General features: G+C 47.2%; 1 protein-coding gene across 1 annotated transcript; it reads right to left on the minus strand.

Moving 5' to 3' along the window:
* Positions 1-7,608: 7,608 nt before the first annotated feature.
* Positions 7,609-87,807, minus strand: MSN (moesin). Its single transcript, XM_020967208.2, has 13 exons — positions 87,622-87,807; positions 36,980-37,063; positions 23,552-23,647; positions 22,214-22,488; positions 21,934-22,017; positions 20,631-20,777; positions 19,975-20,071; positions 17,152-17,315; positions 14,451-14,581; positions 13,825-13,985; positions 12,191-12,283; positions 11,088-11,300; positions 7,609-9,637 (listed from the first exon to the last, which is right to left on the minus strand). The coding sequence occupies exons 1-13, from the start codon at positions 87,631-87,633 to the stop codon at positions 9,473-9,475; spliced, it is 1,722 nt and encodes a 573-aa protein (XP_020822867.1). The 5' UTR covers positions 87,634-87,807; the 3' UTR covers positions 7,609-9,472.
* Positions 87,808-144,179: the final 56,372 nt, after the last annotated feature.

Raw genomic sequence — 144,179 nt, forward strand, 5'->3', positions numbered from 1 at the left:
CCCACCTACTCCAATCAGGGAGAGGTAACAAAAGGGAGTCCACATCTCTCCCTCCCTCTGGGAATTTGTCCTTCCTCCCACCTCAATCACCCTAGGAGATGGCTGGTTGGCTTCCCTAAAGAAAGCTAAACTCAGTAGGGTCATTTCAACCTAAAATCATAAAATTATCAGATGTGACCTCACACCTCTGCTGGTACCATCTCTTTATTTTACAGGGGGAAACTAAACCCTAACAGGGGAAGTGCTTTGGTAGATCTTGACCCCAGTTCTCTCCTGGATGTGAGCCCTACCTCCACTGGGGTAAATTTCAACCCCTTGTAGAAAACTACCCCAGGATATCATGGTCAGCATCCATTCAGATTCCTAGCTCAGAATGAGGGTTAAGACTTTTACTGATGTGTTTCTTTTATCAGTCCAAATAGAGAACATAAATGCCAGATGCAAAAAAAAAATTAATCAAATGATATAGTAAAATAGATAAGAAAGAACCCCCAGACACACAGGGGTACATTGCCTCACTATGAGTGAGGAGGGGGCACATGTGGAATATACACAGAGGGGCACACAGGAAGGGAAAACATGTGGCCAGGGCACCTGTGTGCCTGGAGTAACTCATACCTCCACTGAGGTCCTCCTGGGATGTCATCAAGCAAGCTGATTTCTTCACCTGAAGTGGAATCATGCATCCCACCACCCTCTGAAGTCCCCATTGAGCTGCTCTCTGCTGCCATCTTCTGGACAGCTGCCATGCAGCTTCTCCCATGAAGGATTTAGCTCTGGCCCACTGTGGTCTTACCCCTGGCATCAGTTACACCCAGCCAGGTAGCTAGCAAAAGCCAGCAGAATCACACAGCCTTAGCTTTTGAACTATTTTTTCTCCTGCTGCCATCTGGAGTGCCCCCCAATTCCATTTTACTCCTATCCTATTTCTGTGACCCTTTGGGTCGTTGGGGGATTCCACTTAGCAAAACCGCAAAGGACCTGGCTAGAGTTGGGCTGAGAAGATTCCTTTCAGACCCCATATGATGCCCCTGGCTTCTATGCACATCAATGTAGGGGCAAAGCAACAAAGGGCCAGGGGGAGTTAATGAATCTGGTGGTCCTTCTTCCACCAGGAATTAACATCCCTCAGATCTCTACATGTCCACATCACGGCTATATCATCCTTCAATTCTGCCTCTTCCTGTGGCTACAAACCTTTGGCATCTGGGGACTCTAAGAAGGCAGGTGGATAGATAAAGCACTGGGCCTTGAGTCAGGAAGTGAGTTCAAACCCAGCCTCAGATGCTTCCTAGCTGTGTGACCCTGGGCAAGTCACTTCACCCCTGTCTGCCTCAGTTTCTTCAACTGTAAAATGGGAATCATAATAATGCCTCCCTCTCAGGGTTATTGTGAGGATCAAATGAGACAATATTTATAAAGTACGTACTGGTTACTGAGTACCTCTTCCCTTCTGTCTAAGGGGATGGGAAGAAGGGCAAAGAAGAAGGATACACCGGCCACCATGGGCTGCTGTACCACCAGTGAGGGGAATTCAAGGGGCCATGAGATCATGGTGGATCTGCCTGAATGAGGTGCAGGAGCCTTGGGAGACATTTTATATCATTCATAGAATCACATTAAAAGTTTGAAGGGACCAACAATCTTGTCCAACTCTCTTATTTTATTTTATTTTATTTTATTTTTTAGGCAATTGGGGTTAAGTGACTTGCCCAGGGTCACACAGCTAGTAAGTATCAAACGTCTGGTCTGAGGCCAGATTTGAACTCAGGTCCTCCTGACTCCAGAGCCAATGCTCTATCCACTGTGCCACCTAGCTGCCCCTCCCCTACATATTTTGAGGAGGGATGATAGAAAGGACTGGAAAATCCACTGTGATAAATGGGAGCCATAAAAAGATTGCCTTCCTGCACTGGTGGGATGGGGCAGAGGGTCATTGGAGAATAGAGAACACGAACTTGTACCAGACCCAGTCAGCATGGCTTTGTGAGATTTTTTTTTTCCTTTTTTGGTTTTGTGATTTTTCTCCAGATCTAATTAGTGATCCAGTGTCGTGAAAAGGAGTAAAGATGGGGGGGAATAAGCCAAGGTTGGGCCTTGGCAGAGCAAGACCAGCAGTAAGATAAGGGGGCAAGAGACTGGAAAATAGAGTCAAACTGATTCACCAAAGGGTCAAGATGGGGAAGGGAGAAGAGGGTAGGCAATGCAGGACTGATGGTGAAAAGAAGGGGGAAGCAATGACAAAGAATGGAGTTAGGAGTCGCAAGGGGGAGGGAGGGTACAATGACAACAGATTGTGGTGGATATTTCAGATGCATATTTCAGAATTCCCAAATAAGAAGTGGAGAATTTGTGGGTGATGGCTAGATCAAGGGTATGACCATCTCCGTGTGTGCAGCTGAGGTGGGGTGGAGCAAGAGGTCATGGGAAATGAGCAAGATGAGGAAGTGGGAGGTTGGGGTGCTTGAGGGGGAATCAGGAACGTTTGCTGAAGTCCCCTAGGATGAGGGCAGGAAGTGGGAAGGAAAGGCCTGGAGCCAGGCAGAGGGAGGGAAGGAGGAGGAAGGAGAGTGTCCTGAGGTCTCTAGGCAACAGCTGCCAGAATTTTCATTGGATGATAGATATGGACAGAGCGAACCTCAGAGCGGGCGAGATCACGGAGTGATGGACGTAGAGGGAGAGGCTCAAGTCGCAGAGGGGAGCAAGGAATAGTCCACCTCCCCTGCCTGGCCAGGGGAAGGAGCGAGACTGCAGCCGGTGCTGCAAAGGGAGGCCGGGGAGGAGGAAGGGGAGCCACAAGATGGAAGCAGTGGGAGGGGAAAGATTTAAGATGAAAGCAGATTTATTACCTATTGAGCAGACATCCCAAAGAGCTACTGGGGGGAGATTTGGGGAATGGATTAAAGGAGCCCTTTTCCCCATGGGAAGTCAACACTGAGGAGTTTAATGCTGAAAATATTTATAGTTCATATATTTCTATGTAATGCTGAAATATTTATATTTTGTATATTTATATTTTATATTTCTATTCAATGCTGAAAATGTATTTTATATAATTATATTTAATGCTGAAATATTTATATTTTCTATTTCTATTTAATACTGAAACATTTATATTTTATGTATTTCTATTTAATGCTGAAATATTTATATTTTCTATATTCATTTTTAATGCTGAAGATATTTATATTTCATATTTCTATTTAATGCTGAAATTGTTTATACTTAAGGCTGGTCAGGAAGGAGGTCATTAATCTCTATGTGACAAAAACCCGGAATCGGAGAGCTAGAAGTGACATCAGTGACAAACCCTATCTGCTCTTTTCAGTAGCCCCCACTCTGCTTGTATACATCTAATGAAGGGGAACTCATTATCTAGCAAAGCTACTCAGTCCATTTTTGTTACTGTTGTTTAGTTTTTCAGACATGTCTCACTCTCCATGACCCCATTTGGGGTTTTCTTGGCAGAGATACTGGAGTGGTTTGCCATTTCCTTCTCCAGCTCATTTTACAGATGGGGAAATTGAGGCAAACAGGGTTAAATGACTTGCCCAGGGTCACACAACTAATAAGTGTCTGAGGCTGGATTTGAACTCAGGAAGAGTCTTCCTAACTCCAGGCCTAGCACTCAATCCACTGCAGGACCACCTAGCTGCCCAGAGTCCATTTTCAGACAACTATGATTGTTTTTTTTCTTTACATCAAGCCTTTATCTGCCTCTCCGTACCCTGGTTCTTCTTCCTAGAGCCAAATGGGACAAGTGTAATACCTCTTCCCTGTGACAGTCCTTCAAGTATTTGAAGACTGTCATCTAAGTCCCCACCCACCCACCCAAGTCACTTCCAGTTCCTCCAACCAGCCCTTATATAGCATGAACTTCCTTCACCATCATGGTTGCCCTCATCTGGAACAAGATGTGGTTTGATTCGCATCAGTTTTTTGGGGGGAGCATCCTTGGCTTCTTTTTTTTTTTTTTGGTGAGGCAAACCAGGGTTAAGTGACTTACCCAGGGTCACACAGCTAGTAAGTTTCAAGTGTCTGAGGCTGGATTTGAACTCAGGTCTTTCTGACTCCAAGGCTGGAGCTCTATCCACCATCCTTGGCTTTTGGAGGAGTAGCAATAGCCTCTTGTTACTGAGAGGTTGCTGTGGTCTAATGGACAGAACAGTGGACTCAGAGACAGGAGCTCTGGCTTTGAGACCCCTGAGAACTCCCCCATAGTATATGCCTGAAGTCGGGCATAGCTGGGGATCAGGGCAATTGTTGAGGCATTATTTAGATGTCCTGAGCCCTGAATGAGGAATGTTAGGACCCAAAATGGATCCCACGTCATTGACAGGCACCGTTCAGATTGGAAATCCAGATGAGAGGATAATAGACTTAGAGATTTAGGGTTCTCAGAGGCCATCGCGTCCAATCCCCTCATTTTACAAAGCAGGAAACTCAGGCCCAGTGAAGGGACTTATCCAAGGTCATACAGCTAAGAAGCATCCGAGGTAGAATTTGAATCCAGGTCTCCAGGCATTTGGCTTACCCTGTTCCCAATGACTTAAATGCCCTCTGCTCTCCTTCCCCATCCTTTAAACCCTCCTGACTTCAAGATGAGTGCCATCTCCACTACATCATACTGCTGATTAAAGAGAATTGCTCCTGAGCTCACGACACAAACTCAGATGTTTTGCTTCCAGGGGCCGGAAAACACTAAGACCTGGGTGGGCCCTAGGAATCCAGCCAGCTACCTTGCTAGGGACTTTCCCTGCTGACACACTAATCTAGACCGTCCACTAGGGGGCAGAAGAGGCCCACTTTTCCAGAGCCCACCTAGGCTCGGCAGAGATGCCCGGAGATACTTGTTTAGCTGACCACTCCCCCTCCCCACCACCAAGTTCTCCATCTGGGCTTGGGGTGGTTTTGTCCATCTGCTTCTTCCCCAGACTGGGGGCACTTTGAGGGTGGGGCCAGCAGCTCTGCTTGACCCAGTCTCCTTGGAGTTTACTTGAGTCCTGGAATGTTATGGCAAGAAGGGACCTTTTGAGAGCTAGTCTGATGCCCTCACTGCACAGGAAGGAAACTGAGGCCCAGAAGACAGGATTTACTCAAGGTCACAGCTGAATGGGGCAGAGGTGGGGCTCAAGAGCAGCTCTCTTGACATCTAATCCAAGACCCTTTGCCTCTCCAGCCATTGTGCTGGAGATGATTCTGACAGGGGGTGACCAGCATCTGTCTGTGCCCAATTCCAAACCAGCACCCTTTCCACAATACCACGCTGCCTGTCACGGGTAATTGTGGCTTCTTGGTATGTTCATCTGATGGGTGCTTTGGCACCCTGAGGAAAGAGGCCAGATCAGAGCTTAGAGACTCACCTAACATGGGAGGTGGGGGCACAGGAGGGGAGTGATGGAGAAGAGGAGCCCTGGTCTGACTTCCAAGGAACACTGGTGGGGTAAAGGCAAAGAAAGACAGAATCTTTGGTAACTCATAGGCAGTAACCAGAGAGGACTGTGGGAGCTGAGAGGCTTCCCAAACCACAGGTTGTCCAGGGCACATGAAGCAAGATGGATGGGGAACAGACCCAGGGAGGGGTCTGAGCTGGTCCGGAGGAACTCTTCAGGAATGTCCAGGAAACCCCCTAGCCCTCTGCCAACCAGGTTGGTGCTAGTGAGACATCTCATGATGGACCTTCCCAAATGCGTGTGCCACTCACTCTGCTCCATACACAACCGAATGACTGTCTACTGGACAGTCTTCACTTTCCCACCTCCAGGCATTTGGCTCACCCCACTCCCGATGCCAATAATGCCCTCCTCTCTCCTTGACCATCCTTCAAAGCCCAAACGTGGATGCCATTTGCTGCTGAATGCTCTTCCCCAGTCAGGGACCTTTCCCTGGGATTTCATCTAGTTAGTTGTGAAACTACCTCAGGAGAGCTCCAACCTCTGGCAGAGGAGCAGGGGACAATGATGAGAGAATCCTCATCGTAACAGGAGCTATGCCACTAAGGTTCCCAAGGTGCCTTGCAGGTACGAACTAAGTTATTACTACTTGCACAGTCAGACCAGGTTACTGTCTTGGTTGGTTTTGCTGAACCATTTTTACGTCTTCAATTCTGGGACAGAAGGGCATGTATCCAGAAAAGACAGCGATGCAAAAACAAGTCTTTAAGATTTATAGCCAGAGGGACAGCACCTATGGCCTCTAGGCCACATATGGCCCTCGAGTGTGGCCCTCTGACTGAATCCAAACTTCATTCATTTATGAAGTTTGGATTCAGTCAAAGGGCCGCACTTGAGGACCTATGTGGCATGGAGGCCGCAGGTTCCCCACCCCGTGCTAGACTCAAATCCCACCACAGCCACAGATGGCCACGTCCCTGGGCAACTCTCTTCAACAGCTTTTAAAATTACACTGATTTTTGGGGACATCCTATATAAGTTTTAGAGAAGGGGCCAATTTGCATTGGTCAATGGAGTTTCCTTACCTGGGAGTTCCCTATACACTTAATTCAAGGACCAGGACAGGACCGGTCCTTATCTCTGTCCTATTCAATGATACCGTCCAAGCTTGGCCCTGAAGTAGAGTTGAGAAAATATAGCTTCCTCCATTCTTTGCAAAGGTGGTGGACTACTGGTGTAGAACATGGCATGATTTTTCTGAATTACTTCTCCCATCCCTTCTTTTTTCTTGTTTGTTACCAGGGATGGTTCGCTGGGTAGGGGAAGACGGAGCATAGCTGGAAATGAAGGCAATGATTTAAAGCAGCACTTTCTTGTAGCGGCAAAAAACTGGGCAATGGTTGAATAAGTTACGGCATATAAAGGTAGTGGACTCTAAGTGTACTGTAAAAAATGATGAAGATGGCTTCTGAGAAACCTAGAAAGACTTGTATGAACTGATGCAGAGGGAAGAAAGCAGAATCAAGACAACAATTAACGTGAAGGATAAAGGACTGTGAAAGACTTACCAACTCTGACCACCACAGTGGAACTAACCATAATTCCAGAGGACTCGTGAGCAAAGGAGCTACGAGCTCCCCACCTCCAGCTGGAGAGCTGATGGCCTCAAGGTGCCGAATGAAGTGGGGTTTGGGGGCATGGCGAATGGGAGAATTTGTTTTGTCTGCCCAGAAATACCTGTAACCGGTTTTGTGTTTCTTGCTTTCTCAATGGGAGAAGGGAGAGGTGAAAGGGAAAGAATTCAGAATTGGAAGTAAAATAAAACTGAATTCCAAAAGAAAATTTAAAAAGAAAGGCTGACAAAGAGAAAACATAGATGGTCATACACATTTTTTTTTTAAATCAAGTACTCTGGCACAAAATGTTCAGCATGTCCCTAACACGCCAATACTGTCCATGGGGTTTCCCTGGAAAGGGCATTGGAGTGCTTTGCCATTTCCTTCTCTAGAGGCAGAGGCTAAGTGACTTGCCCAGGGTCACATAGCTAGTGGCTGAGGCCACATTTTGTGACTCAGGTCACAAAATAACATAGGTGACATCCCAACCCCTACCTTTCGCCGCTGCCACCCCCAAGCTTTCGGGCCAGCCAGGGCCCTCCCTCCCACAGTAGGCATCGAATAAATGTTCCTTGAATAACTGAAACCAAGTCAAAGGGTGGGGGTAGTTTCAATTTTATTGGCACTGAAACTGAACATGATGTGAATTTAGAATAAAACCCTCCAGACAAATAACCAAAAAAAAAATTACACATAAGACGCACGCACAAAGTCTAGCCTTCTGCCCCAGCCTCCCATGGGGTGAATTACTGCCCCCAACTCTTGCCTTCAGGGATACAACATCAAGTTAACCGCTAGAAGCCTGGGCCAGCAAGAGGGCTGTTATATTTTACAGCAAAACATGAGACTTTGGAAGGAAGGCAGATGGCAGCTGTGGACCACCCCCCAATCCCCATCCCATTGCCCACTGGGGAAGGGAAGAGGGAGAAGGCCAGGCCTGTCAAACCCAGAGAAACCAAGACAGAAACAGAAAAAAAAAAAGCTGCAGAACAAATAATAATAATAATAAAACAATCTAGCGTGACCTAATGTGATGATGTCATCACTGATACGGAAAGCGTTTTACATTAATTTCCTGCAAAATATCTTCCTTATAATACAGTATACACTTTCAAGGTACAGGAGGGATGGGAGGCCAAAACACAGCCCTGCTTCAGGATGAGAATAAGAGGAAGGAGGGAATCCCCGTTTTACTAGATGGTGGGCAGGGGAAGGGTACATAATACAGGCATCATATGGGAGGGTCCTGGTGACCCCCAGCCAGCCTGGCAAAGATGGCTCAGCAGCATGCTGGGCGGGATGAGGAGGGGTAAGGTAGGAGGGGAGGGGCCAGGAGAGGCAGCCTCCCTCCTAGCACCACCCCCTTCCAGGGTTTGGGGGGGTAGAGGAGAGGGGCTGTCTGCAGGGAGCTCACTGGTGGCAGGCATGGTCCCATCCCTTCCACACACACCATAGAGATGTGTCTAGGGGGACTGGAGCATCTGTGGTGTGGAGTGGTAACATTCAATTAACCCCCTCTCACACACACCTTGGGCAATCTCCCCATGGAGGGAAGGAGGGACTGGTTGGTGGGAGCCCCTTGTCTGCTCAAGCCTTTAGGATATGGTGGATGCCACAAACCCAGGAGAGAGCTGGGTGGCCCCTTCCCCAGGACAGGGAGCTGTGGGCTACTCCCCTGGGCTTTCTGTTCAGCCTTGCTAGGGAAGGGGGGTGGGAGGGGCTGGCCCAGGTAGGGGAGAAGAAGGGACAGCCCCCAAGGCACAGGTGGCCATTCAGAAGGCCTCCTCAACAGCCCCCATAAGGCACCCAAACAGCTCCTATAAGGCACTGTTTTGCTTGGGGGCGTCGGGCGGCCAAGACTTAAAATGTTTTTTGGTGTCTTGCTTGGATCTTCCTTCCTCCCTCCCTCGCTCTCTTCCCCCCCCCCCCGGGGTGCTGAGTTGCTAAACCCAACTAACTGGGCCAGGGTCTGGGAAGGGAAATCAGGAATGGCCTTGATTTCTCTCCCCACCCAGGATGCTTTTCTCCTCTCCTGGTGGCCTGAAAGGTTTGGGGTACAGCAGGCTTGGGAAATGTCTCTCTCTGGTCTTTGGACTAAGTTCCTTTTCTCTTCCCCTATAATCCTCTCCTCCTGCCCTGCACTGAGCCACAGAAACTTGGAGAAGACCCACATGTGCCTAGACACCATGCCCTGTGGCTGGGGCTCTCTGGGAGGAAGGGGAAAGGGGCAAGGCCAGCAGTGAACCATAGGGGACAAGGACAGTCAGGGCCTGGCCTAAGCTGGCAGCTGAGGGCAAGGGAGAGGGAAGGAAGGGGTTCGAATTTCTCTCCCTCCCCCTCTCCTGTGGAGGGAGGAGGGTGCTCTGGGGTCCCTGGAGGGCCCGGCTGGTTGGTTCAGAAAGGGCAAAGGCAGGGGTGGGAGAGGTCAGAGATGGCTGGGAGCGGGGGACGGGGACCAGAGGATTACATGGACTCAAATTCATCAATTCGCTGCTTGGTGTTACCCTGGCGGATCTGACGCAGGGTCTTATACTTGTCACGCCCCAGACGCATGTTCTCTGCGTGAATCATGTCGTTGGCTGTCTTCTTGGTCTCATCCCGGGCATTGGCCAGCTCCGAGGTCAGGGCCTAGGTTGTGGGGGAGGGAGGGAAGGAGAGCAGAGGAGAAGTTCAAAAGGGCATTCTAAGTACACTGGCACGAGAGAGCCCCAGCCTGAGCCCTGGTAATGATGACGATGGCCACTCACATGTACACAGCATGTATTGACTGACAAAGAACTTTCCCTCATGACAATCCCTGAACAGGTGACAGCACAACTATTAACCTGTACATTTCCCAGTGAGGAAACTGAGGCTCAGAAAAGTGGTGACTTGCCTAGGTCACTCAGATAGTAAGTGTCGAAGCCGGAACTCGAATCCAGGTCACTTAAAAGATGGGGCGCTGCTGCTCACCTCCAGGAGAGGACAGAAAGAACGGCCTCAGAGCCACAGGAGGGCTTAGGATTCGACCGAACTTCCTGACAGAAGGGGAGGGGATGGAACACTTCTCTCTCCTGGTCCTCCCCACCCCTGCTACCCACTGCCATCATCTCTGTGCCTTTACCCATAGTCCACCCAGCATGCACCCTCCATTTCTGCTTTCGAGAATCGACTCTATCCTTCCTTCCCTTCTTTCCGGGCCCTATGTGGTGGTTACCCCTTCTCAGAAGCCATGATTCCCGTCCTGCCTCCAATTTCCCAGAGCCCTTCTCCCAGACATCTGTTCTGCCCCTTGGCAATGGTGCTTCCCATGTAATGTCGCACATCTAGCTAGCTGAGTTAGCACCTTCTCCCCCCAACTAGAATGGAACCTCCATGAGGGCAGGGGCCTTGACTCATCTACACTTAACCTCCTCCAACACCCAGAATGATGTTCTATAACGGCAACATTCACTAATGTTTGCTGAAAATAACCTTCCTCTTCCTTGGAACAGTTCTTAAAGTGAATGCACTCCCCCTTTCCACCCCTCAATTAGATCCTGAGCTCTGTATCTGTATGCCCAAGCACAGGGCCCTGGACGCAGCAGATACTTAAGAAATCTTTGGGTTCAAACTCTCCGAATTCCATTCAAGGAAAGGAAATAGCAACCAGGCTGCATGCAGGAGGTCACAGGACTCCTTTGACAAGGATTACAGACCTACAGTTGGAAGGGGCCTCAGAGGTCACCAATCTCACCTCCCCCATTTTACAGATGAGGAAACTTGAGGCCCAGAGTAACTTGCCCAGGGTCACATGGCTAAGAAGTGTCTTTGAGGTGGAATTTGAACCCAGATCTCTCTGCCTCCAAGCTCAGCACTCTCTCTACTATTATCACACTCATTAACAACTCAGTGACCTGAGCTCATCGCTTGCTCCTCCTGACCTCTCCCTTTGGCAACCTGCTCCCCACCTTCTTCTACCTGCAGACTCCCCCATCTTCTGCCCACATGCCTGACTCTGAGTGGGGCCCTGCACCCAGAGGGCATGCAGGTTGGCACTGTCGGGCAGGGAGGGTGAGCTCACTGAGCCCGTGGCCACCCCCCTCTCTCCCCCAGCTACCTTCAGGTGTTTCTGGACCCGCTCGTTCTTCTCGGCCTCAGTGGTCCGCTCTTCCTCACTGCGGTCCTTGGTGGAGGCTTCAGCCCGCAGCTCAGCACTAGCTTCAGCCGCGTTCTCATCCTGCTCATCGTCTTGCTCATTCTCATGGGGGGTGCTCATGGCATTCTTCAGCTCAGCCCGGGTCTTCTCCAGATCCTCCTGGACCATTTGGGCCTGTGTGGTAAGGCATGCCAATGTCAGCCAGGGAAAGGACCAGGAGGAGGAGACTGGACCTGGGATTTCAACTGCCAGGTGAATCAGTGCAAGTTGGCACCTTCTCTACCCAGAGCACTGGGATTTGCCCAGGGTCACACAACCAGTAGGTGTCATAGGCAAGATCTGAACCCAGGGCTTGCTGGCACCAAGGCAGACTCTCTATCCACTAGAGAATAGGTGTCAATTCCAGGCCAGCAAAACTCCCAAGGAAAACATCATTGGTAAATGTTTAACAAAAGAAAGCAAGATACAACATGACATAGATAATGTTCATTTGCAGTTTTCTTCTTCCTTTTTTTTTTGTGAGGCATTTGGGGTTAAGTGACTTGCCCAGGGTCACACAGCTACTAAGTGTCAAGAATCTGAGGCCAGATTTGAACTCAGGTCCTCCTGACTTCAGGGCTGGTGCTGTCTCTATTGCGCCACCCCCATTTGTAGTTTTCTAAGTTGATATGTGGCCAGCAGGGATCTGACCATGCACTAGAACCTAAAGGAAGACCACGAGGCAGAAGGCCCCAAGTGGAAATCAATTCCATTTATCTGAGACTTTAGAACTTGAGGGAGAGAGGTGCCTTGCAGTAACATTCCCCTTATAAGAAGGAGGAAGCTGACATTCAAAGACATCGCATGCCTTACTCAGGGGGCATGTGGCGAGGAAAGAGGCCAGAGCCAGGATATGTCCCCCCCATTAGAGCTGTGGAGGCTAGGGGTATTCAGCCTCAGAGGCCAAGCTCCAAAATCGAGTCCACGTCCTGACCCATTTTATGGAGATTGGGCCACCCCCCTGCCAGCCCTACCAGCTGGGGCTCCCCCACTCCCACCCCACCCAGTGGTGGTTCCCGCCTCACCTTCTGCTGCCACTCCACAGCCTCACTCTCCTTCTTCTGCCGGGCCATCTCCAACTGGCTGATGCGGGCTGTCAGCTCTGCCATCTCAGAGGCCTGCAGAGGGAGGTGGCCAGGGCCTACCATGAGCCTGACGGCTCTGGCCTTCCCACTCACTCCCAGCACAAAGATCTGGGGCTATCCCGCCCCAGCTTTCCCAGGACAGGTACTGGACTGCTGCTCCTCTTTGCCTCTCCAGAATCAATCAATTTATTAAGCACCTGCTATGCACCAGGCACTGGGTTAAACACTGGAAGGGACCCAAGGAGAATAAGGACAGCCAAGCCACTGGAAGGCCCCAAAAGCAACTGGGCTAAACTCCCAACTCAGTCTCCTCCTTGCCTTGATGTTTGTGTATAACCCATACTCTTGGGTCTGGTGCCCAAGGCCCCCCACAGTCTGTTCCCCTAGATGCCAAGTTCAGGGGGACTTCAGAGGAATCTAGTCCAAGCCCTACTGCCCTCACGAGGTCCCTCTGCCACACCATAGTCCTGCCAAGCTGACCCTCTGGTCACAGAATCTCTGAGCCACTCACTCTCACCTCCCTGTTCGAATGTGGCCCAAGAGTGGGCGGGGCTTTTTGGTGGCCACGTCACGCTGTTGACTTACTCAGCCCAAGACTTCCACACAAACTGTGGTCTAAGCTTTCAGATTTTTGCATCCTTGAGACTAGCAGAGTCTGGCATAGGCCTGGGCACTCCAGGGGCACTCCACAGAGATCTGACCTTCACTGATCACACGAAAACCTCTTCCTTCTATCCTACAGACCCTGTATGTGGAGCTGGACACTAGCTTACAGCCTAGGCCCCTCACCAAGCTTGGGCATGTTAAGTAACATGCTGAGGGTCACACAGGCCTTAAGCAGTGGAGATGAGATTTTGGCCAGATCCTCTGACTTCAAAGGCAGTGAGAGCAAGCTGCTGGGCCTCTCACCTGGGGAAGCTCACTGCTACTGTCTCACATGCCTGCTGTGCCCTGCCCTGCCCTGCCCTGCCCCCTGAGACCTCCACCTGGAGACGATGGAGTCAGGGCCCCCCTCCCCCCTTGCAGCTGTTGCTCACTGTGTCTGAGAGGTGCTGCAATCTGGCCTAGCTATGGACACCCTGCCTTACCCACAGGGACAAAGTTCTGTCCTTCACTGTGTATACCAGCCCACATGTGGGTGCACATACACGCTCACACACACATGCTCACACACACACATGCACATAATACTACTATGTGCTCACACACTCATGCACCCTCACATACATGCTCACACATACCCCCTCACATTTATACACACTCATAAACACACACTCTCACACACGTGGACATCCACTCATGCACATGCACATTCATACATATACACACACACACACACACACACACCCCTCTTCATACACATACACACGGACATCCGTAGTTATACACACACACATACATGCTCACACACATTCACATATACATACACATACACACACACTCCTACAGACATCCACATTCATACACACATAAACTCACATGCGTGCACACACTCACACATACATGCTCACACACAGATATCTATACTCACACTCATGTACACCCCCCCCAGTGAGCATGCTGGGTGACCTTACCAGCTGCTCCTGGGTCTTCTTTTGGTCCCGAGAGGCCCGGAGCAGGGCCTCTTTGGCCTCCTCAGCCTCCTGACGCTCCTTGGCCAGCTTTTCAGCCTCATCCTGGGCTCGCTTCCGCTCCTCTTCCAGCTCCAGAGCTTTCCGAGTCTGCTCTTCCAGTTCTGGATGGAAGAAGGCAGAGGATGAGGCAAAGGACATCCCTCCCCCAACCCCCCCGCCACCCTCTACACGTGGCTGCGCCCATTTCTGGAGCCCCAAACTCTCCGAGTTGGCAGGAACCCAATCATACCTGACCAAGCACGCTGATTTCCCCCAACAAGGAGGGGTCAGCCAGCCTCTTCTCAAGGGCCTCCTGCTTGAAGGCAGTGGCAGGGAGCTCACTACCTGAGGATGTAGCCCATTCTCCTCATTGGGAGTTTTCTCAGCCTTTCCACACCATCACCTACCCCCCACCCTCCTTCAAGCCCCTCCCCAGGAGGGATCCCTGAAGAGACTCAATCACAGTGGCATAATGGACAAGGGCCCCAGCTGGCTCCTCCAATGAGGCAATGAGTCCCACACCCCATAGCCTCAGGGGCTCTATCATCCCTTGGCCTTCCCCCCCCCTCCACAAGGCCATTAGATACCTAGCTGAGCTTTCTTGGTCTGTTCCTCAATCTGCCTCAGTTTCTCCATCAGCTCCTCCTTCTCCCTCTCGATCTTTTCCTTCTCCTTCTCAGCCAGCTCTCGCTTCTTCTTTTCATTCTCCAGGAGGGCCCTGGAGGGGCAGGGGGAAGGCAGGGGAACAGAATGGGAAACAGCAAGCACTTAGCAACACTTAGCTCCACTAAGAAGAAGCTGGGCCCCCAACATGGCAGGCACCACGTCCCTGGCTCCAGCCAGGAGCTCCTGGCTGGGGAGTCCTTTCAATCCAGCTCAACAAACATCTATTAAACAGTGACTGTGCTTAGCTGTGGGGAAGGCAGGGGGCAAGGGGGAAGAGCCAGAGGTCACAAGGAATATTTTCTCCCAAATAAGCATAAGGCAAGGCAGAGTGTGAGGCGGGCCAGGGCGAGTGCAGACCAAACACTTCAGGGAAATTTGAGAAAAGATTTCCCCAATTTCCAGCTGAGATCGTAGGCTCCTAGATCTAGGGTTTGTGTGTATGTATGTGAGGGGGTGTGTGCATGAGCGTGTATGTGAGGGTGTGAACGTGTAAGTGAGGGTGTAAGCGTGTGTGTGAGGGTGTGTGTGAGGGTGTGTGTGAGCTATAAGGGAGGGTGTGAGAGTGTGAGTCTGTGTGTGAGGGTGTGTATGTGCATGTGTGTGAACACATGAGTGTTATGTGCGTGTGTGAATGTGTATGTGTGTGCACCTGCATATTGATCAGAGACCAAGTAGACCTACTCCTTCATCTGACAGAAGAGTAAACAGGCCCAGGGAGGGGAAGTGACTTGTCCAACGTCTCAACAGGCATCTAGATCTAGGGCCGGAAAGAACCCCAGAGGCCAGCTAGGCTGACCTCATTTTAGAGTTCAGTAAACTGAGGCCCACATAAGTAAAATGATTTTCCCCATGGTCACAGAGGTAATAGGAGAGACAAGACTTGAAATCAGATCCTGTGATTCCAGGGAAGCCTCCCCAGACCCAAGGTTGAGCCCTGAAGAAGGGATTCTAAAAGGCAGAGATGAGGAAGGAACCCATTCCAAGCCCAGCTCTCCCTCAGCCCTCCTCCCTGCCTCCCACTCAATCTTGGAGCATAACTGAGGCATTCATCACCCCAGGCCCACTGGCGGAACGCACACAGTGGAGCAGGGTTGTTCTCCTACATCTGCAGAGGTCATGGTGTGACCTTGGGAAAGTCATTTCTCCCTAGACCTTGTTTTTGTCTTATTCAATTCAATGAAGGACCTACTACGTGTCAGTCTCAGCTGAGTGGTGGCATCGGAAGCCAGATTCTAAGGCAGGGGTGGGGAACCTTCGTCTTGAGGCTACATGTAGCCCTCTAGGTCCTCAAGTGCAGCCCTTTGACTGAATCCAAACTTCACAGAACAAATCCCTTTAATAAAAACATTTGTTCTGTAAAACCTGGACTCAGTCAAAAGGCCGAACCTGAGGACCTAAAAGGCCGCACACAGCCTTGAGACCACAGGTTCCCCAGCCCTGTCTAGGGGACCAAGAAGGGAGGGGGCTGTGGACAACGGCCCCCAGCAGCTTCTTCTAGGAGGGTGACGGCACAAAGGGATGATGGCTTGAAGAGCCCCTGATGGCAGGGTCAAGGGAAGATTTAAGGTTGGCAACACAGAAGGGGCCAGTGTGGACAAGGAGAGGCTAAAGATTAGGGGGGAAAAAATCACAAGGGATTGTGCCCACAGCAGCCACATTTACTTCCTTTCAGTTGAGGGGTGAGGGACTACAGGAGTGGAATGGTTTGATTTCACTGATCTTCTTTCAGGATGGTGGGGGCCTGGGAAATGGGCTAATGATGACTGAGGTCCTTTCCATCTCAATCTATGTTCCTAAGATAGAGTTCAAAGCCCGCCTCTGCTATTTCCTGTGTATCTGGGCTTCAAGCCAGGGAGACCTTGGCTAGTCAGCCTCTTGACAGCCTTCATTAAGCACCTACTATGTGCTAGGAACCAGGGGAAACTGCAGGCTTTCCAGAGTTCCATCTAGTGGGCAGTTATAAACACAGCTTGTAATAATAGCGCGATAACAGCAATAATAATAATGATGATGATAATGGTGATATTTCTCTAGCACTTTAAGGTCTGCAAAGCGCTTTATAATCATTATCTTATTTGATCCTCACAACAATCCTGGGAGGTAGGTACCATTATTATCCCCATTGTATAGCTGGGGAAAACTGAGGCACACAGTGCCTCATAAAGTGAGTGAAGTGACTTGAGCTTCCTGATTTCAAGCCCTCTGTGCACTACGGTGCTCCCCCCCACCCTGTGCATTCTAAACACCCCAAATTACATGTGGCTAAGTGACCACTTTCCACCCTCCAAACAGGTTCAAGTCCTTTCCGGGCCTTGCTCACAGAACTGGGATCACGCCTGTGCCACCAGTGGGCTACCTGTGTGTCCACTGACCCATCGGGAGTCTTCCCAGACCCCCTCTCTTTCCCCCAGCCATTCTTCATTCCATGGCATCTCCCTCATGAGAACATAAGGGACCGGCACCGAGTAGGTGCTTTAATCAATATTTTATGCTGCTTCTCATTTGACGAGTGACTTCCTTCCTATGGGTCCCATGTTCCTGGGCCTCCTTTCCTCACGGAAGGGCTCCTCCCACCCACGCCTTGTGCGAGGCCCCACGCCACCCCCAAAGCTTGGCACTCGCCTCTCCATCTGCTTCTGGTGTTTCTCCTCCCGGGCCTGGGCCTTCATCTGCTGCACCTCAATGGTGTCTGGTTTGCGGCGCCGCATGTACAGCTCGTGGTTCCCCATGCACAGCGCCAGGATGCGCTTGTTAATGCGGAGACGAGGGGCGTAGAAGACAAAGTCCTGGTGGTGGCGTGGGAGGGAGGAGGGAAGAAAAGGAGAATGATCTTGAGGAGGCCAAGGCCAAGAACAGACAACATAGGGGCAGCTAGGTGGTGAGGTGGATAGAGCTCCGGCCTTGTAGTCAGGAGGACCTGAGTTCAAATGCAGCCTCAGACACTTGACATTTACTAGCCGTGTGACCCTGGGGCAATCACTTAACCCTGATTACCTCTCCAAAAAGAAAAAAAAAAGACAACATGGTGTGGCAAAAGAACCCTGAATCTGGATTGTAAAGACCTAGCCTTGAGTCCAGACTCTGACATTTGTGAGTCACACTGCCCCTAGGTATGAGTCACTCAGCTTCCCTCAGGCTCAGTTTCCCTATGTGGCTTCCTTTACTATCTATGGACCTCACTGGGTTGTTGTCAGAAAAGGATCCAGTTAGGATAAGGGACTGGACCTCTGCTGTCACTGAAAACTCCATCCACCAACACAGGCGAGCACCTGCTCTGTTATCTGAAGCACCAGGAGGTTAGGTGACTCTCCCAGGGTCTTACAGCCAGTTAATTACCTGTCAGAGGCAGGACTTCCTGGCTCTGAGGCTGGCTCTCTAGCCACTATGCCCAGTTTGTGAGCCAAAGATTATAACTGCATCGTTATCTGCAAAGCAGGGGAGGGCCTTGAGTTCTTATCAGCCTTGGCATCACAGAGGCCTCTGTCTTTGAGCCCTAGCTTTTCCGAAGGCAGTTACACCAGGGTAGCCGGCATGCTACCAGCTAGGGTCTTATCATTACAGGTGACGCTCTCGAATTTGTTTGCAAGAAAATATCAATATACCTATGTTTCATTTCTTCAAAAATGGTTAATGTGGGTCACATTGGGTCAGGTGACCCAAGACGAGGAGGGATAGCTAATGAACTGGATGAAAACTCTGGATCCAAAATCTATGCTGATGAGCTCGGGAGAAGCCAAGCTAGTCCTGGGCTTGGGTTATAAAACCGATCAAGCACAGAGGAAATGTGGTTAGACAGCAGTTGGTGAGGAAGAAGATCTGGGGGTTTTAATGGGCCGCAAGCACAGTGAGTCAGCAGCATGACTTGTGAACCCCCCAGACCAAAATCATTATTATCATTTTTTTTTTACCATAGCACAGAAGTGGAAAACCAACGAACGCCTATCAGTTGAACCAAATGTGGCATTTGAATGAAATGAAAATAGAATTCCACCGTAACAAAGTGACAAATACAAAGAATTCGGATACAGACAAAGCCTAAAGGCGGCTAAGCCCAGAATGGTCACGCTGCCCATTCTTGGTCATGGAGGATGTGGGAGTGGCTGTGCTTCCCCACGTTTAACAAAGAAGTGGGGGAAGGGGGGAAGGCAGGGTGCTAGGGGAGTGTTGCATACTCTGCCCAATATGGTTAACCTATTGGTCGATGTTTCCTTTCTTTGTTCCAAGAGGATGGTTTACAGAGCTGTGGGAGATGGATTGGGAAGTGACTTATAAATGGTATAAAACCAGAAAAAGCATGAAGTAAAGCTTCAAATTGAAAAATCCATTTGAAAATCATGAAATACTGCCCGGTGGGTAAAGAGAAGGTGCCTGGCACAGCGAGAGAGAGCCCAGGCATGGAATCAGTGGGAGCTGGGGACAAGTCCCAGCTGGGATAGGCACTGCCACACGGTCCTGGGCAGCAGGCGGGATGGTGGCCCATCTGCCCTGCACATCTGCACTGGGAGAGGGAGCCGCTTATACCAATGGAGACACCTCAGGCTGGGCCAAAGAGAAAAAACTGATGTCAGGGCAGGCCCGAGCCCAAACAACAGGCCACAGTCCAGGTTCTCAGGGCCCTCTCACGGCGGGGAGGGAGGGTAAGGCCAGGCCAGATGACTCCTCAATGAGTGGGTGGCAAAGGGGATTCCTTGGCATGGGTGGGACCTGATGGCCTCTGTCCAAGTGGGCAAGTCTAAGATCCTGTCCCAGTGATGGAAGGGATCTGATCGCTCTAGGTCCCTCCCCCAGTCCCCCCATCTAGGATGGGAGACAGCACTGAAGTCTTCTGCCTGCTGGCCCTGTGGCCACACCCGTGTTCAAGGCAGGGGCTATAACAGCCAACTCCTTTCTGCCTCACTCTTTTAGATCTGGGTGGCTTGGGCCGCCCTGTGCTCACAGCTACAGATGTCCAACCTGGCAGCAAGATCGCCAGGCTTAGAATCACAGGACATAGCACAACAATGCTGTGAGGAGGAGGGATGGAACCCAGAGGGCAGCTGGCCCAATGCCTTCACATTTTACAGAGAAGGAAACTGAGGCACCTTGGGAGGGGAAGGGACTTGCCCAAAGTCCCACATGGAGCTGGAAGAGAACTCAAGTACAACCCCCCTCATTTTAAGAGGGGGAAACTGAGGTTCATAAAATCTAAGTGGCTTACCCATTGTCAAACTTGGGGCTTCTGACTCCACATCAAATATTCTTTCTACTCCATCATCTTGCCTGCCTTCCTCCCAGTCCTAGAAACTTTTTCATTTACCCTCTTTCCTGTCCCAAATTCCCTCTCTGTTCTTTACTCCCTAAAAGAACATTTTTAAAAATCCAGTCATGTCATTGGTTTTTGTCACTGCCTTGTCATCCTGGGGCCAAGCAGGCCTGGATCTGACCAGGGGGGCAAAGGTCACTTACCGGAGCTTTCTTGTCAATTGGCTTGATGACAAATTTCTTATCGTTGAAGGAAATGTTTCTGATTTCGCTCCAGGGGAAGCCAATCTTGGGAGTCAGCCTGGAGAAGGAGGCATAGAGAAGATCAGGGCCTAAAGGAGCCCCAGCACCTGCACTGCCTTAGCAAGCGCTCTCCACCCAACAGCCTCAGGAGGTGGGAACTGCAGCCGGGCAGAGGTCGGCCCGGGCTCCCATGGCTGGCAAGTGACGCCAGGGCTGAAACTCAGATCTTCTGGTCCCAACCGAGCCCAGCATGCTCTCTTCTTGGTCAGGCTGGAGCAAAATCCCCCCAAGAGTCCTTGTGTTTTGTATGGGTGGGGTGGGAAGGGCAGAGGGGAAGGAGAGAAGAGAAGAGCCCAAAAAGAGATCTACGGTCTCCACAGGGTTGTTGTGGAATAAATCTGGTCAATAACGCTTCCAGGTGACATGAGAAAGACATGAAGACAGTTATATTGTCTCCTGGCCTGGACATCAACTGGATGTTGGCCCAAGGTATACGCCCACCTAGAGGCAGGGGGATGGATGCAATGACATCCCTCCCTCAGTATTCTGGCCTAGAGGGCCCTGGTGAGCAATCAGAGTGGGCAGGAGGAATGGGGACAGGCCTGGGCCTTCCTTACCTGTCGTTCTGCTCGTAGATATTGAGTCCCAGGGCATCCACACCCAGCCACAGCTCGGAACCCTTCTTGTTCTTGATGTTGAAGTAATTCACCCCATACATCTCCAGGTCCTGAGCTATCTTCAGATATTCCAGGACAGCGTCTTCCCTGAAAGCCAAGGAAGGATGCACACACATGCTGGGACTACTGGAATCCCCTAAACACCCTTGCTTCCTCTTCTCCCTCATCCATCCTTCACACTACATGTCAGAAGGAGCCGCCACAGGGGCAGCTAGGTGGCGCAGTGAATAGAGCTCTGGCCTTGGAGTCAGGAGGACCTGAGTTCAAATCCAGCCTCAGACACTTAACACTCACGAAAGCTATGTGACCCTGGGCAAGTCACTTAACACTGATTGCCTCACCAAAAAAAAAAAAAAAGAAGAAGAAGGAGCCTCCTTCACCATAAACCTGCACTTGTCAGTGCCTGGTAGGCTCAGGGTGTCTCACAGGGCAAAAATCAAACTCTTGTCTAGCATTCAGGGCCTTCCAATACCTGGTCCCACCCTCTCCTTCTCACTCACATCACTTCCATTGCATACAATCTCTACTTCTGTCAAACCTACGTGACCTCCACTCTCTTCTAAACGCCCACTGAGCTCTACTGCCCACACTGTTCCCTACACCGGAAATGTCTTCACAGAAGCAGAAGTAGAGTAGAAAGGCACTAGGGAAGTTGAGTCCAGGCTTCCAACCCTCCCCTTTACAGAGGGGAAGACTGAGGCCCAAGGAAGCTAAGGCACTTGCCAAAGGGCATATGGGGAAGTAACAGCTGGGATTCCAGCTGGCGTCTTTCAGCTCCAGATCTCCCGCTGCTCTCTCCCTTTTCCCTCCTTACCTACTGAATGTCTAGTACCAGCCCTCAAAATCTCTCCCTGATCCTCTCTGTTGTCCAACATTCCACCCCCCCCACACACACACACCCTCCAGACTTCCTGGTGCACTTTTCCCTGAATCTCCCTGAGGGACTTAGGATCTTGCCTTATTCTGGATAGTTGCTATTATTAGACTGGAAGCTCCTCAAGGGCAGGGACTCTTCTGCCTTTTAGCTCCTGGCGCACAGTAAATGCTTAATAAATGTTTGAATGATTGAGCGATCTGCTTGTATTCTTTGCCCTTACTAGACTGTGAGCTCCCCAAAGACAGGGCCCTCTGCCAATGCCCAACCCAGGGAATTTCATGCATGGGGTGTTAAAACAAACACGACTGGGCCAAGCCACCTGGGCCAGGCATGAGGGTGGCCAGAGGGCAGGGCCGGCTGCCTTACCTCAGCATGCCTCGGTGCTCCTCATGCCACACCTGGATCCTCTCCTCCCACTGGTCTTTGTTCAGCTTGTGCTGCTCCAAGACTCTACAAAGAAAGCCAAGAGTTAAAAGGTTAAGGCCCAGCTCGAAGCATGTCTATAGCAGGGAAGGATTTCTGAAGCATTTTCCCCGCGACCATTTGGGGAGATTTGAGGTATATTTTCTCTCCATTTTACAGAGGGGAAAAGTGAAGCTTAAGCAAGTAAGAGAGGAAGAGGATCTCCTGGCCCTTCCGGTCATACCTCTGGGGCAGCAGCTTGTCCCCAGCTAAGTAGCCAGCCTTGTGCACCTCCTTGTTAAAGTCACCATACTTGGACTGGACCGCGTAGGAGGCCAGCAAGACGGCGGTCTCCGGGGGGCAGTAGATGTCATCATTGAGGATGCCCTCCTTCACTTGCAGGAAGAAGAGGCGCTGGGTGATGTCCTGAATCAGCTCCTCCGACACGTCCTCAGGGTAAAACTTAGCCCGGAATTTGAAGAGCAGGGGGCTCTCCTTCCGCACGTCCTGGGCCGTCACCTGAGATCGGGAAAACAAGCTTAGGAAAAAAGTCCCTCTCCGGAGTCACCTCTTCTGTGCCCGCTGCCTCCAGGCAGCCAGTTCTCTCAAGGATACTGAGAGAGGCTTGAGCAGATGCGTGTGAAGCGATGGGTAGCAAAGACAGAGTAACTAAGATAAGCCCCATGCACCTACATGACAGATAAGTGACAGCTGAATTCTGATCAATTACACAAGACTGCTTCTACAGAAGTCAGGGTAAAATGCACATGGCTCTTGGCATAGAGGGAGGGGACCACAGGTACAGAATGGTGCATACGCTGCCAGACACGGCTGCCTCATCAGACAATTTTGCTTAAATGCACAAGGGAGTGGATGTTGAGGAAAGAATGATGTGAAACTAAAACAAAAGGAATGAAACAAAAGAAGGTGATCAAAGGCCACACAGCCATTCCAAAAAGATGGAAAGATGGTACCAGACAGGAATGAGGCAATGCCCCCTCCTGGGGGCATGCAGTCCTGTGATCCAGACCCTTCCAATCAGAAAGTGCTTCCTGGGTCCCTTATCCACCGCACTTAAGAGCAGGCCAGGATTTTCCGGGGTCCCTTATCCATGAGGCCACCTCAGTCGAGAGCAGGCCAGGGTTCAGGGCCTGACGCCCTCTGATCGCCCTGCTCCCCAGCTCTGGAGGCGCTCTGAAGGGCTCAGCTTCAGAGGGAAGAGTCCTCATTCACTCGACCACACGCTAGGCCCAGCGGTTCTCCAAACTAGTTGGCAGTGACTGCTAGGCCCCAGCTGTGAATGTTTACCCAGGGAAAGGAGGGCTGGGCCCTTTGATGGGTACATTCAGGGCCTCCCTCTTCATGCTCAGAGGGGAATGAGAAGGCAAGAAATGTGTCTCCTGGAGCCTCTCTTCAGCCATGCCGGGAAGCCATGACAAGTACAGAACGTCCCAGCTGGGAGGGCCCACAGAACAAGGAAGGTGACAGCTGGAAGGGACCTTAGAAAGCGTCAAATCTGCAAGCTCACAATCACTCTCAGTCCCAGGGGGGACACGAATCCACCTTCAGTCCAAGCACCTACCTTTTTATTGAGTTTCAGCCATGTGGAGAAACCCTTGGTATCTTGGTACTGGAGGCCAAAGAACCAGACTTCTCTCAGGCCAATGGTCTTCACGACCTGGGGGAAGCAGGGAAATACTGTTAACCCCAGTCAAGTCTCTCGTCCCTTCTTTCTCATTCCCAGGATGGGCAATGTTGGGGGAAGGGGGGCATTAAGCCTGTTGCCCCCGGATCTTCGGGGATTCCATAGCACTGGCATTAGAAGGAGATGAGCAGTACACAGTGGAGCACTGGACTTGGACAGTCAGGAGGACCAGGTTCAAATCCCAGTTCTGCATTTATTATACTATGTGGCCTTGGGCAAGTCATGAACTCTCTGGACAAGAGTTTCCTCCGCCTTCCCTCCCTCACACAAGGCCATGCTAAGGAATGCCACAAAGGGAAAACTGGAGAAACGAAGATTCTCTGGCCTTGTGGCTGAGAGCATAGATCATAATGTATATGCTTGCAGATGGGGAAACTGAGGCCCAAGAGAGTTACAGAGCTGAAGTCCAGACCTACAGCTAGCCAGGGATGCCTCGAACGGTTCTTGCCCCATCAGCAACCAGACCATAGAAGCAGAGATCTGACCCCCTCATGAGGCCCAGGTAGGGGAAGTGACTCGCCCTTCACACACAGAAGATCCCGGATCTAGAGGTGGAAGAAACCCCACAGGCCAGCTAATTCTACCCTGTTATTTTAAAGAGGGGGAAACTGAGGCCCAGGGAAGGGAAATGACATGCTTAAGATCAGATAGTGCCAGAGGCAGGATTTGAACTCAGGTCCTGAAAGGCCATGAACAGGCCAAACAGGGCAGAGCTCTGCTGGCCAGGATCTTGGCTCTGGCCACTTATTACCTGACAACAAACAGGTTTTAACGTCCCCTGTGTAAAACGGAGATTCACTTTGCTTTTACTCACAAGGCTGCAGTGCTCCATAAATCTCTGAAAATGCTCCAGAAAGATGAGCTCATGAGGGAGCCCTCTCCCTGCACGGCTCCCTCCCCATGGCCAGCTCCCACTCTGGTCTAGTGGCTGCTCAGAGCTTGGACCTTCCCATGGGCTGGGGAGGGGGGTCAGAGCCAATGGAGCGGCCCCAGCAGGCACGGGCGGGAAAGGAGACAAACAGGCTCTGTTCTCTGGCCCTGGGCATCACCATGGTAATGGGGCCTGCTCTGGGCTACTTAGCCAGCTCTGGCTTCCCCAGTGGTGGCCCCAGGGGAGCTCATAAGCATCATAATGAAGGGACACAAGCACAAAGAATATGGGGGAGCAGGGAAGAAGGCTGCTGGGAGGATGCTAACGACCCTGGGAATCCAACAGTCTGCTCTGGCCAGAGTGGGGGTGGGGTGGCAGCTCTGGGTTTGCACTACAAGTGTGGCATGGGGCCTAGTGGAGAGGGTTCTAGCCTGGGCATTATGGGGACACTCAGTGGCTGTGTGACCCCGAGGAAGTCACTCAACCTTTCTGGGCCTCAGTTTCCTCATGTGCACTAGGAGGGGCCCTGGGAAAACCACTCAACTCCAGTCAAGGGACCCAGGTTGAAGGGTTTAACCCCCGAAACCTGAGGCCCACAAAGGTCAAATCATTTGCCACACAGATCATGAGTGGACAGAGTTGGAATTGAGGCCCACAACTTCTAGCTCCAGATCCAGTCTTCTCCCCGCTATTCCCTCTTAGTTTGGCCCTGTGCGACCCAGCAGAGCAAATCTAATCTCTTCTGTGTGCTCCCTAGAGGGGGAGGGAAGGGAAGGGGATAAGTACACATTTATGTGCCAGGCCCTCGTGCTCAGCACTTTACCAATACGATCTCCTTGGATCCTCACGACAATCTTGGGAGGTAAGTGCTATTATGGTCCCCATTTTACAGATGAGGGTAAACTGAGGCAGGCAGGGGTGAAGTGACTTGACCAGGGTCACACAGCCAGGATGTGAACTCAGGTCTTCCTGACTAGACTCTGTGCTCCGTGTACTGTGGTACCTCCTAGCTGCCTCACTCCACCTAGAGCCCCATGGGGATTATGGGTAGGCTTGCTCCTAATGGCAGTGCCACAGACTTGTCCAGTCTCCCCTCCAAACCAGGAGCTCTTAACCTTTATGGTACTTTGCCCACTCCCCCTTGGCAGGCGGTAAAGTATCTCAACCTCTTTTCAGAACCTTCTTAGAGGCATAAATGAAAATACATAGGATTGCAAAGAAAACTGACTCCATCAAATAAAGATGTAATTTTTTTTTGCATACAGGCCCTCTGAAATCTGGGGGCGTAGGAGGGCGGTCTGTGGGCCCCAGGCTGAACTTAAGTCTCTAAACCTTCTTTTTCTGCTTTAGGTCCCTGTCACCCCTTCCTCCCCCCCCCAAAAAACCCACCCCCTGGACACAGACTGCTACCAAACACCAAGGAACAGTTCAGCAAAACAAACCAATAGAATGGTAATTCCTACTCCCAGACACCTTCAGCAACAGGAAGGAGCGTCAAAGCCTTCTTTTAATCATTAGACCAGGTACAGAAGGACAAGAACCCTGGGGAGGCAGAGGGGACAAAATGGAACTAGGCCTGTCCCCCACCCTTCTTACTGACCTGGGACCCAGGAGTTGGGAGGGATGGGGTCAAACTGCAGCCTGGTCGGTCCTTCGGTCTAGAAGCCAAGAGCTTCCAGGGAATGTTTACACTGGTGACTGATCCCTGCCCCCCCCCCCCCCCCGCTGGGGACCGGAGGGGTGTGTGTGTGTGTATGCTCGTGCGCGCATATATTAAGAGAAGAGTGACCAAAAAATAAATAACTCACCCCAGCTAGTGGGAGGGGGGCCTCCCAAAAAGGAGCAGAATAAATCCAATCATTAGCCCTAATGGGTTCCCAAGGGCTTGGGAGGAAAGCTAGTGCCTGCAAACTAAGGACTAATTTTTATTGGGGGGGGGGCAGAAGAACAGAGTCCCTTGGGTGAAATCAGAGGATCTAGGATCTCAAGCTGCAAGGAATCTCTAAGGCCAGCTAGTCTGACCCTTGCATTTTACAAAGGGGGGAAACCGAGGCAGAAAAAAGTCAAAGAGCTTGCCCAAGTATAAAATCTGGACAATAGCACCTACCTCCCAGGGCTATGGTGAGGACCAAATAAGAGATCTGTCAAGCGCAGTGCCTGGCACACAGTAGGTGCTTAATAAACGCTTGTTTCCTTCCTTCCTTCCTTTCTTTCTTTCCAAAGTCACATACAGGATCCTAGCTCTTGAGCCAGAAAGTACAGAGGCCATCTAAGTGTAACCCCTGCATTTCAGAGGAGAGGGAACTAAGGCACTTGAATGGGGTGATGAGGCTCTGAACATCTCAGGATTTCAAGCCAGGCCTTGACCCCAAGGGCAGCGTCCTATTCACTCTTCCATGCTGCCTCTGGCTGGGCTGCCATGTTGGAGAAAGGCCAGGTTTCTTTGAAAGAAAGCCTAATAATAACAGGTCACACTTCCGTAGAACTTGTCAACTCATTCTGATCCTCCCAATAACCTTGCTAATATTATACACATTTTACAGGTGAAGAAACTGAGTTCATTGCTGTGCCTGGGGCCACACAGTAGTAAGTGTCCGAGGTGGCGTTTGAATTTGGGCCTTTTGGACTACTCCAATGTGCTAGTCAGTGTGCCAAGAAGGCTGTTGGGCCTCACAGGCCTGACTAAGGGCAGATGGGGCAAAGGCAGTTCAGACTGCTGGAAACCACGGCATGGGGGAGGAGGGAATTCTTTCCAGGAACTAGGCCCCAAAAGGGGCAGAAATGGAACGGCCATTGGCGCTGTGGTTTGAGGCCAGTCAGGTACTCTTGGGAATTCATCACTTAAGGAAGGACCAGGGAAAACTTGGGAGGATGAGGGGGCATTCGCTCCAGTGGGGCTTGGGGAGCCATTTCTCAGCCAAGTGTCCAGCTGCCTTGGTATTTGGGGAAAGAGAGACACATGGAGATTCCCCAGGAGAAGCAGAAGAAATAGCAGCCCTTGTCTCCATAGCTTGCCAAGTGTTTTCTTCACAAATTCTAGGCCCAGGACATGAAAAAGAAAAGATGTGGAATCTGGGCCTTAGCCACCATCCCCTCCCTTCCTCCCCCACGACCCTCAGGCTTTGGCGGAAAACAAGCTAGGGACAAATATTGCTCCAAAGAGGGAACAAGGTTAATCTCATTTTCAGCTTTCCTAGAGAGATTAGCTTCTGGGCCCTTGCTATGGCCATCTGGAAAGGGAAGCAGGGTGAAACCCAGTCCTGCTACTCACCCAAGTTATGATTCAGACAAGACTCTTCTCCTCAGTGGAGCAGAGCCAGAGCCTGACACACAGTAGGTGCTCAAGAAATGCTCACAGACTAACTGGGAGCCTGGCACACAGTAGGTGCTCAAGAAATGCTCACAGACCAACTGACCACTGAAGGGGTTGGACCAGACTAGGTTATGCCTCTGAATCCTCCAAGTTGGTTATCTCCTCCTGAAACCAGCTGATAGGTCTAGGCCAGGGGTAGGAAACCTGTGGCTTCGAGGCCATACGTGGCCCTTTAGGACCTCAAGTGCAGCCCTTTGACTGAAATCCAAACTTCACAGAGCAAATCCCCTTAATAAAAGGATTTGTTCTATAAAACGTGGACTCAGTCAAAAGGCCACACCCAGGGACCTAGAAGGCCACATGTGGCCTGGAAGCCATAGGTTTCCCACTCCTGGGCTAGGCTGTCTCTACCCTGTCCCCGGCCATAAGGCCTCTCATTGGAGCCCTGGCTCCTCTCTGGGCCTAGGAATGCCTCTAAGAGCCAACAAAGGGTCTTCCTTCTGTTCCTTGGCTGCTGTTACCTCAAAGGGCAAGGAGGTCCCACTGTTTCGGTTGTACCACACAGAAGTCCACTGGCTTTCTAACAATTCCAGCCATCCAAAAAGGGGCGGCCTACCTCGGGGGTGGGGGGGGATGGCGTGGGGTTGTGATTTCAGAATCCATCTCAGTTGTTAACTCTCATCCACCCCCACATCCAATTAGTTGCCAAGTCTTAATGATTCCACCTACCCAGAATCTCTAGAATACACCCCCTTCTGTCCACTCAAACCACAACCACCCTGGTCTGTGCCCTCATTACCCTCCCACCTCAACCATTTCAAGAGCCTCCCGTTCGGCTTCTCTGCCTCCAGTCTCTCTCCTTTCGAATTCATCTTCCAGTCGGCTACCAAAGAGGTTTTCCTTAAACAGGGGACCCCACATGACCATCTTCCTCAAGAAGCTCTAGTGACCCCCTCTTGCCTCTTGGATAAGCTACCATCTCCTCACTTTGACATTTAAAGTCCTTCACGACCTGGCCTATCTTGTGTCTTTTTTTTTAAGGCAATTGGGGTTAAGTGACTTCCCAGTGTCACGCAGCTAGTAAGTGTCAAGTGTTTGGTCTGAGGCCGGATTTGAACTCAGGTCCTCCTGACTTCAGGGTCAGTGCTCTATCCACTGAGCCACCTAGCTGCTCCAGATCTGGCCTATCTTTCTAGGTTTCCTGCATACCATTCTCCCTCAAACACTCTACACTCCAGCCTAAATGTCCTACTAGCGGGTCCCCATATATGACATTCCATTTCCTGCCTTTGGGGCTTTGAAAAGGCTGTGCCCCCCACCTGGGATGCTCCTTGTTTCTCACTTCTGCCTCACTCAAGTGTCATGACCTGATCCTTCCAGTTGTGAGTGCCCCGCCCCATCATATGATATTGATTTGGGTATAAAATGTATTTACTTACTTATCTGTGAACATGTCACATTCTTCCCCTCAAGCAGACTCTAAACTTGAGGGCAGAGACTTTTCTATTTGTAACCCCCATGCTTGGCCCATAGCAGGCCCTTCATAAATGGGTGTGGATCGATTCCCTCTCTCCTTGAAGGCCTCTGGTGAAGACCAAGATAACCTCTGGTCCAAAAGGATGTAGGGGGGATTCCCGGTCACACATGCACGGTCCATCTGACCGGTTTCTTGGATCTCCATTTTAGAGATATATCTCTGTCTTAGAAATAAGTAAACTGAGATCTTTGGTGGACAAAACAAAGGGGAAGATGTCTTTAATAACTAAACCACCCCCTCATTATACAAAGGAGAAACTCAGGCCCACTGGTGTAACTAGTTGACTCGTTGCATAACTTCATGCAAGCAGTAGAAGCAAAATTTGAACCCAGGTCCCCTGACTCTAAATCTCATATTCCTTCCACTTCTCCACAGTGCTTGCTCACAGAAATAGGCTCTCCGGCCCCATAGCCCCCTGGCTTCACCAGGATGCCCATGAGGTGGCTGGGATATCCGCAGGTCCAAGGCTAATCCCAGCCTCAGGTTCAAACGGGCTCCACGGGGAAGGAATTCTCTTCCCAAGTAGCATCTGGGATCAAAGCAATGAAGATAGAATCCTGGCTCTGCCACAGATGTCCTGCGTGACTTTGGGCCTCGATTTCCTCATCTATAAAACACTTGGGGGAGTGTGCAGAGTGGGGGAGCAGGGTAGATCAGATGACCATGGAGGTCCTTTCCAGCTATGAGGATCCTAGGGTCGTCAGTGGCCTGACCCTGCCTGTCCCACTGGACAAGGGCATTTCTATAAGCTCTCCCAGACAAACTTGTCTGTACGTATGTGGTAGAGGCCTTAGAGAGGATGAGAACACTTGTCACCTCAGTTAGGGGAAGGAGCCAGATTAGATAGTCTAGGGTCAGGTGGATGAGACACCAGATAACCACCATATAAGCTAGGCCGTGTTCTGATTGGTCCATTGGACAACGTCAGGCTCACTCTCAGCTAACGAGTGCTCCAGAGCGTAGGCCAGGGGGTCCCTGATTTATTTTCAGGTTTGGTTGGTTGGTTTTGGAGGGGAGAGGTTCTAGGATAGAAAACCCAATTCTCTTTTGGGGCCCTGAATGCTTCAGGGTCAGTGGGAACAGTTTCAAAGTCAATGATCAATGACCAGGGCTAAGGTAGTTTTCTTTGATTTGCAGTATTAGGTGGATAGAGTGCCAGACCTGGTGTTAGGAAAACTCCTCTTCCTGAGTTCAAATGTGGCCTCAGACACTGCCTAGCTGTGTGACCCTGGGCGAGTCATCTCACCCTGTTTACCTTAGTTTCCTCATCTGTAAAATAAGCTGCAGAAAGAAATGGCAAACCACTCCAGTATCTTTGCCAAGAAAACCCCAAATGGGGTCACAGAGAGTCAGACATGACTGAAACGTCTCAACGACAACAATTTTCAGGAGTAACCTTGCCCCTTACGCTGAAGCATATAACTTCTAAGTTTGTGTATTCTCTTCTCCCACATAAACATACCCTCAAAAAGCACGCTTGTGGCTGGGAGAATGCTGAGCCTGGGGCAGAGGGAGGTGGGGAGAGGAGAGAACACAGGCCAGAGCAGGCTGTCTAGAGAAGCCTAGACTTTAGACTTGGAAGGGACCTTAGATCATTGCCACAAATCCCCTCATTTTACTGAGGAGTCAGCCCAGCTGTGATGACATCAGCAGAAAGGAAGATGGTAATTAGGGATGGGGCATGGCATCTCTCTGAACCCAGAGGGCCAAACATGCTCTGGGGAAGGCCAAGAAAGAAGGCCCAAGGCCTCGCATTGTTTGCTGAACTGTCTGGATAATTTTTAAGGCCCCCTGCAGCCCTAAATCCTACTAAGGTCTAGTCCAATCCCCTCATTTTAGAGAGCAGGAAAGTGACGTACCCAGGGTCACAGGTCTCCCAAGTACTAGTGCTAGGATTCTAAGCCAGGTCTTTAGTCCTTCCAAAAAGGAAGCAGCCCAGAGCAATGCTCTGAGGAGCCCCAAACAAGGGCCTGAGGGCCACAAGGCCCAAGGCCCAAGGACTAGAGTGAAGCCCTTATCTGAAATTGACAAGAGCTAAGCCAAGGCTACCAGGAGAACAATGGATTCAGCAAAGTAGGATGCAAATGGGAGGTTGACAGCATTTCCCGGAGCTCTTGGCTCACAGCCCCCACACCCAGGCCAGGGCAGACAGGCCCCCCCCTGAACTGGATCTTCTGTCCCCACCATAGAGCCCCGGCCCAGACTTGAGGTTCAGGGGGGGCTCTCTGGGTGGTACTCAATGTCTGCTGCCAGAAGGAAGATGATTTCCAACTAGAAAAAGGAGGCTTAGATCAAAGGCCTTGATTTATGTTGTTAAGACTCAAGTCTCCTTCTCTCCCGCAGCTCCAGAGCATCTCCTTGGTTACCGGGACTAGCCCCCCCCCCACCTCCATGGCCTTCCCCTTTACTATGGTAATCCTCACAATTCCTGATCCACAGTGAGGCTGGGGGCAGGCTCCCACTGCAGGCCCAGATAAGGGGCCTTAGCTGAGCTTATGGAGATTGGGAGGGGTGGAGGCCTTAAAAGCTATGGTGAGGGGTGGACCATGCCAACTGGCCCTCCCGATGTAAGAGCTGTCCCATTAGGGGGGTGGTGGGGGGAGGTAGAGGGCTGTAGGCACAGGCCTAAGTGATTCATGCAAGGAAGCTTCTGTCTCCTCTCCAGCTAGGGCACTCCTAAGGCCAACAGCATGAAGGCCTTTGTCCCCTAGGCCCGTGGCCTGCCTGTGACAGTAGCATGGCCGTGCCCCCAAACTATGGCCTGGCTTGGCCTCCCCCTGCTGCTGTTATTTAAACTGCCAGTGCCAAGCAGAGCCCTTCCTCTGTTCTCTGTTTCCTGTTCTGGTCATTGTCCAGACAGTTGCTGGGATCCAGGAAGGACCCACTGCCTGTCAACACCTCGACACTGCAGCTGGCTGGGCAGCCCTCTCCATCCCAGGCCCCAAGCCCGCCAAGGGCCTGACAGATGGAAGATGTCTTATTTCCCACTTCATCATATGAGCACAAGATTTAGAGCTGGAATGGGCCTTTGAGCTCTGCTCCAATCCCCTCATTTTACAGATTAAGGAAACTGAGGCCAGGGAGAGGAAGCAACTGGCCGGGGTCCCATGGGGTTACACATATAACAGGGCCTTCCCCTATTCCCATAGGCTCTCTGTTCTTCTCGATAAATAAGGAAGTAAGACCAAATGAACTAAGGCCCCTTCTGGTTCAAAATCCCATGAACCCATAGGTAGCGAAGCCGGGACTCTAACTTGGGACTGTTTCCACTCCACCACACACTGCCTGTAGGTGAATGCAATGATCTCCCAGGGCCACGGGGGGAGGAAGTGCTTTGTAAAGCCTGAAGCCCAGAGAGAAGGCCACCATTAGACCCAAAAGGGCTGTCCACAGTGGTAGGAGGGGCATCGCCAGGCCAGCCTCCAGTCACAGTTTATAAAATGCTCCCAGACACACAGGGAGAGATGCCAATTGGGACTGGGAGGGGGAGAGGGAGATGGGATGCCAGGAAGTCGAATGTCAGACTGACTTGGAAGGGGACACAGAACAAATTCATTTTTTGTTTCTTATCTGTTTATTCTTTCAGTGCTTTTAAATAAGATTAATTTATTCGTTTTTGCCGATTAAAAATAATTTTTAATTATTCATTTAAAACACCTTCATATTTGTTACACACCCTCTTAGAAAGAGCAATACAGCAGCATAGTGGGTCTTGGAATCAGCAAGAGTTGGGTTTAAATCCCACCTCATAGACATACTAGCTGCATGGTCCTGGGTCCTTCACTTCCCCTTCCTGGGTCTCAGTTTCCTCACCTGTAAAATGAAGGCTTTGGATTCAGTGAGGTGCCTGCCAGGTCTATACCACAGCTGGACTTGGAGTCTGAAAGACCCAGGAAACGGGTGTTTGTCTCCTAACTCTGGCTGTCTCTGGAGTGGTACCATCACCCTGAACAAAGGCGCCCTGTGAGAGCACCAGGCCCCAGCAGAGGCAGTTCCTGAGCTTGCTGGGCTCCATTTGGAAGGATGAATGGAGAGCTGAGGCTAACATCTGGGCCGTCTGGGGAGCTGAGCTCTGGGCACAGTCGCTAACCTCTGGGCTTTCCGCTAAGCCACACCCTTTTCAGAAACAAAGCCCACATGGGACTCCAAGGCCCCAGTAGCATCATAGTAGAGGGAGGGAGGAGAGAGGAAGAACAGGGGAGACTCCAAGTTAAGACCCTTCATTGTTTCTAGACTAGTTCTACCCTGGGCCCCCGTCCACATCTTTCTCCTTCTCCCAAGCACCCCCCCCATCAGTGTCTGATGGACAAAGCACCCACTGTTGCAGGCAAGGGATTGTCATCCCTTGGACAAGGGCTAGCCTCCAGCCCCCGCACCCACTCGGGATCCTAGCTGAGAAGAGGCCAACACCTCCCCTTCGCCTGCCCATTGGAATGCAGTCTGGGGCTGCGAGCCCCCTCAAGCTGGCCACCATAGGCCTGCTGCTTCCACCGGGCCCAAGCACAGGCCCAGAAAAGCCTCCTGTCAAGGGAGCTTGCCCAGTCCTATGCCTGGGCCCCTACTGCCAGGCTCACTGTGGACTGGGAAGACTCACCTGGGTCAGCCATTTTCCTTGTCCCCTACCAGAGAAGAACAGGTCCCTGAGTAGCGAAGGTTACAAAGGCGGCTAGGAGACCTCCAAGACACAGCTCTGCTTTTTAAGAGGTAGTAGAAAGATTTAAACAACCTCAAAGTCAGAGGGCTTGGATTCAAAACTCAGCTCTGCCGATTGCCCCCAGGGGGCAATTCTGAACAAGGAACTCTCTTCTCTGGACCTCAGTTTCCTCCTCAGTAAAACTTGCGTGCTGAAACAGGTTATCTCTAAGGTCTTTTCTGGCTCTAAATCCTAAAATACTCTGATCTTCTGGGCCTGAATTAGGGATAGTCCAAATTAGAAAGGGGGGGGGGGACGACAGGGATAGAAAACATAAGCTCCCAAAGGACTGAAAAGTTATACTTATTTTTTAAAAAGGATAAATGAAAAATAGATAATAAATTAGAAAAATAAATAAAAAGTTATGATACTTTATGCTTTCAGTTTAAATGGAAAAGTAGTTTGGGTTAGTAGCTAAAAGCCTCAGTCAATGAGAGAGACCCGAGTTCAAATCCTGCTATCCTGGCTATGTGACCCTGGCCAAGTCACTTGATTTCTCCGTGGCCCAGAAAGCTCGTTAGCAGGTACAGATCTACTTTGGTAGTACTCCCTAGGTGGGCATTCCTTCTACCAATGAAACTGCATGTCTGCCCCCAATAAATTAAAAAAGTAAATCATTATTAAACAAGTTTAAGTGGCTGTGGCAATGTTGAGTATAAGGTTTATTAGTAAATTAATATTATTTCATTAAAAAAATGAAAACCGAGTCTCCTCTACTAAACTTTGAATAGAAAACAAGTGTTGCCAGTGTGGGTGCCCTGAGGAAGGGTGCCCGGGATACCTTCATCTTCAGTAGGGACCAGGAGCAGCCGCCCCACACTCCCAACAGCTGGGGATCGTTAGAAACATTCTCCCGATACTGGGCCAAAATTGACCTCTCTGATTTCCAGTCTTTGGCCCCACGCAAACAGACCCAGAGAGCTCCCTCTTCCCGGGAGGGCTCTTCAAAGGCACCTTTGCACATTTCCCCTCCAGGCTCCCCTTCTATAGGGCAGACATCACCAGTTCCTTCAGCCAGTCTTCACATGGTGTCTCCCCCCACTCCCTGCCTGTTCTCCATTTATTCATATCCTTTTTCCATTATGGCATCCAGAACACAACCCTCCCCTAGCTGACTAATGATTGCCTCCTTACTTCTGGAGGCTATTTCTCTCAATACGGAATGAACTCTCAGGACTGCCATGTTCTACCACTGACTCCTACTGAGCTTGCAGGCCACTGTAATCCCCTGATCTTTTTCAGACAATCTGTTGCAGGCCTCCTCCCCTACCCCATCCTGTTCCAGTTGATTTCTTGAACCCAAGTGTAAGATTTTCCATTAACCCCTAGTGAGTTTCACCTTATCAGATTTGGCTAATGCTTTTCTGTGGGCCATCTGTTCCAAGTTTACATCATCTGTGACCCTGAGGAGGATGCTGTCTGGGTCTTTCCCCAGTGTTCAGCCCCACAGAACAGAACCAAGTTCCCTCAGGCACTTTGCTGGCGACCTTCTTCCAAGCTGCTGCTGGACTGTTAATGAGCACGCTGAGTCAGGTCATTAGACCAGTTCCAAAGCCATTGAAAGTGAACTCTTTGCTAGCCCCATCTCTCTTGATTTTTCCCATAAGAAATGCATGAGAGATTTTATGAAAAGCTTCCCTAAAATTAAGGTGATCTTTATCTCTATAGCAGTCCCTCGATTTTCTGTTCCAGGGAATGAGATCAGTTGGGTATGGCCAGACTTGTCAAAGGGTTTAAGCAGCCTTCCTGCTTCCAGGGGCTCACCCAAATGGCCCAAGGTTACAGAATAGAATCTGTAACTGTAAGCTGGAAGGGACCTCAAGAATATTATCTAATCTCCTCTCTGAAGAGGGGTCATTTTATTATTGTCCAACCATTTTTAGTCATGTCTGACTCTCCATGACCCATCTGGTTTGCCATTTCCTTCTCCAGCTCATTTTACAGAGAAGGAAACTGAGGCAGACAGAGGTTAAGTGACTTGCCCAGAGTCACACAGCTAATAAGTGTCAGAGGTCAGACTGGATTTCAGGAAGATGAGTCTTCCTGACTCTAGGCCTGGCACTCTATCCACTGCGGCACCACCTAGCTGCCCCTAAACCAAGGACTAAAGAGAAGTGACTTACCAAAGGTCATATCTGCAGTTAGTAGCACAGTGGATCTTCACATCTCTGTCATGCGATCCTAGCTCTAGCACTGGAAGGGAACTCAAGGGCCAGATAGTCTAATCCCTTCACATTTTACAGAAAGGGAAACTGAGGGCCAGGGAGGCAAAATGACTTGACTAAGCCAGGCTGGCTCTTTGTAATCACTGCTTCCTTTTCTAGACATTCACTAATAACCCATTCTAGAATTCTGCCAGGCCTCCAAGTTTTGCTAAATTTTGTTTTTGTTTGTTATAAGGAAGGCTGCCATGAGTTAAGGTGGATTGGCCATGGTTATTGGGAAGTGATTGGGTATTGGGGGGGGGAAGAATCAATAAAACATTTTAAAGAATGTACAAGAATATACAGAATAAACCCACAAGCAAATCAAGTGCTCAGATCCCATTTTCTTGGGGAGAATGGACCCCAAGTTTGCAGGAAGGGATCGAACTTCACAAATCCCCCCATTTTGCCCAGCTCTGCTACATACATTTCAAATTGCCCTCTCTGAGAGTAGAATGAGAGGGGCTGGACAAGAAGATTTCTCAGACCCTCTCTGGCTCTCTATCCTCAGGGCCCAGGCTCTGGCTAATTGCAGGCAAGGTGGCAGTGGGGAACATGGAACCAGAGAGGAAAGAGCATTATTGGCTCATATGCAACCCAACCCAGATGGCCCAAAGCTACACCATCCCAGTGTCTGCTCAAGGGGAACGGCCAGAACCCTTGGAAGGACAGGGACAAACAGCTCACCTGGTCGAAGAGTTGCTTCCCAGTGGTGTTGGGTTGGATGGCAAACTCCAACTCGGCATCCATGGTGGTCACCCGAACGCTGATCTGCAAAAAGACACACGCACAGAGTGGGTGGTTAGTCTGGCTCCGGTAAAGGGTCTGTCTTTGTATGACGTGGGCAGAATGCAGAGCCTCAAGGACAACATGCACAATGACATTAATTATGTAAATGAAGAAGCCATTAAACGGCAACAAAACTTCTCTGCCTTGGCTCCCCACTCGAGTCCTCTGGGGCCCAACAGAGCAAGTGCAATCCCTCTTCTACATCAGGAACCTTTGAATACCCCACCCTCAAGGTGCCTCTCCTCCAGACAGACCAACCCAAACTCCCTTAACTAATCAATCCTCGTTAAAAACGAAATGCAGACTTTTCCCATCCCAACTGCTCTCTGCTGGACACTCTCCGGCTTATCCATGTCTTTCTCCCCAAAAAAGGGGCTGCAAGAAGTCCTGAACAGAACCAAGTCACCTAGATGCCATGTCTCTTCTGCCATCTCCCAAGATCCCGTCAGTCCTCAGGGCTGCCATGTCACATTGTGACTCCACCCTCCTCCCCAGATCTCATGGTGTCTAGCCGTGCCGCCATCATCTTGTACTTGGCCACCCCAGAAAAATCACAAACCACAAAGACAACTGGAATTCTCCAAGCAAAGGCTAGATGACTGAATCAGGTACACATCACGGAGGAGATTCAGGTATGGGTTTGACCAGCCAAGCACTCAAGTCTGTTCCGACTCTGAAGATTCTGAGACCTATGCCCAAAGCCCAGCCCTGCTACTCACTCTAGGGACAAACTGCTTCCTCTCTCTAGATCTCAGTATCCCATTTATAAAACGAAGGGGGTGGATTCTCGTCTCTAATTCCTATGTCTGGCAGCTGGAAAAATCCTGATCTAAATGTTGATCAGGAATCTCTTAAGATACTATTTCCCTCCCTATATTGATCAAATTATTATAGTTTTAGAGATGGAAAGTCACTGAGTCCAAACCCCTTAGTTTTACAGATGAAGACACTAGGTCCAGAAAAGTTAAATGACCTGCCCAGGGCCACACAACTAGCATCTGAGGCAGGATTCAAAGTCGAGTCCTCCTGATTCCACTGAATGAGAGCTGATTACACACCCAGGGAGCATCTATCAGGGAATTTATGGGGGGACAGAGGGGGAAATTCTATTACACAGATTTTGGGGGGCCTATCTTGAGCTTCTACCAATTGGGTTTCCCATCCTCCCTCTCCAAGCTGTCTTCCCCTAGACTGGGGTTCTGAGCCTTTTTTGTGTGTCATGGCCCCCTTGGGCAGTCTGGTGACCTCGACAGATCCCTTCTTGGAATCAGGTTTCTAAATAATTGAAGGAAATGCTAAGTTTCGCTTCAGGGTAAGTGAAAATAAAGACACTATTTCTCTTTCTACCTAAGTTTACAAAGTCCCTGAAATCTAACCATAGGCTCCTTAGGAGTCCATGGGCCCCAGGGTAGGAATTCCTACCCTAGAAACTTCCCCACCTCTGAAACAAGCTCTGGGTGGCTTAATTTAACAGCACAACCCACCTTGACTATACCTTGTAAAACAAACACTCCTAGAAGAAGGGAGAAGGGGTAATACTCACAGCTGAACTTTGACCCCTAAGGCCCAGGGCTGGGAGTAACCCCACTGCTGCCCCAGTAGGATAAGACACAAATTGGTGGGGCTGACTTAAGAGTTTTGAAAGGGTAGCCTGCCTGGTCTGGAGTTCATCTCTTCATTAGAAGTGAAGACTTAGTCTTATAGGCAATGTTATGCTTGATTAAGCCTGGGGATTCTTGTGGGGGAGGCATTAGGGTCCAAGGAATAATTGCTTCGTAATTATTAATTCAGTAATAACGGCTCAGTTGAAAAGAACTGGGAGGGAGGGGTGTTCAGCCATGAGAAGATAGATGTCCAAGCAAGGCTTTGGGAGGGGAGTGACCTTGCTCTTCCTGGCTCCAGAGGGTAGCTCCAGGAACAATAAGTAGAGGTAATGGACAGGCTTTCAGCTCCATATAAGGAGGTGGTAGCGGGCTTCCTGTTACTGGACGTGAGGAAGCGGAAGGAGGATGGCCACTTGTGAAGGGATTAAGAAAGGGATTCCCGCCTGTGGGGGCCCAACTAGACCAGTTGTCAAACTCAGGGCCTCTGGGTCAGGGGTCACGTGAGACCCACGACACTCCCATTCGGGCCCCAACCATATTAAAAAGGGTTCCTACTGGATTTTAATGTGTGGGCCTATTAGTAGAAAAAGAAAGCTATAGACATATGTGGCTTTCCAAGTTGACTGGCAGCCTTCAGGGATACTTCTGTCCAGTTTGGTGGTGCCTGTTTTTATTGGACACCACTGGTCTAGATAGCCTCAGGTCACAGAATCTAAAGCTGAAAGGGATCTTACAAAGGGGTAAACCAAGGCCCAAAGAGAAGTGACTTCCCCAAGGTTACGTACAGAATACGGGGCAAAGTGGGTCCTCATGCCTAGGTCACACCTCGGAGCCTAGATTAGAGCAGAAGGGACCTCAGGGGGCCATCAATTCAACCTCTTCAGCTACACACGAGAACACTAAGAATAGGGCTCAGAGGTCACCTACGTCAGTCAATGCTGCATCGTCATCTGACAAGAGGAAACAGAGCCCAAAGGAAAACTAACTTGTCAGTACCCAGACACTGACACCATGTACCAGACACCAGAGCTAAGAATACCACCAGCCCCTGAGGAGATCACATTTATTGTATACATAAATTGATTTGCCCAAGGCCACGTGGGATTGCAGAGCTAGAAGGGACCTGAGTGGCCACAGAATCCAAGCTCCTCATTTTACAGTTAGAGAAACTGAGGCCCAAGGTCTCACAGGTCAGAAGCATCAGAGTTGGGCTTCAAACCCAGGTCCCCCAAATGCTAGGGCCAGGGCTCTTTTGACTACATCACGGCACCTTCCACTGATTGATAGAGGGCTTGAAGGTTGGCAGAGTCTTGCCATATTTTCTTATGTGCTTATTCTACAACAGGCTCCCTGAATCTCTGCTCTCTGTTGGAGAGTCTGCCCATCTAGTTTCTAGTTTCCCAGATTCTGGCAACATGGAGCTGCTGGCCATTTGGAGGGGCCTCTGGAATAGCCAGCAACATCTGTATCCTCAACTCAGGGCCGAACAGCAGTCTCCCTCTGCCTCTTTCCTCTGGAATTCGATAGCTGTAAGGGCACCCGGGCAGGGCAGAAGCTGGGAAAGAGAGAGAGACAGAGATGAAGAAACAGAGACAAAGAGACAGAGAAAGAGGATCTAGAGCCAGAGAGCCAGGCCAGGTGATGTAATGGATGAGAATGCTGGGCCATCTAGGGTCTAGTCTCCACTCTGGAGCTAACTGGCTAGGGTGAGCTGGACTGTCTCCCTGAATCCACACTGGCCCCAGTTCACCAATGCCTAAGATTCTAACTGCCACCTTTTCTTTGCCTTAAGGCTCTGCCCAGTTTTTAAAACCCGACCAACAGAACCCACCAACCAAAGTGAAGGTGGGGAAGCCAAGTGGAAGGAATACCCGCTTGCTTCATGGGTCATTCACACCTTAATGGGCACTAATTTCTCAGCTCCCTTCCTTAATGGGCTCCTTCCTTCACAATGTTTCGGGCTAGTCCTGAAAAGCAACTTTGTCCTAAAAGGAAATCTATTTGGGGACTGACAATAGGACTGAAAAGCCCGGAAAAGAGGAACAAGAGAAGGCAGCAGAGGGCAGGAAGAGACAGCCTAGAACAAACATTAGCATTCCCCAAACCCACATTGACATTACAATGACTCCAAATCTGGAGACATCCGCCGAGCCAGCCAACCCCTAACCTGGGCGTTGGCCCCCAGCAGCATCCTGCTCCTCAGGCACCGCTCCAAACTGGCCAGCCGAAAGGTTCATTGGGTACCCTTCCAATGGCACTTCCTTATATGGAAATGAAATCCTGTGGACTACCACCAGTTATTTTTCTTAGAGTCTGGGGAGGCAGAGATGGGGAGAGGCAAAGGGGGCCACAGTCACCCCTTACCAGCAAGATAGACTGGCTGGAGTCCACGGAGAGAAGAGACCTAGGAGGAAGGGGAGGGAACATAGGAAAGGGTGCGACTCCCAGAAAGAAACAAAAAATTCCATAACCCAAGTATTTTCACTAAGTCTTCTTATCAGGAAGAATCTTGGGGGGGGGTGAAAGGGGGGAGGGAAGACAGTGACTCAGGCCCCTTCAGAAGGTTCCAGTCTAAGCTAAGAGGGAGAAACAGGCTGCCCCCAGCTCTAAATGACAGTCACAGGATGTTAAGCTAAGAGAGTATCTGGCCCAACTGAGTCATGTTAAAGAGGAGGAAACCAAGACCCAAAGAAAAGGCCCTTCCAAGGCCTCAGATTTGAAAGAATTGTTAATGTTAGAAGTCACCATTTCTGTCTCCTTGCCCAATCCAGGAGGAAATGTCAGAGTCTGAAGAGGAAGCTATGAAATCTGACCGGGAGTATTAATGAAGAAGAGGGTCTCAATCCCAGAAGCCTCCAGTGCCTCCTCGAAGGACTAACAATCACCATTTCTAGAATATTTTAAGGGCTAGAAGAGCCTTGAGAAGTGGCATTACTGGGGCAGTTAGGTGGCACAGCAGATAGAGCACTGGCCCTGGGGTCAGGAGGACCTGAGTTCAAAACCAGCCTCTGACACATAATACTTATAATACTCTGGGCAAGTCACAATCCCAATTGCCTCACCAAAAAAAAAAAGTGGCATTACTATTCTCTTCCCTTTACGATGAGGAAACTGAGGCTCTGAGAATTTTGAAAAACACGTCCCATGATTACAGCTAGGGCATGGCCCCGGGCCTGACTTTTCAAGATACCACCTCATTTGTACTACAACCACGTGCCTGGGCTAAAACTAGGCCTAGCTAGTCTTAACTCATAACTTGGGACTTTGAACAAACACCTAAGTGGCTGGCACCGTGGCCTATGAAACATACTGCCCTGGACATCTTACCACAAAGAATATGGGATGGGTCCCCAGCTATTCTCCCTGACTGAGTACCCTGTCCTCCAGCCCCAGCCCACACAGGCCGGAGCCAGTGGGCCATTGGCCTCTGGCAACAGGCAGAAAATTGGGCCTCCCCTTCCCACCTCTAGCGGAGGAACATACAAATGCTAAGAATAGCTCCTGGCTCCATTTCATGTAAGAGGCACGAGAAGCACACGCTATCCCCAAAACAAAAATAGAACCTCTAGAGTCAGCAGAAAATCTTCCCAAGGAGCCTCCCAGTCGTGCCCCAAGTGGAAGAGATGGGAGGGAAGGGGGTGGGGGGAAATAAAGTCGCATGAGGAAGCCCCCTGTGGAGAACTGTTTATACAGTTCCATCCCAGCCCTGAGAATTAGGGAAAAAATTCTGGGCCTAAGCCAATACCTCTAGAGAATATTACACATCTGAGGAACAGAGAGCCGGGGGGGGGGGCAGGATCCCCCCTTGAGCCATCACACCAACCTCTCCATTGGTGTCTTTCCCTTCGCCCTTCCCACAACCACCCAGAGGGTCAGGAACAGCCAACTATTAATTGGACACAGAAGGTTCCCACACCCAGTCCTTCTCTGGGGACTAGAAGCCCCCACCCTGGAGCACAAACACATGGTCCACCCTCAGTACCCTCCTTACTTTCCAGTGGCTTCTCCAAGGGAAGGATGACACTCAAGAAGACTGTTGAGGACTTTGGTGGAGTTGTTTCCTTACCTAGACTCAATCAGCTCCACCCCACGCCACACTCCCCCAACCCATTGTCATAGGATCCTAGATCGAGCCCAAAGGGACTTCAGACGCCACTGAAGCCCACGTTCTCATTTCACAGGTGAGGAAACTTGAGGCTCAGAGAAGGGGAGTGATTTGTCTGAAGTCACAGATAGAGTAACAGTGCCAAGATTTGAACTCAGATCTTCTGACTCCAAATCTAGCCTCCTTTCTACGACTGCATGCGTTCATTCACTATTCTGAGCTAAGGGCTACCTCCTGGGATGAATGGCACCATCTTCTTCTAGTAAGGCCAAGAGAGGCAGCTGCTCACTGAGCAGGTACAATTATGGAAAGGCCTACACACAGCCCTGGCCCAGGCATCCAAGCATTGGCCCCAGGCCCCCCATTCTCTAAGGAAGACAGGCACTGGGGGTGAGGGTTGGGGTGGAGAGGGCTCCTGAATAAGAGAGCCTCAGAATATCTGCCTGGTCACTGATTTAGGGCTTAAAGAGGCCTTAGAAATCATACTGTCCCGGCCCTGAAGTCAGGAGGACCTGAGTTCAAATCTGGCCTCAGACCAAACACTTGACACTTACTAGCTGTGTGACCCCGGGCAAGTCACTTAACCCCAATTGCCTACAAAAAAAAAATCATACTGTCCAAGTGATCCTTTAGAGAGTTCTTTGGGCCTCAGTTTCCCTAAGTGACTTGCCCTAGGTTACAGTTAGTAAATAACAAAGCCAGGGCTCTTTCCACTATCATGTCATAGAGAGAAACTGAGGCCCAGGACAGGAAGTAACTTGGTCAAGTTCATAGAGCTAGGATGTGACCTCCCCTCTAAGGGCCTCTGAATCCTAATCCAGTGTCCTCACCATACTAGACTACCCAGGGACTCTGCCCTCAGGCAGCTGTTCCCTATTCTCTACACTCAGTCCTCAGTACCCACTTCCTGCCACCTGCCTGGTAACAAGGCTCTGGGCAGGGCAAGACGGGACGGGACCAGCTTCCCTCCAAGATGACGGCATTGCTTGGAACAGCTGTTTTCCAGAGAGAAACAAGGGCGGCTTTAATCCCCAGCTCTCCTCCACGGGCCCTACTGACTCATTCCCTCCCTCCATACTTCCGTTCCTTCCCAGCTCAGATCCAGTACCTGGTACAGTTATCCAGCCAAACCCTTCCTCCCACTTCCCCAGGCTTTTCAGAGCCCATTGGCTGGCCAGGCTTAGCTTCTTCCATACCATTGCCTCTTCCAACAAAATTCAAAATCCCTCCCACAAGCTCCCTCTACTAGTTCTACTGCTGAATGTTGACCTCAAAAGGGCCACCACAGAGACCACCGAATTCAAACCTTTGCCTTTACAGATGAGGAAACTGAGGCTTGTCACTAGGGACAGTGACCGGATCTGTGTTTGCAAGGGGAAAGGGCAGTACTGCGTGAGGAAACGCCATGTACCAACGTAGGTCGGCATTTTCTCTGCCACTCAAGAGTCTTCCTGGCTTCGAGGCCTATTCTCTATCTACCACCCCACACTGTTTCCCTCAGGATCAGACCAATTAATAAATGAAATGCCTCAGCTAGTGCAGAGTAGAGTAGGGCTAGGATTCACGTCCAGGCCTTCTGACCCCAAACTACTAAGACTGAGCCATGGCTGGGAAAAGCAGAGAGAACCTGGAAGCACCATACACATATTTGACATTGGTATGATTTATAAGAAGAATACCAACATCTTGGGTGTGCTCCCAGCATGCTCGGTCTCACCGGACAGGCTGTCTCCTCAGTTCCCTGTCTCTGCATCAGCCTCCGAACACAGGGCTCTGCACTGTTACCCCTCAGAGTGAGATGGGGGACGGAACATAGGAGAGCAGGCCTGGGAGCTGTCAAGCCTAGACATCAGTAGTAAGGCCAAGAAGAATAAGGTGGAGACAGGAGACCTTGGTTCTGGGCCTGGGCTGGGCCTGACCCTGGATTGGCTCCATGAGCTTGGGAAAATCAAAGTGATTTCAAAAACTATATTAAGTGCTTCCAAGGGAGAGAATGTTGGGCTCAGCAATGGAGGATTCACAAAGTTTCTCCAGGATAAGGGACCTCAAAAGAGGCCAGCTAGGCCAAGGAGCAAAGTGAGGCCCAAGGAAGGGAGGTGACCTGGTCAAGGTCACATAAGACAGGTTGAACTCGAAGGCCTCCAGAATGCCTTCTAGTCCTGGGAGTCCCAAAAGCTGCTTCCTCCTGGTTGTTTTTAGGAATTACCCTCCCAACACAGGGCTTTCTAGCCTGGGCTCTGTGAGATTCTTTTAAAAAATATTTGAGGGGCAGCTAGGTGGCGCAGTGGAGAGTGCACCGGCCCTGAAGTCAGGAGAACCTGAGTTCAAATCCGACCTCAGACCCAACACTTGACACTTACTAGCTGTGTGACCTTGGGCAAGTCACTTAACCCCAATTGCCTTTAAAAAAAAGATTTGACATGCCATCCACATCCAAAGAAAGAACTATGGAGTTTGAATGCAGATCGAAGCATACTATTTGCTATTTTTTTTTCTCTTCTGTTGAGTTTTGTTTCCTCTTTCTGGTGGTTCCTCCTATTGGTTCTAATTTTTTACTTACAATATCACTAATCCGAAAATATGTTTAATAAGGATGTACATATATAGCCTATATCAGATTGTGTGCCGTCTTGGGGGGGGGGAAGAAGGGGGAGAAAAATTTTAAACTCAAAAGCTTATGCAAATGATCGTTGACAAATCAAAATAAATTAATTAAAAAATAAAATAAAAATAAATACATAAAAAATATTTGACAGCTACATTTCAAGATCATTGATTTCCTTGGTAATCTCATGTACTTGATTTCACAGTACATTCAGAAATATGATTCTGAGGGGCAGCTGGATGGCACAATGGATAGAGCACTGGCCCTGAAGTCAGGAGGACCTGAGTTCAAATCTGGCCTCAGACCAAACACTAGATACTTACTAGCTGTGTGACCCTGGGCAAGTCACTTACCCCCAATTGCCTAAAAAAAAAAAAATAAAATAAAAATGATTCTGAGAAGGAGGCCACAGACCTCACCAGACTGTCTGCCAAAGTGGGCCACACAAAAGAGGTGAAAGACCCCCTGAACCAGCCAGCCTCCAAGATTCCTCATAGCACCAAACACTTGGGTTTCTGCCTTGCCAGGTTCCTCAGCCCACTCCTCCATCTGATGCCTGGGCCTTTGCCCCATGGCTGCCTCAGGCCTGAAACAGACAACCCTACCCTCTCCTCATCCGTGTTTACTGAAATACCTGTTTTCCTTTGAAGCTGAACTCATTTGTGCAAAAGCTCCCCCCCTTTCTTTCTCTCTCTCTCTCTCTCTCTCTCTCACACACACACCACACACACACACACACACACACACACACGTTACAAGCCCTGTCACTTCTTGGCCTTTCCATCTGGCCTGCAGCTGGGCCTTCCTATGTGCTCTCTCTCCCCCCATTTAGGAAGCGAGTTCCTCAAGAGCTGGGCCTTCCTGCTTTGTTCCCTCTGTAGCTAGCATTCAGCATGGTGCTTTGCACAAAGCAAGAATCTGATAAATCTTTTCATTCCTTGGTAAGTTGATATCTACATTACACTTTAAAAAGCATTTACACACATGCTCTCATTTTTGAGCTTCACCAAGGACCTCATGAGGAAGCGCTATTATTATGCCCATTTTACAAGTGAGGAAGCTGACACCAAGATAAGTGATTTGCCTTAGGTAACAGTGGTCCAGCTGGTGTCTGATTCCTAGTTTTCCTGACTCCTACTCTGGTCTTCTTTGGGGGCATCTTAGTTTGGTCTTCCATAAAACTATGGGTCTGGATAAGATCATTTTTATGATCCCACCCCATGGCTTGAACAATCTCTTCTAGTTTAAGGCTAGATGTTCCAATGACCCTTTCATGGCAGTTCTGATACTTAGGGAATGGTATTATGGGAACACACACAAAGGAACCACAGGAAATGGGTAGGTCAGCCCCAGGGGCTGGTGAGAGGCTCCCCTAAAAGTGGCTGTAACTACTCCTAAACAAAGATCAAACACAGGATAGGGTCCTAGTCAGATGGTGCTGCTGATTGGGTACCACCAGGGGGCTGACTTAAGGTTATGACTTCCTGTTCAGAAGTGGAAGGCCTAAGGAAAATAGAAGATATGTTGGAAATTCTTGAGCAAATCCCAATTTGTAAAATGAGGAATTTTCTCCACACCACAGCCCTGGGTCACAGGGATAGCAATAACCCTGGGGGCAAGAATGAGGGAAGAGAGGGCCCCCATTGTCCCTCATCTCATCAGCCCACATTTGGAATGCTCTAAGGGCCACATCTGAGGAAGGACATGGCTAAGGTAGAACATGTCTAGGAAGATGTTTAAGATGACTAAAGACCAGGCCACGCAATGATCAGTTGAAGAGACTGGCAGGGAGTGGGGGGTAGGTGTGCAGGACATGTTAGCTGTCTTTGAGGGACCATCACATGGAAGAGATTGGACCGAGAAAGAACTGGGTAAAAGCAGAAGTCACGTAGATGCAAAGACAACCTTCCTGAGAGTTGTAACTCTTTCTAAGAGTTCCTAAGCAGTACTGGGATGAGCTACAGGGCCTGGCATGGAGTGCAGGGTGTGGGTAGCTGACCTGTCACTAGAGGTCTCTCTAAGTGAAAGTTGAAAAGCCACTTGTGGCTGGTATTAGGCATTGATTCCTGTTCAAGCATGGGGTGGGGCCCGGGCCCTCCGAGGCCCTTGCCAATCTGCGTTTCTATCGTCTGAGCTAACCCAAACACTAGTCTCAGGGTTGGGGAAGAAGGCCACGAACCCCACCAGCATGGAAGACATGAGAGGAAGCCTCTGCCCCATTATCTACTGCTTCCTAGGAATACCCTAAAGTTGCCTTTATCCAGCTAAACGTTCCCACCCATGAGTCAACGGCCTCCCTAAAGGAGCTGAAGGCTCCTGGGCTGTCTGCCAACCTATTTCATCAGCAGGCAGTGGGCAGCAACAGCAGACAGAGCAAGATGGGCTATAACCAAGACTCCCTCAAGCTAGTCTCTCAATCCAAGCTCTCAGACCCAACCAGAATCCTGGAGCTGGAAGGGGCCTCAGAGCTCAGTTTTTCTAATACCCTCATTTTCCAGATGGGAAAAACTGCATTCCAGTGGGGGGAGGCAATGTGAAGGTTACAAAGCTGCTTGGTGGCCCAGTCAGGCCAACAAAACCAGACCCTCCTAAGCCCCAGGAAAAGCCTTTGCTCCTTATCTCCTAGGCTCTCATTCACACTCTCTTCTCTCCCTGGAATGCTTTCAAGCCCTGAATAGGCTCAGCTCCTTTCCGAAGCCGTCTGGGATTGGTAGATAGGAGATGGGACGAGCAGACTCCAGGGCCCACTAGGCCTGGCTCCAAGTCAGGATTTTTTCTATCTAGCCAACACCTCAATGATCTGAGTCAATTCACTTTCAACAAAAACATTTATCATTTGACCTTTATAGTTCAAATCTTTCACTTTGCAGAGGGAGAACAGGAGAGGCCTAGAGAGGGGAAATGACTTGCCAGGGTCACTCAGCAGGTTCAGATGCGAGTGTGTACAATTGCTGAAGTCATGGATTCTACTTGAGATCTCAGCAGCCTACCCCCCCCCTAAAAAAAGGGCTAACCTTGGGGGGCTCAGCTGGCCACCAACGAACATCAGGGTCAGGAGAGAAGGCCTTATGTACACCCAAATATTCCCAGCAGCATTTTACAGTGACCCAAAACAGGAAACAGTGGGTGACCATGCACTGTACAACTGAGGAACAAGAGAGACATGAATGCAACAGAGCAATGTGACATAAGAAATGACGAATGAGGAATTCAGAGAAACGGGGGAAGACTTGTACAGAACAAAGAAAGCAGAACCTGGCAGAAGGTCCATGGTGCTCACGGTGAGAAAAGGCAGCCAAACTCCTAAAGATATTATCTGCATTTGTCCAAAGGGGTCAATGGATCTATTCATCAGTTTTGCTTAACCAGTATCCTTTCAGACACCAGAGAGAGAAAATATATTTTTGAAAAGCCAACATAAAGGAGTTGTTCAAACTTTTTGAAGGGATTTTTAAATCTTTTTTTTTTAAAGACAAAATAACACCAAGGGAAGTCCAGACCAAGTCACCAAGAGAGCCTTGAGGACAAAGTAATGTGGATGGGGACGGGAGAGGTTGGTAATAGGCCATCTGACTTACTCTACCCCAGAGTCACTTGCGGCCATGGGGAGGGAGCAATGAAGGGAGGAGTTGGACTGGAAACCACAACACATTTAAAAAGTCCTTCTGACAAACTCTGGGCAATCATGTGTTATAGATGAATGCCCTTGTATGTTCTAGACCCTTCGGTGACCAGCATCACCCTCCTCCTCTCCCCTCCCCCCAAAACCAGCTCCATCTAAAATTTAAAGGCCCCTGCACCTCAAATAGAGTAGACTCAAAAGCCTGGCTTTGGTCGCCCACTGCCTAGCTCTGGGACTCAGTTTCCCCATCTGTAAAATGGGGAGTGGTGTGTTGGATAGATGATCTCCAAGATTTTAAGCAACTCTAGGATTCTCCCTCATCATCCCTCAATCATCTAAAACACCTACCTCCAAGGCCCTCTATCCCCTATTCTTTCTCCAGAAAGCTCCTACAAGGCTACCCACCAGCAAGTCGCCTCAAGTGCTTTTGATTTATTTCAATTAGAAGCTCACACTTCTGTAAGACAGTCCCATGGATCTATAGGATGCCAGGACACATCACTTCTCCTTTCGCCTGACTCAGGAGCCCAAATGGGCTGTGTAAATAGCACCGTTCTCTTCTCCCACATTTGACCAGAAGCCCCATCATCCAGAGAGGTCTGCAAAAGCCTAGCAGAGGTTCCAATCTGCGGTCCCTGGTACTTCCTTTGACTGAACACAATGTGATTAGAACTGGAAGGGCCTTTTGAGGCCGACCAGTCCAAAGCTCTCATTTTATAGGGAGAGGAAACCAGAACTCAAGGCAGGGAAATGACAGAGCGGACCATGTCCATCTTTTGGTCAAGAATCTTCAACGTTTCCCAAATGCCTCTAGGATAAATATAAATTTTTCCTCTTGGCACTTAAAGCCCTTCACAGCCTGGCACCAGCCTATGTTCCAAGGTGTTTTGCACATTACTCCCCTTCACATACCCAACATTTCAACCAAATCGGCCTTCTTGCCATCCCATTCTTCACATACCATGTTCCATCTCTCACTTTTATACTTTTGCCCAGGCTGTACCCCCCACCCCTTTCCTGGAATGCTTTCCCTCTTCCCCTCTGCCTCTTAGAATCCTTAGCTCCCTTCAAGGGCCACCTTCTATGGGGAAACTATGTTTTCTCCCTCTTCTTCAAACGATTGTACATCTACTTATCTGCTTACATAGTGCACGCCCTAGTAAAATGGAAGCTCTCTGTGGGCAAGGACTGTTAGATTGCTATTCCTATAATAGGGCAGGTATTATCTTCCTGATATGATAGTGTGGGAAGAAATCTAAGGTTCAACGACCAGAAAGTAACAATGCTTGATCCCGAGTAGCCAGCTTTCCTTCTTCAAGATGGGGCCCCATAAACCCAGTGGCCAGGCCCGAAGCCCCAGGTTCTACCCAGGGCACCAAGCCATAGCTGCACGGGGCCTTCCAAAGGGCAGGAAGCACAAGGCCAACTGACTCTAGCCCTTTGAAGACTCTAAGCTAGTAAGGGCCAATGGAGTGCCTGGATATACTAGGAGTTAAGCTCAGGGGAGCCAGGGAAGACAACAGAATGAGGACATTAGTTGGCAAGAGGCTGTGAACAGAATAAATTTAATTCGAAGGCATTTACTACCTATGGTGTAAATGGAAAGACCTGGTGGTTATGACTGCTGAGGTCTGGTCAGGGATATCTGAAGGAATGGAGGGCCATGGAAGCAGAAGGGGAAATGGGAACATAAAAGGGTAGGGTGGCAATGGATGGACCATAGGGAGGTAAGCTTGGACTTCGGTTTCTGGCAAAAACTTAGAGGAAATTATTGAAAGGCTGGTCAAAGCTTAACCCCAGAAAACGGGCAAGGGCAAAGGCTGGGGTGGGGGGGGGTTAGATTGGATAACTATCTGGCCAGCTTCAGTTACTGGAGTGGTTACTTTGCTTAGCTGGCTCCCCCCCCCATTTTTTTTTCTTTTTTGATTATTTATTCCAAGTGATGGCTGGTGAGACAGGGGAAGGGAGAGGGAAGGGACACACTGGGAGATTGGGGTGATAGGAAAACAAGATAGCAACCAAAATTAAAAAGAGAATCGAAAGGGCTAGGCAGTGAGCAGCACTCCATTTCCAGGTGTTCATATAGAGTTAGCTGGCTTCCATGGAGAACAAGCCAGGCCACACTAAACTCATTTCCTCTCAGGACATGCTTCCTAGACTAAAAGATCAGAGGACTGATAGGATATTTATTAGAGTTTATCAAGACTTTTTTTTAATATCACAGAAGGGATTCTTGCTCAAGCATAGATTGGACTAGAATGCATCTCTCCCCCTCCCTCCCTCTCTTCTTCCCCCTCCCTCTTCCTCCCTTTCTCTCCTTCCTCTCCTTTCCCCTCTCTCCCTCTCCCTCTTCCTCCCTCCCTCTCTTTCTCCACCCCCCTCCCAGAGCTCTGAATCCCAGCATCCGAGTTAGAAGGGCCCTCAGAGGAGCAAAGTTTCCATAAGACCTTCAGGGTACTCAGACTGAAGAGAATAAGATATAAACACATGCTTCCTGAGTGAGGAAAGCAAGGGGGGGAAAATCAGGAAAGGCTTCCTGGAAGAAGTATCATTGGATGACTAGCCATGTGCATAATAAGAAGGGGCCTGAGCAGACTGAGGAGAGAAAAAAGGCCGGATGGACCCAAGAGACAAGGAATCATCAGCTGGGGGAGTCAAGGCAAGCCTCTGGATCTCTCTAAGCCTCCATTCCTTTCTCTCTGAAGTAGGGGTGCAATTTCTGGGGCTGTTATGAGGCAATCACTTGGAAAAGCTGGAAGGCTTGGCACAGGGAACTGGAAAAGGCATAGGACTAAACCCAAGTGCTCGAAAGGACTTTAGGGATCAGTTAACCACCTCATTTTCTAGAGGAGGAAACTGAGGCCCAGCCGTGGAATCAGGCAGGAAGTGGCAAATAGGGTGGGTTCCTTTGGAACTGGTGCTAGGTTCTGAATCAGAGGTCCCAGGTTCAAATACTCCAACTCTCTGGGCCTCAATTTCTTCCTCTGAAAAATGAGGAATTGGACTATATGATTTCCAAGATCCTTCCTAGGTTGAGATCTATGACTCTATGACTTGGAGCCAGGAGAGACCTAGATTTGAAACCTACCTTGGCCATTTCCTAGCTGTGTGACCATGAGCAAGCCACTTGCCTTCTCTGACACTCAATTTCCTCATCTGTAAAATGGGGATAATCTCTTCTCTACCTCCTCCCAACATCTCAAATTATTTTGTTTGAGTTTCCATCTACTTTTATGAGTACATGTTGTCTTCCCTTCTGACCCACCCCTCCATGTGGGCACCCTGATAGCATGGACTTTTCCATTTTTATTTTGTGCCTGGCACATAGTAGGAGGTTAACAACAGCTTGATGATTGATGACTATTGCTGATATTGCAGAAATGAGTGCAATGGTTATTATTTGGAGGTCATTGCCTTGTATGGCACTGGATGGTGGCAAGCAGAAGGGGAGAGGTTCGAGGGCAGAAGTGACCAGGGAGGAGCTCCCAGTATCCAGGGCCAGCAGAGGGTCAGGCCACTTCGGGAAGGCCTGAGTGAGAATGACAAGCCTCAGACCCCACCCTCCCCTATTGGGGAAATAAACTACATCCTCCTTCTCCCCACTACAGTTTGGCTCTCAAGGCCATGAAAGGGCCTAAGTTATTGGAGGGAGAAATGAAGACTACAGGAAGGCAGAATCAAAGTCACTTCTGTGCTCCCACTATGGCACCAACAAGGCCTACCAAAGGGCAGGGACCTGAAAGGGGAAAGGGGTACCATCTCCCCCGGCAGGTCAGTTCTGAGGCATGGCATCCCAGAGTCAGAGGAAGGATCTTCAGAAAGCGTCTAGGCAAGCTGATCACCAAGTAGGCATCCCCTCCACCATATACTTCCATCCCCTCCCAAAGCGGCCCACTCCATTCCATACTCAGACTAAAGCCTTGTCCCCACAACCATCACAGAGCAGACACTACCCAGCAGCAGAGGCAGGCTGGTCAACAGGCAAGAGCATCTCTGGAGCATGCCACTGGCTTTAAGGAATTAACAGAGCCACCTTAGGAGCCTATCGATTTCTTTTAGTGGACCTAGGGAGGGCTTCCTGATCTGGGGTCTCTGGACTTCTTATTCTATTTTAACAATTGGCTTCCTTTGAATCCTCTGGGATTTTTACTTTCAGGCATTTAAAATCACTAACCTGAGGAGCTGGGGACACCAAACTAACTTTAAGCAATTTCACAGTTGGCACCCTGGCTTACTAAACCTGTACACTTGAGTCCTGGACCCTTGGAGATCAAGAGTGGCCACATTCCTTTACAGATGAGGAAACTGAAGCCCAGTGGGTCAGTCAACAAACATTTATGAAATACCTACTATGTACCAGGCACTGTGCTAAGTAAGCATTGGAGGTACGAAGAAAGTAAGAGACAGGCCCTGCCCTCAAGGAGCTCCTAATCTCTGAGGATTTCACATTCAAACAGAAGCAGATTCTTGCCCATGTTCTTGTAAAGGGCAAAGCAAAGCACCAGGGGTTAAGCTGCCCATAACCTAGTCAGAAGGGTAGAGGAAAGCCCTCTTGAGTCAAGGCAGGACAGGACTCTTTCCCAGGGTTCAAGGTTTCCCATATGGACCCAAGCAACAGTCCCCCAGCCAGCCACACTAGACCAGCGGGTGTTCTCCTACCAGCCAGTACCATACAAGATGCGGGACTACCCACATCCTGTTCTCAAAGGGCAGGAGCAGTGGAGGGGAGAGGAGAGACAAGCTCATTAGCACACTTCCCCTCCCCACAACAGGCTCTGACACATGGGGGTGGGGGAAGTACTCCCCAGCTATCTTGCCTCCTCTTCCCCCACCCAAACCCAACCTGGGAGATTAGAGTGGAGATAGCTGAAATACAAAGTGTGTGGGGGGCCCCCAACAGAACATAAACTCCCAGAGGGTAGGAACAGTTTCGTTTTTGCTTTGCCTGTACTTAGAAAATATTTGGTATTGATTGACCGACTAGGCCGGGAGTCTGGAGAACATGGGTTGTCCACCAGCCTAGCTCCCCCACCAGCTGGCTGTGGGGCCTGGGCCAAACAGCCTGCCCTTCTTCCAGGGCAGACAAAGAGCTACTACACCTTCTCCTCCTGCCTCAATGTCTCGAAGGGGCCTGAAAAGCCTACTTGGTCACTGCTACCATTTGCTACCAGCCTACTCCCTGCCCTCCTCAAGTAGTCCAGGCCCATCTACAGGCAGTAAAGGGTCATGGAAGAATAGGTCTCAAGAGGCCATCGAGTGCAACCCCCTCAACATTCTAGGTGAGCAAACAGCAGCCCAGAAAATAAGGGTCTGAGGGAGACTAGGTCTTCCTGGGCTTCCAATTCCAGTCTTCTATCTAGCTCAGATATTCCATAGTGCAAATAGAAGAGACTAGCAGCTCAGATTTGGGAGGTAAACAAGGCCTTGGTCATTGGTGCTCTAAACCCCATTGGTGCTGCCTCTGGCCCAGGCCAGGCAGGAGGCTGGGCCTGGGCAGCCAGCTGTCCCTGACTCCCACTGAAGCAACAAACAGACTCACTGAGTTGGGACAGAGTCTCAGTGCCTCAGGATCCCTGGGGAGGGGGAGGGGGAAGCAGGGCAGAGCCGGAACCTCGCCTCACTGTCAGCATCTGGCAGGAAGCCCCTGCCCTCCTCCCAGCTGCTCCATTTCAGAGCCAAGGCCCCCACAGGGAGTAAGGGTCACAACCACCCTAAGGCAAGCAGCAGCTCCCTCCTGGCCCACCGCCTCCCAGGAGCCTGTTTGTCAGCACTGTACTTGGGGTCTCACCTCAAGTCCCTGGACCAGGCCAGAGTCCTGCTTGCCCTCAAGGTTTTCCAGGCCCAGGCTGGATGCAAAGGAAGCTAAACTGGACTTTTGGTACCAAATTCTGACTGGCTAGAAGCCTGACTATTCCCAAGTCAGGAGGGCCACATTTCTGGAAACAGGGCAGCCCTGATGACCTCAGACGACGTTTCTACGAAAGCCAGCACAGTGATGTAGGAAGAATGTCCAATTCGGGGCTCAGAATCGGGCAAATCTAGTCTTTGCCCAAAATTTTCCAAGTGATACTGGGTAATTTACTTCCTTTCTCTGGGCCTCAGTTTCCTCACCTTTTAAATGAATTCTGGCATGTAACTATTGAGCTGTTCAAGCGAATCAAATAAACATTTATGCATCATCTACTATGTGCCAGGCACTATGCTATGCAGTCCCTGCCCTCAAGAAGCTTATGTTCTATCAGGGAAACAATCTATTCGCGCGCTCGCGCGTGTGTGTGTGTGTGTGTGTGTGTGTGTGTGTGTGTGTGTGTGTATAAAATACAGTCTAGTCCAGGGATTAACCTGAGAACCATCCACTTGTTTTTTCAAAACATATTTTGACAACCGTATTTCAATAAAATGTACCTTACATACTTTATTTTATATATTTAAAAGCATTAATTGGGTGGTGCAGTGGATAGAGGACCTAAAGTTAGGAAGACTCCTCTTTGTGAGTTGAAATCTAGCCTCAGACACTTGCCTCAGTTTCCTCATCTGTAAAATGGGCTGGAGAAGGAAATGGCAAACCATTCTAGTATCTATGCCAAGAAAACCCCAAATGGGGTCACAAAGAGTCAGACATAACTGAAAAATGACTCAACAACAACAACCAGGCCCCCAAAATGGCTAAGAAACCCCTGGCTCTAGTGCCTGGGCATGCAGACTTGAACTTCCTGTCACGATCACCACCGCTCAGCTCCCAGGTGTTTGAAGAAGGAACACGGGCCCCACACATCATCCTCCATCATATCAGGCCCTGGAAGGTTCGGTCTCAACCTCTGACTAGCAAATCTGTACTTCTTCCTCTAAGGTGTGGAACCTGCAGCCTCGAGGTCACATGTGGCCCTCTAGGTCCTCAAATGCAGCCCTCTGACTGAATCTAAACCCGCACTGAACAAATCCCCTTAAGGGAAGGATTTGTTCTGTGAAACTTGGACACAGTCAAAGGGACTCACCCAAGGACCTAGAAGGCTACATGTGGCCTCAAGGCTGCAGGCTCCCCACCCCATCCTACTCCCATAATCCATGTTGCTCAAGAACCCCCTACCTACTGCCACTTTCAGAAATGGAAGAGACCGGGGGGGGGGGGCAGAGCCCAATTCACTCTCCCAAACCACAAGAGCCAAACCATAGTGAGAAGAAGCCCCTATTGTACTCCTGGTCCTCAAATCCCCACGAAGTTTTTAAGGAGATGAAAGGGAGCTCAGGTCATAGCGCCTAACCCTCCTTCCCCCATTGTTCCTAGTCTGGTCCTCTGGGGCTAAACCAGACAAATCCAATTTCCCTTCCACCTGACAGGCCTTTGAATACATATCTATTACCACCCCTAGGATCCTTGATTCCAAAGTCTTATCTAATCTCAACTGGACCCATTGAAAGAAACAGTCCTTCCACCAGGAAATTATCCCAGGCTAAGCCTTCAGTCTGGTCTCCAACAGGGCCAGGAGACATTTTAGCCCCCTCATCATTTTAGCCAACCACCACCCCACCACTACCTCCACACGCCTCCAATTATCTTCAGCCTGGTTCAAAGGGTTTAGCATTTCCTCTGAAAGTCCAGCCTGGAACAAACTTGAATATCTCCTCTCCTTGGCCATGCTACTAGTTAGGAACTGTCTAAGGCATGAGCTCCTTAGCCAAGGCCTTGAAGATAAGGTTCCATTCCATGAGGATGGGACCAAAGTCAGACAGGAGAAGATGACAAAGACCTTTTTATGGGTCCCCTGGGGATATATGAGAATGAAAAATGGATTGATCCTTGCCATCAAGAAGCTCATCTTCTATGGGGGGGGGGGGCAGAGCAGAGAAAATAGGTATGTAATTAACCTAAGGTGATGGGGAGGGCACAAACACTAGCAGGTGACTTTCAAGTGGGACTTTAAGGGATCTCATTTTATCCTCAAAACAATCCAGGGAAATGGGTCTAGAGCTGAATTGGAGTTGAGGTCAGCTAGGTCAATCCCCTCATTTTCTAGATGAAGACAGAGGCTCAGAGAGCTTCTGGATTTGAAAATTGAGCACTTCTCCCACTGCACCAGTTCCAAAAGAACCCTCTTTGTCTGCTCCATATTACCCATGGGGACTTTAGGCAAGTCACATCACTAGGCTAGGTGTCCGAAAAACAGGAGGGGACTGCATGACCTCGAAGGCCCCTTCCAGCCAGTCTGAACACAGCTATTCTTCTCAGCCACCCACTGCTACTGCTTTCCATCTAGCAAGTGATTGCCTCTAAAGAGCCCTGGGAGGTCAGTAGCAGAAGTCATATTACTGTTTTATAGGCAAAGAAACAGGCCCAGACTGCTCCGTGACTTGCCTAGACTCCGTGCAGATAACATTCAGAGCAACTGCCATCAACTGCCTATGAGGCAAAACTTCCTGAATGTCTCACAGGCATCTCAAAATGTGCTATATCTAAAACTGAGACCTCTCCCTCCACCCCCAAACCCATCACCTTCCTCCGACCCTCCCAGTTCCTGCTGAGAGCACCTATCCTCCTGGACATCTTAGGCCATAAACTAGTAGGCATTCTGGGCTCCTTCTCCCACCTCACCCCTTTACGTTAATCCTCATCACTCCAAACTCTACAATGGCTCCCACGTGCCCCCTTCTCTCCCATAAGAGCCACCATCTCTTTTCCTCCCCTTCACCTCTAATTCTCAGGATCTTCCTTTGCTTTCAAGAGCTCACCTCAGGTGCCACTTCTTCCATGAAGCATTCCCTGATCTCCCAGTGTTTAGCACCCTTTCCTCCTCCAACTGTTATTGTAATACACATACCCAGGGGTGGAGAACCTGTGGCCTGGAGGCCACATGTGGCCCTCTGGGTCCTTAAGTGCAGCCTTTTGGCTGAATCCAAACTTCACAGAACAAATCCTTTTATTAAGTTTGTGAAGTCCACCCCTGCACGTACCCACGGAAATAGGATTCTTTGAGGATCCAGAGTGTGTCTTTCATGCTTTTTGCACACAGTAGGTGTACGCTGACTTGAAGTGAAAGGAGTTATACTGTCAGCAGTTCTTAACCTGGAGGACGTAAACGATTTTCTTTTCGTTCAGTATTTTGATAATTATATTTCAAGTTTCCTTTGTAATCCTCTGTATTTATTTTATACATTTAAAAATGTGATTCTGAGAAAGGGGACCAGGATACGATAAAAGATTAAACACCTTGGCTCCAAATGCATCACCAGGCTTACAAAAATAACTACTCTTCTACCTCACCCCTCCATCCTGAGTTATTGATGTAGGGTACTCCCAGTGAACAAATTCCTTCTACCAACTACTCTTGAACCCTAACCTGTCCCCCAGCAACTCTCCTAGGGTCTATTTTCAGACTCACTACTTTGAAAACAAAGGAAGAACAATGCTAACTGGAGTAGGGGGTGGGGAAGCTGAAGGACAGTCAAGTCTTCTCAGGGAGAATAAAGCAATAAGGCCAATCTCGCTAAGCTTAGCCCCACTCAAACCAGCCAGGGCAGGCCGGCCTCATACCATAACTTTCGAGACTCTTTGCTCTTTTGAGTACAAATGAGGGGACTGGCCTGAGTGTTCTCTAAGGGCCCACTCAACATTCCACGCTCTGAGATCCTTGGGCCTTTCTGGAGCTATGGCCCACGTGTGGAAGCCAGCCTTCTGGCAGGCCTGAGAGTTGAATAAACAGATACCCCCTACTAGCGGCACCCCAAGAAAGGGGAACTGAAAGCTTCAAGCTTCCAGCAGGCCAAGGGGTGGAGCCCCAGTCTGCCTGAAAGCTGAGGAGCTTCTGCAAAGAGGCGTGGCCACAGCTATTTCACAAACAGTTTGCCCTCTTGGGTAAGGGTACTTCTGCTCATTTCCTCTTCAGCACCCCATCTACCCTGCTTCCCCCCCACTCCCAGGGGCTTTCAGGCCTCAGACAGAGACAGCCACACCCCAGAGGAAGTACAGAATGCAGGGTTCATTCATTTTCTTCCTCAGGGGAGGCAGTTCAAGCTGATAGGTCCCTTATTTGCAAGCCTTCCCTTCAGACCCAAACTGCCATGGAATACCCAGAAAGTACAGTGACCCAGAAGGCCTCAGAGGCCTAGGTTCTCCTCACAGAGCTAGGCTACCTGTTACATGATCTAGAGCAGGTGATTGCCCCTCTGAGGAATCTGTAAAACGGGAATCATGATCCCCACCCTGCCTCCCTCATAGATGGAAATTGCAATGGCTTTAGAGTCTAAGGACCCAAGTTCAAATGCTACCCCTCTCACTGCCTGCATGATATTTCCCCATCTGTAATGGGAGGAGGATAGACTAGATAGCCTATAAAGTCCCTTCTAGATCAAAATCTACGGTTTATGACCCAAGAAACTGGCGGGAAAAAATGTGTGAGTTTCATAATCAAAGCATTTACACATGAGCAATTGTTACCAAGAAATGAAGATGGATATGAAAGTACTTTGCAAAAAACCTTCAGTCAGCTTTTTTTAATAGGGAACTCCTGGCCAGTAAGTGGTTGAGGAAAGGGGGAGAAAGTGAGTAAGTGTCCACACTGGGGAGGGCTGAAGAATGCTCAATCACACCTCCTGGGAGCAGCATCAAGATGGAGCCAAGAAGTGAACTCACCCTACATTCCTTCCCCACTCTGTGTTGGCAGGGAGGGTTCAAGATTAGCCTCTAAAGGGCAAGGAGGTGGAGGACGAACTATGAAATTTGGCCAGCCTAGGGGACAGCCTGGTACAAGAGGAACAACACGGAGATGGAAGACTGAAGTGGGCAGAGGGAGGCCAGAGCTTGGCAAGGATGAGGGCGGAGCTCAGCCCGGACCTTGCTGTGTGGTCTTGGGCAAGTCAAATCTTGTCCTCTATGTTTTACTTCCTCCCCCTGTACCATGATGGGGATGAATCAGAGGGTCTCTGAAGTATCTTTTCAACTCAAAATCCTATGGTCATTTCAGTGTACGTAGAGGCTGGAGGCATGCATGTAAGGAAGCACAAGTGGGGACCCGCCACAAGACTGGCACTACCAGGGCTGAGTCCTTCTCAAGGAGGGCCTAGCAATTACAATAGGGCTCAACCTGACTGCCTCAGGTTGGCTGGGAAATATACCCATGTGTGAGACAAGCCAAAGTGACATGCTGGACCTTCTGGCTCATTTTGGACAACCCTTTCCTTTAACAGTCATTTCCTCATGTGTAAAATGGGTATAATAATAATAACAGCCACATCCCAGGGTTGCTGTAAGGATAAAACGAGATAACATTTAGAAAGTACTCTGCAAACCTTAAAGCACTACTGAAATGTGCTGGCTATTAATAATATTAGGAAATATTGGGCCTAATACAGGGAAGTGACTTGCCCAAGGTAACACAGGTGTAGCAAATGACAGAGCCAAGATTTAGACTCAAGTCCTGACTTCAAATCCAGTGCTCTTTCCATTGGACCATACTGCCCCCTAATAATAATTGTGACCATTACTGTTATTGTCTTGGCCTGGTATATTGTCACTGGCATAAGAAGCTCCCACTGAGGCACTGAGAGATTTGACTTACTCAGGGTCACCTGGACACATAATCTGTCAGAAGTAGGATTCGAACCCAGGTCCTCCTGCCTTCAGAGCTGGCCCTCTAGCCGCTGCTTCTAGTAGGTACATAGTAAGTGTTTCACGAAGCGTGTGTTAAATTGAAAAAGCTGGGACCCTGGTCTGCCTTTCATTCCCAGCTCCAGCATTCTCCCCCCACCGAGTGCCTGCTGCCTAAAGGACCAGGCAATCCCTGCTGTCCACAACAGCTGTTTGGGGATCAGGTGGGGTGAGGATAGGTGCTGGGCTAGCCAAAAGGGGAACCAAGTGGCCACAGGCCATTTCCAGCTTTCGTTTACCATGTGAGGGCCAGGACACCACAGCCCTAGCAAGAAGGGGTCAGACATTTATTGGTGGGCAATGTTACGTGATAGGATTTGGGGGGAAAGGACAGGGACAGCACACAAAACATGGAAAATCAGAGCTGGAAAGGACTTGGAGAGACTGCCTCCTTTATTTTGCAGGTGAGTAACCTTAGGTCCAGAGGCAAAGTGACCTACCCAAAGTCATATATCCTGAAAACCTAGTAAGTATCCAATTCAAGAGATGAACAGAAAGGAAGGGGGGCAGTTAGGTGGCACAGTGGATAGAGCACCAGCCCTGAGTTCAAATCCGGCCTCAGAGCAAACACTTGACACTTACTAGCTGTGTGACCCTGGGCAAGTCACTTAACCCCAATTGCCTAAGAACTAAAAAAAAACAAAACAAACAAAATAAAAACAGAAAGGAATGGAAGAGAGACAGCAGAAAGGGGAGAATGCCTCAGTGGGGCCTGAGGTAGAGAGAGCCAAGGCTGGTAGGCTCATGGTGGCTCCACTGAATCTATCAGAGCATCCCCTCCTCCCAGGGGCTACTTCCCACAGGGGATGGATGGGAAAGCCAGTTTCTCATTTGGGGCCCAGACCAAGGATTGCCTCATCCCTGGTATTAAGCAGTCCTACCCAGCAGCTTCATTCTGCTCCCTCCTCCCCTCTTGAACAAGACACTGGAAAAAGCCTAGCAGACTACTCATCAAGAGCTGGCACTCCTCATACCAGGGAGAGCTAAACCATGGCACAGTTACCCCAGCCTGGCCTTCAGGATTCAGAGTCCTGCTACCCCTTGTTCCAAGTATTAAAATTCAGAAGGCAGAGGAGGAAAAGCCATGGGGGTCCCTCCCAGCAACAGGGATGCAGATGGGGAATTCAACCCCACAAACAAACAGTGTAACGGGAAAAGCACTGGGTTTCAAACCAGAAGAATTAGATTGAAGTCCTAGTTTTGCCCCTCACTAGCTGTGTGACCTTGGGCAAGTCATGTCCCTTCCTCTGGTCCTCGAACTTCCTTCTCCTTAAAATGAAAAGACTGGATTAGATGACCATGATAGTCCCCCTTCCAACCTCAAAGTTTTTAGGGTTACAATCAATACTGGCCCAACATTCTCAGAAGCACTAGCCCATTCACTAGTTATCTCTTCTCTTCTTCCAGAAAGGGGCACACTGGTCTCAAAGTCACCCTTCTACTTGGCAATACGAAATCACTGACCCTCCTTCTCCATTGCCAAAGTCAGTGGGGAACTCGCTTGTAACCCTGGCCACATGCCAAGTCCAAAAGGCACTGTATCCACTCCGGCCAGCACTTTGCTTTCAGACCTTTGCCAGTAATGGCTAGACGCAGAATGCTAAAGCTCAAAGTGCCTGGAGATCCTCTAGTCCAAATGTGTCACTTGACAAATGAGGAAAGAGGCCCAAAGAAAAGCCTTCTAGCTCGTAGCAAAGCTGGGGTTAGAACTCAGATCCCCCAACTCTTAGTTCAATTCTTTCCTCCCTCCCTTGCTAGACAGAGGATCTCCAAGGTCTTAAGTACCCCACCACCCCACGCATTTTCCCAAGAAGTTGGGGAGAGCCTGGCACTTATCCTAGTTACACAAGCAGCTGGCACACCCTGGGATCCCAACATTCTCATTCCAATCTCCACTCTGGCCCTGAGTCCCTGCCACACCCGGCTCCTCTCCTTGGCTAAGATGAGGTACTTGTAACTAGCACCGCATACCTCTAATGCCAAGTACACCTCCCTTAGCCAGTGGGCCTCCCGAGTGCCAAGGGCTGAACCAAAGGCCTCATTTTTGCCAGCAGCCCTTAGTTTCGTCCCCTCCCTCTAGTGCTGAGGGCACAGTGAAATTCCCTGGAGGGAGAAACCCAGAGGCTGAACAATCCACAGTGAGGACCACCTCAGGCCGGTCATCTCCTTTCCTTGGGCCTGTTTCCTCATCCAGAAAAAAAAAAAAAGATATGATGGCCTAGGTGTTGTCTAATGGCCCCTCTAGTTCAGATGTTCTATGAAGGCAGTTTTAACTAGACCCTGGATAATCTAGGATAGACTGTATTCTTCCTCCTAGACCCAAAATAACAAAACAAACCAAACATGGCTATAGTGCTTTATAAGGGCATTTTCCTACAATAACCCTAAGAGGCGGCATTAGCATCCCCATTGCGTGGATGAGAAAAAGCCCAGAGAAAGAAAGGAAAGTAATTGGCCCACAGGCCACAGAGCTGGCCTGTGTACTAGGAGAAGAGCCAGGATTCAAACCCAGGTCTCTAAATCCAAGGCCAGTGTGATCTCCACTGTCATTCAGAATCCCAAGAGTTGGAAGGCCTTGAGCACCCATCTAGTCCAATCCGTACTTGGAAAAGAATCGCCACTACAACATCCCCAACAAAAGGGTATCTAGCCTCCCTCTGCTTGAAGGTCTCCCACATCAGAACCCCTCCCCACTATTCCAAGGTAGTCCATTACCCTTTGGAATGGATGGTCCTTACCATCACAGAGTAAAGAAGGAGGCCAAAATTGGCCTCTCTGCAACCTCTACCCTGCATTCCAGGGCCCAACATAACCAGGCCAATCTTTCTTCCATATGTCTGTCCTTCAAATACTTGAAGACTGCTATCCCAGTCTTCTCTTTTCAGTTCCTCCAGCTGATCTTTCTGTGGAGCCCAGGACCCCAATAATGTTTTCAAGCTAGCTATCCTCTCACACTATTGATTCATACTGTGTCTGCAGTCCACTAAACCCACTCCAGATCTTCTTCAGACAAACTGAAGTCCAGTAGGGTGGGAGGGACCCTTTGGCCACAATGCATCTCTTCACTAAAGTGGAGGGACCCTTTGGCCACAATGCATCTTTTCACTAAAGTGGAGTAACCCAGACCATGCACCGCCTGTTAGTAATGTAACAATAAGTCCTGGGAACAGTCCCCCACCCCCACACTCATGGGGCCTCTTCCTAACACACGCGTACCCAGAGAGTGAGCGAGCTCTCTAAAGATAACTTGGGGTCATTGAGGTCATCTAGTCAAGTGGTTCAGAAACCTTTTTGTATGTCATGGACCCTTTGGGCAGTGTTAAGAAGCTGATGGACACTCTTCTCAGAATCATGTTTGTAAATAATTGCTGGAAATGCTAAATTTCAGTTAAGTCAGTAAAAATAAAGGTATCATTGTTTTTCTCATCCAAGTTCATGGACCCCCTGAAATCTAACTCCAAGGAGTCTATGGACTCCGGGTTAGATCTAGTGCAACGCCATCATCTGACAAAGAAAGAGACGGAGATCTTAGGGGTGGGGAAGTGACTTGTCCAAGGTCACATGGCTAATAAGTGATTTGCAACTAGATCTTCTGACTCCATCTAGTCTTTTTTCTCCCACACCACAATGCGACGGCACATGACTTAAAGCCAAATAGAAACCTGGATTCCAGCTCTCCCTTCCCTTCAGGGGCAAGGACGAGTGGCTATCAGGCCAAGCAGGTCTGGCCAAATAGTTGAGTCTCTTTTGAAGCAGGCCCTCCGTGCCAAGGTCTACTGATCTTCCTAGTAGAAGGTGATAACAGCTTCTTCCTGTCTCTAAACCCTTTTGGCTGTTACGGTGACAAATTCCCAGCAGCTGGGCAGGAGCCCTTGGCTGGGAGAATTGCCTCTGTCCAACCCCTCATCCAGGCTGGGCCTGGGCTAACTGCTGCCTGCCCTGCTCTCTCTTCCTAGATAAAATCCACCTACCCAGAGGAGATAAAAGTTCTCTAAATGCTTACTTTATGTACTCCCCTCATTTGCTCTAAGATGAGTAGTGAGTGACACACATTATTCCTACCTTACAGATAAGGTAACTGAGGTTCAAAGATGGGTTAAGTGACTAACCCAAGGCCACAGAGCTAAGAAGCCTATGGCTGGGCCTTGAACCCATGGGACATCTGATTACAAGTATTTTTTTTTCCTTCCCTTAAAAAACTGGTTATATCCTTTGTTTTTCTATCACATTCCTTTTCCAATATATTTCTCCCCATCCTTCAGCCAGAAGGGCCGTTACTTATTACAGAGAATGAAAAGACAAGAAGCAGATCAGCCAAACTGGCCAATATGCTGACCCAGTACAACAATGTACGTAGTGTTCCAGACCCACAGCCCTCCACTTCTGCAAAGAAGAGGGGTATATTCTCAGTGTCAGGGATTCACTGCCTCCCCAAGGCAGCCTATCCCACACTACAGGACAAGTTCCATTAGTGAAGGTGGGCTAAGAGACAGATGAGGTCACCTTCTGTCCTCACAAGATGCTTGAGTACAGGAGCCCCAAATGGTACCATCTACTCCCTCTACCCAGTGTCAAGCAAACACCCATCTCCTCCTCTTCTCCTAATCCCTGTGTTTCAGTCACCTGTTACCTTCTCTACTCCTTCAGCCCAAACTACTTCAGTTATGCTCACTTCCATCATGCCCTCTGGAAGTCTGGTTCTATCATTAACAAACTGCCGTTCACCTTGTATCTCTTCCTCTCAACTTCTACCTTTGTGCATTCATGGAACCCTGCACTGCACTCCCCTCCCACTCCCTTCCAGGAGACATCAGATACCTGGCCACCCTCTCCAAGACTGGGCCAAACTCTCTTCATCCCTCCTCACCCACTAAGCCCAGAAGGAGAGGCTGGCAAGCTCCCAGCTCTTCACTGCTCCTCGCAGGCTCCTCCAGGACCATCACTCAGCAACCATTCACTCCCTCTCTCCAGCTAAGTCACCCTACTGTATTGCAGGAAGGTCCTTACAATGACCCCACTGTCTGATCTGGGAAGTGCAACATTTATAAGCATTTGCTATGGACCTACCCATGATCAGTGCTGGGAAATTAAAGATGGAAAAAGCACAGTCCATGATTGCAGACCCTGAGCAATGGCCCTATCACCTGCCCTAGCACTTAGGGATTTCAATCCACAGGCTGACATCCCCTCAAGTCCCATTCACGCCTTACACCTTCACTGGCCATCAGCTGCATACGAAGATGACCTCTCCAGCCCAACTACCTCCCTGATCCAAAGGTCTTGAATTCCCTCTGACTACAACCTTCTCTCCTTTCATTTCTCCACATGCTTCAACTCCTCCCCAAACCTATTCTTCCTCACAGCAGCCCAGTCCCTTGGCCCCTCCATTCTGACCTCACTAGGGTCACCCTGGCTCACCTCCCACGTGTCGGAGTGCCCACTCTCAATTTCATTTGCTGGGTCTTCATCCAGGCTTCACTGGCTAATTCAGAGTGGTTCACTCCTAACAGTCGGGCCCTATCCTCTTCTCCTTCTATACTATTTCACTTGATGATCTCATCAGTTCCCATGGATTCAATATATATCCAGCCCTAACCTCTCTTTTTGATCTCCAGTCTCCCATCTCCAGCTACTTACTGGACATCTCCAACTGGATATCCATAGACATGTTAAACTCAGTATGTCCAACTCCCAAAACCTTCCTCTCTTCCTAACTTCTCGACCGCTGTTGAGGGCAACACCATCCTTCCTGTCACCCAGACTTGAAACCTAGATGTCATCACATCATCTTGAACTCCTCACCTCCTCACCCCCATATCCAATCTATTGTCAAGTTAAGTCATCCAATCTACTGTCAAACCCTGTCATTCCTACCTGGGTGGCATCTCTCACATATGCACCTCCTTCTCTTCTGTGACCCTACCCCATCCCCACTCGTGTCTTAACCCTGGTTTACCCCCACCGTACACCTTCTGTGTAATCCTCCTCACATGATACTTAGTCAATGCCCCTAGAAGAAATCATGCAACTCTCCTAATTGAGCCCTCCATGAATTAAGCTTATCCAAACTCAATTGGGCCCTAACCACTGAATGGCAATCCTTAAGTCTTCCCTGATCCCACCCCACACAGTGGCTTTTCCAAACCTTCTTTTCTCAAGCCTCCTACATCACCTTCTCCTCCTTCCTTCTTGGTGAATGCCTAAGTTCCTGAAGAAACAGTTCTCCTTTCTCCCCAATTCTGTGCCTCAACACTCCTCTCTGTCATGCTGTTTTCTCCTCCTCTTTTCTAGTATCTGAAGAGGCCAAAGCCAACTCCCTCACTTATGCTCTTGATCCCAGACTCCTTCCATAGTAATCCCTAAACTGCAGTCAAACTGGCCTCCTTGTTGCCTCCAGAATTCTGTATCCCATCCATCTCCCTCCTGTCCCCTATGCCTGGAGGGCAATTCCTTCCTCAACTCTATCTTGGAGAAGCCTGAGCTTCCTCCAAAACTCACCTTGGGTGCTACCTCCTACAGGGAATTGATTCCACTGCAATTAAATCAACATTTACCAGGTGCCAATGGTGCATGTGCCAGGCCCCGTGCTAGAAAGACACTGAAAACAGACAAAAAAATGAAAGAATGTCTGCCCTCGAGTAGTTTATACTTTACTGAGGAGGAAAATGTGGACACAGGCTGGACAGATTTCCAATTGACAAGGCCCCATATTTGTTACTTTTACCTGCCCCTGGCCAAGCAAGACGTCAGCTCCCGGACAGTAAGACCCGTTCCGGGTCCTATCATTGCCTAGCATCCCGCCCTGGCGTGGCAGGTGATTTGCTAAATGCAGGGTGAACTGCGAACATCAGGGTAAAAGCCTTATTAGAACATCCCGCTCAACTCCCCACTGTTCCCGGGGATTTTACCGACTTGGGCATTCACAAAAGAGAATCATCTCTCTTTCTAGTGACTTAGCTCAACAGTGCCAATACTAATGTGCTATAGCTACAATTCAACCTTAGAATGCCAGAGCTGGAAGGGATCTTGGAGATTAACTAGTCCAGGGGGTTCCAAACCAGAGAACATACACCCCCAGGGAGTGTGGGGAATATTGGGGAAATAACCAGATTATCCTACTGAGAGGCATGGTGCTATAGTGGATAGACAGCTGGCCTCAAAGCCAGGAAGACCTGGGTTCAAATCCCTCCTCTGACACATACAGGCTGGATGACCTTGGACAAGTCACAGTGCCTGATGGACAACAACTTCTTAACCTGGAGTCTAGCTTCTGTGGACAGATTGCAGGGAGTCTGGGAACTCAGGTGGGGAAAAATTACATCTTTATTTTCACTAACTGAAATTTAGTGCCTCCTTCAACTATGAATGTAGGTAACAAACTCGATTCTTGAGAAGAGGTCACGATACGCCAAAAGGCTGAGAAATGCTTGACAATTAAGCTGAGGAGACGGTGCCAACCTGCATGGGTAGGAAAGTTTCCTCACCTGGGAATTCCCTATGCCAGTCCCTAGTACTAGTCTGCTGAAATATCCCCAAAACTCCGAACTGATTTCCACATCAGTAGAGGTGCCCTGGGAGAAGACAAATTAATCTCATTTTATTTGACCTCTTCCATGCATATATGTGTGGTAAATAGGAGAAATTCTTTCCTTTCACACTGAATATGGATCTGGCCTCAGACATTTACTAGCTGTGTGACCCTAGGCAAGTCACTTAACCCCAATTGCCTAAAAAATAAATAAATAAATAAATTTTTAAAGATTACTAAATAAGGGCTAGGGGAAGACTTACTAAAAAGACAAAAGAGGTCTGAGGACACCTGATCTAGCTGAACCCTCTTCCTTGTGCAAATGGGCTCAGGGAAGGGAAGAGACTTACTCAAGGTCACACAGCATGTAAGCAGAGCTGGGAGTTCTTTCTGGGCAGAAGACCTTTAAGCACTGCCTCCCACTCTGCCACAGGCTTGCTCTTTCCTAAGGGAAGCAGCCAAACCACAGAAAAGGAGCTGAACCATTGCAGAGTCTCAAGCAAGAATTAATGAATAATGAGCTCATTTGCCAGGCATTCAATCTGGGGCCTGCAGACCCATTTGGGCACTCTATGCCGATCAGATTAACTAGGTAATGGTCAGTTCTACGCTTCCTAGTGCTAAAAACAAGTGTTCTAAGTAACCAAGTTGGCCATTTCGACGATTTCCCAGTACAGTAGCATGAGACAAAGAACTGAGGTGAACCCTTGTAATTCACCCGCACTCTTTTACAGACCTACAAACCACATCTTTGGCTGGCTGTACTATAGAGCTGAATAAATGACTGCTTGCATATACTAGGTAGGCTAAAGCTCCTGGAACGATGGTGTGGGGAGGAAGAGGGAGAACGAGAGAGAGGCTAATTATTCCTTAAAATGGCTATCTAGCAACAGGGAACACAGGGGGTGGAACATGGAGATCGAGGGGTAACACCAGAGGCAGAGAAAGAGGAAGGAGTGAGTTATACTGGAAGCCAGTCTTCTCCTCTCAACCTCCCTCTCTGCCCCCTAGCCTCAGCCATGGCTGGAAGCCTGTGGCCTGGTGGCCCATCAGACAAAAATGCTAAGCCTATGGAAGACAAATGGCCAATCTCCTTGCTACCACAGCTGCTGCAGTATCTTAAGGCTTCATGTTTGCCTCTTGGTCCTGAAGGAATAGAAAACAAGGCTGTGGAGGGGGAGGGGAGAGTGGCAGGAGAAGCCAAGAAACTTACCATTAATGTGGTACCTACCATCTAAACAATGCTAGATTTGGAAATCAGAACTAGGTTTAGTCCTGCTTCCAATACTCACTCTAGAGGACCAGGCATTGAGTCACTCTGAACCTCAGTTTCCTCATCTATCAAAGCAGTGATGATTCTTGTACTAACTACACTGGTATAATGGAAAAACCACTGAATGTGGAGTCAAAGGGTCTGGGTCTGAATGCAAGGTCTGTTACTTACTGAGTGACCTTGGGCAAGTAGCTTCCCTTCCCTAGAACACATCTTCATTACCTATAAAATGAGGGTGCTGGATTAGATCAGAAGTATCAAATTTGGGGCAGCAGGTGGCGCAATGGATAGAGCACCAGCCCTGGAGTCAGGAGGACCTGAGTTCAAATCCAGCCTTAGACACATAACACTCACTAGCTGTGTGACCCTGGGCAAGTCACTTAAACCAGAGTGCCTCCCCACCCCCCCAAAAAAAAGTAACATTCATAGGAAGGAACCAGATTAAAAAGTAATCGGGAAATGTCTAACAAAAGCAATGGAAATAGAATAAAACATAGATAACGTTAATTAGTGGTTATCTAAGTCAATACGTGGCAGCAGGGGGATCCATTTCTATTTAAGTTTGACAAGGGATTAGATGATTGCTAAAGCCCCTCTAATCCTAATCCTAAAATCCTAGGGCTTGTCATAAAGAGAGCACTTTGCAAGGCTTAAAGCACTATATAAAGTCTGCTGTCATGTTACTACTCACCCTTTGAGGCCTGGCCTATGCTGAGTTTCCCCAGGTAGTACTGATACCTTCCTCCTCCACTCTCGCAGTGTTTAATATTCTTTCACGCATCTATATATGCTATTATAAATCATCTTTGATTTTCCTATATGTCTTCTCTCCACCCCCAACCAGATCAACCGACCAGATGGTATAGAGAACCCCTAGTACAGAAACTCCTTCCACCGATGGAAGTTAGCACTGGTTTAGAACTTTATAAACTGAGAGGCTTATCTGAGGACACCAAGAGGTTATATGATTTTGCCCATGGTGGCACAGCTAATGTGGGTCAGAGGCAGGAATTGAACCCAGATCTCCAGCCCTCTAGCTACTATGCTACCCTGTCTCATACTGCATGTGGTTGTGTTCTACAAGCATCTGAATGACATGGGAAACTATAATCTTTTTTTTCCCTGAGATCCAAGTCATAAAGTCAGCTTTTTGTTGTGGGTTAAAGTCAGTCCTAGGAGCCAGAGATGTGAAATCTAGTTGTGACTCTCTGACACTGGCCGCAAGTCACTCCCCCTCTCTGGGCCTCAGTTTCTCCCTCTGTAAAATGAGGGGGGGAGGGTTGGACTTGATGTGCTCAGAGGTCCCTTACAGCTCTAGGTAACCTAAGGCAAGTCACCTCCCCTCTCTGGGCCTCAGTCTCCCCCTCTGTAAAATGAGGGGGGGAAGGTTGGACTTGATGTGCTCAGAGGTCCCCCACAGCTCTAGATAACCTAAGGCAAATCATTTCCCCTCCCTGGGCCTTAGTCTCCTAATGTGTAAAGTGAAAACCTCTGAGGCCTTGTGCATGGGTAAGTCCAGGATCTCCAGGGCCTTTGCAACTCCTAGGAGTGGTTCAGATAAAAGATCAGCCTAGTCATCAAGCACGGGATCCCAGCGCCTAATCAGGAGGGGCCAGCAAATGTTTCCTACTCAGTGGAAGGACAGCCAAGTCATGGCAGCCAGAGCTCAGCCCCCATAAGGTGACCCTCAGAGCTCCCCATTGGGGAGCTCAGCAAATACCTGACAATTCAGTTTCTCTGGATCTGCCAGAATATCTACTATTCATTGTTTGGGAAGGCCTCCAATGAGGGTCCTTAATGGCTGCCCAGGGCAGCCAAAGACCCAGGTGAAGTATTCAAAGCTCCTCTTTCACTAGCCCCAGGGGGTCCAAGCTCTCCTACAGCACTCCCTCCCCTGGGAACTCTCCCCTAGGGCTGGGGCTCTCAGGATAAAGTCACCTACTCCAACACAAAGCTAGATCAAAGGATCAGAGAAGCCTTACAGCTGACAAAAACCCTAGATCTCATCTGGTTCAACAGTCCCATTTCACAGATGAGGAAACAAAGGCCCAGACAGGTCAGAATGGTGGCCCAAGGTCACTGAGGCAGGAAGTAGCAGAGTCAGGATTCAAACCCAAGACCTCCGATTCTCTGGACCTGCAGGCCAACAGACCCTGGTATAGCCACAGTACCCTTACCCCCCAAAAATAAAATTCATTCAGCCCAGGCTCCCTGCTTGGGGACTGACGAGATGAAGCTGCTGATTCAGGATCAGGCTGCTGGAGTTCCTGAAGGGATAGGCAGGCCTCCTATTCAGGAAAGGGGCTCCTCTTACCCTTCGAGGCTTCCACAACTGCCTTCCAAGACTTCTCTAGAGTTACTGCTATAAAACAGGTGGGTACATTATCTCTTCCCACTCCCCTTCTAGCAAGGAAGCATCCTGACAGGCTATCAAGAGAAGGAATTGGGAAGGGTGAGCATGGAAAAGAGAAGATGAGGGGCAGGGAAGGGAGAGGAGGGGAAGAGAAGGGAAGGGAGGGGGAAGGAGGGAGGATGAGGTCCTGTCTTCACACTGAAGATGGTTTAGACATGGTCTACTTGGCCCCAAAGGCCAGAACTAAGAACAAGGCTAAGGATTAGATGATCTTCTAGTTTGAAAAATCTCCCCCTCAAGAGCTGCCCACAAGTGCCAGGCACTGCCTCGTGCCTTCAGGCAAAGGCTGGAGGCCTACTTGTAGGGGTATTGGAGGGGTGGGGGGGTGCTTGTTCCAGTAGCGGCTGGAAGGACACCAAGGCTCATTCTACTCGAGTCACACAGCCTCTAGGGGTTAGGGTTTCCCCCATCTTAGCCCCCATTTATATTAGGCTCTGCCCAGGCTGCCCCCAACACACACACACAGAGCACTGTTTCTAATTGTAGCCCAGACTCTGTCCCTAACTTGGTATATGACCTCAGCCCCTCTCCAGGCCTATTTTGTCCTCTGTGAAAAACCCTTGGCTGCCTCCCTCCCAAGGAGGCCAGACAGTATTATAGAAGATATAAACTGTCATCGATTTCCTCTCTCCCTCAAAGCACCACAGTGAACCTGGGCACAATTTCTAAAAAGGAAAGCTCCTTCACCCAGTATGGCCCCAGGGGCACAGTGGTCATCCACTCAATACGGGCAGGGGCCAGGCAGAAGTCCTGGGAAGAGAGATTTTCCCATAATGCTTCAAGAGCACTTTTCTTACAACAGGCCCGTGTGATAATAATGGGGCAGATGTGTGGTCCCACTGGTACAGGGGTTTCCCTCCACCCACACAGGTCAGCACTTTCTCATAAGAGAGATGTGAAGGGCCTTGACCACAGGTTCAACCAGTCAGAATATGTCAAGGGTGGCACATGAACCCAGGGCTTCCACACAAATGTTCTCCTCAATAAAGAATATTCCCATTTTACAGCCTAGGAGACAAGTTCAGAAGTCAGGTGGCTGGCCCAGGGTTATACAAGCTTTAAGAACCAAGATGAAACCCAGGTCGCCTGCCCTCAGGCCCAGCTCTTCCTAAGAGGTCTGCTACCTTAGGCCCTTCATAGCCCACTTAAAGCTCCCTCCTTAAGCCACCCTTAGAACTTTTTAAGGGGATTTGGGGGTAGAAGAGATAAAGCACAGAGAATCTGTCCCCCACTATTCTCTGAGGAGAGAAATGGGAAAAAGTAAGCAAGCTGAAGGTCACACCCTTCCCCAGGCCTCTGATAGCCCCGCCTTGGAATGCTGGGCCCTTCTGAGTCCCATAGTTCTCACCCTCTAGGGCTTACAGGATCAGACCCTAGGCCAGTGCTTCTCACAATGTGGTCTGGGAGCCCCTGGGGGTCTATGAGACCTTTTCAGGGAGTCCAAGAGGTCAAAACTATTTTTTGTAATAATACTGAGACGTTTCCATTTCTAACGTGGTAAAAATTGAGAGATCTACCCCACAGAAACAAAAGCTCTTGGGGGTAAAGGGAAGAGGCAGCTGGATGGCACAATGGATAGAGCACCAGCCCTGGATTCAGGAGGACCTGAGTTCAAATCTGGCCTCAGACACAGAACACTTACTAGCTGTGCGACCCTGGGCAAGTCCCTTAGCCCCACTGCCTAACCAAAAAGTGTAAAGGGGGTCTTGAAACCACAAAGTTTGAGCACTGGTGACCTAGTCCAATTTCCTCTGACAGAAGGGGACACTGAGGCACAAGGTCCTAGGCCAGGATTTGGATCCAGGTCCTCTGACTTCTAAATCACCACACCCAGCTACTTGTCAGGGACCCTTACTCCCACTCTGTGTTGAGGGATGAATAGGTAATTTCATAAGCATAGGGACCTCCCAGCAAGGCACTTCTCTTCCAATATTAGACAGGTGCTTTCCTCCCTACACCTTAGGATCTTAAGAGTTGTCTGAGGCCACTGAGGGATAAAGTGACTTGTCCAGAGTCTCCCAGTCAGGCTGTGTCAGAGGCAAAACTGGAACCCAAGTCTTTCTGTCTCTGAGGCTGGCTCTCTAACCACCAGGACACAAGGCCTTAATGATACTTAAATGATGTCAATGATGGTCAATGCTGGGAGCTAATCTACTAAGCAAGGGGTGTTTAGGTACCTGCCAAACTCCCCCCCCCCAAACCAGAACACTCACCTCCAACATTCTATATTCTAAGACAACTCCCATTATAGATGAGGAAACTGAGAGGACTTGCCTAAAGTTATATGATCTCCACATGGAGAGAACTAGACTATTAGAGGTTGGTGGTACTAATCCTTTCATTTTACAGAAAAGGAAAACTGAGGCCCAGAGAGATAGGATCTGCCTGAGGTCCCACAGCTGGGAATGTTGCTGTGGGGCTGCCAGGACTGAAACCCAGGACCTTCTGACTCAGAAATGAGTGTCTTGGCTGGCTCTTCCTACACAGGCCTGGCCCAGGAGGAAGAGGAAGGGTGGGAAGGGGGTGAGTCACCAGCACAGCCTCTGAACCCATCCCCCACTCCCCAGGGAGCCACTTGGAGTGACTAGCAGTCACAGGAAGTCCAGAAGCCAGCCTCATTACCTCAGCACAGCTTCTGCCCCCCCCCAAAAAAAAAAACTGCTCAAAAGCACCAAATTAGTCCAAGGCCAAAGTAGAGCCTTGCAGCAACTCCCAGGGGAGTCTTGTATGGATCCGAAGGCCCTCCCTTTCTCTCTAGCCGGCCCCGTCCTACCTAGCTCTCTCCAGCCAAAGGCAATACAGACAGAAGTGACTCAGCCAGAGGTACAGGGAGTTAGAAAGAGAAAAGCAGGGATTTCAGGCCCAGCTAAGAGGAGCTTCAGAAGCCTCAGGAGAAAGGCCAGTGCCAGTGGCTTGTGTTGGGGTTTGGGAACTGGTAAGGGAGGGCAGGGAGTGCAAAAAGGAAGTCAGCTAGTTCTCTAGCCCTCAAATCTGCCTTATTTGGTTAGGTCCCCGTTCTTTTCCCCAGGCTCCCTTCTAGCATAGAGACTCTCAGGGGTTAGAGCTGGAGAGACCATTGAGAACCAGTCAAATACCTTTTACAGAAAGGGATTTTGAGGCCCAGGGGAAAGAAATGACTTGCCCAAGGTCTCACAGAGCTGGGATTCAAACCCAGGTCTTCAGACTACAAATTCTGAACTCTTCCCATGACACTATATCAATATAGTTGTTTTTTGGGGTTGTTTTTTATTTTTGCATCTGCATTCACTTTCAGGCCTAAGTTCCAGCAGGAAAGGGGAACTACTGAAAAATAGTGATTACTTCAGAATGAAGCAGGAGGCCCACAGAGTAGCCAATGACCAAAAATATCCAGCAATAGAAGTCTTCAGGCTGGAATGCCCCAGCCAGACGCTGCCCCAGGTTGTAAGGCCAGAGTTGGGCTTCCTCGTCACTTCCCCAAATGGTTCCTTTTCCTCACCCCGCTCCATGCCTGCCCTGTGACTCTGAGAAAGTCACTGCCAGCCTCTGGGACCCAGGCTCACCATCTGAGGCTCCTTCTGAGTCTTTAGTTCCAAATATTCTCAGAACCCTCTGATATAGCAGCTCCAAAGTATACTCTGTCTAAGCGAAGGGCTAGAGTCTTCCTCAGGGGAGCCACTGGGAAAGTGCTGGCTCTGGCTCTGAAGGTAGGTGACTTGGGTTCAAACCTCATTTTGTGATCTTGAGAATGTCCCTCCCCTTCCCTGGGCCTCAGTTTCCTCCTCTGTAAGATGAGGGTGCTGGTCTCTGAGGGCCTTTCCAACTCTGAAGCTAGCAATTCTATGAAGGGGTTGGGAGGAGACAGACAAAAAACTTGCCACTGGCCATCTAGGGGAAGAATGGATGCCAGTTTTCCCTAACAGGAATATGCCACTCCTACCTTTGTGGTAGGAATATCCTCAAGTCTAAGGCCAAAAACCTGGGCTGGAGTCTGTCCACCCCTCTCCCACCACATCAGCTTCTTACTAGCTGTGAATCATGTCTCTGGGGCTAGGATATCCCTTGTCTCTCAAATGGCCCCAATATCTGCTCTACCTAACTGAGAAATAGAAGGATCAAACGAAATTCTGTGTGGAAAAAGGCTTTCTAAGCCCAATATAAATGTGAGGGATTTTTGTTCTTTCCCAGAATCCTCTGCCAGCTTTAAGCCTGTGATCCTATGAAGCCTTGAGAGCAGTTACTCAAAACCTTATCAGAGCTGCCATCAAAAGGAAAGCTGTATCTCACAGCACCTGGGAAAAACATTTTTAAAAGTGAGACAAGCCTGGCTTCTCAGAGCTAGCCCCAGCTTGAGGTAGCCAGTGCTCAGTCAGTTTGGGTAGGTTGGGAGGATTCAGGCAGGAGGCCTTGAGAGTGGAAAGGCATGGGATGGTAGATGTCACGGCTAACCAGGGAGTCTTAACCTGGGATCTGTGGAGAGATTCCAAGAGGCCTGTGAATTTGGATGAGGGGGGGAAATGACATCTTTATTTTCACTAACTTCTAACTGAAATCTAGTATTTCCTTCAATCACAAATTTTTTAAAAACATCATTCTCAGAAGAGCTTTACAGGTTTCACCAGACTGATACCCCCCCCAAAAAAATGGTTAAGAATCCCAGATTATTTCATTTCCAGGGGGAGAAGTGCCTTGTCTTCCCTCTCCCCACAAAGCCATACCCCTGCCCACTTGTGGCCTAGTAGGATTAGCTCTGAACCCAATTAAACTTTGTGTATAATATTGCCAGTGATGAGCCAGCAGGATGAGGCAGGATAAGGACAAAAAGAATGATAAGCAAAGAAAAGCCAAGGGGGGGGCGGAGTTGAAGCAACTCAAACTGAACCCTGTCCTTCCTTCCCACTGCAGATTGGGCAAACAAACCCTAGGGGAGAAAAAACAACCTGAAGATGGTAGAATTAGGAAAACCTCTGGATTTCCAGTCCATAGACCTGGCTGCATGGGGGATCTTGGACAAGTCATTTCTTTTTCCTGGGCCTCTTCTACCAAAGGCGTTTGCCTGGCTCTCCCTGGTCTCTCCTGCTCTAGCCCTTAAGGGTCTCTGTGCCAGAAGCGGGGCCTGAGGAAGGGAATGGGGACCTAGTCAAATAAGGCAGATTTGAGGGCTAGAGAGCCAGGAAAAGGCTCAGGACTGCACAGAGCCTGGAGGAAGCCTTTAGTCACTGGTTTCCTCTGGCAGCTGGCCTAGGGCCAAGAGGCAAGCTCCCAACCGGCCTACCCAGCAATGCCAGCAAACATCTGTGCTGCAGTGCAGAGGTGGGGCTCTCAGCCAGGGCCCTCCCTGCTGAGACAACTTAGGCAGAGAAAGAGCTGTACATTTGGCATCCGAGGACCTGAATTCGAATCCCAACTCGGCTACTAAATACTCAGGCGACCTTCTTGAGTGAGTCCTTCTATGGGCCTCAGGGTCCCCTGGGAAATGAAGTGAGAAGTGGAGGGGAAGCAGCATTAGATGAGAACGGAAGCTCCCCTAGGACAGAGACTGCTTTTGCTTTTTTCGTCTCATCCCTAGAGACACAGTGCACAGTGCCTGCCATGGTGTTTGTTAACTGACTGATTACCTGATCTAAGGACCCTCCCAATCTGTATTTCTGATATACAAGTGGTTCAGAACTATGACCCCTCCGAAGATCCAATCAGACCCAGACGTCCACCAAGCACGACTACCAGACACCCCTGAGAGGGTCCCCCTCAAACCAAGGCTTCCTTTCCATGGCCAATCCACTTGTGTTCATTATTGAGGAAACAGAGTAGGTGAATAGGGAAATGTCTCTCTGGGCTCTCTTCCATTAATTGCCAGGTTATTTATGAGTTCTGGGAGCAAACTGAGCTCTAAAGGGTTTGGGTCCAGGGTTAGGTAAGAGCTGGAGGACTTTGACACTCCTTTTGTAGGCCACGTTACTAGCTAATAAACCCTCTAATGATTTCACTAGGCTGTTATGGGAAAAAGTAATCAATCAATATTTATTAAGCATCTACTATGTACCAGGGATACAAAGAAGGCAAAAGACAGTGACTGCCCTCAAGAAGCTTACACTCTATTGGGGTTGGACTATCCTAGGCTCAGGGCTCTAGTCCTGGCTCTGCTGTTTATTAGGTGAATGTGTGTCCTTGAGTAACCCATTTCCCTTCTCTGGGACTCAGACGCCTCCTCTGTAAAACAAAGAGGTTATCTGAGGCCCTTCTGATCCTGTAAATTCTCCCAATCCTCACTCTTGCCTCATCCACATCAGTCTCTTGAGGGCCCTTTCTGAAAGGCTTAGCTGTGGGAGGGAAAACCAAGGCTTATCTCAATAATCCTCAAGGAAGGTAGCCAGGCTCAGAGAACATCTAGGTATTTGAGATAGATGATGGAAAATCAGGAAGGAAATGTTGACACAGACCTTCCTCCTTTCTAACCCCTCCCTCCCAAGCCACTGAAATTAGAACAGGTCAGAGCTAGAGGGGACTCCCGACCTTTTGTCTAGACTCTTCATTCTGACAGATGAGACGACAGAGGCCTAGTTAGTCAGTGGCTTTACCAGGGTTACAAACAGCCAAGGCAACTCCCATTCATTCCAGTCCTTTTGTTCTTCCCCTCTTCCTTCGTTCTTTCCACGAGGGCCCACGGTTCGTTTTGCACCCAACTGCCTACAGGTCTCTCTCTGAACCCAATCGCATCTAGAACTGATAGCAACCAATGGATGACTGGACAGTCAGAGGGAATTCTGTCCAAGTCCCTAAATCACAGAAGCTACTGAAGAAAATGCTGCTGCCACTGAGGGACAGAGGGGCCAAGGCAGCTCACACCATAACCTGTGTAAGGAAGAAACACGTGCAGATCTGGCTTTAAGGAACACTCACTTCTCCCAATCCTAGGCTGGACGCCTGCCACGGCTCACTCTGGGCCTTGCTGAGAAAGTCACGCCAGCCTGGACGTACAAACACACGGACACATATCCCTCACCTGGAAGATGGGGGCATCAGCTCCCCGTATCACAAGGAACGTGGCATATTGGAGCACAGTGGCTCACTTCTTGGGAGTTACAGATACAGTCCCTGCTTAGTGTACTTCAGAATCAGCTGTAGGAGCTGAGGCAAGAGGGCTCCTGACTGCTGACTCCACAGCAGGGCCTGGAGAGAACCAGCCAGGCACTTTCCTCTTCATTTCTGAGGTGCTCTGTGGTCTCCCTTGCCATTTGGAAACCTCAGACTTTTACTTACCACCATTTAATTCACCTGGAAGAGACTGCACTTACCTGGCAGCCAGCTGAACCACCTTCAGATCTTCTTCCCTACCGGGAGGTGTCCAATGCCCAGCCAAATCCTGTCCCCCCCTCCCCTCAGTGACCCCCCCTTCTCCTCTGAGCCATGTCACTTAGACATGGGGGGGGCACAAAATTATTGTTCAAAATCAAACACTGTAAAATATGGACCCCCTTTTCACCATTTACTGTGTAATTATCCCCATTTTACAGATAAGAAAATAGGCTCAGAAAAGGGAAGAAACTTACCTAGGGGCACGACAGAAGGTGGCAGAACAGGGACAGTTTCCCATATCTTACAACTCAAGACCAATTGCTTCAAAAGTGTTAGATTCCCCAGTTTCCAGGTTATCTTGCTGAAGGCAGGGGCCACGTTTTCAACCTCAGTTTTCCCAATCCTAATTATCATAGGATCATAGAGGCCATGGGATCCAACCTTCTCATTTTATAGGTGAGGAAATTAAGGACCTCAGATATATTCCTGACTCCAATCCAGCACTCTCTCCACCAGGCCACACTGACTGTGGCCTGGCCTTTAGCAGGAGCTCCATAAAATGTTGGCTGGCTCCCATGCTCCCTGGCCCCCGCAGCAGGGCCTGGGGCAGCCAGGCCCACAGCAATAACTGTTTGACCAGGTCCCTGCCACAGCTACGGGGATCTCCACCTTCACAGAAGCCTCCCTCTTGCTGTCTGCCCGGCCCAGATGGGCATAAGTGAATGACCAAGCGAGTTCAAGAGCTCAGCACAGTCTCACAAAATGGGGCTGAAAGAGCTCACCCTGCCTTTCCAAACCCTCGGACACCTGGGGCAGCCAGGCCTGAACAACAAGACAAGGCAAGACTGGAGGACGACTTGTTGGGGAGGCTTTGGGGGGGGGGGGGGCAGGATTCTTGTTCAGGAGAGAGCCGGCCTAAATGACCGTTAAGGACCCCTTCCAACTCTGATGATGTGAATACATATTTATAGCTCAGAGCTCAAAACTCCAACAGGGAGGGAAGAAGTGTGTGTAAAAAGGGGGAGGGGGGTGGGGAGGAGGAAGGGCGGGAAGTCATTACAAGTCCTCAGAAGAACTGAGTCATCCGCTGAGGCCTAAAAGCCCTAGGCTGACTTCCCACTGCCATGTGGCTGGGGCCATCTTATCTTGTTAGCAGGGCAGGAAAGGAAAATCTGCCAGGATATCAATCTGGGGCCCCAGGGGGAAGAAAGACAGTCTAAGTCTTGACTGCCTCATAAACAGAGCGGCCCTGGGAATCAGGCTACCTGGGGTCTAATCTCAACCTCCCCAATACCACTGTAATCCCTGAACTACCAAAGTATGTGTGTGGGGGGGAGGAGGGAGATGAGAAAATGTACCCCTCTTACTTCTTTTCAGAAGTGTGGGAGGGGGACTATGGGTGAGGAACGCTGCATACATTGTCAGACTCAGCTGATGTATTATTGGATGACTTTTTTCCTTTCCTTTTCATTTTTTGTTACCAGGGATGGCTCATTGAGGGAGGGAGGGAAGAGGGGTATTTTTGAAATTGAAGGTGATAGAAAAACAAAAGCTAGCAATAATCTTATTTTTTTTCCTTTTCTCACTCAGCAAAAGGATTGATAAGTGATTTCTAGTCCATCTTCTCCCACCTTCTAATCCCCACCCACCCCTTAGTCAATCAGAAGCCACTTACCTCCTTTAAGGCACCAACTGGGGGGGGGGAGACTTAGACCCCAGCTCCATGTGGAACAGAAACTGAAGCTAATATTACTTACCCAAAAAGGCTACTCTCCTCAGAATGACTCTATACGCATATGTGATATTCCCTGTCCATGCTCCTGTTCATTCCCATCCCCCCGCCCCCCCCCCCCCCGCAAAAAAAGAGAGAAGAAAAGTAGAGAACTAGGCCTATGGTTCTTGAAAACCATGAATCCAAAGGAGAAGGGCAGAGGCCAATGTGATGTAGTGATCAAATAAGCTTTGTGTTACATCTCCCACAAACCCAGAGACTTTAGTTAGCCGTTCCCCACCCACCCAGCTCTCAGCTACATACTCTCCCAAGGCCATGAAATCACTCCATTTGGTGTCTGGCCCTAGCAGGAAGCTCTTCCCTACTGCCAACCTGGAGCTGGCAATACTACCATCTCCCCTGTTGCTTCTTGTTTAAGCCTAATTGGAAACTGAGGACACTCAGTCCTTAATTCTCCCTAGACTTCAAAGGTCTGAAGACTCTGAGACCCAGACCCAGTAGCATTGGGCTCTTGATGCTCTAGTCAAATAGATGATTTCTTTTTTTTTGCTCCCCCAGGCCCTGTGATTTCATGGGTGTAGAGTGACCTGTGTGAGGAGCTCTTGTCTACCACTGCAGGTCAGCGCCTTTACGGTGGATTTCTCATTCTAGAGTTGCCTGCGCCTTGATTAAAAGATTAAGTGACTGGCCCAAAATCACAATGTCAGTATGTGTCAGGGCAGGATCTGAACCCAGGTGTCCCTATTCACTCCACCAGGATGCCCCATCAAAGTCTCAATAATGATCATGTCTAATCTACTCATTTCCTAGGAAAGGAAAAAAGGCTATTTAGGCACTTAAAAAAGAAAGATAAAGTCAGAACTCCAGACTGTGAAGGAAACAGAGGCACTGCCCCCCCCCCCAAAAAAAGCTAGCCAGGACTACATGCCTGGCCCTTACCAAAGCTAAGAGCCTCAAAACTCCAGGGGAAAGGAAATCCCACTCCTTTGGTTCTTCCTTTCCCTCTTTGCATCCTCCTCCACCAAAGTCCTGAGCTGACCCTCCCTCCTAGGCCTGCCCTTTACCACAAATTAGAACCTGAAATCAAAAGCTGGGTTTTTTGGCTCCACTGAGCATGAAATGGGCAGAGATAAGCAGCAAAGGACAAAACCAGACCCCTCACTGTGCCTGCCCGTGCAGTGACCATAGGGAAACTCCAAGCGCCTGGCTTTGGAAAGGGATAGGGGGAGGGACTTATTACAGCTGGGCTTATCTGGACAAGGCCATTTCCAAATGAAAGAGCAGCCAGCCTGAAAAGAACATGAAATCCTAGGGCCAGAAAGGGCCTCAGAAATTATCAGCTAGAATCTAACCCCCAACACCTCGAGGTGGGAAACCAAGGCCTCATCACCCAGGGAGTCAGGTGGGGTGGGGAATGTCACCTTATTAAATCTGGGGCTCTCCCCAGGACACCCCATGCCCTCCAGATGTGGCCCACACAGCCCCAGTTGCCTTTCCAGAGTACCAGCAGGGCTGGACCAAGGATTAAGAAGAGGCTTCTGGGATTCAGCCTTTCAGATTCAGCACGACTAAGCCTGGTCAATCTAAAGGTAAACCGCCCCCCCTTCTTCGCTGCCTCCCCCACCCTTAACTGTGCCTTATACCTATTCATAAAAAGGGTCCCACCAACCTTAGCACTTAAGAAGATAAAAGGATACCCAGAAGAAAAGAGGATCATGGGATTTTAAAGAAGGAATGGTGCTCAGAGATCATCCATGCCAACCCCCTCTTTTCACAGATGAGGGAGCTAAGGCCCCCAAAGGGGAACTTCACACAGCTAGGAAATGGCGATCAGCTCCACGCTTTCTGCATCCTTTGCTCCCTCGAAGGGGCCCCCTAGAGTAGGGGGACAATTACTGTTAACAGCTCAGTCCGTCTACAAAGGATCTTCAGGGCTCTTATCAAGCATGAGTGGTAGATCTGGTTGGTATTATTAGCCCTACTTTACAGATGAGGAAACTGAGGCACAGAGAGCTGAAGGGACTCTTGAAGCCTTAGGACTCCTAGTCCTGGGGTCCTTCCACTTGGCCACCTGCCTCTGGCATTGTCTTATTATCACTTCCCTCCACAAATCGGTTCATTTCTACCTTTCAGCCTGCTAGTCTACAAGTCTTTCAAGGGCTTTGGAAAAAAAAAAAGATCTTAACTAAAAGGGCAGAATTTGGGGTGCCTGTTTCTAACTGCCAGAATACAAGGTCTTTCCAAGTGGCCCCTGTACGAATCCTAAGGCCTTCCCATCAGGAAGGGATTGGGGGGGGAGAGTGGAAGGAGAAGAGGGGAGGGGGGAAATTAAAGGAAAGGGAGTAAGGGAGAGGGAGGGGAAAAGAAGAATGAAAGGCATGATGAGGAGGGTGGAGGGGAAGAAGGGGACAGGAAATCAGAGAGAAAAGGGAGGGAAAGGAGGGGAGGGGGAGAAGGAGGGAGGAGAGGGGGATGAGGAAGAAGGGAAGAAGAAAGGACAGGAAGAGAGGGAAAGGAAAGGGAGGCAGGGGAGAAGGAGGGGGAAGAGGGGGGAGTAGGACAGGGAAAGAAAAGGAGAGGTGGAAAAAGGAGGGAGGGGGGAAAGGGAGAACAGAGAAGGATGGAATTTTTGACTACCTTCCTCAAGATTCTTTGGCTCTGAAATATAAGAATGCAAAAGAAGTCTTTTTTTTTTTCAGGAGGGTGGCTTTTGTTTTTTAAATAGCTGCAAAAATCACCCATCAAGTACAGACCCCAACAGATCAAGGGTAGCCATTCTGGTCTTAGGAGCCCTCCAGGCAGAAGAGACCAGACAGTTCCAGGGCCCTAGGTCCAAGCTATACGGGTCTCCAGAGCAGCTTCTCCCAAAGAGCCAGCTTAACTGCCACCTTCTAAAGAGCCTTTCTGGATTCTCCCACTTATTAATGTTCCCCTACCCCCTTTGCCTAAATTAATTAATTAATTAATATAACATTTTGGATTTACTTATTCAACTACCACATTACTTCTCCTAGTAGAATGTGAACTCCTTGAAGGCAGGAAGTAGTATGTCAATTTTTTATGTCTCCAAAGCCAGCCATAGCATCTGGCATACAGAAGGTGCTTAACAAATGCTTGGAGCCTTAAACTGAAAGAACGTGATTTCCCCATCCCTATCATTATCAGCACACCAGCTTCTCCCTCCTATGCTCAGTAATATTCTAGAAATGGCCAGAAGCTCCTCTATAGGAGGGAGGGGGAGGAAAGGTAGCCCCCTCCTCCTTTTACGATGTTATTAGCTAGAGGGTAAGAAGTGGTCTAGGGCATGCCTTTGGATTCCCAGCACTAGAAGCAACCAGAGTAACGAGTTAACAGGAAGCACCTTGTTCTGCAGTGAGTGACATCTGCAGACAGCTCACACTCCCATCATTCACCATTCTGTCCTGGGAACCTCCCCCCCCCCATCTCTGAACCCTGCTCACAGAGAGAAAATGGACTTTTTCTTTGGGGGGAAGAGGGAGGGAAAGGAGAGAGGAAGACATCAGCAGGGAGCATGCTAGCCATGCTGATATGATTTAAGGATGTTACTAAGCCAGCAGAAAGCAGCCCCACCTCAGCCTTCGCCACTGTGGCCAGCCCCCAATGGAAGTGACAGAATGATCGATTTCACCAAGCCAGTAAGACTCAGAGGTACCCTCAGAACCAATGGGCATTCATTTGCTGAGATGCCCGATGGCCAACCAAATCAAGCCTCAAGTGATGCCCCTCTGAAGCCACAAAGTCTCCAGATTCCAGTTTCACTCAAGCCCTAACCCCACCTTCTATGCAGCCCTTACCCCTAAGCTGAGCTGGCCTAGCTGGGAAACACAAGAGTGTTTCAGCAAAGAGATCTTAGAAGCCAGCCCGTCCTATCTCATCATTTTATGGATGCAGATGAAGTGACTTAGATATCTAAGTTCCCACAGGAAATGAGCATCAAAAGTGGGGTTTGAAATCCGCAGCTAATGCTCTCTCCACTGAGCCACACTGCTTCCTCACCCCCTCTGTGAAACAAAAGGGGGAAGTAGAGGTAGCCGGACATAGCAGAAAAGCTTAGTCTCAGAAGACCTAGGTTGAATCCTGGCTTTGCCAGGGCAAGTCATTTCCCACTGCTAAGTCTCCGTTTCCTCTTCAAATCACTAACTCAGGGAAACCAAGCTTTCCCTATTTCTCAGGACCATGTGAGGATAAAAGAGGTAGCTCGTAACCCCTTTTTCCATCTGCTGTAGAAAGGGGCAACAATTACCTAGAACCTACCAATTTCCTATTGCTGTGGCAATCTAAAGTAGATTTTTTTTTAAATGCTCCCGATCGAGATTAGCAAAGGTCATTGAGATAGATAACCTCAGACTCATCTCTCCATCCCTCGGAGTTCCCCTAACTATTCAGGAAAAACCCCACCTTAAAAGCCTGCAGGCTCTTGGAATGCTCTCTAATAATAATCCTAGCAACCAAGACAGAGGACTGAGTGTATGAGTGTGAGAGAGAGAGAGAGAGAGAGAGAGAGAGAGAGAGAGAGAGAGAGAGAGAGTGTGTTGTGTGTGTGTGTGTGTGTGTGTGTGTGTGTGTGTGTGTGTGTGTGTGTGTGTGTGTATGTGTATAAGTTCTGTTCTCAAAGCTACTTTCTACTCTGGATGCAAGGAGAGGAAGAGGGCTTGGAAATGCCCTTGCTTGAAATCAGAATCAAAACAATAATGAACACATAATTCCTTAGAGTATCAAGCCTGAGGAAAACTAGGGTGTTTTCTGAAGACTGAGGTTCTGGGAAGGGAAGAAATGCTAAGGCTGAGTGAGGCCGGAAGCCAGCCACCAAAAGCCTATTCGAATTTCACACCCCTACCCACCCACATGCTCTCCATGCTCCAGGTCTCTGATCTGCAGCAATCATCCAGTGTTTGGTGTGCAGGGCGCAATACTGGATAGATACACCACCAAAGACCCCACTAACATGGGGTTGGGGTGGGGGAAACCAAATCCGACACAGGTATAAGCATAATAAAAAAGTGCCAGTAAAGAGAGGGGGGGAAGGAAGCAGCGATAGGTAGCACTGGAGTTGGGCTTTAAAAGATGGGTATGAGGTCAACAGGTGAATAGCAGGAGGAAGTATATTTGAAGCATGAGAAACAGTAAGAGAAAGAGCCCAAAGAAGAAAGGCAAGGGCTGGGGAGGGGAGGGAGAAAAGGGGAGGGGAAGACCCAGTAAACCATCTTGGCTGGGTTTTAGTAGCAAGCAGCCCCAGGCTCTGGGGCTGACCAAGGCCTGAAAGCAGTTATTGCAGCCTGTCTGGTGCTTGGGTTAGGACTGCACCCTGAGAAGTGCCCTGCCCCCCCCCCAAGCAGGGGAATCATCCAGGCAGGTGGGGAAGAAGAGAGGTGACCTGCATAATGCATGCAGGGCTTACTCACACATACCCTTCCCTCCCTACACACATGCCCAACGCATGCAGCCACAGTTCCCCCCCTCCCCTCCTTCTCTCCCAGGCCCCACTACTAAGAAGAGTCATCTCACAACTGCATGGCCAGGGTGAGATCAGATGCTAGGGCCTCTCCAAAAAAGGTGGGGCTCCTTAGAGAGGAACCAGCCCCCAAACCCCCTGAACTAACAGCCACCTACTCCCCAGAGGTTCTCCCCTACCCAATTAAGGTGGAGCTTTAAAAATTTTTTTTTTTTGTTTTGTGTTTTGAGGTGAGGGTGAGGAAAGAAAAGAGACAATCATTTCCTTTCCAAGGAAGGTAGCAGGGCAGGGCAGTACCCCAGCTGGGGTAATTGTGGAGTCAAAGAGCTCTGGACTTGGAAGTCAGGAGACCTGGTTCAGATTCTGTATGACCTCGGGCAAGTCATTTCTTTTTCTGTACCTCAGTTTCCTCATCTCTCAAATAGAGGAGAGCACCTTGTGAACCTTAGAAATCGCGAAAGAGGCAGTGTGGTACAGTAGACAGAGGGATGAACTTGGGATTTTGGACCCCCAAATCGAAGCCCAGCTCTTTCACTTACTGCCTCTGTGACCCCGGACAAGTGACTTAACCCCTCTGGACCTCATTTTCCTCCCTCCCACAAAACGAGAGGGTATTCTGAACCACGCTTTCAACTGTGATCCCGTCCTACTAAGATGCCCTCCTGATCTGCCACATGCCTCCAGTTCTGACACCCCCCCTTCCCCGCAGTGGGCAGGGGCCATCCCTCCCCCAAACTTTGTAAGCCCCCACCCCAGGAGCAGCAGCCCAGCCCAGTGCCCGACAGCGGGCGGGAGGGCAGGCGGGCACCAAGTGAATGCCTGTTGAATGCCGAATGACTCCGGCGACAGCGAGGAGCGGGTAAAGGAAGCTGGGACCGTGGGAAGCGCGCTCAGCCGCCCGCAGCCCTGACTCCAGCCCGGAGGATGCCGGCTGCGCAGGGCGGGGTATCCCCACCCCGCCCGACAGCCCAGCCCAGCCTAGACCACGGGCGGGAGTTGGGGGGGGGGGCGGCGGCCGGAACTCCGAGCCTGGCCCGCCCCTAGCCACACTCCTCGAGGGCCCCCCCCCCGCCCCGGCCCACATGCTCCGGCCCCAGGGGCGCCGGGGACAGGGAGAACCCACCCGGGGAGCTGCCGCCCAGGCGCCCCGCGACCCCAGCGACCCCCGCCGCGGGCTCCATGATGGTACGCCCCCAGCCCCTCCCCGGGGCAGCTGCCGCGGGCACGCGCCCCGGCGGCCACGCGCTCGCTGCTCGCCCCCGCACTCACCGTCTTGGGCATGGTGGCGGGCGAGTTGGCGAAGTTTCGCGGCAGGCGGTGAAGACAGGCGGCGGCCGCGGCTCGAGCTCGAGGGGTCCGGGGCTGGTTGCGTCCCTAGAGGCAGAGAGGCTGCTGCTCGGCTTCCTGCTAACGGATCTGACTCGGCAAACCCCACCCAGGAAAGAGCCGCCCCGGGCGCGCCGGCCGCTCCTTTATGTGGCTCTGGCTCCCCCGCCCCTCCCCGCCGCCCGCCCTCCGGCCCCGCCCCCAGCGCCCGGCCCCGCCCCCCGCGCCCTCCCTCCCGGCTCGGCCCGGCCCGGCCGGGCCCGACCCGCTAGGGAGGCAGCCCCCCGCGGGGCCCCGCGCCCCCGCTCGCACTCCGGCTTTTCCCCGACAAGGGCCCCGCCCTTCCTCCCCCTTTGGATGCGCGGATTGCCTGGGCAACCTGTGGCCCCCATTCCCTTCTCCCTTCCTTCTCGTAGTTGCCCCAGAGCCCTCGGGCCTTCCTCTAGCTCCTGGTCTTCTTCCTTCCTTCCTTCCTTCCTTCCTTCCTTCCTTCCTTCCTTCCTTCCTTCCTTCCTTCCTTCCTTCCTTCCTTCCTAACTTCATTCCTAACTTCCTTCCTTCCCCTGATCAGCAGCCCTCGATCTCTGCCACCTCCCAGAATCTGGCTGGTCTCCAGTCCTCCTGTGCTGGCCACTTACTTCTTCATACAAGATGCTCCATTTCCCATACCCGTACCTTTACACTGGCCATCCGCGGTGCAAGCAATTCAATTCACTCTTCCTCCCCCCCCCTTCCTCAAGGCTATGGGGGCTGGGGCACTAGAGCTGGACGTTAGGTCTGGCCCAAATCCCATCCCTGCCACTTATCACCAGGGAGACATTTAGCAAGGCAACCTTCCTCATCAGTTTCCTCGTCTGTAAAAAGAGGGAGTTAGCCTAGCTGGCCTCTGAGAGGGCAGAGAATAAGCATTCATTTACGTGCCAGGCACTGTGCTGAGCGCTTTACAAATATTATCTCATGAGACCCTCACAAGAACCCTGGAAAGGAGATGCGGTTCTGATCTCCATTTTACAGGGTCCCCTCCCAACTCTAGATTTAGGGTTGTATGATGTCTCCTAGAATCCCGAGTTTTCCTCAAAGTATAGCTGATCCCGACTTTCAGCTGCTAATCATTGCCCCACCCCATTGCTTGTCTATATTTTGTATAAACTAACATGTATACATGATGTTTCCCCTGATAAAATGTAAGCACCTGGGGGGGGGCAAACACTCTGACTCTTGTTATATGATAGGTGCTTAAGAAATGCCTGTTGATTGGCATTTCAAGTTCTCCACAATCTGGCTCTTTCCTCTCTTTCCAAGTCTTCTTACACTTTACTCCTCCTCCAAACGCTCTGTAATGCAACTACACTTGTGATTTCTCTTCCTCGACACTCCCCCCATCTCTGTGACTTACACTGACTGTCTGTCCCCCATGCCTGGAATATGTCCCTCCTCACCTCTCAGTTTCCTTCATGACTCAGCCTCAAAGCCTAGCTTCTTCCTCTGTTTTGGAGACCTTTCCAGGTCCCCCACAACCCTCCTGCACCCCACCACCAAGTGCCTTTCTCTGAGATTACCTTTCATTGATTGTGCATATATCTGGTAAGTATTGGGGTTTGTTTGAGCGTTTGTTTTTTGCCTTTCTTTGTACGCCCAGTGCTTAGAACAGTGCCTGGCACATAGTAAGTACTTACTAAATGCTTGTTGACCCACTGACTGAATGATTCTGAGCATATCATTCAACCTCTGGGAGACTCAGTTTCCTCACACACTTCGGGCCACAAAGTGTTATTGTTGGGAGGAAAGTGCTTTGTAAACCTTGAAGTGCCCTTGAAATGTGAGATTAGACAATCATCTACCTACCAGAAGAACGGCATACTGTATTAGGGGAAATGAGACAATCCCACTTCTGACACACCTCTTTGTGACCCTTTTCAAGTCACTTAATGTCTCAGTGCCCCCGGTAACTCTTTAAGACTACACACCTTGCAGAGAAGCTGCTGACCTCCATTGGTAGAAGGGATTTCCTCACCAGGGAGGTCCCTACACTGATGAAATCCCAGGTGTGGATCAAAAAGACAAAGCCAATCTTAGGGATGGGAGGGACCTTAGAGATCTGCTAGTCCAATCCCCCCATTTTATAGAGGAGTAAACTGAGCTTCAGATTGGGGAAGGGACTTGGTAATGATAAAAAAAAAAGTGGAAAGAGCATTGGACTCCAAACTGGGATTGGTACACACTAATTCCAGCTCTGCTAATTCCTGTGTGACCATAGGCTACTCACCACCCCTCTTGTCCTCAGTTTCCCCCACTATATAATAAGGTGGTTAGACTAAATTGTCCCAAAGGTACATTCCAGTTCTGATATTTCTCTGTTGGTTAGGAAGATCCTACCCCACTATACTTTTGGCCAAGGACCTTCATTTTCAGTGAGGGGGGGCAGAGAGAACCTCTGGTATCATTTAGTCAACAAACATTTATTAAGCTGCTATTATGTACCATTTGCTGTCCTTAAGTTATTAGGGATACAAAAGGGCAAAATATAGTCTCTGTGGCAGGCAGCCCCACCAGCGGCCACTGCAGTAGTGGGGAGAGCCTTGTGGCAGGCAGCCCCACCAGCAGCTACTGCAGTAGTGGGGAGAGCCTTGTGGCAGGCAGCCCCACCAGCAGCTACTGCAGTAGTCCAGGTGGGAGGTGATAAGAGCCCACAACAGGGTGGTGGCAGCATCAGAGAAGTGAAGGGGGGCATATAAGAGAAATGTTGAGAAAACAGAAATAAGATTTGACACTGATTGGATGTGGGGGTGTGAAAGTGAGGAGGGGAGGATGACAGATTGTGAGCCTGGGAACTTGAAGGATGCTGAATTCTCCCCATCTTACTGGGCACAAGTGAAAGAGTCTTAAACATATAGTCAAGACCCAGGAATTCTAGCCCCAACCCCACTATTCTTTCTCCAAATGAAGTCATTTACTTCCAGGCCTTGCTTTCCCCACCTGTAAAATGGGGCTCCAAACTTTTTATGGTAGCAAAAAGAAAAAAAGAACTAGATAGAAAGTGTATGCCCTTGATTGGAAAATAACTGAACAAATGATGATTTGTGAATGGGATAAGAAAGGTTGACCCTGAGGAATTCCCAGATGCTTGGGAACACTTGCACCAAGAAAGCAGACCAGGACAAGGATATACATACACAATCACTACAATAATGTAAATGAAAAACAACACTAAAAGCCAGCTGAACTCCAATGAAAAGAAACAGCCAATACAGCAGGAGACAATGGACAACAGAGGACTGAACTTGGCAATCCTGGGACATGAGTGTGAGGGACTTATCATTTCCCCCTTGCTGACCCTCAGTATCCCCATCTGTAAAACAGACCACCTTGTGAAACACACCTCCTTTGGGAACTCTGGTTGCTGAATGTTGCACAAACTCTCAGATAACAGTATCATTTAGCTTTGCTTGTCTATTTGTTTGTGAGAAAAACCCAAAGGGCTGGGACAGGGTGAGATTGGGAAATCTCTATGGTGTAAAAAAGAAAAAAAATTAGATGGAGTAGCAGCTGAGAACATTTGCAACCTGAACCCCTAAATTCAGAACATGTCAACTTTGAAATGCTACTTTTGAAAAAAAGAGACTCAGTACAAAGCACTCTCCAACTACATCATCCACTCCCAGCCCCACTCACTGACACTGTTCTTTCTTCCCAGAGGTTCAAGATGTAGCTATGGTTAAGCTTCATTGCTGGCCTCAGTCTATGACTAAATTCCATCCCATGGAGACCTGGGGGGTGTGTGTGTGTTGGGGGGAGGGATCCAAACATACCTTGGCTTTCCCCAAATCATTAGTCACAAAACCTGGGAAAGTGTAAAGCCCTGAACCCCTCTATAGCAAATATCTTTCCCTTCCTTCCTCCCACTCCCATGGATTTGGATTCAGAGAACCTGGGTTTGAATCGACCTTCTGCCATTTACTAGCTCTGTGACCTTGGGCAGGACCTCCTCTGTTAAATGAGGGAGTTGAATTAGATGGTCTCTGAGAGCTCTAGAACCAAGGAATCAGAACTGGGTGTTCCTGGATCGAGGAAGGCCAAGGCTAACTGAAATCTGGGGCCTGGGGCTAGAAGAGTGACCATTCTCACTTACACAGACAGAGCTTTAAGCTTTAAACTTTAAGGAGAGTACTTTTCTGGAGATAACTCTACGATGTAGGTAGGGAGTACAAGGTTTACTGTCCCCAATTTGCAAATTGGGAAACCGAGGCTTCTGAAAGGTCAGGTGAGATGCTTATGGAGGATAGAGCACTGAACCTGGACTCAGACCTGATTTCAAATCCTGCCTCAGATACTTATTAGCTGTGTGAACTCTCAGCCTGAATTTCCTCAGCTGTAAAATATGATAATAATAACACCTATTTCACAGGGTTTTTGTGAGGATCAAATTAGACCATATCTACCAAACACTTGGTAAGCTTTAGGTCTGTAAAGCAGATATTAGTTTTCACCATTGCATGTGAGTGTCAAAGATGAGATTCGATCTAGTACACCTTTCTTAGACTCTCTGAAGCCTCCTACCCGTTCCCTGTAAGGGAGCAGGACGCCATGGTCCCTTGTTCCTTCTTCCCTTCTTAATCTCTGCCTCTTCCCTGTAGCCCACTGGTCAGCATGCCCACCTCCCAGAAGCCACCATCCCTGCTCAGCTTTCCCTTTTGACCAGAACAGGCCCTCGGGCCAATCTGTGCTGAATGGGCCTGAGACTAAATTCCTCTCCTCCCTCCCACTGTGTGTGTGTGTGTGTGTGTGTATACATTCTGCAGGGAGAGTGGTGGAAGGGGATAGGCCAACAAAGGAGGGGACCCTACGATAGGAAAAAGGAAAAGGGATGAGGGGATCCCCTCCCCACACTCTGGCTAGAGAGCATTGCCAATAACCTGAACACTCTCTGCAGATCCTTCCCTCCCTCTCCAGTTCAGCCCCAGCTCTTTTCTCAAAACACATTGTGATGGGCTACCCAAGGGTTACAGCCTCTTCCCTGGGTGAGCAAGTAGGATTTTCCTCTCCCTAGTTCTCTCCTTCCCTAGTCAGTCTCCCACTCGTAAGTCAGCAGCCCCACTTTGCACCGAGCCTTTCCATCCTATTCATTTTTGACCAGAGCAAGTCGGGCCTTTCAGGCAACACTCTGCTCAATGGACCAATGACTGAAGCCTTCTATCTTCCTGGTGGGCTTTCCTAGGAATTAATAGCCCATGCCACCTGTACACTGGGACACTCGGAGTCTCTGCACACCCAGCCTCAGGAGCTGCTGCAAATCTCTGATATTCCCCTAGAGTTAAACCATCTTTGAGCAGAGCTATCAAAGAATGGGGATAAGATAGGGATCATATTCATTCTTAAGGTTCTCCAGGGAATTAGTCCTTCGTAACTATTCTGTAACCTACTGGGGTGTCCCAGTGGCAAAAACCGCAACCCCCAACACTATATATAGATGGAAAATAGCCCCCAACTTACTAAGAGCAGAATATCTAAAATGTGATTTAGTTTAGATGTGTTGATTTTTGAGTTAAATATTTATAAAGGAAAACTGGAGTTCCTCACATACACTGTAAATTGACAACAATGACCAAAAGGTCAATGGTGGAGGGGTTGTGGGAAGATAGGGGTGCTACCCCATTGTAGCTGGAGCTGTGAATTTACAAGCATTTTGGAAATCAATTGAGGATTATGCAAATGAAGTCACTAGAATGTGCATTCTCTTTGACCCAGAAATTCTACTACTAGGCTTACACCTTCCTCCCCACCCCCATCCCCAGAAAGTGAGGCTGGTGACCTTGCACAGCCCTCCCTCGATTAAATCCAATTCACTTGCAAGTCATGGTATCACCCTCCTGACATCAAGGTCCTCTTTGAGGGAGAAGGATGAAACAACAACAGCAACATTTTTGTGATGGCAAAGAATTGAAAACAAAGTAGATGCCCATTGATTGGGGAATAGCTATTGTGGTACATGAATGTAATGGAATATCACTGGGATGTAGGGAATGACAAATGTGATGAATACAGAGAAGCATAGAAAGATCTACATGAACCAATGTAGAATGAAGTCAATAGAGTCATGAAAATGACATACACAATGATTATAACAAAGAACAAAATACAAGCACAAAACAATCAAAAGTGAATGTTCCAAAATTATAAAGAACAAGTGAGTCCTCTCCAAAGAAAGGATATGAGAAGATACTCCCACACTCTTCCCTTGAAGAGGTGGAAAGTTCTCAGGTGTTACACATTGTAAAAATTTTCAGACTTTTTCAGCATGTTATTGGTCATAGACTTCCCCCCCCCCCCCGCTTCTTTCTCTCCCCCCACCCCCCATCTCTCTCTTCTCTCTAGCTTAAAAAAAACCTATCTATTATATGGGATGGCTCTCCAGAGAGGTGGGGGGAGGGGGGATACTGGAGGAAATGTTGGATATAAACAAAAAGATATAAAAATATACCAAAGAACATCAAGACAAACTTATTCTTAAAATAAATAAAACAAATTGAAAACAAATAAATGATTTCTAAGGTCCCTTCCAATTCTTATACTATATGCTCTAAGGTACCTCCAAACTCTGACATCTGGTATTCCAAGATCCCTCCTAGTTATAAAAGGGGGGAAAGACTTTGTTCAGTAGGAAAGTATGAAAGACATTTTGGTTTTGGGAGATACTAGATTCAGAATCATGAAGAGAGAATGAATAGGGGTGGGTAAAGGAGTCCTATCTTGTGTGGCCTGAAAAGAAAAGAGCAGTTCAAGGAAATTCACTGGACAAAATTCCTGGCCCTCACCAAATCAGTCTTTGAGCATCTTTAAAGAGAACAGATTCAGTCTGAAACACAGACATGGACCAGGGGCCTTGAAATAAATATAATTAAAACAATTTTTTTTTTAATGACTTAACTTTTTCAATGTTCTTAGTGATCAGAAGAAGCCTGGACCTTTGACCAAGGCTGGGGGAGCATGGGCTGGGGAAGGGAGAAAAAAGGATGAACTAGGAAGCAAACCAGATGATTGTAAGCCTCTGCTCTAGACTTGCCTCTTCCCCTTGGCATCTCATCCTGCTCTTTTCTCGAAGTATGCATGCCCTATTCCCATACAATTAAGGCCTCAATAGTCAATCCCAAACACCTTACTTGTGATAGCTTAACTGATGGTAAGTCCTGGCTGAGAACCCACCCTCTCCTTCTAAAAGCCATGGCCACAGCCTGTGCCATCTAGTTGCCCTCATTTTAGGATTAAAGGACCATAGATAGAGCTGGAAGGGACCCCAGCCCCTTCTTTTATGTTAACAGAAAATGAGGCCCATGAACATGAAATGACTTGCCCAGGGACACATAAGTCTCAGTCACCAGAGCTGGGTTCCCTGAGTGTAGAACCCAAGTTCCCTGTCTGCAGAACCCAAGTTCTCTGAGTGTAGAACCCAAGTTTTCTGCCTGTCCACTATGAGTCTGTAGGCCACTGCTCCAGGATATGAGTATCTTCTCAAGCCTTCCTTTGTCTGGGTGAAGAGGGACCCAGGCCACAAAGGCCCAGAGCTTTGAACATTTACTGGTCTTTCTAACTCTTCTATGAAACATCCTTTAAGTCTTGAAATTACTGCAGTAGGCTGCGACGGGACTGCAAAGCCTGATTTATGAGGCACTGTGTGCCAAATCCAAGCACACAGTGAGAGTGGACTTGTAGTACTAATCATATTTCTTATGGAAGGACATGGGCAGGCATGTGTGGGCTATGATCTACATCCTTGGAAGGAACATCCGAATCGATGAGATCGCAGAGCCATTGGCATAGACTTCAAGGACTTGCGATGTCTTTGATGCAGGTCTTTCTTCCTGTGTAGATTTCAACCTTTCTCCAACTCAGTAAATGATCTTCGATGGCCTTTAACTGGCCACTTCCTGTGGCCCCCAAATTCACTGCTCTATAGCCAAGCCCAGGGTGCCAAGCACTTCTGACCTTAACTCGACTGGTCCTCAAACATCAGCCCCTCAGCCCATTGCAAGGCCCTTGCTCAAAGGTTTTCAAGCTCAAGAAGGCCTGGTGGAACTTGGGGCATCATTGACAAGGTTTTGAAGAACCTTGGGGTCATCTCCAAAATACAGGGAGGTATCAGAGGACTTGAGTCCTTAATCACAGTGATGGTGGATGGGATAGGGACTGGACCCATGATTTCACATGATGACATCTCACTGAGAACATGCACTCTACCCATGCAGGTTCTCCAATGACCACTGAGTAGTTGTGGTACTTGCCAAGGTCATACAAGCCAGTATGTGTCACAGATGGCACTTGAACCCAGGTCTTTGTGACTTCAAGGCTGGCTCTCTATATACTGTGCTGCTTCTGTTGGTGATGCTGCTACTCCCAATTGGGCTATGCCTACTTGAGGCTGTCAGGGAATCAATCAGGGCCTTTCCTGAGCCAGGCATTCACTGTCCACTGAACAAACACATCTAGCTGGTTCTTGCCACTACCCTTTGGCCATCAGTGACCCTGTGGTCATCAGTATCAAAACCTGGTGCCATATTAGGACACATTCACTTGTAGCCTCATATCTGAGTACCTAGGGAGGAAGGCTGAAGATAGACTGTTGTTCCTTGTTGAGCTGGGGCTCAGGGTTGGCTGAATCCGTGCTCTTAATTCTATTAATTCTATTATAGCCTTAACTAGTTAAGCAAAGGCAGGAGAGGAGGGGCTGTATTTAAGACGCTTATCATTGCAGTACCTAGGTAATCAGGCTAAGTGGTTGGAGATACCAAAAGGATAATAAGAAAGAATGATGATGGGGCATCCTGCCAATAGTGTCCATGAATATTTATTCTTAATCATAATTATAAGCTACAGCTAAAGACGGATGAAAGTCTCTCTCTGGTGGCTCTAGTAAAACTGAAAAGCTTCTCAAGAACTTACCCTCCCAGGATTAATTTGGGGCCCTTAACCTTCAGGGATGTCAAGCTTGTCTTACTGAGAGGGTTTCCAGATCTCCTGGCCCACTCACAGTGGGACCAGCTCCTAGACTCCTCTCACCAACCAGTGTACATACATTTGGTGATGGAATGTATGAGAATTCTGGAGAAGAATGGGGCTGGGCTAGCTCCGGCTGCCGGGTATATATGCATTCATTCATTTGTTCAATGTGCCGACTATGTATAACACAAGGTGTTGGGCCCTTGGAGATATGCAAGCTACGTTATAATATGCAATGTTATATGATAAGGGCATTAGAGCAGTATACTCCAGTAATCAATCAACAAAGCTGTCTGTTGCCAATTACTGAGAAATGATTTGAAATTTGAATCTGAAATCTGAAATTGAATTTCTCAATGAAGAGATCATCGGTAACTTGGGAGAGGGCAGCTTCAGTTGAATGATGAAGCTGGAAGCCAGGCTAAAGATTTAAGAGGAGAATGAGAGGAAAGGAAGTGAAGGCCCCTATGGTAGATGGCCTTTTCAGTCACAAAAAGCAGGGGATATGTTGGATGATAGCAAGCAGGGATGGATGGATGGATGGATCAAGCAAGGGGTGTTTGCAGATGGAGGAGACATGGGGATGTTTGTAGGCAGCTGGGAAGGAGTCAGTGGACGTGGAGAGGCTGAAGGTTAATGAGAGAGTGAAATGGCATCAGAGAAAATCCACTGGGGAAGACGAGATGGGATGTACCAAGGGTGACAATCCACTGAAGACAGGATGGGATGTACCAAGGGTGACAATCCACTGGAGAAGATGGGATGGGGTGTGTCAAGGGTGCATGTAGAAGGGTTAGACTTGGCAAAAAGGGCCATCTCTTCATGTGAGCCAGCACAGAAGGAGGAGATGGTAGGGGAAGGCATCTCAGTGACTGAGGAGAAGGAGAGAAGAGGGAACTCTCATTGAACGGTCTCCATTTTTTTTCCAGCAAAGTATGAGTCAAGGTTTTCCACTGAGAGATGTGGGAGAAGCTTGAGGAAAGGAGAAAAGGGTTGCAAACGTGGCGGTGTTGAGGAGGACAGAGAATCACTCAAGGAGGTATGAAAGCATTGCCTTATTACAGCCAGTGCCTATTTGCGATTATAAAATATAAATATGTAGTAGGCCCAGGCAGTAGAGCTTTGTCGTTTTTCCTAGCTCTGTTCAGCCGCACATGAATAGGAATTAGAGCAGCAGATGGTGGGAGTAATAATCCATGGCTGAGGCTTGGTGAGAGATATGGTCGGGGATGGAGGGGCATTGGGTTTGAGAGAAGGGAACAGTATAGAGTTCAGCTGGTTCATTAAGGGGTCAAGATGGGGAAGGGGGAGAATGTAGACAGTACAGGAGTGCTGGCTTAGGAAAGAACTGAAGGGTGGAGGGATTGAGGACCACAGTGAGGATGAAGAATAGGCTTAGGGGTCACATGGCAGAAGGAAAGATAGAATGATAAAAAGCTCCTGAATTCTTCTTTCTCCCTCATTTAATCATAGGGTTATAGACACAGCACTGGAAGGAACCATAGATAATATCTATATCCAGTACCCTCATTTTACAAATAAGGAAACTGAAGCCTAGAGTGAGAAACTGACAAAAGGACAGTAGTGAGAGCCAGTGTTTTTTTCCACAACACCTTCCCATTGCCCTTATCAGTGGCCAAATCTTGTGGATTCTCCCTCCACGACCTCTCTCCCATCTGGTCCCTCCTCTCCACTCCCAAAATCACCACTCTAGTTTAGCTTGGTTTCTCTCACCAGGACTATGGTGATTACTTCTTCACTGGTCTCCCCCTATAAGACCATTCCCTTCTTTTCCATACTGCACACAGTTGCCATTGGGATATTCCTTTAAACTTCATTCACATTCAAAACCCCTCAATGGCTCCCCACTGCCCACAGGACAAAGTCAAAACTCCTCAGACTTAGTCAAGGCTGCCATCCCCTTCCCACTGGAGACTTTGAATTGAGGATAACAACCCTCCCCTTTTTTCAAATGGTCCCTGGCTCCACACGTTGGCATGCAGCTTTCAGCTTTCCTTGGCATGCTCTCTCTCCTCTTTCCACTTCATGAAGTCTTTACTGTCTTTCAAAGTCCAGCTGAAGGCTCACCTACTCTGGGATGCCTTCACTGATTGCTGTCTCCTCCTCTTTTGAATTCCTAGGGAACTTAACTGTAATGCTCATTTGGCCCTCTGCACCTATGGTCTGCAATTGTAACTTTCCTTGGATCTAGATGGATGGGTGCTGTTATTTCCCTATGCAGACTCCTTGAGGCATGAGCCATGTCTTACACATCTCCTGTGGCCCACATGGTACTGCATAAGGGGGACTGCTCCCGGAAGCACCTGCTTTCCATTGGCAGTAAGATGTAGAGGGAGGGTTGGAATAGCTACCCAGAACAATCTCTGCTAAAGCCATCCAGCTCCCAACTCCTTCTTTAATCCAACCCTTGAAAGTCAGGGAGCTCCTCTCAGTCCCTCTGCACACCCCCAGATGAAACAAAGCTGGGTTCCTGCACATTCAACCTTTTCCTGTTGGTGTTAAAACCCTGATCACTGCCTAGTCTGCTGTTGTCCAGACATTTCAGTTGTGTCTGGCTCTTCCTGACTCCATTTGGGGTTTTCTTGGCAAAGACACTGGAGTGGTTTGCCATTTCCTTCTCCAGCCCATTTTACAGATGAAGAAACAGGCCAACAGGGTTGCCCAGGGTCACACAGGTAGGAAGTGTCGGAGGCCAGATTTGAACTCAGGAAGATGAGTCCTTCTGACCTCGGGCCTGGCATTGTATGTGCTGTGCCATCTGGCTGACCCTGCCCCGTCTAAGGAGTATGAATATGTTCTTGGCGATAATTGTAATTTATTTGGCAGGTATTTGACCCTATTCCACTGAGATTCTAATCCCCTTCTCAACTCTGAATGACGGTCTGATCATGTCAGTTCTCTACTCAATAAACTCACCTGGTCCCCTGTTGCTTCAAGGAACAAGCATAAACTAACTCCTCTGATTGGCATTTGAAAATCTTCCCAACTTGGCCTCTTCTTTTTAACACATTATTTCATTCCTCCAACTCTGCCTTCCAGCTATACTGGCCTCCTACTGTTCTGCATACAAATGATCCCTCTCCCATCCAGCGGGCATCTCTACTACTATCATCTCTAGTGCCAGAAATGAGGCTGTTGCTCACTTCCACCTCTTGGAACACCTAGGTTCCTTCAAGGTTCAGCCCAAGCTCCATCTGCTTCATGAAGCCTCTACCCAACCCCCTGAGCTGCTAGAGCACTCCACTCCAAACTACCTTGCATGCATTTTATATGCATTCTCTATAGTCATATGCATGCATGTTTTCTCCCCCATTAGAATGTAAACTGCTTGAAGGCAGGGACCCATTCACTTCTTTCTTTGCATCCCCAACACCCAGCATAGCTTACTAAGTGCTTATTGATAGATCGATTATTCACTCATGTACAGGTTAAGTTACATTTCTCTAAAGCAGAATCAAAATGAACGAAAGTGCTCAGCAGGCAAGGTTAACCGCCCGGAGACTTCCTGAGTAGACTCCGAAATAGAAATTCTCTGAGACTCACTCCTCATTACAATGAAGATAAAATGAATGATGTCAGATCTAACAGCCCCCTACAGAAGCACCCCTTTCCTTTCCTCCTAGTAAGGTCTGAGATCTCCATTTCCTCCAATTCGTCATCTTCTTCAATGTCTTCCTGGTCTTACCCAAATGTCTCTTTAGAGAAGCACTTCCTGGCATCTCACTCTATTTCACTGTTGTTGTTTTTTTTTTCTTTTTTTTTTTTTTTTTAAAGAGTGTAACACTGGGCTTGGATGGAATGAATCCCTTACCTGGGAAAGGCCTAAAAGCCTACTTCCTGGAGAGTCATGATGGCATATAATAGAGACACCATGTAGCATTGGAGATATTCTATAACTGCTTCTTATCTACTAACTACAAGGTTGGGAGGAGTCTTTTTAATTGTAGCAAAAACCAAGAACATTTTCAAAAAGGCCCCAGTTGGCCTTGGCTATTCTTTTGGCCGCTCATAGTTTAAATCCTTCGCTGACAGAGCCCATTGAGAGACAATACTATAAGGGGAGAGGCCTTGGGCCCATCCAACTAAGGCCAACATGTGGCTCTATAAAAAAATGGGCCTGGATCCTTGGTCTCTGAATTTGTTCTTTTCCATCATGGGTGTAAGGGCTAGAGCCTCAGATCTTGAGGAGAGCAAGTATCTGGGTATCTCGTCATCCCAGCATCTAAGTTTGCAGCCATCTTGGTATCAGTGTCTAGAAGAGTAAGGATTGACCTTTAGGTGTGACCTTTGGGACCTAGCCTAGTGATAGCTGAGATGAGGACCCATCTGATACATTCAGAAGCTGTGATGTATCTGGACTAGAACCTGGTGGGATGAATGTTATATAGAAGCTGTGTCCACTCTCCTCAGTGACTAAAGTGGGAAAGGGGAAGAAATGCCTCCAAAGTATTTAAGGGAAATATTTATACTTTTATCACTGCTATACATTTCAAGTAAATATCTCTTTATAAAAGCTAATTGATGTTAAATGCCTGCACAGAACCATTTACTGGTTTAATAGTAAGGGAAACGCAGCCACTGAGGACTTGAGCAGATGGGGGTACAGAACAGATGTCCAAAACCCTTAGGGGTGCCCCTAGGACCCTAAGGGGGAAGGTATAGCAGATCTCAATCTGGGAGAGCAAGGACAGAGGTCATTTAGATTGGATTTTTGAACCCAGAGAGATCTGAGAATCATCTGCATAGATATTATAGTTAAATCCATGGGATCTGATGAAATCACCATGTGAATTAATATAGAGGAAGAAAAGAAGGAAAGAACTTTGGTGGACACTCATGATTAGTGGGCATGATCTGATGAAAATCTAGCAAAGGAGACTGATAAGGAATATTCAGACAGGGAAAAAGAGGAGAAGGAGAAAGCAGTTATCAGAAAACCCAGAGAAGGGAATGTCAAAGAGAAGAGGGTGATCGAAGGTTACAGAGAGGTCAAGAAAGAGGAAGACTGAGAAAAGGCCATTAGATTTCTCCATGAAAAGATTGTTAGTAATTTTGGAGAGAGTACTTTAAATTGTACAATGATATCAAAAGGCAGATTGTGGAGAGTGAAGAAGAAAGCGAGATGAAAGGCCATGGAGCCACTTACAGATAGCTTTCTCAAGGGGTTTAGCCACATGATGGAGAGAGGATGATAACTAGCAGGGATAGATGGATGAAATGAGGGTTTTTTTGAGAATAGGGGAGACATGGGCAAGTTTGAAGGCAATAGGGAAGCAGTCAGTAGACAGGGAGATATTGAAGATTAGTGAGAGAGTGGAAAAGAGAAGGATGGAATGGGATCACTGGTGCATGTGGAGGGGTCTGCGTCGATAAGGAGAAAGACCTTCATGTGAGTCAGAGGTGAAGGAGGAGATAATGGCATAAGGCATCCAGATGCATGCATGATGGGATATGTGGTGAAGAAGACAAGAGGGAGCTCAAGGTGAATGGCTCCCATCTTGCAGATGAGGTTCTCATCTAAGAGCGGAGGGGGAGGGGAGCCATGGGGCATTTGAGGAGGGCTGGAAAGGTTTGGGAGAGCCTCTATGGAGAGTGGAATCACAAATCAATTAAATTTCATGGTCTTCAGTTTCAATGGATTTGTTGAGGTTTTTTCCATTGACATTGCTGTGGTCATCAGGTATATATTCTTCTTTTGGTTTTGCTGATTTCACTCTGCATCAATTCTTGGTCTTTATCATTACATTTTACAGAGCTTGGTGATATTCCATCAACATTCACATACTGCAATTTCTCTCGTCTCTCCACAACTGATCAACACCTATTTTGTTTCCAGTTCTTTACGTCCGCATAATGTGCTGTATAGAGAGTCTTTTTCTCATTGACCACCTTAGAGTATATCCCCAGCAACTGAATCTTTGGGTCCAAAGGGTATAGACATTTTGGTCACTTTCTTAGGATAAATTCGAATTGGTTTCCAGAATGCTTGGACCAATCCACAATGTCATCATTTATTAGCATGTCTGTCTTCCCATAGCCCCTCCAACACTAGCTATTCCCATTTTTCATCATTTTTGCCAATTTGCTGGGAGTGAGTTGTTTGTTTTCGATTTGGAGCATTCTTTCATATGACTGTTATAGTTTGCAGTTCTTTTGAGAACCTTTCCAGTGAGGGACGTGCTGGAACCAGATCAAACCAGCTCACAAGAGCCAATCGTTAAATTTTCAGGGTGAGCAATCACACCTTAGAAATTGACAATCGCAACAAACCAGGGTTTGATTAATTGTTTTGCTAATTGTGTAGAACTAAGAAAGTAATGGAGAAAATGTTAATACTGCAGATTAAACCAAAAAGTCTGTCCTATGTGTGTGTATTTGGAGAGCCAGTTGTTAAACATTTACCACCACACCCCTGATTCCAGGACTCCACTTTCAAAGTCCGATAAAAAAAAAAAGAGGAAATCATTCCAGTTCTCGTCCTGCTCTGGGCCAACAAGCCAGGCAAAAGCTGTCCAATTTGATGCTTCAGCAGTCTGGCAATTGAAATTTGGCACCAAGAGATGACTAGAATATGCAGAGGAAAGAAAAATCCAGCCAAATAGAGCTTAGAGTAGCAATAAAAAGAACTGAAATTGAAATAGCACTTTAAGGTTTCCAAAGCATTTTATGTCCATTAGGTCATCCGAGCCTCATAGCAACCCTGTCCTCAATTGAAAGAAAAGAGAGGTTATGACAAAGGCTGGATTTGAACCCAGGCCTGCCTGACTCTGGGTCCAATGCTCTAACCACTACAACATACTATGGAGTCTAATTCACAGGAGGCCTCATGATGCTCCCATAGTGGTGGGCACTGCAGAACAGCCCAGGACTGGACACTAGGTCCCAGGGTAGGGCTGGGGATTGAGCACAATGCTTCCCACAGAATGTACATTTGTTGAATTGCATTAGTCTCAGCATGGAGCAAGGCCTTGGTACTCACACAGGCCTGGAAAGTGCTAAGAACCCAGTATAAGATGTAGCATAGCCAAGAGTACTTTCAAAGCAGCTCTGTCTCAATTAGTCAAGCTTGAATAAACTCAAATCCTCTTCAGGACCATATTCTCAGAAGTGCTAAGCAGATGCAGCCTCTAGCCTTCCAGCCAAACCAGCTTTTGTGCATAGTAAGCATTTAAGCATCTCTAAGTGTCTGTTTAGGGGAGGTGACTCAGTGGCCTGGAGTCAGGAAGACCTGGGTTCAAATCCAACCTCAAACAGTTCCTAGCTGTATGATCCAAGGTAAGTCACTTCACCCTGTTGGCCTCAGTTTCCTCATCTGTAAAATGAGCTGGAGAAGGAAATGGTAAACCACTGCAGTATCTTTGCCAAGAAAACCTCAAATGGAGTCATGAAGAGTTGGACACAACAGAAATGACTGACCAACGAGCATCTGTTTAATGAAATGTCTTTAGTACCCTCCTTCATTTTTCATAGCTCAATACCATGTAGGTGGCCAAATGGGTAATGATGTGCCAAGGGCCTGAGCAATATCTAAAGTGCTTAGCACAGCTCTTGGCAAATGCTGTTGTTCAGTCATGTCCAACTCTTCGTGACCCCATTTTGAGGTTTTCTTGGTAAGAAAATTGAAGTGGTTTGCCATTTCTTTCTCCAGCTCGTTTTATGTATGAAGAAACTGAGGCAAACAGGGTGAAGTGACTTGCCCAGGACCACACAGCTAGGAAGTGTCTGAGGCCAGATTTGAACTCATGAAGATGAGTCTTCCTGACTCCAGGCCCAGTGGTCTATCCACTGTACCACCTAGCTGCCCCACTCTTGACATATAGTAAGCACTTAATAAATGCTTCGAAAAAACTAGAAGGGACCCCAATATCCATAAAAAACCTCCACCACCACCACCACCAACAACAACAACAACTATTACTACTACTACTACTACTGCTGCTGCTGCTACTTTATATAGAGCTTACGGGTTGGTAAGCACTTTACAAATATGATCTCGTTTGATCCTCACAGCCACCTTGGGAAATAAGTGTTATTATCCCCATTTTACAGATGAGGAAACAGAGGCAGACAGGTGAAGTGACTCGCCTAGGGCCACACAGCCAGTAAGTGTCTGAGGCTGGATTTGAACCCAGGACTTTCTGACTCTAAGTTATTGGCTCACTCTATCTACTGTCCCATTCACCAGGCAGGCGCTTCAGGGCAGGGCATTCAGCCTTGACTGCATATTTAGCGGCAGCCCAGGGTCAGAACTTGGTTCAAGGAAATTGCTGGACACTTAGGACCACATAGGAAGTCTTTCGTAAAGAACTGGGCACAGAGACCAAGGCGAAGGCGTGGTGAGGCAGAACCCCCAAATTTCAGAATTCAAAGGGATCTCTGTGGCCATTTAGTCCAACAAATGGTCTTCCAGACTTTACTTGAATACTTTTGAGGAAGGGGAGCTCATCACCTCCAAAAGCAGCTCATTCCACTAATTTTCATGAGCTTATATGTATGTGGTTTTTTCCTGGCATCAAGCCTCAACTTGTCTCTTTGCAAAGGTCACATGTGGCCCTCTAGATCCTCAAGTGTGGCCCTTTGACTGAAACTAAACTTCACAGAACAAATTTGTTCTTCTTCAACAAACAAATTTGTGAACAGATTTGTTCTGTGAAGTTTGGATTCAATCAAAGGGCCCCACTTGAGGACCTAGAGGGCCACATGTGGCCTCGAGGCTGAAGGTTCCCCACCCCTGCTCTACCCATCAACTTTATGGAGGCAAACGGAACAAGCCTAATCCTTTCTCCCACCTCACATCCCTTCAGATACCTGGACATGGTATCATGTGCCCACTACCTCTCCTCTATACTCTTCTATCTTCCAAGTTCAAAATCCTTAGTTCCTTCAATCTTGCTTTTATTCTAAATTCAATTTCATTTTACTGTTAGCTCAAAACTCTCTCCCACCTCCCCAACTTCCCCCTCCCATGGAGAAAGCAAGAAAAAACAAATCCCTTTACAAATATATATAATCAAGCAAAACAAATTCTTCTGTGACCACATCTAAGAATATGTCTCAGTTTGAACCCTGAATCCATGACCTGTCAGAAGGCGAGCAGCATTTTTCATCATGAATCTGCCAGAATTGTGCCTTCAACCCTTCTTTATGCAGTTGGATTCAAATCCTGGTTGCCCTCTTTTGGACACTTTCTAGCTTGTCACTGTCCTTCCAAAAAGGTGACTCCCAGAAGTGACCACAATACTTCTGATGTGGCACAACCAGGGCATTAGAAAATGCAACAATCACCTCTTTAATCCTGGAAGCTCTGCCTCTCTTAATGATGATTTCTTGGCAGCCACCTTGACTGTTGACTCATATGGAGCTTTCGGTCCAACCCCCAGATCCTTTTCAGCTGAACTGTTGTCTAGCCCCACCCCCACCCCCATCTGGTACTTGCAAAGTTAGGTTTGGGGTTGGGTTGGGTTTTTTGGGGTTTTTTTTGTGAGTAGGGAGAAAACCTAGTGGAAGGTTTTATGTTGATCCATATTAGATTTCATTTATTCAGTTCAGCCCAGAGTTTAATTGGATCCCAGATTCAGAGTTTACAGATGAGCAAATTAAAAGACAAGAGGAGTTCCATTATTTAACCAAGATTTGCAGGGAGTAAGTGGCAAAGCAGGGTTTCAATCCAATTCATTCAATTTGACAAGCCACCTATGTGTCAAGCACTGTGGTAGGTTCTGGAAATACAAGGCCAAAAACAGAACAGTATCTGCCCTCAAGGAACTTGGGGTGGGGGGCATGGAACAAAATATACATGGAAAATGAAATAGGAAATACATGCCAAGTGATTTCCGGGAGCCCTACATCTTAAACTCTGGTTCTGATCTATGAAGATCTTTGAAAATCTTAACTTTGCAATTCAGTGTGTTAGCTGTCCCTCCCAGGTTTGTATTTCCATCTTTATCCAAGTCACTGACCAAATGTGAAAAAGTACCGGGCCAGCGTAGCACAGATCCCAGACACAGCCTACCCAAGGCCTCCTTCAAAAGTTGATAATTTTAGGTTTGAATATTCAGTAGTTTAAAATCCACCCAACTGTGCTGGTGCTGGCATCTACCACATACCTTTCCTTTTCTGCAATAATCTGTCAAACGTTTTACTATGGTTTTACATTGGCTATTGTAGGCAATCCGCTAATGGAGTCTAGGAAGGCCAGGTAGGTTACACTGCACCCCTCCTCCATGGTTCTCCAGTACTTTTAAGCGGTTTGGGAGTTATCTAGTCTCTACCATGGGCTAAAGCCCCCAAAAGAGTGTTCCCTCATTTTTAGGGGGATTACCTTTTTTACAGAGGAAAACTGACTTCGAAGATATAGTAAGAACAAACACACATTTTCTCCCAAACACCTACCTTGGAAGATGTGACCCATTCTGTCTCTGGGAACAGGAAATGGAAGGGAATCCATTAGGTTCGCAGCTTAGGTCAATTCCTATATAGCATCAGTCCCATCAAGTTACAATTCTGAAGCCCCCTGGGCTTGTGTCCCTGGCTTCTAATGGCTTCCTGCTAGGGTGGTGGCAACATCCGGCAACGTCCTGGAATCCTGGCTCTAAGATCTCCATGACTCGAGCTCCTAGGTCCGGGAACTTCACCACTCCCAGCACCCAGAATTGAAAAGAACAGATAACCAAAGCCCTGAGCTCTTTTTTCAGGGCCACAGGACAGAAGGGGAAGGGGAAGGTGACCCTTCCCCCACCCAGCTTAGTGCACAGTACCCGTGCTGCGGGCAAACAAGACCTTCACTCCTGGGCGCTACCGGAAAGAAAGAACGAGAAACTCGCTGTGTCCGTTAGTTTTAAAGACGCAACTAGTTCCGGCTACACAACCAATGGAAAGAGGCTACTCCCACTCACGTGGTAAGGGGGACGGCAGAATCCCTTCTCCGAGAAGCAAGGCCGTTGTGTTTCCCATGTGGATGCCTCCATCTTGGGTGATGTGGCCATGTGCCAAAGCTCAGTAACACTACTTGGGAAAAGGGAAGTCGGGAAGGACCTGTTTTTGAGGAAGCTATGGGGGTTCTTTGTGATCACCATTGATTTTGGAGGTCTTCATGAACCACCCCTTCCATGAACATAATCCAGATTCTTGTCACGTGTCAAAATTCAGTATACTAGCTTAATGTTTGTCGGATATGAGCTCGTCTTTCTCTTTTGGAAAATGAAGGACATTTGCCCTTCTCCAGTCCTGCAGCGCAGCTCCCATTCTCCGCTGTCTTTTAGCCATCACTGGCGATGACTAAACCAAAAGAACCTAAGAATGTCCTTCATCTCAGACCGTGACTTGAACTCATTGAAGGCTGCTAAGTACTCTCTTACTATCCCTTCACTTTTCTTGCATATCAACTCCCTATTTGCTATTTTTATTCTGCCCTTTCCAATCCAAAGATCATTTTCCTTGGCAGAAGCAAAGTAACAATTGAGTAGCTCTAACTATTTCCTATGGTTTATTGTCCCATACATCCTGACCAGGGGTCTTATCACCTCTTTGATTCTCCTCTTTTCCCCAGTGTGCCTAAAATCCTTTTTGTTCCCACTAGCTTTCCTCATTCACCTTGACTGATTCTGAGTTTTCATACTCTTGACACTATTCTTACAGAAGCGTGCCATGATTTTGTATTTATTCTGTTACTTGCTCTTGTTTGCTTCTGTTGTATGTGTCTTTTAGAAATGTAAATTAGGTTGGTGAGTTCTTGGTGTGTCCACATCAGTTTTAGTGAACAACTCCATTTATTCCCCTCATTGGAATTATTTCTTGTTGTGTCTTCAGAATTTCATTCTTGAGTTTCCCATCCCACCTAGAATTATAGTCCATGAGTCCCTTCCTATCCTTTCTCTGAATGCTTTGAAATCCGCTTTCACAGAATCTAGAACACAAATTTGATCATTCTCAACTTTTCTCTCCTCTATCACAAATTCTAAGATGTAGTGAATACTTTCCTCCAAGATTCCTGACATTTCCATCTCACCAATGAATTCCTCCCTTTTGGCAAAATAGATCCAGAATAGAATTTCCCCTTCTCCCTTCTTCTACCTTTTAAAGGATGAAATGATCCTTAAGTCAAGTCAAAAAAGTACTAACTGCTCTGTTCTTGAGAGAATTCTTCAGTAGGAGACTAGATAACTGAAACTTCCTCTTGCTACTGCATTATTCTTCCATGCCTCAATGGTGATCTCTTTGTTGAACTCAGCAATTAATCCATCAATTAATCAACCAAGAAGCATTAAGTGCCCATTCTGTGCCAATGTGCTAGGTGCTGGAGACAGAAAGAATGAAATCATCCAAATCTCAATGAGCTATTCTATCAAGGGAGACAAGTCATGCCTTGCTAAGGATGACTCCACTCTGAGGCTGACTAAATGACTGGTGATTCCCTGACTGAAATAGTCATACTCCTCCCAATATGCAAACTTTTCATCTTCCCTTTATGTATTGTCTCCCCTCCCCCATTAGAATGTAAACTTTTTGAGAGTAGGAAATGGCTCATTTTCTTATTTTTATATCTCCAGCACTTCCCTTCCCTCTTTCCTTTTTTCCTCCCTCTCCCCACTTCCCTCCTTCCCTCCCTTCCTTTTTTCCTTCCTTCCTTACTTTCACATGGCTAAGGTGGGAATTCATTTTGCACAACTATACATATTTGTAACAGATTTTGTTTTCATTGTCTTCTGAGTGAGTGGAGGAGGGGGAGGAGGAAGGGAGAGAATGCGTAACTGAAAATTAAATTAAATGAAAATAAATGAAAACTCATTCAAAGCACCTTAGGTAGTAAATAATTGTCCAATTATAAAAATTGTCAAAAGATATTGTCCAAAATTTGTTTCTGCATGATTGGCAACCATCATAATTGTGTGCACAACAATTTTGGTGTTTGCACAACAATTACATCAAACTCTGACTACTTCTAAGTGCAATGCATTCTTTCCGTCTTTCAACCTGTCATTGAATTGTTTCCAAACCAACATAAGGATTCAGAATTCAAACACAAACCAGTTCTCAGTGGATGGTCAGATTCAGGTGCATATACCCTCATTTGTGTCCTGTGTACTGCACCAGAGTAGCTACCTCATTCCCCTCTGTTACCCTATAGTCATACCTCATCAGCTGGTAATCATATGATCAAGATGTTACAAACATTCGCTTTTTTGCTGAGCAAATATCGAGCTATTTAAATATCATGATTAATGAGTATGCTAATTAAAAGCCATCTTGAAACCATCATGGACCATCACAAATGTTCTGCAGAAACAAACCTTATATTATTTCTCATTGCAGTATTAAGGCTGTTTTCTGACAAACTTGTCATCCACTTATGTTGCTATTCTTCTACCTGGTGTATTTTCAAATGAACTGGTTGGCGACCCTGGTCAGTCGTTTAGTAGAGTTTTACAAGAATGTAGCTAGTGTGCCAGTGGTAGAAGAGAAGGTCACATTTGAAGAGATTCTTTCTTTTCAAAGGTTAGCTTATATTATTATGTTACAAATGTATTTTTTCTTTGTGACAACAAGCATGTGCATGTTTGAAGCATTATAGGTTTGTTTTTGCAATGACTGACAATCATCGTGATCATATGCACAACAATGGTGGTTTGACTGCTTTTAAGTGCAATTCTTTCTGTTTCTCAACCCATCATCAAATTGTTTCTAAACCAACACAATGGTTCAACATTCGAGAACAAACCATTCCCAATGAATGGGAAAAAAAAAAAATATATATATATATATATATACACATATATATATACATATATATATGTATGTATATATACATTGTTAAAATAATGAAGCAATATATGCAATTGAACTTTAAGTACATTTATCATTTAATACAGTGCTTGTCGTTAGCCAATAGGGAAGTGAATATTTTATTTCACAACTAGCTATTCATTCTTGTTGACTGGTTATGTAGCTAAAAATTTTTTTAAATGAATTTTCATCTCAGCAAGAGAGCTTATAAAACTCTCCTACTACTTTCTATCAAATATTTGTGTGACTGAGCATTTTAATTTAATCCTCATTTTAAATCAAAATACAGAAAAATTCTCGACCTAGAATAAGATTTAAGACTGTGTTTGATGTTAAGGCAAATATCTAAACCTCATTCAAATAAAAAAGTCCATCATCAAATTTAAGTTTATCTACTAATATTATGGAATTTAAATGTCTTCCAAGTTGTAACTTATTTCATTAAAAATTATAGCTATGTTCAAAAAAATTTGTAAATTTTGTTGAAAACAATTTTAGTCGAATGAAATTTAATATGAAGTCTTGCAGATAATAATAAGCATTTGAGGTCTTGCTGGGTTACGTCTTTTAATTATTGTAGAATGTTTCACACAAAATATTTGCTATCATTTTATAATTAGGTTTATAATTTTATATTTGATCTTCATAATTATGTATGCAATAAAATGTTATATTTTATCATTACGTAGTGTAAATTTTAATTTGGAGCTTTTGGGGACAAAAATTCTCATTGTAGTTATTATAAGAACTAAATGAAAAAATCTAAAAGAACATTATCACTAGTATATTAAATTACCCTATGAATTCAGAACAATTTTTTTTTTAGTAGAAGAGTTCACAGAACAAAAAAGTTAGGCACCATCATCTCTCCAGCACTAGGTTAAGTGGACTGCCTGGGGTCATGGAGCCAGTAAGGTCAGAGGTGGGACTTGAAAGCCAGATGTTCCTAGCCCCAAGGCCAACTCTCTATTCATGATGCCCTGCTGCCTCTCATAAATAGGAATAAATAGAAGACAGGTGAACACAACATAATTAGGGGAAAAGACATGAGCAGTTGAGGGGATGAAGACTATCTTCATGTAGAAGGTAGGGCTTGAAGGCTTCTTGAAAGAAGAGAGGGGTCAGCTAGGTGGCTCAGTGGATAGATCTCTGGCCTTGGAATCAGGAGCACCTGAATTCAAATCCAACCTCAGACACTTGACAGTTACTAGCTGTGTGACCCCGGGCAAATCACTTAACCCCCGATTGCCTCACCAAAAAGCCAAAAAAAAAAAAAAAGAGAAAGAGGGATTCTATGAGGGGCAGATAAGGAGAGAGTGCATTCTAGGCCTCTGCAAAGACACTGCTCAGTGACAAGAGATGGAATGTCCTATTTGAGGGACAGAGAGCTGGTCATTTTGGATAAATCATACGAGTTGTCCAATGGGACATTGTATATGTACATGCATATTTATGTGTACATGTATGTGTATTGAATGTGTGTGCATGTGCATGTGTATGGGTAAGCTAGAAAGATAAGTTAGAGCTTCACTGTAAAGGAGTTTAAAAACTAAACAGTGTTTCTATTTTATCCTAGGAGCAGAATGGAGCCATTAAAGTTTGGCGTGGGAGAAGATGACCAAATATGCACTTAAGGAGCATCACACTCCTAGTCATGTGGAGGAAGCATTGTAGTATGAACCAATGACAGAATCTCTTACACTTTCCATTGATCTTTACCTAATGTCATATTTCTTGCCTTCTCAGTGGGTGGGGGAGGGGAGAAGAAGAAAGAGAATTTGGAACCAAAAAGAAAAATTAAAAATTTTCCAAAAATAACCCCCAAGATCTTTACCCAAATGTTCTCCAGGTATTCATCTTGAATTGTCTACTGGACATTCTGGATGTCCCATAGGCACTCATTGGATGATGGTTGGAAGGGACCTCAGAAGCCATCTAGGCTGACTGACTTTATTTTTCAGATAAGAAAACTGAGGGACTTCTAGGGCTGGTGACTTGTTCAAGGTCTCACAGCTGAGTAAGTGGCAGAGCAGGGATGTGAACCCCAGATCTTCGATTCTGAATCTAAATACTTTCCACTCTACCATTGTCTCTCCATTCAGCATGTTGAAAATAGACCTCATTTTCCTCTAAAACCCACCCCTCCTCCAAACTTCTCTGTTTCTAATGAGATCACTATGGTTCTTCCAGGCACCCAGATTTGCATTCTAGAATTTACCTTCAACTCTTCATTTTCCTCCTCCCGCCCCAATATTCAATCAGCTGTAAAGCCCTATCTATTCTACTTCATTTATTTCCTCTTTCTGTTCATGTGATCTGAGGTATACTGCAATGACCATACCATGGCAGGCAATGTAGTATATCGAGCAAGGCACTGAGCTCACAGTCAGGAAGACCTGAGTTAAAATACCACCCTGTATAAGGTAACTTACTGTGTGACCTTGAGCAAAGCATTTAACCACTATGCCTCATTTTTCCCATTTGTAAAATTAAGTAGGGGACACAATGTCCTCTAAGAACCTCCATCACTTTCCTCACTCCTACTTCTTAGTATCCCTAGATCCCTTCAAGGCTCAGTCCAAATATCATCTCCTAAAAGAGGGCCTTTTCTGATTCTTCCTCCCTCCAGGTATTATGTTTAGAAGCAACAGAGTTAAAAAGAGGATGTAGGCCCTGGGAGCTACCTTAGGACAGAGGCACATGGAAATGGCATGTACTTTTATCCATAGGGAGAGAAAAAAGTTTCTGGACACAAAGTTTGGGGATCCAGATTTCTAGAGAAAATGGAGAGGAGTTCCTGGGCAGGGCTAGCCTCTTGGGGAAGAGAGGATCTCATATAGGATAGCCAGGTCTAGAAGAGCAACAGGAGAGTCTAAGTCATGTTACGACAAAATGATAAACCTGAAGTTTGTCCTCTGCTATTCATATGAGGTATCTAGACAGTGTAGCTCTGACAGGAAGGGGGTTGCCTATCTAGCACCCCCAATTGCATTTTCCTTCCCATGGAGAGTCCAAGCTCTCAGTAGATTAGATGCTATGTGAGGCTCTAGGAGGAAAGTAAAATTTACTACAATATTGGGAGGTTGCCTTTCCAACACCTCATTTGTTTCCCTTTCAAGGGGATTCCAAACCATAGGGTGACATTATGGCTCTGAAAGACTATAGTCCCTGGGGTGAAATTCAGACCTACTGGAAAAGAAAAAGGAATTTTGACTGATTACAGACTGCTGTGGATCTTTTTTTGTTGTTTTTTTTGCATTTTCTGTGGAGGGGAATAAAGGCTGTCCTATACCCAATATATGCATTACTACCTTGAATGCTTATATGGGAACTGGGAACCTTTTTACTCACATTGCTGGAGATCTAGACATAAATTTGGGTTGAATTCCCAAGATTTGACCCAATATGTGTAAGTTCAGAGACAGGACTAGGTAATTGGGCATATAATACAGGGCATATATTTAATATATATTTTTACAGGCCTAGGCCTTTAGACTCTCAGTATCAATATATTCCTAGGCACTTAGTATTGGAACAATGTTGGGAATTTAGTTCTAGTACAGGGCACAGAACTTAGGACCTACACAGGTCTAAGCAGTTAGTATTAAACTAGGACTACTCAGTTTATATTAGCTCAGGGTCAGGCCTTTGTGCCTGGCACAAAGCTGGGCACCTAGTACTAGCATAAGTGAGAGGCCCTTAATGCTAGCATAAGGCCAGGCAATTAATCTTATTATAGGGCTGAGCACATAGTAATAGGATCATAGGATTATAGATTTAGAGTTGGAAGGGACCTCTGAGGTCATTAGGCACGGGGCCCAGGCCTGAGTCTAAGGTCAGGGTTAAGCACATAGTTTTAATGCAGGACTTGGCACTTAGGCCCTGGCAGAAAGCTGGGGCATTTAGTCCTGTTATATGACCAGTAATTCAGTTATAGCTCAAGACTGACTCTTTAGCATTAGGATGGTGCCTGGGCAATTAGTACTAGTATATAGCAGCTTATTTAGTTGAAGTAGCAAGGCACCTTAAGGGAAAGACAGGGATGGCACATGTTAGGCAGGTAAGACCACTGCCACCATCTCCTGTCAAACCCTGGTGGGGATAGGCCAAGAGTCCCAGGAAGAGCAGCACCCTCCAGACCACAGGCTCTGCTTCTAGGCTGGGCCCACAGCCATCATAGAGGGGACCAACCCTTATAGAGAAAGGGCCTGCCATCCACACCACCACCACCCACCATCAACCACCAAGCAACTGCCATGGACAAGTGGGTAAGCCCAAGAACCCTGGGAACAACAGTACACTGTCCAGACCACTGACTCTTCTTGTCGCCCAATCCGTAAAGCTACAGTTTAGGGCAGCAACCCTTTTGGGACTGGTTCTGGGAACTGGTTGTGTAGGCACTACAGCCCATGCTGAGTCTCAGACCTGAGTGGAGACAGCTCAAGGATTCTGAGATGAGGGCCCACTGGGGAATAGCAGCTGGACTTGCTGGACCATGAGCCAAGCACTCCGCAGATCATAGCTTCTGAAGACCCAGAAAAGAAAGGTCTCACAACTGAAGTCCTTGGCACCATCAAAGGTTTCATTGTTGGAAACCGATAGGGTTTTGTTTTGTTTTGTTTTTTTTAATCGATGACAAGATGCTAAAGAAAGTGAGTTAACATATGCCTTGTTGCTGCATTCCCAGGACCACAGGACCTTTCTATCTGCCCTGCAGCTCTCCTCTTTGTGTTGTTTTCCCTCTTAAAATGTCAGCTCCTTGAAGCAGGAACTCTAAGCATAAAGTAAATGCTTAATAAATGCTTTTCTGTTCATTCACATTAGAGCAAAGCTGGGCACTTAGTCCTAGGACAGTTAGGAACTTGTTCTAGCATCAGACCAAGTATTTGGTCCTAGAACAGGGCTGAGTCCTTGTTATTAGCAAATGCTCTGACACTTAAGCCTAGCCCAGGGCTGGTCACTTAGTCCTACTTCAGGGCTGGGGGACTGGTATCTGCTGGAGCTCAGTCTGCCCAGAGCAGACAGAGCAGCTAATGAGTCTTGACTTGTCATTGTCATTGCAACTTAGTAAGGGGGAAATCTACACTTATCTCTTCTACAATCAAGAGGGTTAAGGGCACCCATGATCTGCAAAATCCACATCAAATTTTTTGACCCTCCCTTCATACCAAAGAAGGAATTACAGTTTTTTTCTTTTTCTTTTATGGGATGTTTGCAGTACCTTCTTGTAAAATTTGGATTGAGTATTTGATCATGGGCTCTGTATTGTCTGCTGGCTCTCACATATTGTCTATAGCTTCTGCAAATCCCCCCCCAAAATTCCCATTTAATTTCTTATGCTGACCCACGACATATCAAAACCACAATGAGAAAAATCTTGATGTGGAAGGGATAACGATATTCTATATCTGAGTCTCATCAGGTTAGAAGACCAGGTTATTGGGGGTTGAAGTGAGAGCAATGATGGGAGGAAGTGACTGGGCCATTTTAGAGTTTGTGACAGAAGATAGGAAAGTTGGAAAGAGTCTAACACCCACCCTCCATTTTGGGAAAGCAGGTTGTACAGGGTTCAGAGAAAATATAGGTGGGATTCCATGGAATATAATTCTAACACCTCCCCTCAGACCCTAGTAGACGCAGCCCAAGACTCAGCACTGGGCATAGAAGTGGAGGATATACATATGGTACACTTTAAAGTTTAATCTATTTTACTAACATTTTCTCCATAGCTTTCTTAAATCTAGATGATCAAGAAAGGGAAAAAAATCAAGCCCTGATTTATAGTATTTGCTAATTTTTGAGGTATAAAAGCTCACACTGAAAATTTTACATTTGGCTCTCTCATAAGCCAGTTTAAGGTGGCTCCAGAATGCTCCTGGATGGCTCCATCCTGAGAGAAGAAAGACAAGAAGGCTAAAGCTCAAAATGGGAAGAAAAGCTAAGAATAACAAAAATGGTCAGATTTTGTTCTTTTGCTTTGTTTTAGCTTTATTGGAGAAGAGCCTCAAACAAGGGATAGACCCATATTTTGTTTTGCTTTGCCGACCAGACCAGAACGTTCTTTGGATTAGAAGGGACAGAATAAAAATGGCTGATCAGTAGTTGATTCCCAGGATAAGAAGGGAGATAACACTTACTTGCCCTACCAGTTTCTCAAGAACAATAATGAAGTTGCAGATGTCATTCCTGAGTCAATATCAATGGTCTTGGAAAGATTGCGGCAAATGGAAAATGTTTCAAAAGACTGAAGAATGGCAAATCTTGTTATAATTTTCAAAAAAAAAAAAGAGAAGAAATTACAACACCTTCTGATTTAAAAAAACCTTAACAAAAAGGCTAGAAATAAGTGGACCTTCCCTTAATATGGTAAATGGCAAAGATGTCTATTATTTGATATAGTGTTAGAAATGCCATTGGTAACAGCAAGCAAGAAAAAGAAATTGAGGATAAGCATAGGCAAAGGGGAAACAAAATGATCATTTTTGCAGATGATGTGATAATTTATTTAGAGAACCCAAGAGAGTCTACTAAAATTTAATTGAAACAATTAAATTTGGCAAAGAAACAAGATGTAAAATAAAATAAAATAAAATAAAATAACAAATCACCAGTATTTATCAACAAAATCAAGCAGGAAGAGATAAAAAGAGAAATTCCATTTAAAATAACTATAGAATATATGAAATACTAGGGAATGTACCTATCAACACACACACACAAGAACTGTATGTATAGAACTACAAAACATTCTTGTAGAAATAAAGATAGGCCTAAATAAATGGGGAGATGTTCATTGCTTATGGGTAGGCTGAGTCAATATAATAAAAAACACAATGCTAGCTAAATTAATTAACTTATTCAGCATTATACCAAACAAGTATCACAGAATTTCTTCAGAGAGCTGAAAAACAGCAAAATTCATCTAGAGGTGCAAAAGGTCAAGAACCTTAGGGGAAATTGTGGGGAAATAAAAGGAGGGAGAATGTAGGGGACCTACTAGTACCAGATCTCAAACAGGTCAAAGAGCAAAGAAGTCAATCCATGGGGACAGATTGGGTGCACAGTGTTTAGAAACAAATGAACATAGTCACAAACATTCAGTAATCTATTAACCTCAAATACTTGGATAAAAACTAATTATTTGACAAAAGCTTTTGGGGAAAATTGGAAGGTAGTCTGGTTGGAATCAGGCTTGGACAAAGATCCATATAGTATAATAAGTTCAAGTGGATACTTGACTTAAATATAAAAGGTTGCATAAAAAACCAAATTAGAGTAGCAAGGAAGAAAATATCTTTTGCAACTATGGGCATGGAAAGTGTTAATGACAAAGCAAAGGATGGGGAAGACCATAGCAGAAAAAAATGGATCATTTTGGCTATATAAAATTGAAAAGGTTTTGAACAGATAGAATCAATGAGGGGAGAGAAAATAAATGCCTATTAATTAAAAATAAGTAAAATGCATGAAGCAAAAAAAAAAACAACCTCAAAGATTCATAATTTCACATATAATCTTTTTTCTGTTCTACCTTGTATATGGAAATGTCCTTTTTGGTGTTCGTTAAATTCTGAATTAAAAGAAAAAAAGGGAAGCAAATGTAGGCAGCTAGGTGGACTAGTTAATAGAGTCATGGGCTTAGAGTAAGGAAGACTAGTGTTGAAATCCTGCCTTGGTCATTCATTAGCTGTGTGACCCTGGGCAAATCCCTTAACCTTTCTCAGCTTCAGTTTTCTTGTCTATAAAATGGGGATAATAATAGCATTTACCTCATAGGGTTGCTGTGAGGATCAAATGATACAACATAGTTTTCTTTGCAAATTTGTAAGCGCTATATGAAGGTTTATTTAGTCATTTAAATAATTAAAAATTAACAAAACTAATAAATATTAAAATAAATAATATTTAATAAATGTTAGTATTAGTCTGAAAACCATAGGTCAATAAACTTAACTTATATTACTAACGAATTCTAACGGTGTGCTGGTAATTAACAACGGGCTCTGCCCCCCAAAATGTACACATGACACATTTTTCATTTTAATTTGCATTGTTAACATTTTCCTTCATTACTTTCTTAATTCTAGACCAGGTGTTGGCAAACCAGGACCACTGATTGTTAATGGTATTTACATTTTTAAATAAAGTTTTATCGGAACACAACTATGCTCATTCGTTTACATATTGTCTCTTGACTACTTTCGTGTTGTTTTTGTTGTCGTTTTGTTGTCCCTTCTTCCCATTTTTTCCGGAAGAAGACCAATGACATCACAGGGCAATGTCTTGACTTGCAAGTGAATCAGATTGAAGAGAGGCAGAGTCGCAACAGCAGAGCTGAGTACAGTAGTTGTGACAGAGACTCTCACAATTTTTACTGTTGCTTGGCACACTGCAACTCGCAGTGACACAGTTAGAACTTGACAGCATTTTGAGTGCCATGCATATTACCATACTGTGACATTCGTTTGATTTTTTTTTAAATTTCCAGCACATACTCATCATGTCAAAACACGAAAAGAAGAAAAACTCGTTTTATAATATTTTTTTTTTTAGCTCGGGGGTGAAATTGAAATTTTTCTGGATAAGAAGAACCGCCCTCAACTACTATTATCGAACACTAAAGTCAGTTTGAAAACAACTAATATTCTGCTTTACACACTTCCCCTGCTGTCAAAAGTCCAGAGAAGAAACAAGATCTCCATTCCTCCACCAATTTGCAGCAGATATATATTCGGAGCTCAAACTATAGTTTTAGCAGCATTTTTAGGACCTTGAAGCAAGAACAAAGGGAATATCCATATTTCAAAAGTGATTAATCTGTAATGTAATGATATGCCAGAAGGCAAATGTCAAGAGAAGAATCTAATAAAATTCTACAAATGCCTTCCAATGAATGAATATACTCAATGAAAATTACATGCTCAGTGGCTGATATCAATATTTGGCAGTAACTATCAGCGTGAAAAGACATTTTTAAAGATGAAATATCAAAAATCTCATTACAGATCAACATTAACAAATAAATATTAGTAATCGGTTTTGATAATAGGGAACACTAACTTAAATCCCCAATTAACAGAAATGTTATCACCCCCAAAAAAGAATTCCATTTTTCTTATTAATGGACTTATAAAAAATAACAAATTATTATTATATTTTGAATTTCATCAATAAAATTTTGTGGAATTTTATTTTCTCTTCTACTATTAAAGCATCTCCAATGTTGCCTCTTGGCCCACAAAGCCTAAAATATTTATTATTTGACCCTTTGCAGAAAAAAAGTTTGCTCATCCCTAGTCTAGACCTATAGTGTCAAACATGCAACCACTGGTAACACTCCTAAATACAGCTCAAACCAGATTAAATTCAATAAATTTAAATTTAACAAAACAAGTAAAATTTAACAAATAAAATTTGTGATTTAATAAAATAAATATGTGTAACATTTGTAAATTTGTAATTGAACAAAATAAATAAAATATAATTGAACATCGATAGTGTCAAAGTGTGGTTTTCTAAGTCAATATCTGGCTCTAGAGATCCTTATGTAAGGTTTCTATTTGAGTTTGATGTCACTGGTGTAGACAATTGACAAAGAGTTTTCGATTTCTGAGATGTTAAATGTTGGCGCTGAAAATTTAACAATCAGTTGTCACTAGTTCCAGCTGGTTCCAGCACACCATGTGTAAGTAGAACATTTAATGAAGTGAATTGAACCTCTAGAAAAGGAAGAGGGGATTCTAAAGAACCAACATGGCTTCATCAAGAACAGGTCATGTTAGACTAAGCTAACTTCATTTTTTCAAAGGTTACTAGATGGGTAGATCAGGGAATGTGAGAGGTAAAAGTCTCCTCAATTTGAGGAAAGCATTTTACAAAATTTATCAAGTCATTCTTGGAGAAGAGATGGAGAGATGAGCGTTAGACACTGGTACAGTTAGTCAGGTTCAGCATTAACTGAATAGCCAGACTCAGAAAGTAGTCACTATGGGAATGGTTCAATGTCAATTTGGAAAAGGAGGTCTTAAGTAACAGGGCCTCAGAGAGCTATGCGTGGTTCCAAGCTGTTTAACTTTGTATTTCTAATAATAAGTTTTATTGGCCACTTTTGTTTTAACATCAGTATTTCCAGATATTCTTCCTGCCTCCCACCCAGTGAGCACCTACATCCCTTATAACCGAGAATAACAGTTAAACAAATCCCATTGACACCGAGACTGTATCTGAGAGCAAATGCACCACTTTCAACCCATGGTTCCCTAAATGTTCAATGAAAAAGGGTGGGTGAACTTCCTTATATCTTCTTGTTAAAAAACGGTTTCTTGATGGCCTCTCCTCTCTTCTTCTCTCCTCTCCTTTCCACATTATTGTCACTTCCTATTAAGATCGGAGCCATGCTTCTCCAGCAATCTTCTGAAGTCACGATTGGTCATCATGTTAATCAGAATTCTGAAGGCTTTGAATCTCATCTCTTCACAACCAAGACTGGTCATTGCATAGTAGCCAGCTTTATTTTACTGTTTTAATTGACATTCTTGTATTTATTGCATAAATTGTTTTTCTGGTTCTGTTTTTACTTCACTGTGCATCAATTCATATATGTCTTCACATGTTTTTCTGAATTCTTCATATGCATTGTTTCTTATAGTGTCCATAACATTCCATTGTTCATGTACCACAATTTGTTCAGCCAGTCCCCATTTGATGGGCACACACTTTGTGTACAATTCTTTGTTACCATGGTTTATATAGGTTCCTTAGTTCTGTCTTGAGGTATATGCATAATGGAGGTATCGGTGGATCAAAGTACATAAACAAATTGTTTTTCAGTTGGGGCAGCTAGGTGGTGCAGTGGATAGAGCACCGGCCCTGAAGTCAGGAGGACCTGAATTCAAATCCGACCTCAGACCAAACACTTGATACTTACTAGCTGTGTGACCCTGGGCAAGTCACTTAACCCTAATTGCCTAAAAAAGAAAAAAAAATTGTTTTCCAGAATGATTGGACCCATTCTCAGCTCCATCAATAGTGTACCTGTCTTCCCATGTTCCCTCCACAATTGACTATTTCTGAATTTTGTCATATTTGTTAATTTGCTAGGTGAGAGATAACACTGGAGTTGTTTTAATTTGCATTTCTCCTATTAGTTATTGGAAGCTTGTTTTCATGTGATCACTGATAATTTAAAATTCTTCTTTCAAAAACTATTCGTATTCTTTGACCATTTATCCAATGATGTCTTGGTCTTATATGTTTATGTAAATTCCATATTTATCCTTGATATCAAGCTTCTATAATAACTATTTTATGCAAATGATTTTCCCAATTGTAGTTTTCCTTCTTATCATAGCTATATTGATTTCGTTCACGTAAAAACTTTTTAATTTTACGTAACCAAAATTCTCTATTTTTCTCTTTTGTGGTTATCTCTACTCCTAGTTTGGTTATGAATTCTCCACTTGGCCATAGCCATAGCTGTGAAATCTATTTCCTTCCAGTTTCCTCTTATTATTTTTCTTATTTTATTTTTGGTGAGGCAGTCAGGGTTAAGTGACTTGCCTAGGGTCATACAACTAGTGAGTGTTATATGTCTGAAGCCAGATTTGAATTCAAGTCCTCCTGACTCCAGGGCCAGTGCTCTATCCACTCTGCTACCTAGCTGCCCCCTTCTATTACTTTTTGATGTGGTCTTTTATGTTTAGGTCTTGTATCAGCCATTTGGGATTTATAGGGGCAGCTAGGTGGTGCAGTGCGTAGAGCACTGGCCCTGAAGTCAGGAGAACCTGAGTTCAAATCTGGCCTTAGACCAAACACTTGACACTTACTAGCTGTGTGACCCTAGGCAAGTCACTTAACCCCAATTGCCTAAAAACAAAACAAAACAAAATAGAATTTATAGTTCTATGGAGTCTCAGATTCTGGTCCAAACCTATTTTTTTCTGAAATGTTTTAAAAAATTTTTTCCCCAGTAGTTCTGATTAAGTAGAGAGTTTTTCCCCAACCTCACTCCCAGTAAGTAGTTCATGTTTCGGGGTTTATCAAATACTGAATTAGATTGTTTTTTATTCTTGCTTATCTGATCCCCCATTTTCTCTAGCAAACTGCCTTCGCTATCATCTCTTTCTCTCTTATCTTTGGTCTCTATTTATCTACTGACTCCTTATGTGATGCCTACAAACAGGTCTATGTTTCTCCCCTTCTTGAGAAAAACTCACCTGACCTCACCACTCCTATATCTCTCCTCCCCTACTGGGCTAAATTTGAGAAAGAAATGTATACTTGGGGTCTCTGTTGCCCCTCTTTTCACTTGATACTTTTTTTTCCCCTTGTGTAATGTCATGCAGTGCCTCTGATGGTGGTTCCCTACGTGGAAGAAGGTGGGGAGGGTGCTGTTGGGAGAATAGTGATGACGTCTGATGTAGGTACTTAGAAGAGACATCGAAGCATATGAAGACATTATGTAACTGTTTCTGGTGTGCTAACTGTTGCATGGTGGATAGCAGCCATCATTACAGAATGGGAACTGGGATGCCTTCAAAAAGCCATTCTCTTCGGATGACCTCTTCACTTTGACTCTTTTGTTGACAGGATCTAGTGAGAGATAATGTTGTAAGGGAAGAGGCCTTAGGCACTCTCCCCTCTGCAGGCTGACAAGTCACCCTGGGAAAACAGGCCTCAGTCTTTTACCTTGAAGTTTTCTTTTTCTTCTGTTTTAGATAAAGGCAATTAATCTGGAGACTATGACCTCTCACGTTTCAAAAGGTCAGAACCTAAATTTCTCCCTGAATTATTCTTCTATTCCCTCCGGAGAACCATCCTTACTAACAAATAATTTTTCTTTTTCTTTTAGTTTTTCTTAAATGAATAGTCTTTCAAAAAAAAAAGAGGAAGAGAAGAAACAAATTCAGGAAAATAAAAAAAATGGAAATTATAGGCAATGTTTCACATCCATCTCACTTGCTTTTAAAAGCCTGTGCAATCTGGCTTCAAATTTCATCATTCAACTGAAACTTCTGTCTCCCTTGATCTCTTAATTGCCAAATCTAATGGCCTTGTCTCAATCCTCCAAAGCCTTCTGACTTCTCAAGACACTGGCCTTGGATGCTGGTAATTCACTCTCTCCTCTTGGATGCTCTTTTCTCTCTCTGTTTTCATGGCACTGATCTCTCCTGGCTCTCCTCCTACCTGTCTGGCCACTACTCAGCCTCCTTTTTTTTTTCTTTTTGGTGAGGCAATTGAGGTTAAGTGACTTGCCCAGGGCCACACAGCTAGTAAGTGTCAAGTGTCTGAAGCTGGATTTGAACTCAGATCCTCCTGACTCCACTGGGCCACCTAACAGCCGCACTCAGCCTCCTTTGCTGGATCTTCACTCAGGTCATGTCCAATAACTGTGTGTATTCCCATTATAATTTATCATGCTGATAACGGTTTCCATTTCCTTCTCCTGCTTATTTTGCAGATGAGGAAACTGAGGCAAGCAAGGTGAAATGACTTGCCCAGGGTCACACAGCTAATAAGTGTCTGAGATCAGATTTGAACTCAGGAAGAGGAGTCTTCCTGACTCCAGGCCTGGCACTCTATCTACTGCAGCACCACCTAGCTGCCCCAATAAACTCAAGTGGCTCCCAATTACCTCCAGGATCAAATATAAAGTCCTGCCTCTATAATTTCTTCCACCTTACTCTTCCTACTCTTAAAAAAAAAAAGCCAGCTACATTGGGTGATTTGCTGCTGTGCCTTTTTTTTTTTTTGGCTAGGCAATGGGGTTAAGTGACTTGCTCAGGGTCGCACAGCTAGTAAGTGTCAAGTGTCTGAGGCTGGATTTGAACTCAGGCCCTCCTGACTCTAGGGCCAGTGCTCTATCCACTGCACTGCCCCCTGCTGTGCCTTTTACACAACAGATGCTTATCATTTTTATCAATGCCTTTGATAAAGGTATAGATAGAATGCTTATACAAATGATAACTGATGCAAAGCCCAGAGGAAAAGATAACAGTGACAAGGATTAGCACAATAGTTGGTACTTAATAAATGTTTGTAGTTCAATAAGTATTGATTTGATTAAATAGCAGCTTAGCCACTTACTAACCTTGTGACCTTGGGCAAGTCATTTAGCACCTCTAGAGATGAGTTTCCTCCTCTGTGAAATGCAGTGGGTCTCAAGCTAGGATCCTCTGGTCTTTACAAGCCAGTACATGGGGCTAAATAGAATCAGATGCAATATAAATAGGGATCCACCATTGTATATTATACTTGATTCAACAAGTCAACTTTACAAGTGAGTACAAGACAAGAGAGAGAGAGAGAGAGAGAGAGAGAGAGAGAGAGAGAGAGAGAGGTGTCCATTGCCAAAGGATCTAGAAATTTTACTGACTTCATGCTTAACACAGTCAACAATGTGATACAATTGTAGACTCTATTAAGAGAAACATAGTGTCCAGACTAGAGTGGAGGTGCAGATTGTGTCCAGTTCTGGCACATTTAAGGAAAGATGTTGATAAACTGGAAGGTAAATGGGATGGAGAACAGCTTGGAGATGGTACTTTAAAATGAATTGTGGAAGGAAATGGGAATCTTTAGCCTGGAGAAGAGAAGGCTTAGGGGAGAGATGAGAGTCACCCTCAAATATCTGAGGGGCTGTCATACAAAAGAGGGATTAGATCTGTTCTGCTTTGCCCCCCACCACCCCAAGACAACTAGGAACTATAGATGCCAATCATTTCAAGTCAATTCCACAAGCATTTTTGAGAGCACCTATGGGTGTTCTGTTCTGTGGGTACACCTACCCATAGGGCACCGTGCTAGACACATGAAGACAAACAAGAAAACAATGTCCCTGCCCTAAAGGGGCTTTTATCTGACTGGGGTGGGAGGAATACAATATATAAGCTGATAAGTAAATAGAAGATCAGGGGCAGCTAGGTGGCTCGGTGGATAGAGCCTGGGGCCTAGAGTGAGGAAGACCTGAGGCAAATGCAGCCTCCAACACTTACTAGCTGTGAGGGCCTTCGTAATCCACTTCACCCTGTTTGCCTCAGTTTCCTCATCTGTAAAATGAGCTGGAGAAGGAGATGGCAAACCACTCCAGTATCTTTGCCAAGAAAACCCCAAATGGGGTCACAAAGATGACAACACTCTTAACCACTGACACCTTTATAATACCATAAGGTTTACAAGCCACTTAACAGACATTACTTCATTTGGTCCATTCTATAGATGAGGAAACTGAGGCCGACTAAAAGACTGGTCCAGAATCCCACAGCTAGTAAATAACAGAGGTGGCTTTCAAACTAAGGTCTTCCTGACTCTGTCGATTACAAGCCACCTTTACAAGGGGCAGATCTGAGGAGGACTTGAGGAGGGAGGGCATTCTTGTGTAAAAACCATGATGGGAGACAGAGTACAACATTCCATCTCCAATACTTCTGGAGATTAACCATGCTGACTGGGTCCACTGCAACTTTATGGTACTGTGCTGTTATGTTAACTAGTGTTGTATTTATCGATTCACTATCCCAATAGCTACAGTCACTCTCACAAACTTTTTCAAAGCTCCCTTAGCTCCCCATCGGTACACTCTCTCAGTTGAGGACTTTGCTTCATATTTAATGGAAATGATTGAGGCCATTCACCAAGAGCTCCCTCTTCTCCTCTGCTCATGTCACATTACTCAGATGCCTTCTCCCATCTCCTCCTTCACCCCTCTCACATGAGGAGGTGGCCCTCCTCCTTGCCAAGGCAAGCCCCTCTACAGGTACAAGTGATCCCATCCCATCCCATCCTCCTCTCAGCCAACTTCCCTCTCTATCATCCTCACTCTTTCATTTACCTTAAATCTCTCCCTGTCTACTGGCTACTTCCCTCTTTCCTACAGACACATTCATGTTTTCCCCCATCCTCAAGAAACTTTTGCTTGATCCATCTCTCCTCTCATTCTTGGCTAAATTCATGAAGAATGCTATCTACAATGGGAATCTCCAGTTCCTCTCCTGCCACTCTCTGAAATCTGTCTCCTGACCTCATTCAATTGAAACTGTTCTCTCTCCAAAGTTGCCAGCGTTCTCTAAATTACCAACTCCTTTTGTAATTCTCATCCTTCTTGAATTCTCTCCAGCCTTTGACACTGTTGATTATGTGCTTCTCTCTCGGTTTTCTTGACATCATTCTCTCATGATTCTCTTACCTTTCTGACTGAGAGTAACCGACTAGCCTCATGAGTTAGGGGAGTGTCTACCCCAAGCACTTGAGGACTTCCCCCTGGTAGAATGGGTGGATGAGAACACTTTATTCCAACACCCATGAAGATGGGTGAAGCAGGTGCTGTGGAGCGCTTAGAGCTTGGCCAGACATCGAAGATGCCAAGGTCATTCATTGCATCCCGAGTGATTGTCAGTTGTCTTGCTGACAACTTCATGCAACTTCACCTAAAACCAATTTACACGCAAGTCAAAAGACATCACTTTTACCGTCGTACAATTTCATTAGTTTATTATTTTACTATTCAACTATTTTACTATTTTATTGTGTACTATTTTACTATTTGACCTACTTTGAAGTTCTGTTGTGATTGGCTAGTGCCAAAGCAGATGTGTAAGCACTGGGAGCTGTGGTCACAACCCTGCACACAAGTGGCCCAGGGTATACAGTCGTCTTCTCACTGGACTGAAACAGCAGTAGGATTTGGCAGTCCCCTGGGTGTCTGAGCAGCCTTTTTTAATGACTGTACTGCTCATCTCCTGGGGTGAAGAAGGGGCTAGAAAAAGTGCCCTAGATGCCCACCAATTGGGGAATGGCTGAATAAGTTGTAATATATGAATGTAATGGAATACCATTGTGCTATAAGAAATGATGGACAGGCTGACTTCAGAAAAACCTGGAAAGACTTGTATGGACTAATGCTGAGTGAAGTGAGCAGAACCAAGAGAACGTTGTACACAATAACAGTCACGTGTGATGACTAACTTTGATAGACTTAGCTCTTCTCAGCAATGCAAAGATCTAAGACAACTCCAAAGGCCTCGTGATGGAAAACGCTATCCACATCTAGCTAAAGAACTATGGAGTCTGAATGCAGATCAAAGCATGCTATTTGCTATTTTTTTTCTACTGTTTTGTTTTGTTTCCTCTTTCTGGTGGTTCCTCCTATTGGTTCTAATTCTTATTTACAACATGACTAATGTGAAAACATGTTTAATAGGAATGTATATGTAGAGTTTATATCAGATTGCTCACCGACTTGGGGAGGGAGGCAGGGAGGAAGGGGGAGAAAATTTAAAACGCAAAAGCTTATGGAAGTGATTGTTGAAATCTAAAAATAATTTTAAAAAAAGAAGAAGAAATGCCCTAAAAATTGTCTGCCTCACCTAACCTAATGCCTGCCTACTTACTGTGGCAAGTGAGTATCCCACCCTGTGGTCAAAATATTAAAAAACGTACAAAAACTTTTGCAAAGATGATTCCATTCACCATTGGCACCTACCTCCCAGTATTGTTGTGAGGATCAAATGAGATAATGTTTGTAAAGGGCTTGGCACACAGTAGGTGCTATAGTGACACCAGCCTCCTTGCTGCCCCTTGAAGACTCCTAGAATACTCCTCCTCCCTCACTTTTGGCTTCTCTGGCCTTCTCCAAGACAATTTAAATCCCACACTCTGTAAGAGGCCTTTCCCAGTCTCTCCCATCCTACCTTCCCTCTGAGATTACCTCCTATTTCCATGGTATTTATCTTGCAGGTACATAATTGTTTACATGTTGGCTAGCCCATTAGAACGTGAGCTCCCTCAGGGCAGAGACAAAGTTTTTTGCCTTTCTTTGTAACCCCGGAGCTTAGCACAGTGCCTGGTACAAGTGCTCTGTAAAAAGCTCAAGGATATCAAAGGAATCAATGGAAAAAATGTGAAAGAAGATGGTCTAGCTGTACCAGAATTCAAACTGTATTATAAAGTGGTAATTATCAAAACAATCTGGTACTGGCTAAGAAACAGTTGTGGATCAATGGAATAGGTTAGATACAAATTACATTACAGTAAATGACTGTAGAAATCTAGTGTATGATAAATCCAAAGATACAAGCTTTTGGAACAAAAACTCATTATTTGACAAAAACTGCTGGGAAAACTGGAAAACAATATGGCAGAAACCAGGTATTCACCAATATCTCATGCCATATACCAAGATAAGGTCAAAATAGGTACATGATTTATACCTAAAGGGTGATACCAGAAGCAAATTAAGAGAGCATGGTATAGTTTACCTGTCAGATGTATGGATAAGGGAAGAATTTAGTACCAAAGAAGACAAAGAGAGCACTGCAAAATGTAAAATATATAATTTTGATTATATAACATTAAGAAGGTTTCGCAAAACAAAACCAATGCAACCAAAATTATAAGGAGGGCAGAAAACTAGGGAAAATTTTTTGCAATAAGTATTTCTGAGAAAAGCCTCATTTCTCAAATATATAGAGAACCGAGTCAAATTTATAAAAATACAAGTCATTCCCCAGTTGATAAATAGTCAGAGGATATGAATAGGCAGTTTTCAAACAAAGAAATCAAGGCTGTCTATAGTCATATGAAAAAATACTCTAAATCACTATTGATTAGAGAAATGCAAATTAAATTAACAACTCTGATGTACTATCTCACACCTATCACACCTGATATGACAAAAAAGGAAAATGGTGGATGTTGGAGAGGATGTGGGAAAACCGGAACACTAATGCATTGTTGGTGGAATTGTGAGCTGTTTCAACCATTCTGGAGAGCAATTTGGAATTAAGCCCAAAGGGCTATAAAACTGTGTATACCCTTTGATCTAGCAATACCATTACTAGGTCTATATTCCAAAGGCATCCAAAAAAAGGGGAAAAGACCTATTTGTACAAAAATATTTATAGCAGTTTTTTTTTTTTTGTGGTAGCCAAGAATTGGAAATCGAAGGGATGTCCATTAATTGAGGAATGGCTAAACAAGATGTAGCATATGATTGTAATGGAATACTATTGTGCTATAAGAAATGACAAGCAGGATGATTTCAGAAAAACCTGTAAAGACTTATGCGAAGTCATGCATAATGAAGTGAACAGAACCAGGAGGACGCTGTACACAGTAACAGCATCAGAGTTTGATGAAGAATTGTGAATGACTTAGCTATTCTCAGCAATGCAATGATCCAAGACAATCCCAAAGGACTATCTTTCTCTGGAGAAAGAACTGATATTGATTGAATACAGACTGACGCATGATGTTTTTCACTTTGATTTTTTCTTTTATTTGAGTCTTCTTGTACAAAATGACTGATATGGAAATGTGTTACACAATGGCACATGTATAACTTGTATCTGATTGCTTACCATCTCAGGAAGGAGGGAGGAGAGAGAAGGAGGAATAGAATTTGGAACTCAAAACTTTAAATAAAAATGTTGTTTAAAAAGTTCTCTTTAAACTGATTGACGCCTTAGCAGGAAGTACTAGCAGGATTTGAACCTAGGCCTTTCTGATTCCAAGGGCTGTATCCTATCTACTAACTACCCCAAGATGCTTCCACCAATTAACCCTGTAGGGGCAGCTAGGTGGTGCAGCGGATAGAGGATTGGCCCTGGATTCAGGAGGACCTGAGTTCAAATCCGACCTCAGACACATAACACTTACTAGCTATGTGACCCTGGGCAAGTCACTTAACCCCATTGCCTAGCCAAAAAAAAAAAAAACCAACAACCTTGGGTGACTCACTTTCCCTCCTTGGCCCTCAGTTTCCCCCTCCATAAAATGAGAGGGTTGGACTACATGGCCCCTGAGGGCCCTTTCAACTATAGATCTAGGGTTCTATGACTCACCAAAGGTCATAGACAGAGGGGCATTTGTACCACAGTGGATCTCCCAGTCTGCTGAGGAAGCCATGGTACAGTGAAGTTCAGAGAAGCATGCCTTTGGGGCCAAAAGGCATCTTAGAGTCCACTGAGTTCAGCCCCCTCATTTTACGTGTGGAGAAACTGAGGCAAAGAAGAAACTGGTAGTGTCACAGAGCAAGTGACAAAGCCTGAACATAAGCCTGGGGTTTTCTAAAGCCAAGACCAGTGATCTTTCCAATCCCAATTGCTCCTAATGCTCCCCTCGTGACCCTGACCCCATCTCCACTCAAACTTTGCTTTATTTTTCCACGGACATTTGGCATGGTGGAAAGATCACTTTGTACTAGAGTCTGAGGACCTGAGTTCAAATTCTACCTATGATATAAGAATACATTTTCCTCATCTATAAAATGGGGGGGGGGCTGGTTGGCCTAGCTAGCCTAGAAGCACCTTTCTTGCTCTTGATCTAGAATCTTATAATCATAGCATTCATTCAATAACTGCCTACTATGCACAGATCCTAGCCTAGGATCATTCATTACCCCCTTCCTTGCAGGCCCAGGGGGTGCCACAGAAGGGCGTTGGCAATCACAGTCAAAGGCCTCTTCCCTTACTCCTGGTGGGGATGTCTGCTCTTATTACCATATATGGAAAGCAGTTTTTCTATTGTAAACCTGGAGTGACAGAATTCTAGTCTATGGGGGGGGGGGGAGAACGGAAACTTGAGCCAATGAGTCATCAAGCCTGTTGTGGGGGGGAGCAGGGGAGGACCTGGAACCAGCCATTGGGCTTGAGACCTGACTATCATCTCATCTAGCCAATGAGCAGAGGCCAGGGTGGCTGGAGCCCAGAGCAGAGATGCTGGGGAGGCCTGGGCCAGGGTGTGGGCTTCTGCAACAGGAAGAGAAGGCAGTCTGCTGTGGCTCATGGGACATAATGAGTGTGCCACAGGAAAAACAAAGCCTAGAGAAATGGCCGCCAAGTAAGGCAAGCCCACCCCTGGAGAATCCCCCAAAGCATCATTTCCATGCCTGCTTTCTCAAAGCCTGATGCAGTGAGGGAAATGTGTCAGATTTGAAGTCAGTGTCCCTAGCAACTTAGAATTGTTTGTGTTTGGGGGCAATGAGACTGCGTGACTTACAGCATGGCATAGGGGAAGGGGCACTGCAATTGACATCAAATCCTACTTGTGACACTACCAGTTTCTTCTTTGCCTCAGTTTCTCCACATGTAAAATGAGGGGGCTCAGTGGATTCTAAGATGCCTTTTAGCCCCAAAGGCATGCTTCTCTGAACTTCACTGCTCCATGGCTTCCTCAGTGGACTGGGAGATCCACTGTGGTACAAACACCCCTCTGTCTATGACCTTGTCCAAGTCACCCCCCTTCCATAGGTCTCCATTTCCCCCTCTGTAAAATGAGGGAGGTTAGACTCCATGGCCTCTGAGGTCCCTTCCAGCTTTGGGCCTAGGATTCTAGGATCACTGTAGGATGGCCTGAAGCCCATGGAAAGAGTCTCCAAAGGTCAGAGATGAAAAAGCTTTTCTTGACTCCCTGGCCAGGATTGCAATAATAATAATGACTCCTGATTCTATACTGCTACATTGTATAGCACTTTTTTCCCCCAACAGCCCAGGGAGATAGGGAATGTGAGGATGATCACACTCATTTTACGGATAAGTAAACCAAAGCCCAGGACAGCCAGGTGGTGCTGCAACAGATAGAGCGCTGGGCCTAGAGTCAAGAAGACTCATCTTTCTGAGTTCAAACTTGGCCTCAGACACTTATTAGCTGTGTGACCCTGGGCAAGTCATTTAACCCCGTTTGCCTCAGTCTCCTCATCTGTAAAATGAGCTGGAGAAGGAAATGGCAAACCGGTCCAGTATCTTTGCCAAGAAAACCCCAAATGGGGTCACGGAGAGTCAGACATGATTGAAGAACAAGTGAACAAAAACAAAACTAAAGCCCAGAGAGGTTGAATGATTTGGCCACATAGCCAGTCCAGTCACTCAGTCAATCAACAAACATTAAATGCTTATTACGGGCCACAAATCATGAAACAAAACAGTCCCTCCCCTCAAGAAGCTTACATTCCAATGGGGTGGGGTTGGGGGAGCACAACACATAAGAGGGAGAAATAAGAGTATCCTACTAGAGAAAGTCTTGGGATACAACCTGGAGAGGCAGGAGCCTTATGGGAGGAGCCATCTGATCAGAGGGGGAGGCTGCAGTAATGGAAGACATTTCCCCTAAGTGAATTCCAGGATACAAAGGGTTCTGGGGCAGGGTGGAGAAAGGCCAGGAACGAAGACCTGGCCCTCCTGGGCACCCTCTTTAGATGGGGCTTGTGAAGTCTAGAAAAGTCAGTCCCACCATTGAACCTGGGTGCTCAGATTCTAAAAGAAGGGGCTTTTCATTGCACCCTTCTGCTCCCCATCCTTACAGAGACCTAAGCACGTTTATTAGGAGTTAGGAGTAGAAGGTGAAGCAGGATGAGCCCTCCCCCAATTCTCCTCCCACAAAGCCTGCCATTTCCCTGGGTGTCTCCGCAGGCCAACCCTGGCAAAGGGAACTGGCAAATAGGCTCAGCTCACCTACTGTGCCTCTGCCTGCTTCCCTGGTAGATGTCTCGGGATAGGTGGACCGCTGCCTTACGGCTAAACTGGGCTTGAACCAGCCTGGAGGTATGGGGAAGGATGAGGGCACTCTTTTTTCACCTAATAACCATCATTAAGAACAAAGGCAAGGGAAGGAAAGGAAACCAAGTGAGAAGGAGAATGGGAAGGAGGAAGAGAAGAAGGGGATGGAGGGAGGGATAGAGAGGCCAGGAGCTAGGGCAAGGAAAAAAAAGGGAGGAGAGAAGAGAAGAGGAAGAGATGGAAAGTAGAGAAGTTGGCTGGGCTCGGGCTCCCTGGGCCTCTTCTCACTGGGTGTGACAAGCAGGCAGGCAAGGCCCGGCCCCTCCTGGCTACTGACTGGGTGTCTCTGTGGCTGCTTGGGCTGGGCCAGAGGGAAATAATCAGCAAAAATCTACAGGGGAAGCTGGGGCCCTGGCCCCAAGGCAGGAAACCCCAGAACCGAGTATACCCCAACTCCAGCAAGGCTGGCAGGGCCACAGAGCAGGGCTTGGCCAGAGGCGGGGCAGGGGGATTCCCAGAGAGCTAGCAGAGTCTCCCATGGGGGCTTGAGTTGCCAAAAACCCAGCAGTTCAGTGGCCCATGTGAGGCCTAGGCAAGCCAGAGAGCCTGGGGTTTGAATCAGTTCCGGTTTACCTCCGAAGGCCTCTGGTCATCTGTCTCTGTCCACTTTTACTGGGTTAGGGTCCCTTGCTGACCATCAGCTAGCTGTTACTGCTCAGAGGTAAAGGGGACTTGGGTGGGGCCAGAAGGAGGCCACCAACTGTTAGGCGTTAGGCAAAGGGAGTACAACCCAGCTGTTCTTGCCAGGGGATGATGTCTGGGTGGGGGAGTCTGGCAGCTACTTCAAGTTCCAATGACTCTGTCCTTCCAGCTTTTTCCCATCAGTCTCCTGGCACCAAGCTCCCTAGAAGGGGGGGGGGAGGTGGCTATTTTTGGAAGCTTTCAAAATATTCTCCAAGGTGCCTGTTCCCTTCATTCAGTTCTAGGATTTCAGGGATTCATTGAAGACAGTTAGGAGGATGGAGCCCAGCCTTGGGAAGCCTCCTCCTCTCCTCCCAAAAGCAAACAGCCACTCCCTGTGTGTTGACCTTGGCTATGGGGCTGGGGGTGTGGCAGTGGTGGGGTATCAGGAGGGGAAGGATCGAAAGAGGGACTGGACTAGATGTCCTCTCTAGGGCTGTGCTAGCCCAAGGATATCCCCAGATAGGGAATGGAGCTCTGGAAAAAGGTGGGGTTGGGGCCTAAGCAGAGGAGGAGAGCAAAAGTAGAACACCAGGGCAGCTAGGGGGCGCAGTGGATAGAGCACCAGCCCTGAAGTCAGGAAGACCTGAGTTCAAATCTGACCTCAGACCAAACACTTGACCCTTACTAGCTGTGTGACCCTGGGCAAGTCACTTAACCCCAATTGCCTAAAAAAAAAAGTGGAACTCCAAAGACCACAGAAGACCCGTCAAGACACTCTGTGATCTAGGATGCCTTCAGAGGTTAGGTGGCAGAGGGGGTAGAATGATGGAATTGTAATCAGTCAGACCTGAGTTCAAATCTTGCCTCAGACACAAACTAGTTGTGTGAACCTGGGCAAGTCACTTAAAGAACACAAAACAAAACAAAACAGAAAACAAACTTCCTTGCACCTCAGTTTCCCCACCTACAAAACAAGGGGATTGAAATCAGTGGACAGAGTGCTGGGCTTGAAGTCAAGAAGTCATGATTTGAATCCCACCTCAAACATATACTGTGACCCTGGCAAGCCACTTAGCCTGTCAGCCTCAGTTTCCTCGACTGTAAAATGGGGATAATAAGAGCATCTACCTCACAGGGTTGTTGTGAGAATCAAATGAAACAACATATGTAAAATATTACATACCTTAAAGTGCTATATAAATGTTACTTATTTTATTATTAGTATCAGTATTAGTATTAGTATTAGTATTAGTATTAGTATTGTTGTTGTTGTTGTTGTTGTTTCTCTCAGCTGTAACATTTTCTAGATAATCGTTAGATTCTGAGTTCCTTAAGATCAGGAACTATCTTTTGCTTTTCTTTTTATCTCCAGTGCTTAGCACAGTGCCTGGCTCATAGTAAGTGCTTAATATTTATTAACTGACTGACTTCGAAGCTTGGACATTCCCTATTCTAAGATCCTTTCCATCTGTGATATTCTGTGTTCTAAGGTCCCTTTCAGCTCTGATATTTTGTGTTCTCAGTTCTTTCCTGTGTCTGATATTCTGTATTCTAAAGTCCTTCTCCGCTCTAACTAGGGTTCCTGACTCTGTGCTAAGGCCCCTTCCACCACGAAATTCCTCTCTTCCTAAGGTCTGCACTATTATGTGTACAGTTATCCCTTCCACATTGTGGGGGTTAGGGGTGCAGTGCTCCCGTGATCTGGAAAATCCTTGAAAATTTATGGCCCTCCCTTCTTACCAGAGAAGAAGTCTGAATTATTAATGGTATTAAAAGATAAAATATATTGATATTATACAACACTATACATATATTTCATGCATTTCTCAGTTTCTAAACTTTCTGTGTTGTCTGCTGGCCTTCGCGTGTCATCTACAGCTTCTGTAAAACTCTCCCCAAATTCCCATTTAATTTCTTATCCCGGCCCGTGATATATCAAAACCTCAATGGGTAAGGTCAGGATAGGGAAGGGAGAACTGTCTATGATTCTGTGAACCTATGGGACTCTGTGGGAGGGGGAGGAAGCAAAAGGAACAAAACTGAGCTAATTGCATTTGTAACAAATTGATTTGTGATTAATTGAGTGTTGGTGAACTCTTTGGGGGATTGGGAAAGAATTATAAATATGCATTATATGCAAATAGCTTTGTATAATTGAAAACTTTTGAGAGGGAACATACCCAACCCACCAATAGCATCGTGGGAAATAATCCCTGTCCAGACAGTGGAGCCAGAACTAATAGGGGATAGTCAGGTCTTTGCCCCAGGTGCCCTATGGGAGGAGGTTTGCCTCCTTATCTAATCCCAAGTTGCCTGTGGTGGTCCCAGACGCATCCTTGGGCCTCCTTCCCATCAGAATTGTCTGCCACCCACCATGCGGGACGCTTGAGATCTGCTGGGAATAGCAGCAAGGAAGGGGCATTCCATGACTAACCTCAGGCCGACGTCCTCTCTCATCCCTATTCTCCCGTTCCACTGTGCCCTCTGGAGGTCTCCTCTATTGTTGGGCTTTTTCAAATTAAATTTTTTTTTTAAACATGAGCTTAAGAAATACCAACATTTCTGTATACAAAGAACAGAAAAAGAGGATTATATATGAAACCACAAATCTCTATTATGTACAATTTTGTCTGAAAGGTCCCTCTCCTATTGTTAACAAATTCTCCTTTGTCCTAGACCTCATCTTTTCATGGTCCTTTCATCTTCTAGCCCTCACTGGAATCTTGCTTTCTGCTGAAGATTCCCCCCTCCTCCCCAAGGCTGGCTGCTCCTTCTCTCCCACACTGTGACACCAAGGTGGCCAGGGGAAGGGGCCCATGTACTTACAATCCTCCCCACTACCACTTTCAGGCCCCCTTAGTCAGGAAGACTCATCTTTCTGAGTTCAAATCCAGCCTCAGATTCTTAGTAACACTGTGACCCTGGGCAAGTCACTTTACCCTGTTTGCCTCAGTTTCCTCATCTGTAAAATGAGTTGGAGAAGGAAACGGCAAACTACTCCAGTATCTCTGCCAAGAAAACCCCAAATGGGGTCATGGAGAGTTAGACACGACTGAAATATCTTAATAACACAAACAATCCTTTTGCCTCTATTCCTTTTAAAATTCACCCCATCCTGTCTTGAACCTTAGTGCTATCTCCTACAGGCTTTTGGGCTACTCTCCCTCCACCCCAATCAGTTCATTGCTAGGTTCCTAGTTATCACCTCCCCTCCGATATCCACCCCTAAATGTCGGCTGCTGCAGAATCCACACAGATCTCTGGCACACACAGGAAAGAAGACTTGCTGAATATGGGCATGCGTTTGTTCATTTGGCAAAGCTCCCACTATGTTCCAGGCTCCGAGTTAGACACTATGGCTACAAGTCCCTGCCCTCAGGGAGCTTACGTTCTATGCATTTACACAGACACACACTTGTGCACACATCCTGATACCCAACCAGAATCAAAGTACAGTTATCACTTCCACATCGCTAGGGTTGGGGCACCCTGCAATCTGGAAAATCCTCAGAAAAATGTTTGGCCCTTCCTTCATACCAGAGAAGGAGTCTGAATCATTATGGTATTAAAAGATAAAATATGTTGATATTATACAATACTATACATATATTTTACTCATTTCTGAGTTTCTAAACTTTTTCTGTGTCCTCTGCTGGCCTTCACGGGTTGTATACAGTTTCCACAAAATTCCCACTTAATTTCTTATGCTGACCCATGATATATCGAAACCCTGATGAGGAAAGTCACAAGGTAGAAGGGATAATTGTACCACTCCAAAGCAGCGTAAAGATAATCTCTCTCTTCCTTTCTTTCTTCTCCTCTCCCTTTCAATCCTCCAGTAAGCAGGATGGTGCTGTAGAAAGAGTTTGGGATCTGGCTTCAAATTCAAGGTCTGGTGCTTACTAGTTCTGTGGTCTTGGGCAGATCATTTCAACTCCCTGGAGTTCAGTTTCTTCATCTGTAAAATGAGGAGGATGAAGTACAGTTATCCCTTCCACATCGTCACTTCCCCCATCATGGTTTCGCTATATCGTGGATCAGCATAAGAAATTAAGTGGGAAATTTTGGAGAGTTTTGTGGAAGCCTCAGATGACATGCAAAAGCCAGCAGACAACACCGAGCCCGTGACCAAACACTTAACCCAAATTTTACAATAAGGTACCGTAAACACCCCATAAAAGAAAAAGAAAAAAAATTCACACTTCTTCTGGTGGTATGAAGGGAAAACTGAAAAATCTTACACAGATTTTCCAGATTGGGGGGCACTGCTCCTCTAACCCCAATGATGTGGAAGGGATAACTGTAGGTGACTTTTGGGGTCCTTTCCAATCCTAGATCACTGACCCTATGAAAGACCCTTTCCCCTTTGAATTGGATCTCATATATGTGCATAAGTGCACAGTTCCTCAGCTAATTCAACTCTCATCATTTCTGTCTTGGTCAGTCAATAAACATCTATTAAGTACCTACTATGTGCTGAGCTCTGGGGATACAAAGAAAGGAAAAGGACAGTCCACACTCTTAAGGAGCTCACTGTCTCCAATTTGCCTCAACCTCCAACAAAAGGGGCCCTCTGCCAATCTAGGTGCCAGAATTCCTAGGTATGGTTCTTCCAGGGGGACCAAGCTGTTTGAAGCCCCTCCCCCTGCCCCCTCCTCCAGCTACAAGGGCTAAATGCCACTATAGAAATCCATTCCTTTGGCAGAAGGCTTTGAATCTCCAGAAGTGCCCTCAGGAATATGCAGTTACCCTCAAGGAGGGGCCTCATAGCAATCCTTCACTTTTGGACCACATTTGACTGGTTACAAACTGCTTTGCATTTGGATTCAGAATTCTCATGCAGTCCAACAGTCATTTAGTTAACTTCTCTTAGTTTACGGAGGAGGAAATTGAGGTTCAGTAGAGGGGAAGTCACTTGCCCCAAGTACCACCTCTAGGAAGTGGCGCTATTCAAACTTTACATACCACGTAAATTTCAGCTATTATTGTATATTATCTCAGTTTCTTGATCTGTAAAATGGGAAGGTTGGATGATGACCTCTGATATCCCTTCCAGCTCTAAAGCCACGATTCTTCCTCTTCTAGGAAGATTTCTTTGTTCTAAGTTCTAAGGTCCTTCTTGGCTTTGCTCTTTCAGTTTTAAAATTCTAGCTTCTAAGCCAGCAGGGGTGGGGAACCTGGGGCCTCAAGGCCACAAGTGGCCTTCTAGGTCCTTGGGTACAGCCTTTTGACTGAGTCCAACTCTGATGGAACAAATCTTTTTTATTAAGGGGATTTGTTCTGTGAAGTTTGGACTCAGTCAAAGGGCCACACTTGAGGACTTAGAGGGCAAGGATTTGTTCTGTGCAATTTAAATTCAATCAAAGGGCCACACTTGGGGGCCTAGAGGGCCACACGTGGCCTCAAGGCCACACGTTCCCCACTCCCGAATGTAGGTTCTAAGGTCTCTTATAGTTCTGAGATTTTCTATTCTAAGGCCCCTCCCAGCTCTGACTTTCACTTTCTCCCTTCTCCAGTCCTACCTTGCCTAGGTTATTTCGGAGGTTCACATAAGGTAAGGGATGGAGTTGGTTATGGAACTCCTGTTCAAAGGGTTAGAGTAACATGATTCATTAGGAAGATTTTAAGTCAGGAGACCTGGCTTGAAATCTTGATGCTGCTATTTATGAGCTGTGAGTGACCTTGGTTAAGTTCCATCCTCACTTGGGCCTCAATTTTTCCCGTTCGTGAAATGAGAGAGTTGATTCCCAACTTTGAGCCACTTGCTAGTTGTGTGACTCTGGACCTGTTTTCTCCTTTTTAAAATGAGGGGAAGGGGGGTAGACTCGATAACTGCTAAATTACATGACAGTTCTGACTCAAATAAGAACAAGTTAATAACCCCTGAAGTGCCATCCAAATGTATGGGATTGTTATTATAACCTTCTTCTAGTGCATCTGCATGTTAATAGGGTATTTCTAGAGATGCAATGTCTACTGCCAAAGGAATGGATTTCTAATTGCAAAGCACTTTACACCTGCATCTCATTTAGGCCTCTAAAATAGCATTTGTCCAAAGTCATACACTAAATAGGTGAGTTGAATTTGTACTGCCTTTGTTTTTTGACAAATGAAGAAACTAAGGCCCAGGGAGAAGTGACTTGCTATATACAGTGGCTCTGAAATCCAATCTTTTCCTTTCTTTCATAGGGTAGTAGATCAAGAGCTGAAAGGGACTTTGGAGGCCATTTAGTCCAGTGCCCTCATTTTACATATGAGGAAACTGAGGCCCAATGAGATTAAATGACTTTTCCAAGATCACACAGGTAGTAAGTGACAGAGGTGGATTTGAGCCCATGTCCTCTGATTTCAGAGCCCATGCGCTTTCTACACTGCTTCCTTGTCTGCCTCTCTCTTCCTTTCAGTCTTCTTATACCTTACTCCTCACCCACTTCTCTGCATCCCCACTCCATCCCAAACATACTCTGAAATTCAGTGACACTGGCCTCCTTGGTGTTCCATCCATCCATCCATCTATCCATCTGCTCATCTGTCCACCCATCCATCCATCCATCTGTCTGTCTATCCATCTGTCCATCTATCTATCCATCCATCCATCAGTCCATCTATCCATCCGTCCATCCATCCATCCATCTAACCATCCATCTGCTCGGGTGTTCATCCATCCATCCATCCATCCATCCATCCATCCATCCATCCATCCATCCATCTATCCATCCATCCATCCATCCATCTATCCTCTCTCATCCATGCTCTCCCTCCCCATCCCCCCCTTCCCTGCTTCCTCAGGTCCTAGCTAAAATCTCCACTTCTACAAGAAGTCTCTCCTGATCCTTCTTAATTCTAATGCCTTCTCTTTGACAGTATTATTTCCAATGGAGCCTGTCTCTAGCCCATTTGTCCATGGTTGTTTGAGTTATTGTTTCCCACATTAGAGTGTGAGCTCTTTGAGGGCAAGGACTGTCTCTTTACCTTTTATTGTTTCCCCCAGCTCATAACACAGTACCTGGCACATAGTAGCTACTTAATAAATGTTTATTGACTGATGGCCTAATTTTCTTTCAACTCATGATCTTTCGTGTTTCATTTCTCCCTCCCTGGCTCATGGACTCAATACTTTCAGCTGCCTCGGCCCCCTGGCTCTTGCTAGGTGACCTAGGCAAAGGCCCATGAACTACCTGCCTTCCAGACCCCTTCCAATACCATTTGCTTTATTTACTTAAGCCCAGGGGACAGGTGTGATCATTCTGCCCATGGTGATCCTAGCCCTCCTTCCCCATCCCCCATAATCCCCTTAGCACCTACCCTCCCTCTCCAACTCCCCCCCCAATACACACCTACAGACACTGGTCTGGACTATATTCATAGCAGCTGGGTTTCTAAGGAGCTTTTGTAATACAGCTAATCCAGGGCCCATACCAGTTATAACCAGAGCTCTCCATGTCACCTAGCTAAAAGCAAAATTTAAATGAGCAAGGATTTTGCCCATGGATTGTTTTGGTGGCAGAAGACAGAGCCCAGCTCTACAAGCATCTCCCACGCTGCTGCAGAATTCACCCCCATAGGCTAAATACCAGCATGGGCTCCTTCACTGGGTAAACATTTCTGAAGCTCCTATTGCATGCCAGGCCCTCTGCAAGGCACCTGAGGATACACAGACCTAAACAAGACTGTGTCTACAATCACATACATCCATTTTTACACACACACACACACACACACACACACACACACACACACACACACGCCAGAAAGCAGTCTGCTGCTGTGGAAAGGTCTTGGATTTAGAGTTGGAAAATCAAGGTCCAGATCCCAGCTCCCGGTGGTTACTGACTGTGTGGCCTTAGGCATAACTCTCTCTCACTTCCCGGCCCGAACCTCAGGTTTTTTTTTTCTTTTGTAAAATGGGGGCAGAAGATTGGACACTATGACCTCTAGGGTCCCTTCCAGTTCTAAGTCTCTGACCCAATGAAAGACTCTCTCTATCAAATGAGAGCCCCCATGCAAACACGCCTGCACACACAAATTCTCACATAGGTCCATATTCCCAGCTTCGCATACACAGACATAGCCCAGGCTCCAGCTCTCCCCCTTCTCATGGGCTCCTCCCCCTCATTCCTTGCACCCCTCCCCCTATGCTGAGGAATTCCCTAGTCCATCTCCCCCACTCTGTGGCACTTAAGGCAACTCCCTGGGAAGGCAGCTCCACCTTGAGAGAGGCCTCTGGCTCCAAAGAGTCTGTCTGCAGAGAGAGCCAAAGCTGGACAGGTCCTTAAAGACCAACCCTCCCATTTAACGAATGAAGAAATGGTGCCCCAAAGAGAAGTGACTTCTCCAAGGTCACACAGCTAGAGAGTAGAATATCTTATTCTCCAAATCCAGAGATCTTTTTGACCATGTCCAGCTGTTTCCAGGACCTCTCTGTCTCCCCCTCCCCCCATGCCTCTGCTTTTTTCTGTCTATAAAGTGGCATGTATTTTCCTCTCATCTCCATTCCCAAGTCCAAACTGGACTGAAAGTTCTTGGTGTGGTCGCTTCTGTGGGTTAGGAGAAATTAGAAGGAAACATCCTAACAAGGAGAGCTATGTCAGAGGTGGAATGCAAGCCCTGGAAAGTAGTGAGCTGCCTGTCACTAGACAATTTCTGGTGGAAGCTAGATGAGCAGTAGGAGGGATTCCTACTCAGGTACAGGTTGGATGAGGTTCTCCCCCCTCCTAGCCCTTACATTCTGTGATTCCAGATGAAAATGATGGAAAGGCAGCCTTTAAGGAGGCCCCCGTGAGAGTTCTCTGCAGGTATCTGAAGGGCTCTCATAGTGAGCCGGGATAAGGCACCCCAGAGGGTGGAGCCAGCAGCAAGGTGGGGGTGGGGGAGGAGGGAAGGGGCAAAGAGGCTGATTTAAGCTCAACTTGGGACAAACATCCCAGCGGTGAGGGGGTGAGCTGACCTCAAGTGGAATGGGCTGGCTCTTGGGGGTGCTGGGTTCTCTCTCCTTGGAAGTCTTCCAATGAGCTTTGGAAACCCTAAAGCAATAAATAAACGTGGGCTGTTGCAGGTACGGATTGGAGCAGAGGGTCCTATGGGACAGTGGAATCAGTGCAAGGTTCGGTGTCAGGTGGACCAGATTCAAATCCCCTGCTCTGCCACTTAATAAGGTCCCTGGGCCTCAGTTTCCATGTCTGTAAAATGAGAGGATGGAACTCAGTGATCTCTGCAATCCATTCCAGCCCTGCATCCTTAGGCAGCTGAGGGAAGGGTAGCAAGAGTGGAGTGCTGGGGTCGGATTTGAGAAATATTGAAGCCAGAGGACTTGGTAACTGATTTCACCGTGAAAATGAAAGAGGCAGCCCAAGTTGTTCAGACTGTCTAGCCCTGGGAAGCAGGAGAATTTTGCAGCTGGGCCAAGGACGGTATCAGGCAATTGCAGCCACAGCTGCAGGGCCCCTGCCCCCCAGCCCCCCAGCCCTTCCCAGCAGCCTCCCCCAGCTCCCCAGGCCCCTGGCCCAGGTCAGGCCACATGCCCACAGGGTCCTGCTGGGAGCCTGGGAGGGAAGGGGTCTCTTCCGCCTCCATGGGCCCCTTCCTTCCCTCCCCCACCCCATACCCCCCAGCCCCCAGCTTCCCCTCTGTAGTATTTGAATCAGAGGAAACAGAGAGACTGAGGAAGCGGGGCCTAAAACAAGCCCCTCAGGCCCCAGCCTGCCAATGTAAACACTGGGAGGCTTCCTGTTGTTGTGGGCCCAGGGTGGCTCCAGACCTCAGTCCCAGGCCCCACCCCTGGAGACTTATCCCTCCCCCAGCAGGTAGCTGAGCCCCGCCCCTGTTGCCTTGGCCCTACCCCTCCGGCTAAACTCATTCCCCTTCCCCCCTCTTTTTTCCCCAGGGAAACCTCCCTAGACCACGTCCAGATAAACTGGGATAAAGCCTAGAGGTCAGTGAGCACATCCACATAACTCAGTTACTAAGATTAATTCATTGCTCATAAAGAAATATGTAAGGGGCAGCTGAGTGACACAGTGGATAGAGCACCAGCTCTGGAGTTAAGAGGACCTGAGTTCCAATCTGGCCTTCGATACATAATATTCACTAGCTGTGTGACCCTGGGCAAGTCACTTAACCCCAATTGCCTCAACAACAACACCAAAAAAAAAAACCCAACAACAAATCTGTGTTCCAGGTACAAGAGCTTAGTGGAATAATGCTGTCAGATGATAATGGATTTACCAGCTCACACATTTTTTCCACCAAGGCTAATATTGTGGGAATATTTCAGTAGATTAGTTAATATTCCACTTCAGTTGTATCCAATACCCCCTGTGGGGATCCTTACCCCAGTATGGGAGATTCTGCCTTCGAACATGGAATGTTAGACCCTGGAGGAACCTTTAGAACAAGGAGTGTCAGAGCTATGAGCAAGCTTAGAACCAGGAATGGCAGCTGAGAGGGCTGATAGGGCATGCCAGATGTCAGAGCTGGGAGAGACCTTAAAACAGGGGATATCTGAGCTGGAGAAACCTTAGAAAAGAGAACATC

Source organism: Phascolarctos cinereus, unplaced genomic scaffold, assembly GCF_003287225.1.
Source record: "Phascolarctos cinereus isolate Bilbo 61053 unplaced genomic scaffold, phaCin_HiC Scaffold_8;HRSCAF=390, whole genome shotgun sequence".
NCBI lineage: Eukaryota > Metazoa > Chordata > Mammalia > Diprotodontia > Phascolarctidae > Phascolarctos > Phascolarctos cinereus.

Excerpts from the sequence above, each read along its gene's own strand:
- MSN (XM_020967208.2), bottom strand. Across the intron at positions 22,489-23,551 it reads GGCTGAAACTCAATAAAAAG|GTGACGGCCCAGGACGTGCG; the intron begins GTAGGTGCTTGG and ends TCCCGATCTCAG. Across the intron at positions 12,284-13,824 it reads AGAAGACCCAGGAGCAGCTG|GCCTCTGAGATGGCAGAGCT; the intron begins GTAAGGTCACCC and ends CTCCCTCTGCAG.